We start from the raw sequence: 143475 nt of genomic DNA, 5'->3' as shown, positions 1-143475 counted from the left end.
ACCATGAATAAAACAGGCATTAAGAGATTTATTAACACATGTATGAATTGACATCAGGGGGTTAAACTATTGCACGGTTGTGATTGTACTGTTTATTTTACCGAGATTTAAAAAGGTGTTGTAGGTAGGATTGTGAAGTTCCAGGACTTAGCCAAAAATGTTTTAACATCGACAACTTCTCAGTCCATCCCCCCTTTCTGCTAAAGCCCAATTAGAAGAATTTACCTTGGTATGTTTTGCCATCAAGCTCGACCTCGTAGGACTCCATCACTTCTTGAATGGCCTCTCCAACGTCACACAGACGCACATCGATGCCAGCGTTCTGCAACAAAAACAGGAAATCATGAGCTTCAGGCAGCAGACAGATAAAACACATCAGAGTGAGTGAGGCGTGTTTGTGTAGGAGTGGTACTTTGATTCCAGTATTGGTGGCGTCTCTCACAGCCTCCAGCAGCTTGTCATACTTTGGATTAAATGTGACCGTGAAGGCACAGTCAATGATTCGCCCTGCAAACAGACAGCAAGCAGAAAGCAGAGCATCCTTTAGTTGATGTACTCCAAGCTGATTTTGGTTTTTAGAGGTTATGTTGAAACTATTTTGCCTCTTGTCAAACATCCAGCAGCAGAATATTCGAAAAGCAGATGGGAATTTGGTTTTGGCCACATTTTAAAAAGCATGATTTCTAATTTGACAAAAGAACATTAACAGTAAGTTTAATGTTACAGGATACTTGGAAAAATATACTTTTCTTTCGTAATTCCATTTGTGACAAGCAAAGTATATTTGAGCACTCTGAATTAGGGCTGTCCTCGACTAAAGAAATTCTTAGTCGACTAACACTTATACAATTTTGTCGACTAATCGATTAGTTGATTTAATTGACAGAGTTGTGCGCTTTAAGAGGTGGTTAAGACTAGAAAAGCACAATATAAATGTAGTTAATTAAACATCTGTTTCTCCACAATTAATCCTGCAAAAGCACCACTTTAAATCTTGTCTTTACCATAAAGGTGCTCATAAGTTTCTTGGAAATGAGTAATTAAGCATGAATAAGCATAAAAAATGACTAATCGACTAAAGAAATCTTAGTCGACTAAGACCAAAACGACCGATTAGTCGACTAAGAGGTGGCAGCCCTACTCTGAATGCTACTTATAATTGTTTTTTTTCCTGACATTACAGCTAACCACTTTGCAAATCATTATCCTGCGTTTTGTATTTTTGCATGTAATTTTTTCATACAGGCAGCTATTTGTTTCTATTTATGTCTGTATGGTAAACACAAAAGTGTGTAATCAGACAGAGTAGATCTGTCTTAATCAATCTGCACTTAGAACAAAGACAGAACTTTTTGGGAAAATTATAACCGACTCAAACTGTTTTAAGTGTAATGAATTACATATCAGTGCCAAGTTTCAAGAGTCTGAAACTGATTTTCATTCTTTTACAGTAATAAAAGTTAGCGGTCTGAAGTGTAAATCTGTAGTGGCAGCTACTCTGTCTATCCATTATGGATTAAGAGTGGTCCTTAAATGCATCGCTTTTCAACATCAGCACAAAGTGTAGTTGAAGCAGCACTTTATTTCCTGTGGTACCGTTAATGTGCGTGCCGAAGTCGATCTTGCAGACGTCGTCATACTGCAGGACAGTGGTGTCTCCGGCGTTGGGAGTGTAGTGGGCAGCACAATGGTTGAGGGAGCAGCCAGTGGGGAAGGCCAGGCCGGCGTTCAGCCGGTCCTCCTTTATCAGCTTACGAGAACAGTCCTCCAACCGCTCACTGGAGGGATGGGTGATGGACAAAATAAGTTTAAAGCGGAAATAAATGACTGTACAACAGAGCAAACTAGCATAGAATGTAGCTTTGCAACAACTCTGTCAAGTTCAGAGGTGTGCAAAGTCTGGCACTGTGGGGGCCCCCCCTCGGGCGCTCAGACAAAACTGATACAACTGCACCCTCCCTAACACCTAGTAGCACTCCGATTTGGGGGACGATCATTCTATTACTATTTAGCCAATATTTGTTTACATTTTGGCAAATTAGCTGTTCCTCTTTGCAATATACCCACAGGGGTACAGACAACTATTACTGGAAAACTTAAATACTTGATGATTCTCAGGCTCAAGTTTGAGTTATAAGGAGGGTATTTCTTCTAGGATTACATTCACCTTCACCCCTTTAACTCTCCCGTGCCCCCTGAGGAGGGACCTCACAGTTTGAATACCTCTGGTCTAGTTCCAGACAGCCACATAATAATAATAATAATAAATATATATAATACTCATTAAGTGGATCCAACAGATAAACGCAGCCTCACCAGATTTCAATCATGGTCATGCCGGGTTTCATGAAGCCGCGGACGTGCTGGCGGACCTGTCTGTGGGCCTCGGCTGCCTGTCTGAAGTCGTTCCACATCTCCTCGTTGGCTTTATCCAGAACTCGCTTCTCCTCGCTGGTCGTACGCCACGCTGCACTGCGACTGGGAGAAGAACACAACAACACATTTTTTTTTTTTGGGCTTCAAAACAAGAATACTGCTTTTTTTTATTATTATTTTTGTAAGAGGTGGAGCAATTCTGGATAGTCAGAGGTGAAATTTAGCATGTTACCACTGCAGGAAGTAACTGGTTTCACAACATTACAAGACTTGTAAGCCATCTGGCAACTATCAACAGACCAGGGTCAATGAATACATCTGCACAGAAGCACACAGTGTAGTACTGTACACAGCTGCAAGGTTATCACCACCATTTTTACATCACATACAAATTTAAACACGATTTTTGTAAGCAGTTTTATTGCTAATGTAAACACCTGCAAACATCATCTTAACTAGTACGATTTTTAGTGCTCTCAAACTAAATGCCTGACCTTTAAAGACCTGAAGGCAGGATACTATCAACCGACAATTATTTTTTTTTTCAATGACCTGCAAATACTACCCTCTGATTTTGTTAAGTCAGAAATTACAAAGTGCTTTACAGGAAGAAAAAAAAAGGGGGGGAAAACAGATAGAAGAGACAAACAATATAATATGACAGCAAGCAGAATGATGTACAAGATCTATAAAATCAAGAAAAGGCCAGTCATTTTTATTTAAAGATGCATTTTAAAGATTTGGCTTTCAGAGTCGTAAAGCAACACCAGCAAAAGCCCAACCTCTTTCAGCTCCGACATGATTGATGAACGATGGAGGAAACTAGCCCAAATACTAATAGAGGTTTAGGTGTGTGCGCTCTTCTTACCCATCCTGTACGATGGGGTATTCACACTCCTGTCCGATGGGGAATACTCCACTTGGGTATAACTCACAGATGGGCACAGAAGGAGGATCAGTCTGAGATTTGGCTGGAAGGAAAAAAGAAAACACTCCATCAAACCGACTCTGCGTTTGAATTCAGGACAACGCCAGACACATCGCAGTAAGACTTCCGCTGGGAACAGATTGCTCTTTTCAACTGCGAGATTATAAAGCAGTCAGGGATATTCTTCACAACACTGCAGCATGAAATGGAGCTCAACTACTATTTTTTTGCAGGACTAAGAAATTAAAATGTGGTCAACTTACATCCTTTCTTCTTCTTTTTCTTCTTCTTCTTTTTCCCTGTCGCATTTTCTCCATCATCTCCATCTGTGCGAGTAAAGATACTGCTGTTACAGCAACCACTGTGTGTTGAGATTGTTTTAGTGAGAAGATGATGTGTGTTATATCAGGTGTTAGACAATCACCTTCCTCGCCATCCTCCTCTTTCTCTTTGTCTTCTATCGCCTGCTTCTCCAGCTGTTTGGTCACCTCGGCCACTCCATCAGCCTCTGCAGCAGCAGCGAGAAGATCATAAACAACGACTACACATAAACAGTCCAATAAGTGATCAACTAGCAGCGGCTAAACATTCTTATAACAACATCATCATTTAGAGCAGATTTATTAAATATATGTTCACCGAAGCTAAGAATAAGGCTATTAGGGGTGTAAAGATTCCCCGATACGAATTGGTATCTGGTTGTATTATTACAGATACGACTACATAAATACACCGACCTAATTGGACCAAGGATTGACCAAGATTCGGCGGATGGCCCGGTTCTAACGTTAATGCAAAACAAATTCTCTGGGCGGGCAAAACAGAGAAAGGGGAGGTAACCTTGCTCCTTATGACCTCATAAGGAGAAGATTCCAGATCGGCCCATCTGAGCTTTCATTTTCTCAAAGGCAGAGCAGGATACCCAGGGCTCGGTTTACACCTATCACCATTTCTAGCCACTGGGGGACCATAGGCAGGCTGGGGGAACGCATATTAATGTTAAAAAATCTCATGAAGTGAAATTTTCATGCCATGGGACCTTTAAGCCACCTACACGATAGGCGGCAAAACTGCTCTGCGTCGGCCATTCCATTGATTTTCCTATGGGGAGAGCAGTGCCGCCCAACTAGGCGCTGTGCTACCCCTGGCGTCACGCACTGCTCGGAATTGCCGCTGCGTGCTGCGCTCAAAGTTCAAATTATTTCAACTTTGACCTGGTTGCCGCTCACCTTTCAAGGCGCAATCATGGGCGCAACCAATTCCATAACGTTCCTTTGCCTTTTTGCCCTTCCTCGCTGTTTTGCCGCGGATCACGTGTAGGCGGCTAGGTATTGAAATTAAGTACTTAATGACAAGGTACTCGATACTATGGAGGTAATTCGGTCGGTGCCTAAATGTATCCAAGTTCAGTACTAAGAATGAAGGAAAAACCTTAACTAATGTCTACTAGGAAGGCAGAATACTCTCTCTCTCTCTCTCTCTCTCTCTCTCTACCTCAGTGTTATCTACCAATACTACTACTTTACAATAGGGATGCACCGAATATTTGGCCACCAAAACGTTTCGGCCAAAAATGGCCCAACTGTAAAAAAAAAAAAAAAAAAAAAAAAAAAAAACAGTTTGACAGTAAGGTACAACTCCCACTGGGAGTAACTTTGTTGTATTGAAAAGAACTGGACTCTGAACAGGTTGTGAAGATCATCTATCTTTAGAGTCAGAATCAGATTGTAGCCATATTTCTGCTACACATTTTTTTAATTAAACTTTAATATTAATCTATACAATTGCAATGCCTTGATTTTAGTTAAGTTAGTACACAGTCATAGCCATAAATGCAATGGTACTAATAATTTGCATAATTCCTTACGGTGTTTCGGTCTTGGTTTCCTCTTTTTCGGTTTCGGCCAAGACTTTTCATTTCGGTGCATCCCTACTTTACAATCTTTATGCTACACACTTGGAATGCATTGCTGTCATTTTCAAGTAAGGTAAGGGATTGCTCAGCAGCCCGTCGTGACTTAAATGGATGTAACAAAGTGGAAACACAGGATTGTATAATGATACAGACAAAGAAACTGTATTTAACATGGATCCGTCACAACCTGACTGACACCTGATCCACTTAATAAATTCAGATAGAGAAGAAAGATTGGATCGGTGCATCCCTATCAAAAAATGTCAAACTCTACAGCATCCATAATACAAAAATTAAATAAATAAAATAATAAATAAAAAGGAACAATATTGAATGTATTGTGAAAGATCTGCTAATGTTTGGTAGTTACATTACATAATTACTGCTTGCTCAAAGTGTCAGCTACTTTAAATAACCATTATGGATGCAGAGAAGGTCTTTAAGGAGTCAACAGCAAAACTATGGTTGAGTCAGCTGCAGAGAGTGGAGTTTACATAATTAGTTGACACTGCTTGCTTTCCCATAATTCTGCACAACCTTCTTCAACCCAAACTCCACACCTCTCTCTGGTTTTCTTTGTGTAGCACTCACTTCCTAAGAGGGTAAGACTTTTTTTTTTTTTTTTTTTTCCCTTTCTCCACAACAAGTAGGTATTCAAACTTGAAATAATACAACAACAAATTAAGAACATTTCAATCCATTTAATTAACAGGACACATTGTTATCACAATAAACAAATAAAAAATTGTCTGTAGATTGCAGGTAATTTAATGGAGTTTGGTACAAAAGGTGTATGGGGCTCATAGGTTCACCATGTTTTAGTGTGGGTTATTTATTGAAAGAAAGAAAGCATCCTTTGGGTGTGCTTTCTTACATAATAATTCTCTCAAACGGGGAATTACGAAACAGGAAAACTTGGCTGAGTGCTCAGTGCACTTGGCTAGGAGAACAGGAGCATTTAGATCCGCAGATTCATGCGTTTTTCTCTAAAAATAAGCAGTATATTACTTTTTGTATCAGCTGTGTTAAATGTCACTGTCCCTGGATGAGCTTTGACTGAAGCACGGCGTGTTTTATAAGGCCTGACAGCAACAGCACCCACACTGCCCTCAACCCGCATGGCTAATAAGGATCAGCGTCAAGTCAGACATTTTCCGACACCATCCTTCCGGCGTCACTTTTAAAATAAACAACAAGACTTTGGTGACTTAGTGAAAAATGTAATACATAGTCATGCAAGGTATGACTGGTATTATTATTATTACGGTATTATGATACTGACAATCAGACCAACATTAATATTACTTATTAAATATTAAGTATTCAATAAATTACATTGTTTTAAATGGGTGCTCAGGAGTCACGTTAGCCAGAATCTGGAAAACCAAATTAAGTTGCCATATTAAAAAAAAATTCAACAGTCCATTGACACAATCTCCTATTCAGAGGCTGTGATAAGGATTAATATGTTCCATTTACATTTTTATCTATACAAAATTATAAAACAAAATCTCCCTGGTCTCTGTAACGTTAGTCGTTAATACTTTACTATACTTATTTTTTCTAAATATTTGTATATCTTTGTCAGTATATTGTTATTTATTAACTATATAAATTGTTGTACAAACTTAATGAAATGTACCTCGCAAAAAAAAAATCCACATTTCATCCAATGGATTAATACAACGACATGGTCCTTACCATTTAAATTCTGGTTGATAAATTGATAAACACCCTGGTATAAAAAACCAAAAACGAAGACTTTTATTTTGAAGGCCATTTCCCCTCATTTCCGAGTTCGTCACAGCTAACTGCGGCTAACTCGACGCAGCTGTCTGGCTGTAATAAGCAACATTAGCTTTGCTAGCTGGTTAGCAAAAACTACTCAAGCAAGCCTCACCTGTCGTTGCGGACTTGTTCTTCTTCTTCTTTTTCTTCTTCTTTTTCGCTGCCTCCCCTACGGGGTCGGCCTCTTCTCTGTCCTCCGCCTCCCCGTTCAGCTCCCGGTCCGGTACTGGTTTCTGGTCCGCAACCTGCTCCGCAACCACGTCCGCCATGATCGCAGGCGCTGCTGGAAAAGGAAGCGCTAGGGACTGTGGGAGTGCTGTGTGTGATGCTGCCTTTAGGGACACTCGGTGTTTTCATAATTGTTATATTATAATAATAAATATAATATTCTTCATGTTCTTCTTCTTCTTCTTATTGTTATTCTTGGCAGTATTAGTACTAGTAGTTATATTAATAGGCTACTATTATGTAAAAGAAAGTTAGGAACATGCATCATTTAACCACAAGATACACTGTAATTATTAAGGCTTTTGTGTTATAACGCAGTCAGTGAGCCTTCAGGCACCTTGAGCATCTAATGCTATATAATTGTCTGGTTTCACTCATTGTTTAACAATTAAATGTTGTGCACACGTTAAATATGTTTTAATATGCAAAACTTCCTCAAAAAGAAGATTCTGTGTCAAAGTTTGTGTTGTCTTTTTCATTCTGCTCCAATAATCTAAGTGCTGTTTTGTTAAAATAAAACAACATTTTAAGAGTCAATTTCTGGTACAGCTGTGTTTTAAATCCTACCAAAATAACATTTGATAGCAGTAATATAAACATGTCTCCCCAGAAATCGGAGCTTAATGGGAGCAATTGAAGGCAGCATAAAGTAAAACATGCCGAATCAGCTGAAGGGGAGGTCGTGCACTGTGTGAGCCTAATGAGGAGTGGGTTAGGACCCTGTGGAGGGGTGTAAACTGGTAAACTGCACTGATGAAATATATGCTCAATATCATGTAAAAATAAAAAGGGTAACATTTACTAGGCTAAAAAAACAAACAAATTAAAGGTGTGATCTGTGAGCAAAAACAATCAAACTAAACACTAAAAACAGTCCATAGCATTATTTATGGTTTTAAGTTACAAACAAAACTATATGCATACAAATCCTGCATTATTACCAGAATAACAGGTCAGTCACATAATTGACCACTAGGGGGCAAACCTGTAACAGTTAGCAATCTAATAAAAATAATGTCACTAAGAAAATTGTATGGTGCTTTATATTTAGAAGACAGTTTCAGTATTTGTTGCTTTGGTTGGAGTCAAATCCTTGTCCATCTGATGTGTTTAATGGCAAACTAAAATGTCAGAGGTAGAGTTACTGAAATATGGGGTTTCCCCTTTTAAGTGTATTAAATCCCAAGACAGGGGCACTTATACGTTAAGTCTTTAGTCCACTTCACCAGGTCTGTATGTAACTCTCCAAAGGCAGGAATGGCTTTAAAGTGGAGCACCAGCTGTTGTGGGTGAGACAAATGCAAAATCCCACTAAACATATCAAGTAACTCACCAAACCTGTTTCTCTACCCCTACCGTGAGAGCCTCTGAAACATGAGCGCCACAAAAGACTTCAGGATACATTGAACACTTCCAGAATGGTATTTTATTTCAAGTTGGAAAATGCAGGAGGGGATGGGGGTGTAGACCTCACCCAGAGAGAGGGTGCAGGAAGGGTCAGGACAAGGCAGACATGGTGACAAGAAAGACTGGGAAGATGAACTGGGTGGGACATACACCAGGGCTGTCAGACTTTTATGGCAAATTAATAAGAAACAGTTATAGATTGCCCTCACATTAGAGAAAATCAACCTTTATTACTATACCTGTACAGCTATTTGATTTAAAAATAACCTCACAGCAGCACACAGTTCAGTCCATAAAGTGTAGAGTCATAAACAAGTCTTTCCTCCCAGTGTGCCCCTGTAAACACTGACGCTGAAAAATGGGACTCTTTCAGTCTTCATGAACTGTTCTTAGATACAATAGTGTTGCGTTCGAAATAGGATTGTGAACGTCGGCTATGTGTCCGACCGCCATCGTGTCCAGTCAGACAGTAAGTGGGGAGATGGATCGCAGAAAGGGCCAGACAAAAATAAAGCGCTGATGGTAAAGATCGCATTCTACTTCCTCTTCGTGCAGAGCTCCCTCTCACACATTGTGTGATCATATAACTGTCTGACTCAGTCAGCCGAGTTCAACCTTCTTCTTCAGGTGTGTTCAGATAGAAAGTCAAGCATATTTTCCCCTTGCGTCATTCGCATAAACTTGTATTTTTTTTTTACCTGAAACATTCATTATACTAACTGCAGTAGTGGAAACAACATTTACCCAAATATTGTACCTAAGTACAAATTTGAGCACCGGAAATCCTAAAAAATATAAAATCTTAACTTTGTTTGTTTTATAAATACTCTGAAATGGTCTATTATGCTTTACGGGTACTTTTATTTTTACACTTTAACTACATTTTGTTGACAATATTTAGGTTTAGCTGAATTCTGAATGCAAGACTGTTACTACTACTAACAGAGTATTTTTACATTGTGGCATACTCTCTTTCCTTTTATTTCTGGACGTTTCATAAAGCTCCGAGATACACCTAAGCTTGAAATTTGTCGCATGAGATGAAAAGTTTAAAAACACTTCTTTTTTTATGTATGGAGCCAACGTTTTCTACAATCTTCATTTCCAGACCCACTGTATGACTGTGAACAATATACACTGTGTTGATGTTACCAGGTAACTGCAGACATTTTGGTCTTCCGATCTTAACACTATAAGGTCATGTTTTAGTGGTTCTGGTACCTGAGTTTTAACAGCAAAAGAGCAGTAAGAATTGTGGGTAACGTACAGTAAAATGGACGGATGGGTATAGAGAGAGTGGCGTCAATTTGAAATGCCTCCACGCAAGAAACGGTTAAGATGTAACACAGACCCATCGATAAAAGACAACCAGACAATCAGACATAAATACAGTCTCTGCTCAGTGCTAGGTTAAAGCAGCAGGGTTTTTAATTTAAGTCCTTCTCAAGGGTTTGACTGTCGCTCTCCTTTTCATCCTCCTCCTCATCATCACCGAACGTCTGCTCCTCCATGGTGATGAGCGAGTGCGAGCGTGCTGCCACCTGAGCGGCGAGGGCGGAGCTGAAGCTGAGAGCCTCTGGGCCGTGGAGCTCCGTCAGTCTGTCCATCACAGTGACGGCGGGGACTTTAGGCTTCAGGAAGCAGTCCAGACCGTTCTGGCCCTCCTCCAGGACACCGTCGTATTGGTGGAGCTCAGACGCGCCTCCTCCTCCTCTGGTACACACCGAAGTTCCTCCCAAATCCCCTTCCTTCTCCTCCAAGCCACAGCTGAACTCCGTCACTGGCTCGGCGAAGGGGTCAGGCCTCACCCTGCCATCTTTTCCTTCCCCTTCCTCCCCTTTGTTTCCTGCAGAGCGCTCTGAAAAGTGGTTTCCTTCTTCGTTGCCACTTTCTATAGATCCCAGGGAGGTCGGAGCGTCTGACGGCTTTGTGCCAGGATCTGAACTCTCACCGTGAGCTGAAGGTGTCACAGCAGCTGCACGAAAGAAGAGGACATAGATCACTTAGGGTCAAACTCGTATATTGATTTCCAGTTTTAACCTTGTATCGCAAATCTGATGTGGGCAAGTCAGTCACAGGCTCAGTCCAAAAATATTAACAATACCAGCAAAATCTCCACCAGTCAAACATCTATAAATGATCACAGGAGAGAGGTGACATGGGTCAGTGCAGACCTTGGTCGTTGAAAAGCAGCTGCTTCCTCTTCATCCTCTCCCCCTCCGACGCACGGAAGCCCAGCACAGCTTTGAGCTCCGACAGGACGCGACGGGACTCCTCCTTCTCCCGGCGCTGCCGCTCCCGTTCCTCCGGTGACAAGATGTCACACCAAGACCCTCTGCCTTCGCCGTCGGAGTCGGAGTCGGACACGTAGGCCTCCCACTCCTGGTCCAATGAAACGGCATGGGGGAGGTCGACAACAGGGAAACAGATCAGGGTGGAGAATAACTTTCATTCATTTCATGGCAGTTTTAAAAGGCCACGTACTAGGGACATAAATCTTGGTGTAAATAGGAGGCACACAACGCAAGATGTCAGGCGGACATTTCATCTTACCAGCTCTTCTGGCACAGGGTCTCTGTCCAGGATCAACGGGTAGGATGGAGGAGGAGCAGGAGTCTCGGTTACAGGGGTACCACACTGCTCCAGACCCTCAGCATAACCTGCAAGAGATGGTGTGCATTATTGCAAACTGACTGCCGTGCTCTGCTTGGTCTGTTACTTGTCCTACATTGTGAAGGAGCCACTTCCACCCAGCCCTGTCAATAGTCTTGAGTCATGGTAAAGGAAGGAGGAAGCCTGCGCCAAAAGTAGCCCCTGTGGAAATATGGAAACTAATATACTTCTAACGGTGATGTCACCGTCCTGTATTGGCTGCTCGGCCGTAGCGTTATATTTAACCAACAGCCACGAGTGTGTTTGCGTTGGAACAAGCTCACCTGGACAGGCGTTGGCCCGTCTCAGCATGCGCTCCACCTGGCAGATGGTGTCCTCCCAGCAGCCGGTGCTGGCCTGCATGTGAGGCTGCAGCTGGTGCAGCCGGTCACTGAGGGCCTGGTAGCCCTCGAACGTCAACTCCGTCAGTTCCTTGGACACCATCAGTTTCTCCAGGTCGTCCTCCAGGATGATCATCCTGACGATATCAGAAACAGAAGAGGAGGAATGTTGACATTGACTTTTACACTATATGTTTTGCCAAGAAGGGAAACTGCAGAAGACGGTGCAGAAGAAACTCAAGCTAGACTCGGCTGCTTTAAGTTAGGTTTACATAGTTTCCTGTTGAAATGTTAAGTTTCACAAACATGACATCCAAACATAAATGGCGGAAGAGAGCATCAAAATGTAAGTTGTCATTGACAAACTACGATTGGGATTACCTGCTGTTTTTTATTTAAATAATTTGCTACGGCTTCAATGTGTGGTCATAACTATAAACTTTGATGCCGGGACTCATGGTAAATGGCACTTTTATATTCCGGTGACTCATATACTTTAGAGCCTTTTCCACAATCTACTTCTTGGGGGTCTCAGAATTTACAAATCCTCTAACTGATAGGTTTCTCTTAAAGTGCTCATATTATGCATTTTGGCTTTTCCCCTTTCCTTTATTGTGTTATATATCATTTTGTGCACATTATAGGTTTACAAAGAGAAAAAGCCCAAAGTCCACCCCAAAGGGACTTACCATCTCCAACAGAAAACACTGTTCACAAACTGCTCCAAACAGCTCTATTGTAGTCCAGCCTTTACTTCAGATACTCACTTTGTAACACACGTTATAATGCTAGCCTAGCTGCTAGCGTGGCACTCCCTCATACTCTGCAACTGACTAGCTTGTAGTCCTTGCCTAGCTACTGCAAATGTGCAACTCCCAACAAAGATAGAACAGAAGTGCGATGTCTCACTCTGTAGCTAAAACAGAGGGCTCAACACACAGGGTGAAAAGAGGAGCTGCAGCAATGTGCAGTACAACAAAAATATGGTGTTCCTCGAAAATTAAACCATGTAAACCTATTGTGATATAACCTCTAAATACAATTATGAACCTGAAAATGAGCATAATATTAACACTTTAACCTCCATCGGCTCCACTGTGAGTGCTATGAATTTAATAAAGGAAATCATTGAGGGATAACGGCTGTCTACTTTATTAAAAGTACAAATAGTTTCCTATTTAGTCACTAGGTTTTTACATTCAGTGAATAGTTTGAAAATTCATATTTGCCTTTTCATTAATTTTGTGTCTTTTATTTGTGACTCATGCCTTTTAAATGTATGTCATATTTAATATATTTTCATATTTGACAAGAAAATCTCAACTCAAGGTCCACTTAGTAGATTATTTTCTGTAGTTTCTGTACTATAATAGTATATTGCAGAAATGTTGTGTTTTTTGATAAATTAAAGTGTAAATACAAAAAAATGTTGGTACAACGTAGCACTACTTGAAATGGTGTAATTTACATTTCTTACTTTTAATATTTTCTAGTACATCCCTACAATCCTACTTTCTATACCCTTATTTATTTTTTTACTTTGTACTAATACTGCTTTGCTGGTGGAATGACCCAGTTTCCGCTCACTGATCATTAAAGTCTCATCTCCTCTTATGGGAAGTGTAGAATGAGGGCAGTCAGGATTGTGAGGTTGAGTGTGAGAGTGTGTGTGTGTGTGTGTGTGTGTGTGTGTGTGTGTGTGTGTGTGTGTGTGTGTGTGTGTGTGTGTGTGTGTGTCTCACTCGCTAAGCAGGGCCTTGAGGTGCAGCTGCAGGCTTCGGATGGAGGTGTGCAGGGTGTTGAGCTCCCGGCATTTCTCCCTTGCTCTCCCCGTCCTGTCAGAGCCAGTCGTCCTCAGATGGGTCTCAAAGTGTCGATGGAAGTCGTAGCTGCGCTGCACTTCGCAGAGGCAGCTGCCCAGAGCGTGATGGAGGGGCTCGGTCACAGCGGCGATGGAGCGGTGCAGCGGAGGAGGGGGTGGGGAGCTGTCTTGGTTGAGTACGCCCTCATCTGGCTCCTCTATTCTTCGGTGTGACAGGAGAAGAGCCAGTCGACGGAAACATTCAGATCTTTGTCCCACCCACAGCTGGAACAGCATCTACAGGCCAAAACAACAAACATCTGCTGAACAACATGTATGCATATAAGCCCTTCCTCCCAGAACCAGTACCATTCCTTTCTTTGGCTCTTTCAGCTGTCAACTGTTGCTTGTTTCAGTCCTTTCAATTCAAGAGCCAAAATGAGATCAGTTCATGAATACACTCAATAGGCCATGTGACAAAACTGTAAGTGTTTGCAAGATACTCATCTTACAGGATAGACAGCAGAGAAGTGGATAAAGTAGATTAAGATTAAGCTTCTTCCTGTTCTTGTTGAGAGCTTGCTGAGAAGATCATTACCACTTTCAGCTTAAGGCTCTGACGCACCAACCCGACGGCCGACCGTCGGCAGAAAAGGCAATCGGACTGATCATTTGGCTCCCGTCTCCCCGAGTCGTCCATAAAGTGCCTCGGAACACACCGAAGCGACGCCGACTTGAGCGTACGTTCTCTGTCCACGAGACGTAATACGCCTCCATAACAGCAGGCGGCGCTAATCTTTACTGTCGCCCAAAAAATGAAAACCGGAAATGACGGAACATCTCTCTAGACCTCGTAAACACAGCACGCTGTCGTCAGTCGTTGTTGTTTTCATCAGAGAGAGTTGATAGTAGTCGAGAAGGATCGATGTCGTCATTACTCGCTGAACGGAAGAAAATACGATGGCCTTTCGATTCAACATGTCAAATCGGCCCAAATGAAGGCCGACGGCTCCTCCGACGGACGACGTCACGGAACACACCGAACAGACTCGAGACACCGACGTCGCCAGCCGATAATCAGGTTGGTGCGTGAGCACCTTTAGTTGAGCCTGGAAAGAGGGGGAAGGAATCAGCTAACCACTCCGTCTGCAAGGCCTTACCTTCAGGGCAGGCAGGCTGTAGTCATCGGTCAGCTCCTGAGCCTGCTCGTCACCCAGGTGCTCAATCCCCAGGCCGAGTCCCAGCTCCTTCAGAGGCACCGCAGACACATAGTTGGTCACATTATCGATCTCAGAGTTCAGAGGGAACGTTGGGGGGGAGGGGGTTAAGGACACATCACACTTCTTTGAAAAAGAAATGCACCTATTTGTGTCTCATAAAAAAATTACCTCACATAATTCTAGATTTATACAGGGTCATTTCATATTTCAAATAGCATGTTAAGGCCTATAAAAGTCTACAAATCGTCAACAACTGAATGAGATCAAAAGAGGTCTGTGATTTCCAACCATTTTTCCTCCACACTCTAGAGATGTGTGCATCTGAAAGTTTCTAAAAACAAGTATAAGTCTTTGATGCAAAAGGGTATGAATTTATGCAGTCTGCTTTATACTTATAATGCCAAATCCAGACTAATTACCCGATGTGCCACTAGAAAGGAGTTCCAAAATAAGAACACACTATTTTGAGTTATTAAGTCTTTATCTCAAGGTAAAGGATATGCCTTGAGCATGTGACAGGTGGCTCTACGAGACGCTCTGAAGGCGGTCCGGAGCGCCCGGTACAGGGCCTTCCTCAGTCCCATCAGCTGCTGGCCTCGTGGCACCGCCCCCGGCCCCGCCCTGCTAAAGGAGTTGGCCGCACTCACCCTGTCGAGCAAACTTGACAAGTGAAATGTGATACAACTGTGGAGACGTCCCAAAGAGGCAGGGGGGCACACGCAACACTGAACACCACATCACTAAAGACGACACATGAAACTAACCAACAAACTCAGACAATGAGTGCTAACACAATGCAGTTGTGACGAACAAGACAACATGACATGCTATTAAAGGAATAGTTCGACATTTTAGGAAATATAATATGCTTAAATCACTTCTTAGCAGGAGTTACATGACAAAAATCGTAAGCACTCATGTGTGTGTGGTAAATATGGAGCTACAGCTGCAGCTGGTTAGCTAAGCTAAGCTAAAGACTGGAAACAGGGTCAAACAGCTAGATAGGCCAAATGTAACAAAATCCACCTACCAGCACCTTCCAAAGCTCAATAATTAACATCCTATAGCTTGTTTGTTTAGTTCGTACAAACACTAAAGTGTAAATTCTGGTAGGACTTTCGGATCCAGGCTAGCGGTTTTCCCATTTCCTGTCTTTATGCTAAGCTAAGCTAAGCTAAACTAATTGGCTGCTGGCTATGGCTTAATATTTCCCGTGGTATCGATCTTCTCATCTAACTCTCGACGAAGAGAGCAAAACTATTCATTTAACTTACTTAAGTGATTAAAGTATGTGCTTTTATAGACAATGCTAAATCTATACACACAGACAGAGACAAATTGTGTCTAAAACAAGAGCTGACATAAATAATAAAACACCTACAGACACACTACCTGAGAGGATGTAACTTAACTAAGACACCAAAAAAAAAAAAAAAAGAGTGAATCAACTGAGGAGGCTTGAACCAAGCAGTGACATGACAGGAAATGCACATGAACATTCTGAGATTGGGTGATATGCATGTAGGTAAAAATCAAACAAGCACACTTACAGGGTGAACCCTCTGGAGATGACCTCCGTCTCCTGCACCAGACGCAGGGCTTTACGAGACAGCCCGGTCAGAGTCTTGCTGTTGTGGACCAGGGTCTGGAGCTGCGTGGCCCGTGTGTGGACGGCTCTCTGCATGCGGCCCATTCTCCACAGCATGACTCCCCTCAGTCCAAGCCAGCCCAGCAGCGCCAGGCCCCACGGCGCTGCCGCCAGCGACCACAGGCCCTCAGAGCGGAGACCCAGCAGCACCGCAGCCAGGCCGATCAGCCCCGCCACGTCCCTGAGTGGGGAACACAGGAGGGAGTTGTGATTAGTGCAACCATTAACTGTTCATTTGACAGTTTAGATGAAAGTGCTATACTAAATTCCTGGAGTGTCCCTTTAACAAGACACCATTATTAGAATCAATTCATTAGCAATTACTTTTTTTTTTTAAGTTTCTTTAATCTTTATGTTATCTTTGCAGCATCCAAAGAATACCAAGGCTGTAATAAATACATATATTGAATTGATAAAAATTATGCCATTCATTTCAAATGTCATTAAATGAAAATATTTTATTTTGTTATATTAATAATGCTTTAGATACAAATACTAGTCTTTTGCATCTGTGTTTTGTCAAATTTCACTTTCTTGTCTTGTGAGAAGGTGCTCTTTTTGCAGGTCTTTGTTGAAAACTTCAGTACACTAATTAATAAAGTCAAAGTCACGTTATATACCCAGGGTGCGATATTACAAATCCCACTATGGCCACGCCAAGACCCGCCCTTCAATAGCATTTATTGGCCAGGCGTCCATGCTTACGCAAAGTAACGTAACCCCCATTTGTTCAGGTCCTGTCCCCTGTCCAATCGGCTATCCTAACCTTTACCACTCAAGGTCAAATGCCTAACCCCGACCAATCGAGCTGCTTCATAGGGCTGGTCTTGGCGTGGCCATAGTGCGATTCGTAATTTTGCACCCAGGATATGGACCCCAGGAAGAGTAGCTGATGTTCTGCACCAGCTAATGGGGATCCTAATCAAATCAAATCAAATCAAACATAGATGGGATGGTCTAAGAGGAACACTCCACAATATCACACAATCCAAAATGTTATCCTTGCAATTTATAATCTTTAAAGGAACACGCCGACTTATTGGGAATTTAGCTTATTCACCGTAACCCCCAGAGTAAGACAAGTCGATACATACCCTTCTCATCTCCGTGCGTGCTGTGCGCTGTCTGGACGGCTCCAGCATTAGCTTAGCCTAGCACAGATCCTGCAGGTAACTGGTTCCAACTAGCCTACTGCTCCGATTGTGACAAAAGTGACCAAAATAACGCCAACATGTTCCTATTTACATGTTGTGATTTGTAGAGTCACAGCGTGTACAAAAAAACAACGTAACATGAGACACAGCCATCTTCTAACAGTAAACAAACCGGGAACTATATTCTCAGACAGGCTTGCTGCGAGCCCAAGTACTATATTCTTCCGCCTGAGAATATAGTACCCGGTTTGTTTACAGTTAGAAGATGGCTGTGTGTCATGTTACGTTGTTTATATCTATAAATCACAACATGTAAATAGGAACATGTTGGCGTTATTTTGTCACTTATTCGGAGCAGTAGGATTACTGGAACCATTCACCTGATGTTCTGTGCTGGCCTGATGCCGCTGGAGCCGTCAGACAGCCTTACAGCACACACGGAGATGAGAAGGGTATGTATCGACTTGTCTAACTCTGGGGGTTACGGTGAATAAGCTAAATTCCCAATAAGTCGGCGTGTTCCTTTAAGAGACTTTCCTTCCAAAAACTATGATAGTTTACTGAACGTTTACTTTTACTATTATTTTAGAGGCCATAGTTTTGGTTTGTGCTGGGGTTGTATTGGAATGCACTATATTCTCTTGCTTTGCCCATCCACTGTGGTGTCTCTATGTATTGGTTTCCTAACAATGTACCATAGGGAGGGCCTGGCTATGAGGCTCGGTCTGGGCAGGGTGCTCGCTCGGCTGGATGAGCCAGAGACGGACGAGCCGAGGGTGAGCAGACTCGGGTCTAACAGCTCGATCAGCTCCACATCCTCCTGCAGCAGCACGTCCTGGTCCAGAATGCACTTCACTGAGTACTGGCCGAAGACACAGTCCTACAAGAGAAAGAGAAACACGTTAAAGAAAAAGTGCACAGAAAACAAAGAGATGCCTTTAAATGTAAAACAGTGTGAAGTTGCTGGTTTCAGTGCCAGCATTCCTTTCCCTTTCCCATTCTACCTACCAGCTGCTGGCCCATCTTACGAGATGCAGCCGCCTGGTGAATCGGACTCCATCTCCATAACGCTTCAGCCAGTCTCCAGAAGCGTCCTCCCTGCAAATCACAGACAGAATAGGTTATAAATCAGTTAATTAAGTAACGACTCAGTTCCAGTTTTATTCAGGGCTTTCCATTATTTTATGCCCACAATGGATAAGTGAAATATATTCCAGATTAAAATACCAAATGTCATTTTGGTGTGCTTCCTTTAGGTTGGCTTTATTTCCCAGGAATCACACCTCTAATAAATAGCAACTGTGTGCACTCAAAAACACACACACACTTGGTCAAAAGGAGTATCCCAGGAGACAAACTCTTTGAGGCGACAACAATAAGTGCAATGTGCGTTTGTAAAAACACTCACTCCCGGGTCTTATATAGCTCTGCTGTGGCACAAAAACCACATCAATTTGTTGAATTTCCATTTCGGTGTTATAACTAGATGTTTACATTTTCGGCATCAATAAAAACTAAAGCTTTTACTCTCTGAAATTACACGGTTGACAGATGGAAAGGAAGGATTGCTTTGGTTCTAGAAAAAGAAACAAGTTTGTTTGCTTTTCAATGGAGACACTACACACACTACACAGAAACAAACACACACTTCTGTTTTATTTCTTGCTTCTAAGGAGTCTCTGCACCGTGGACTCGCACGGTAAACAGTTGGAGACATCCAATCACAACCAGAGTGACATAGTGCCCAACATTTTAAAGTGTGTTGACATTTCAATGCAGAACACACCTCAGGTGGTTCAAAATGTGCAAGATGTTGCAAGTTTTTCTTGCAAGTGCTAAATAGCCTACAAAAAATCCTGACCTGTGTAATGCCTAATCGTGAATAGGATCTATTATTCTAACTAATCTGCTTAGAGTATTGGGACTCATTAATAAGTTCTTTTAACCCTTGTGTTGTCTTGCAGTCGACCAAGCAACTTTTAGTTTTTCTGGGTCGAGACTTTAAATCAAAACTTATTTTTTTCCACACTTTTGCCGTTTGTTTCTGCGCTTTTTTAAAAAAAATGTTTTTTCTTCTTTTTTTGCGCCACGTTTTTGGCGCCATTTCCAAAAATGTTATCATTTTTTTCAACGTTCTTTTATCCATTTTTTTTTTTTTCTTCAAATGCTATAACCTTGAATAAAACACCCAAATTCAATGAAAGTAGTGAACTGATCATTTATTTTACTTGTGAAGAGCGTTGTAGGGAACCATCCACGTTATTGTTTTGGACAATTCGTTGAAAGAAACCCATTTTTGAAAATGGCTCAAATTTGACCCGAGGACAACAGGAGGGTTAAAAAACTGAGAATCTTGTAGAAACCTACATAACAAAACATAACATCCTGTGGAGTGTGTGTTGCGCGCTCCAGCTGGTTATTGATTCAGACTGGGCAGCCTGTGAGCTGACCCTTTTTCTGTGGGGTGAAGCACAAGTGTTATTATTCCAATGGCCGCGGTAGTATTGATTACTTATTTGAGACTGAGTTTCAGGACTGGGTATTCACACAACAACAACAGTCATCAGCCTCCAAGTAGGCCACAGCCCCTGTTCCGTCTTCTCTGTAGTATCAAAGCGGCTAATCCTACCACAGAGATGATGTAAACCATGTACAGCTTAACTCACAGATGCCTGCACTCTCACTACTGTACAATATCCTGACACAGTCAGTTCCTGCTCATCAGTATTCTCCTGGTGTCATACAGAAAACACTCCAGCTTCCAGACACCAGACTGATCGCGGGAGTGAACGGACACGGACACACACACACACGGACACACACACACACACACGGACGGACACACACACACACACACACACACACACACGGACACACACACACGGACACACACACACACACGGACACACACACACACACACACCTTTTTGGCTTTCTTGCTGAGCATTAGAAAAGAAGATTGATTCCACTCTCAAATGTCCATTCAGTACAGAGGCAGGAGATGATTAGCTTAGCTTAGCACAAAGACTGGAAACAGGGGGAAACAGCTAGCCTAGCTCTGTCCAAACAGAATCCTACCAGCGCCTCTAAAAGCTTGCTAACAAACACATTATATCTTCTTTAATCCAAACAAAAACCTATGTGTAAAAACATCAAGCTGTGGTTTCACCGGTCAAGCAAATAATTCCTCCGATTCCAGCTTCTCAAATGTGAGAATTTCGTTCTGGGTTATATCATTGTGAACTGTATATCTTTTGGGTTTTGGTCAGACAAAACAAGCAATGTGAAGACTTTGCTGTTATTAATCAGAAACTAACTAGCTAAGTCTTTTTTTCCCCAAGTAAACATGCCCAAAACTAACTGGTTCCACATCTCAAATGTGAATATTTGCTGTTGTTTTTTGTTTTTTTTCCATAATAGATTTGAACCAGCAGCCTTTGCGGTTATGATCCCACTTACAAAAGTTTTGGGCCAATCCTGCTTCAACATACAAATGAACTGACATGATATTTCAGGTCAAGGACATTCACATATACAGCACATACCACACACGTGTACGTGAGCTGTGTTTAGTAAGACCTTTAACTGGTAAAAAAAAAAAAAAAAAAAAAGATAAACTGGGGTCCGTCTATGTGAACGAGGTGTTTTTGCCTCGGCTCCGACTTTATCTGAGCTCCAGGAAACTGGCCACACAGGGACGACCCCTCTCATCCGAATCCCTCATCCTCCTTAACTCCTTAGAACAACAGCGTACCAGAGAGGAAGCGTGACACGTACGGAAAGTTCCTGAACGAAACAAACATAAAACTGTTTCCCGTCAAAAAAAAAGAGGGGGAGAACGAGGAGAGGCCAAGTCATCTGATCTGGAAGCTTCCCAGGACAAGTCTGTGTGAATCACATGTCGACTCAAACTACAGTCATCGACGGTTAGATTAATGCAAGTGCAATTCAAAGTTCACATGTTCCTCTGATTGCGGAAGTGAAGTGCACACAGATCCAAAAACAAGCATACATATGTAAATATCAACAAAACGCAAACAATTTGGAAGAGTTCAGGAATTGCGTCATGGTCATTAAGGTAAGTAAGCACATTTAGACTCTCTCTTGTAAAAATCAGGACAACAGCAGGACTGAGATACAGAAAAGGAATCTGCCGTGTGTGTGATTAAAGATTAAAAGAACATGCAAAATACCTGCATCTGTGTGTAGGAAGCCCTGGTTGCCATGCTTTGTCTGATTAAAGCGAAGCAAAGAAAACCAATGCACATAACGGTCTGTGGCTGACTGTTTGCCAATACGCGTCACTGTTTGGAGTCAATAGTCAAATGAATTACTTTCTGTGACAAACACACGTAGACAGACACAAACTGCCCCGGGTCAGGGATGGAGACTGTTATAAAGTGAATAGTGATGGAGTAAGTTAGGTCTAGCCCCTATCAGTCACATATAGTCGACTGGTTTTGACCTGATGGGGTCTTGATTCATCTAAAGATGCAAATAATCCTTATTTTAATTATTGATTCATCTGCAGACCATTTTCTTTATTAACTATTTGGTCTATTAAAAAAAAAAAAAAAAAAAAAGTCAGAAAATAGTAAAACTGCCTTGCTGCATCATCTAATGTCGTGTTTTGTCCGACTGACCGTCCACAACCGAAGATCATTACGATCACAATGAAATCAAACAGAGAAAACAGCAAATCCTGTTGTATAATATTCTGCATTGTCGCATTACAAAAAAAAACACGGTTTAAATGATTAACAGATTATCAAAATTAAAAGATTAATCAACTAATAGCCTAATTGTTAAAAAAAACTCAAAGGTTCCATCATATAAAAAGTGTATATTTGCTTGTTTTCTTCATTTTCCATTATAGTAAATATTATTTTATATACTATATATATATATATATATATATATATATATATAGACATATATATATATATATAGACAGATTTTGAACTGTTGGTTGGACAAAAAAAGCTATTTGGAAATGTTACCTTAGGCTCTAGGAAATTGTCTGACATTTTTGTAATATGTAATTTGTAATTGATTTACAGTCAATTTATGATCTATTTCAGGGTGACTATGTAACAATTCTCCAGGGACTATGGATGAAAAATAGCCCTTTTGGCACATTTACAGTCATGTGCACTGGCCAAGTCAGATAAATGATAAATACATAATTACAGCTATTTGTCATTGTTCATAATAATAACCATGTCTCCAGAAAATGACAGGACAGGTACATTTCTAAACAATCTGAACACCGTGTTAGTCTTTTATTAGCACTTGATTTTAAGATGAGATCCTTCTGGTTGTTGTTTTTATCATTTCATGATTGGGCGGATGATGATGGCTGGCTGTGCACCAGGTTTTATGTTTAAGCATATCTTTGATTTGGATTTCACCTGGCTGCAAAATAAAAGTTAAAGTCGAGATACGAGAGACACAATTAGATTGATTTGTTAAACTAGTTGATCAGTTGAGAAAATTAAAATGACAGGCATGTGTGATATTTGTGTCAAGGATGGGAGGAGCTCACTGAAGTTTTCCGTGGATCTTCGTCAGGAGTGGTGAGGTCTCCCTCTTGTCCGCCATATTCGTCGTCCTGTGATGCTGTTGGACATGCCTCAAAGTCTGTGTGCCCTAGATCATGCAGGTACTGGAAAAGAGGAGAGTTCTGCAAAGAGAAAGAGAGACAGTTGTTGAGGAATGATGGATGAGAAGGGGGGGGGAGGTGGAGAGCAAGGCATTCAATAGTGCCAGATGGAAGGATAGGGTTGAGAAAATGTGGTCATCAGTCTGATGTGGGTTGAGCTTATTCTGCTCTAGTTTTTCCCCAGAGTGTCCTGATTCTGATAAGCGAGGGAACGGATTCGTCAAGCCAGTCTACCTTCCCTCAGGATTCATCGGCTGAAGTTGAGGCACCTCCCTCACCCACATCCCCCATATCTCCTCCATGCAGCTTACTTTCCTGTTCTGGGAGGAATGTTGTAAAGCTAAGTGCCTTCACATGGGAATCTGTAAATCACTCATACAGACGCCAGGACTGTATTTGGAGTCTCTCGCTGCACCATGGAAACTGGACTAAATCTAAGCACAAGTCATCATGTTATAATCCTATCTACTCACAGAGGGATAAACACAGGCAATGATGTTTCTTACCCTAAACAAAGAAAGCTCAGAATCAAATCAGCCATGAAATAAGCAGAGAGGAGGAAAAACACCCCATGCCAGAATATGTCCAAAAGATGTCTGACCCAGTTCTCCCCCAGCTGCTGGGAAAACATTACTTAGCATATTTGCTGTGTTTTGGTGCCTCTGCACAGCTGCATCTCAGTGTAATGTAAATGACCCATCATAATAGGCTATATGCCTAGATAGCAGCATGAGAATTAAATGCTACTCACATGCATTGTCACACGAAGTCGCAGCAGCTCATGTTGTCACCATCCAGACGTAGCTACGTGTGTGTCAAGGATTTTTTTTTTCCAGAACCGACGCATTGGATCTGGTCATCCTAATCTAGTAGCTAATGATGAAACACCAACAACAATGCGCACACTCGCACAGCTCAGCTCCCTCTCATGACCACCAAAGCTCCTTGGCAGAAACACGGTTAGCAGCCAGCCAAATATGTGGATTTGTTTTGGATTGCCAATGCACGGCAACAGGGCAAACGGCTGCTTATGTGAAGCTCGCATGCCTACTAGCTTGTTTAGCTAGCTATCTGTGTGAGTGTGTGAGCCATAGAGCTAGCTAAGCTGTCGTTAATGAATCGGGAACCCAGCGTCTACATTTACCTCAGAACTCGAAAGGTATGACAAAGCATCCGTAAGTTTCAATAAAAAAACAAACAGCGGCTGTAATACAAACCTCAAATACCACATCTTCATCAAACTCCTCAGTCATTGCTCTCCGCCATCTATACACAGCCCGTTCTGCATTCTGAAGTTGTAGGCAACAGTAGTGAGGAACAGCCAGCCGTTGACAAGTTGGTAGCAGGTTGGTAGCTAGCCGGTTGCTAAAACGTCGCTAAAACTACAATTCCCATAATGCTCGTCTTCAACCGCCGCTTGCTCGCTAGCAACAAACAAGTGTTCGTGCCAGTTAGAGCGCCTCCGTTGGGCGCCAAAGGCAGTGGTCACACCGTTTGGATATGGAACGCTAGGCAAGAAATGCGTTTAAGGTTAGCGAGAAACAGCCACTGCATTACCGGAAATTGCCTTCAAAATAAAAAACGCATTTTAACAATGTTTTGTGAATCAGAATCACGGCAAACAGTAGCAATTTTCATTTACATTTTTTTATTTACTGAAAATATACAGTTGAACATATCTGAATGCCTACTTCTGTAGCTACTTTATGTCGTACTACAACAACTACACTAGCTAGATATTATCTAACAATATATTTGTTTTGAAATGTACAAACGGAACTGTGTTGTTTTATTGTGTCCTACTTGACGTTATTGGGAAAAGCACCGTGGCTAAAAACTTCGGGGAAAATGGAAAAAGTAACAGGCGTAAAGACTGTATCCGTGCATCCGCTGCCGAGATAAGGAGCAACAGCGATGGATGTGCATGTTTTCTTCCTGGAGTGGTTTCCAAACTGACAATGGTGTCGAAGGAGGAAAAAACGCAGATTTTCTCGCATGTCCATTGAAAGTAAATTTACTCATGGAGAAAGGAGCAAGTCGGGAGTCATGAGCACAGGTTTGTTTCATGGGGGAGCCAACTTAACTTAACAAAATCCTGCTGTGCAAGCGCATATTGTGGTTGGCTAAAACTAAATATAAATACGTATTGAGTTTATTCGCAGAAAGTGGGAAACTGTGTAATTTGAATGTTATAACGGTCGATAGCATCTATTCTATTTTTACTCAGCCACAGTTAATTACAGTTTTTCTTAATAACAGCTTTCAAAAAGATATAAAAGAGGACGGGCTCGACCTCAATTTGAGTGCTTTCTAAAAACGCAATCACAGTCAAAAATGTCCCTTTCTGTTTGATTTTACAGCTACTGTTACAGCTGGAGGGGGTTAAATCCTTTGTCTTAAAACATCTGTACTGCTGTTGATGCAACAAGTCGGACTCGGTAATAAGCTGCAGTGTTAACATCTCACTTATAAAAACAGTTAACCTTTGCCTGAATGAAGAGGGGTGCCCTCAGTGAAATGGTATATGTGCGAAAGTGTTACTATGATTGTTTGTCTTTCCGCGACATGAGCGGGTTTAGTGCAGCTACCTGGCGTTGCCTTTTACAGCGAAAACATAAGGCCAATCTCCCCTCAAAAATCTTTGAAAAAAGTTTAATGTTACTTAAGTTATTAGTGGGCTTATGTCTCCGAGGACATAGTTTATTAACTTTGCTGGTATTGTAAGCATGTACTGGCAAATTCGGCGTACAGATAAAGAGACCAAGTAACATTTGTGATGAAGTTTTATATTAATTCTCCTTGCTTATCACCGCCATCCATGGTAAATTTAGATACGCATTTGTGTGAACCACTTCTTAAAGTTAAACTTTTCTAACATAAGGCGAATGCCGAATTGAAAAGTCGCCCTAAATGATTAGTACGACATGTTAATTACTGTCCCACGACGTACGTATTGTTGTTTTTAAGCCCAATGACTTTATACTTAATGGTTTTGAAACGGAGTTTGGAGCGAGGCTCTATCTGCAAAGGCAGAGCAGCATGTATTGGGGGCAGAGCGAATTTTGGTCGTTGGCCTTTTCGGAAACATCCGCTCGATGACTCCACTTCTCGTGGTGTCGGCCAGCCAAGACTTTCAGCCAGTAGAGGGGAAAAATATCGCCTACTATCTCAATTCACAGCTTTTTCTTAGTGTAGAGACAGTTTTTTATTTAAACTTTATTTAACCAGGTTCATCAAAGTGAGATTGTCTCATCAACCTTACATTAATAATAATAATAGCAGCATTTGTTTATTAATATAATGTATAGTAGTTCCATGTGGGGGAGAATGCATACAATACAATGCACGTTAGTGTAACTCATAGACTGTATATTATGAATATTTACAGTCTATGGTGTAACTCAGTTCTGACAACAAAACCATGACTTTTAAAAATGTAGGAACACAAACTGTCAGAAGCAGACGCTTACCAGTAGGAGGACACAACAGAAATATACCAGTTATATTTATATTATTGGTTGCCGCTGGTGTAGTTTGTACAATTTAATTAAGACAAGAACTAAAGACATGCCGAGCTTTCTCAAGTAGGAAGGAGGGAACAAATTCAATTGTGAATCTGAATTGAATAATCCAGTTTTATTTACTTTGTATTTCCTGCCTCAAGTGAAATGTAAGCCCTTCAGTACTCCTGGTTTTGATGCCTGAATTTATTTCGCAGATTACTCCAACCCGTAGTTCTTTAACCCTAAGAGTGACCTATGACCCGAGCTTTAACCACAGCTCGCAGCTGTCTATGCTCATAGTAGAGGAGGAGGAGGTGTGGATGAAGCATGCTTTTATGTGATGTGCTGGTGTTGCATGATTCACTTCAAAGGAAGTGTGAGTACCTTTCTCTTTAAATCTCCTCCCTCTTTTTTTACATGCAGGTGTGAAGAAGCCTCCATTAGCTCCCAAACCTAAACTCCCTGCTACCACCAAACCCTCTCCCCCGCCCATCGCCCCCAAACCAGGTCTTCTCTCCCAGTCTTCATTCGTCTCCCAACCTTCCCCTGCTACTCTCAAGAGGACAAAACCGGCTGTTGCCCCCAAACCATCCATTCCCAAATCCACAGCCTCGTCTTCCCCTGTTTCACCCCCGCCACCTAAACCCAGTGAACCCTTTGTCTTATCTCAGGAAGAGCAGGAATCTTTAGGCAATAATCTCTCACTTCTCAACTCCAGAAATGGGATTTTATCATCAGAGACGAACAAACTTGACTCGGATTACATCATTCCCACCTGCTCCTGTGGGCTCCGGGACTGTTCCCAGTGTCAGCGTCTGGAAAACGGAAATACAACTGAGATCGGGAGCGATTTGCACCAAGAGCTGTTGCAGAATGGGATTACTACAGAAGGATTCACAGGGACGAGGCAACAAGAGAACGCAGAAAACCGGGAGGAGGGAGTAGCTGTCGAAAAGGGTGAAGGCGGAGGGATTAGCAAGAAGCCCAGGGATAAACCTCAAAGACAGAGACACCTGGACAGGGTTAACAAAGAGGCACAGAGGACCGAGGAGCAGAACGCTTCAGAGACTTTAAAACATCAGGACAGTGCTGTTGCTGAGCCTGATGTTTCAAAAGCAGATGTACATACTGAGACCAAAAACACAGATTTAACAGACTCAGCCTGTGATGTTGCAGGCAGCATCATTGTCTCCCAAAGTGCCATTCCTCATGAGTCTTCTGCAGAATCCTTTCAGGGAGAATGCAGTGAGCCTATTAGCAAAGCATCTCCTACCAGGTTACACCCTGATCTGCAGGTCCCTGCTGCCCCCAGTAAGCCTCTCCCAGTCCCTCACCCACGCAAACCTAAAAAGCCAGCCCTGGTGAGGCAGGACGGCCTGGAGGACAGAGCCCAGGATCAGGTGGCGGAGGAACAGAAGCAGGGGCTTGAGATGCGAGAGGATGAGGGGAATCTGTCTCTAGCTGGTCTGTGTCTCAGTTCAGAAGACGAGGAGCTCAAACGGGACACATGTGACAGCCTTTTGCCCCAAAAAGACTCATGGATTGGAGACGATGAGACCAACGCGCCCGTCCCCCCTCCTCGACAGACCTCCCTCTCGCCACGCCTTTACAGAACAGTCCACGCGCCACCCTCTCTTAACAAAAACACCTCCCACTCCTTGGTCCTGCTCTCGCACGCTGACTCAATGAGCCACAAAAAAGGGGGCGAGGAGCACCGGTTGGAGGAGGATGAAGAGGACGGGTACGGCGACTTTGAGCGCTACCCGATCACTCACAGCCTCCCCAAACAGATCAAACTTGGCTGCCACCCTCCTCTGGCCAATGCGAGGAAAGCCTTTTCCGCCGACGATCAGCAGTCGCCGAGGGCGCCGCCCAGAAAACCTCAAAGACACAGCCTGCCAGCGGCCCCTCCCCCCTCCATCTGCCCTCCTGCACCCCCACACGCTAACACCCCGATGAGGGAGCTGCCTGCGCCTCCTCAGGAGAAAACAGCCTGGCGCTTCTCCCGACCCAACGTGACCTTCTTCAGCCGGCAGATGCCTTCCAGGAGCAGCGTGCCGCCAAAGAGCCGAGCTCCAGCGCTGGGGGGCAAGCAGAGGGCACAGTCCTTCTCCGCAGCTGACCTGGCCACCCGGGCCAACTCTCAAAAGAGGAACCTCTCTTTCCGGAAGCTGCTGGAGCTCCGGCTGTCCGTCAAGATGCTGCCAAAGCTGCTGGCCAAGGGAGGGCAGTCTCTGGACTGTACCAGCGCGGACTCAAGCCGGGGGGAGAAAAGCCCGGAGCGGCCCAATAGCTGCATAGTGGAGGCTGATATTTGCGGAGAAAATGGAGAGGGATCAGTGGAGTATGAGAACGTTCCTCTGTATGAGGAGATCCCCGAGTACATGAACCTGCCGTTTCACAGCGCGAGGCTGGGCTGGCCACATGACTCCGACGGAGCAGATTCAGACATCTATGAAGTGCAGGATCCCTATCACAGCTACCACGAACATGAGTACGAGGGGTACGCCATTTTGCATATTTAAACGTTTGTAAACATATTGTTTAAGGGTGCAACTAATGATTATTTTTGTTAATCAGTCTATTTTTTTGTGGCATTTTATGCATTTATTAGAGAGATTACAGTAGAGAGATGACACAAATTTAGGGAAGAGAGGAATGGGGAGTGACTTAACAAATTTTGCTAGCCGGATTGAAACCTGGAACTTTGCCACATCTCTCTTTCATTTTTATGATTGATTGATTTAATTGTTAAGTCTATTACATGTCTTTTTGTCTATCCAAAACCTAGACATATGTCATTTGCAGTGACATAAAACACAGAAAAGTAGTAAATTGTCACTTTTAAGAAGCTGGACAGAGCAAATGTTTTTGCATTTTCCCTTCCTAAATGACCACTAACACAACAATGCAACTAATAGATAAACGACTAATCGTTTTAGCACTCATCTTGTCTTTAAATTGTCTTTCTAAAGTGATCCAGCAGTAAAAGGTGCCTTATATGAAGACGAGAAAAACGTTTTTATGTTGTTGCTGTGAACAATGGCAGCTTGTGTTTGTGATGAAAAGAGCCTGAGGGTTGCTTTAGGCCGAGGTCCAGACCTGCTGTACAACAGTTGCTGCCACCATGCTGTTTCAGGTGACCCGTAGCTCCAGTGTGGGAACCGCTGTGTGCGACAGGTTGCACAGGTGACATTAGTGGTTTGTATTTGCAAGAGTGTAAAAGTCGGCCTTTGAGCCAGTGGCATTGAATTTGAATGGTGCATTGATGTGCAGCAGGTCAGCCTGTTTTCCTGTGGGTTATTTTCAGTGGCCAGAGCAGGAAATGTCTGAGAATCGCCACACAGCTCTCTAGAACAGGGAAAATAAACCTCCAGCAACCACCAGCCTCCTCCTCCTCAGCCTGCACACCCTCGCACTGCGTTTAGCCTCTTCCTAACCTCATCGCTCCACTTTTCTGTGAGGGAGTTTTTGTACTCATCCCGGTAAATGAACAAATAAAGCATCATTTAAATCACACCTGTGGAAAAGCAGCAGAGGGCTATACATGGAAAAAAAAGGCAGTCCGTGTACAGTGGGTTTATCGGAGCATTTTTCGCTGAAAACGACACTGATAAGAGCGCTTAACCAAAGCAGTAAAGAGCTGTAGAGCTGAGTCGAGTGATAGTTCTCAGTGGATTTGTCGATACAACTAACCCTGTTACTACAATAGTAATAACACAATACTTTGATCTATTTAATATAAAAAATATTGATTAGTGCAGCTTTTAGAGACTCAAAGTGGAGAATCTTTGGCATTACGCTCGGTAAATGACTCAAACAAATAATCGATTGTCAGAACTAGTGTGTTAGAAGTGTCAAGGGACACCGCCAGCAACTTTCACTCAGTCCCCTTGTCACATTTATGCCATTAAGATCCCATTGACCCACTCTGTTCTTGATATTAGGCCCAGTCCACACTGTTGGGATGAGGAGCTGTTCCCATGATAGCTGCCACGCTTCCGGTTTCCTCTGTCAGACCGTTGCGTCTGTGATGAAGTCAAGGCCGCATTAGGCGACGATGAGGCTCACTGGTGTGAAATCAGCCGTTGAAACAATTAAGACGTACCCCTGCTTCTTAATTCTGTCTGGTATGCGGAGTGTTTGGCGGGGGTTTTAGAGAGGAGAAAGAGGGAGCTAGTGAATCTGTAGTGTTTCCCAGGCATCTGAGCCTGTTAAGTTTATGTAAGTAGCCTCAGGCTGTAAACAAGTGGCGCTCTGTGCCTGATCCAGTGTTTTGGAATGCTCCACTATAGAAAAAGCATAAGAGAGAAAGAAGTTGGGGGGAGAGGGAGGGAGGGGAGGGGAGGTGTGTATTACGATTTAGGTAAAAACAAAACTGTCGGGTGGCAAGTAAGAAAAACAAGGAAGTGGAGAGAGTGGGCTATTGCTGATGAGAGTGAAAGGAAATGTGAGAATGTTTGGAGTCCCACAGTCTTTCTTAATAATATTTGAGTAAATAAATATATTTTAATATTCATTCACCCTTTCTTTGCCAAGATACAACATCTACAAGCCGCTATGCAGCGCTGTGTAGGAAAGAGAAACAGCAGGTCAGGGCTGAGGAGACAAAAATCAACACATTTAGTCGTCCTCATTTTATTTCATCAGCCTTTTGAAATCAGACAGCTTTACTGTAGAGAAAACATTAAAACATAAGTGACATACAAACACATGTTGCTGCTTGTACTAACTTGGCAGACAACACTTTCTGTGAGTAGAGCAGAACCAGCAGGTTTTCTCGCTGCCAGCAGCAAGTTAGTCATAATGGCAAGAAAAAGTATTATCTATCCATGGGTATAGGCCTACTTAAAACATGATAATAAAAAAGCACAACCTCCTTGGTGGAGATAATAAGGACTGGGCATTATGGCTGAAAATAAATATAAATAAAAGAATATCAATATATGTCATGTGTTGTTTTTGGTGCATGGCGAGCCCATATTCATCTGATAACAATTTGTTTGAAATCAGTAACTGAGACAACAAGAGCTTGTGAAATGATTGCATCATATCGACCTCGATACGAAAGTCAAGGTTGGATAATACTGAATTCATAATGAAATAATAGAAACAATAATTACTGCTGCAACTAACCATTATTTTCATTATCGATTAATCCGTTTTTGAAATTCTTTTTTGGGTGTATGAAATGTTGAAAAACAGCACACACAAAAATACCCATAACTTCCTATGCACTATTACAACTCACTGTGTTTGCTTGAAACTAATTCATGTCCTGATTGTTTTAGCTCTAATAGTAACATATAACAATAGCACACATCAAATAAGATCTTTTCTTATTTAAGGGGGTGTTTGTGAACACTCAATCTGTGTATTACTGAACTACAATCCTTCATTAATCAGTCTTCTCGTCTATATTTTATCTCATGTAAGGTCTTATAAAATTCTACTCAACCAGGGTTGGCATTTTCTTTAAAGGTCCCATGGCATGAAAATTTCACTTTATGAGGTTTTTTAACATTAATATGCATTCCCCCAGCCTGCCTATGGTCCCCCAGTGGCTAGAAATGGCAATATGTGTAAACCGAGCCCTGGGTATCCTGCTCTGCCTTTGAGAAAATGAAAGCTCAGATGGGCCGATCTGGAATCTTCTCCTTATGAGGTCATAAGGAGCAAGGTTACCTCCCCTTTCTCTGCTTTGCCCGCCCAAAGAATTAGGGGACCACTAAGGTCTATATAAAAGAGACTTCAGATACAGTATTAGGGGACCACTAAGGTCTAGATAAAAGAGATTTCAGATACAGTATTAGGGGACCACTAAGGTCTATATAAAAGAGACTTCAGATACAGTATTAGGGGACCACTGAGGTCTATATAAAAGAGACTTCAGATACAGTATTAGGGGACCACTGAGGTCTATATAAAAGAGACTTCAGATACAGTATTAGGGGACCACTGAGGTCTATATAAAAGCATCCAAAGAGCACCATGTCATAGGACCTTTAAACCTCCAAAATGAAAAATTATTATATAGAAATGATTCTTATCGGTAAAGATGCGTGATCAATATTTTCCATTGTACAAAAACTCTGAATGAGTTTCCCTCTTGTACTGACTCATATGCTTCTTCTGAGTAAAGATTAAGTTTGCTCAATTTATCATCAAGTCCCCCTCTTGCACAAAACTTTAATGTTTATTTATCCAGGGAGTGTTTTTCTGAACTCACACTAACGCTCCTCTGCAGCCCCGCTCTGCTTCTCCTGCACACGTTTAAATATTCCTTCCGAAGCTAAGCTACATTCTGTACCATTTCATATTTCTCTTGACTGTCACTCTGTCCCCGGTTTTGGTGTCTGCAGTGGCTGGCTGGGGCAGGACGTCCACTCTGAGGAGGAGGAGAGCCACAGTTCAGATGAAGAGGACCACAGCTCCACCTCCAGCAAGGAGCACCTGAACGTAGCAGACCGACAGGTAATCACCTCCCTCTAAGCTGTGAGGGCCCTCCAGTAGTTATACAGCAATGATTATAAAGTAATAAACAAATGAAGTATGTCTCAAACTGAAACTGAAGTGTTTGCCAGCACCTGATGACGGATCATTTCTGTTCTCGTTAAGGCCGGTTATAAAACCAATGCAAATATATTTTGTTTCTATAATGACATGCCTCTAGTTTACAGTGGAGTTTACTTATTATAACAAACATTTGGTTTAACAACTTTGTTGGTATATTTTTTTCAATAGCAGTTCCCGTAAGTCTTAAACAATATTTCTTTTAGAAAGGCACAGGAAATTAGATGTCAACTTTAATTCTTTTGAAACTGGTTTGTCATTTTAACAGAAATAGTCCATTATGGCGTAGTCTGACTCACTGAATGTAGACTGTTAGTGTAAGCTTGCTTATTGGCTGGCTTTTTAGGCTGCCATTCTCCTCCCCTTCCTCTATCTCCGCTATCTATTTTGCAAGGGCTCTGTCCCTGCAGCCGGGGCATTGCCCCGCCCAAGACGATTGTGATTGTGTTAAAAGAAATACAAATAAGCCAGAGCTACATAGCTGAATGATAATGGTTGCTTCCAGACCTTTCTCGATCGCAGACACAGCGCCGCGGAGATGGGTCTGGCTAACACGAGACTCATTATGGCTGAAATAAATGAAAACACACATTATTTGTTTTATCTATAAAATGACCGAACATTTGCCATTTTAGAGACCACAGTGACATCTTCAAATTGGTTTTGTCTGAGGAAACAGTCCAAAGCCAAATGTTTTCCATTTTTGGTTGAAAAGTCATTCAAACTCTTAATAGCAAAGATTTACGAGAAGTCAAAAAAAGAATTGTGCAACAGAAATGTTTTGACCTCTCAGATGTATCTTGCGACGCCTTGAGGGTTCCTGAACTCCATGTTGGGAACCACTGCTTTGATAAGGCTGCTGTTATTCACACTTAAGTGATGAGGGAAATGCTACAAAAATGTTACCAGGTCATAACTAAAGGACCAAGAACCAACATATTTGGAAAAATGGCTCTGAGCTGTTTTTTTAGACATGATGCCAACATGTAGAATTGGCAGAGCATTTACGGATCACAATGGGCGTCTCACATCACTGCCGGTGACTAAACTGTCACTGCAGCTACTGGAGATTGTGTGCACGTTTGCTGCCAAGTGTGTTCGTGACAGCTTTCCAGAAGTGTGTGTGTGTGTGTGTGTGTGTGTGTGTGTGTGTTGAAAGGGGGGGATGGTGAGCAAACACACAAGGGTTACAGGTTCAGGAATAGCTCTCTCAATGAGCTTTTTTGTGTGTGTGTGTGTGTGTGTGTGTGTGTGTGTGTCCTGTGTGACCCTCTCTATGATACTGTCAGCACCTGTGTCCGATGCCCCACAAACCTCCAGGGTATCACAAATACAGGCTCCGATAGGACCAGTAGGACATTTCAGTCAAGTGGGGGGCCAAGGCTGCTGTCCAAATTAAGTCATTGAAAGACCGCCCCATTGCCATTCAACAACACACACCATCAGAAAGACACAGGGAGAGGAGAGAGAGATAGAGAGAGGGGGAGAGAGGGGGAATGAAAAAGCTCGCTGCTTTACTTTGGGGCCTGACTGAGCTGTTTTTTTGGGCTGTAAACTCAAACCTGATGGTTTTACAGAGCGAAACGGGATCTGAGTGATCATGGTGATTTGCAGCGAGCCTGTGAGCGTACGGTACAGTGATGTGTTTTGGTAAAGTCGGTAGCTGTTAGCATTTCTGTAGCATTGCTGAACTGTTTGTGTTTCTCTTCTTTCAGCAAGAGGATGAGATGAAGAGGAAGAAAGTGGTGCACATTGCCCAGGAGATTATGAGCTCAGAGAAAGTGTGAGTGCTTTTATAATGAACCAGGGACACATAACACCCCTAAAGTATAATCTCAAATGTGCTGTACTTGATGGTTATCTAACTGATGTGTTTCTGCTCTTGTATCAGGTTTGTGGATGTCCTGAAGCTTCTTCACATAGTAAGTTAATTTATTTATTTATTCTTTTGTTTAGTTTTTTTGCAGTGGAGGGAAGAAGAGCGCCCAACATAATAAATCGTCCTGTATGTTTTGTTACTCGCACCGACACTTTGTTTGTTTTGAATGGTGTTCAAAAGCTTTTTCCCAGGGATGGGCATGAATTAATGAGGTCTTGGCTGATGTTGCTCAAGTGCCCGTACAGAGTTGAATAATGCAGTTACTTACCAGCTGAGGCTTTTAAAGTTGCTGTGTTGGACAGTTTTGGTTTCCCGTGGGCAGCATTGGGCAGGTAAACGCACGGCCACAAGTAGGGAGGCTGTGCTTTGATCAGTCCCATTACCAGGGAACGCTGTCAGGCAAGAGGGGGGTTGTTTTTGTGCAAGCAAAAGGGAGCATGAGTGAGTCTTCAGTCCATGTTTGGTTTGGCTCTGTTGACGTGAGCTGCCTAGTTTATCTGGTGAATTTAAATGCCAAAATTCTTTTTTTTCCCCATCTTTGTTTTTTTTTTTGTTTTTTTTGGAGAATTATTAGTTATCTTATTAATCCGTTGCCAATAACAGAAAATGGTCAGCTATTACCAAGAAGTATTTAAAAAGGGATCAATTTTGTAGTGTTGTTTTAGTATGTCCATGTAAGGCTGGGCAATGTGTATAAAAATCTCAATTAATTATACATGTTTGTTTTTGCTTTTTCCAACGTTTTAAATTGTTAAATTTTTCTTCTACACATTTTCAGGGCTTATTTCCATGTCCCATATTTTCTGATATAAAACAAAAATTGAAAACGGGTCAATGTGACCTGAAATCAACACAAGGGTTAAATACATACTTGTGGTTGTTAGGGTTCCGTGAGTCTGTAACATGCTCTGCTTTAAACATTACATTACATGTCATTTAGGTGACGCTTTTATCCAAAGTGACTTACAATTGCTATACATATGAGGTCATGAGGAGCAACTAGGGGATAAGTGTCTTCCTTAGGGACACATTGGTTGATGTATTGCAGTGGGAATCGAACCTGGATCTCCCACACCAAAAGATTCTGTTTCAAAGAAATATGCTAAAATGCTGTATTATCGCTTATCGTGTTGCATGCCTCTCTGTTTTGAATGAAGACTAACCGGAACTATGTGACTGGATGATGTCTGGTTGTTGTAGTTTTTTTTTTAGGGAATGTGTGCGTAAAAAATGAACCGTACACACTGACATGAGAAAAATCAAGTTGTGCCTTTGAATGTCAGTATTTGTAAACTTAGCGTGTAATATATTAAAGTACTTTTTATGTCTTTCCTTGTTTGTTAGATGTAACATTTGACAGGGAATCTCTGCCTTTATATATGTTCACGTTTATGACAAGGATATACTCTGTAGTCGGTCTGTCCTGAGGGGAATCCCAGGTGAGACGGGTCAAGGGTCCACCTGTCTGGCCGCCTCAGACATGGCTTTAGTGAAACCCACGGCAGGATTGGTAGAATACTTTGTCCTGTGGCTGACAGGGGGCGGGGGGGTGCTCTGTCCAAGAAAAGAGGTCATATCGCATTCTTCTCTCTGCGCGGACGGCCTGGCAGCTGCTTCCTCAGGCCACAGAGAAGACCTCCAGACACACACATACCTTAGATAATCCTCTGTGTGTGTATGTGCAGTGTTTGTGCAGGTGTGTGTGTGTTTGTTGACTATGTGTCATATATTGCCATATTTGTGGCAAGTCGTCCAGCCAACGTGTTTACATTTTTGTCCCTATTTTTGAAGTTGGTTTATTTGTAACCAACGTTCATGTGTGTTTTGTGAGTAAGATGGCGGTTTTGTCAGGACTGATAGTGGCTAGTGGCCAGAGTGGCCATTTTTTTTTTTTGTCATGTTATAAGTGCACAAGTAGTTGATTTATAAGCCGTGATAATAGTGCATTATAATTAAAATATATTAAAATTACATTTTTATGAACCCTAAAACTAAACCTAAAAAATGTCTGGAAAATTCCTATTTTTCCTTCTTTTTTGTTAAGCTTTGGTATTTGTTTTTGTTAGTTGTGTATCTGTTTCTGCATGGGAACTGGAGAAATGTAATTGGCTCGTCTTGTTTCTTGTAGTTGATATAATAAACCTGATGAGAAACGTTGAGCATAACATTTTGTATAAATATTGTTGTATTTCAATATAGAGGAACAAGGCACAAGATAAACACTTCATCACAAATACATATCACATCAAATTAAATCTATATCTTTTTTTTTTTTACTGCTAAATTAACTGCTTGTCACCTGAAATGTCGCAGTCCTTTTGAGGTATATATAACGTACTTGTGTGCGTGCGTGTGTGTCGGGCAGGTTGGAGGAGGGGGCAGTTTATGAGCTGTTAACCAGGTGTTCCTGTTCAGCTGCAATACAGTATGTTGTCATGTCACCCCCCCCCTGTACGGCTGTGTTTGTGTGAAATAATGATGACATTTCCCCTTCCTTGTCTCTTCAGGACTTTCGGGATGCGGTTGCCAAGGCAACCCGTCAGAATGGGAAGCCCGTGGTGGATGAGCGAATCCTCAGCCAGATCCTGTATTACCTGCCACAACTCTACCAGCTCAACAGAGACCTGCTGAGGGAGCTGGAGGATAGAGTGGCACACTGGTAAACACATACAAAAACACACACACACACACACACACACACACACACACACACAATTCAATGAGTTGTCATGTGGGCATACTTAAGCCCTGTATTTTTTTAGCCTGTATTTGTTAACATTTTGGCAAACTAGCACCATTATGCAATATTAGCTATTAGCAGTTCCTGTTTGCAGTGCACCCATTGATGTACAAACAATCATCACTGGATTACTTTGATACACAAGAAAATGTTGAAACATAAAGATTCTCAATCAAGTTCTGCAGTTCAGTCCTGTTTTCTATGATTTCTGATGATGATTTTTACGATTAACAATTTTAATAGACAGTTTGGGCACTTTCACCATTATTTGTTTTCTTCCAAATACCGGTAAGAGTTTTACCTACTTTGTGTTTAACTGAAGGGTTTGTTTACCTCTCAGATCATGTCCTCCTCATGTCCTCATGCTGCTGCTCTACTGGACTCTTTTTTTTTTAGCAATATTATTGAAGGGAGCTGTTTACGTCTGTCTGGTTACAGGAGCGACCACCAGAGACTGGCAGACATCTTTGTCCAAAAGGGTCCCTACCTGAAGATGTACTCCACCTATATCCGGCAGTTTGACAACAACGTGGCTCTGTTAGACGAACAGTGCAGGAAAAACACTGCATTTGCCGCTGTTGTCAGAGAGTTTGAGGTAAAGCTGGAAAAAGGGTCGCGTGTTTGTTTTTATTATGTGTATTATGTGTTTTCCTGCAGCGAAGGTTGGAATATCATTACTTTTCTTATTGTTGTCATATTGCATTATTACTCTTGGCTCCAGCTAACAATTATTTCCACTATTGAATGATCTATCTTTTTGGAAGTTATTAATTAATTGACAAAAATGTAAGCACGTCTTTTCTTCTACTTCATTTTATAAAGCTGTAACAAGCCAATTTAGTTTTCCTGGTATCTCAATTAACTTTTTATCAGGCCTTTTTGTCATTTTCTTTCAAACATGTAATCACTCGGTAGACTAAAGCACATCAGGACCTTTTCAAGCAGGATTTTAATGGGGATTGTTTAGCTTACATTATCTAAAAAAATCTCAGACATTTAAAAAATAATATAGTTCAGCTGTCTACAACTTTAATCCAGAAGCGTGTAGCAGCCATCAAGACACTCTACACAACTCTCAAACAGTTAATTGGAAGCTTCAGTGTCTGTTTGTTTCGTCTCAGATGAGTCCAAGATGTGCCAGTCTGGCTCTGAAACACTACCTGCTGAAGCCTGTGCAGAGGATCCCTCAGTACCAGCTGCTGCTCACAGGTACCAACACCATGACACACATCCACTCCCTGTCTTTATCTGTTCTGCAATCCTGTGCAAAGGTCAGGTTTATTGAATCAGGTCACTCCTTTATTGATCACACGTGAATGGAACTTAGGTCTAGAGTCACATCTTTCTTTATTTTGGTACCATGCTGGCACCCAGTGGACAGTAACGGTAACATAAACCTGCAGACCTGCCAACCTGTACGCATTTTGCGTAGTAGATACGCATTTTGACATCAAAATACGGTGATACGATTTGTCACTTTAAACTACGCGAAAATCAGGTGACTGTTTTGAGTTCACTCGTTCACGTGCAGTAACCGTCTCAGTCTAACTCTTGATGATAGTAGGCAGCAAAACCTATGGCTAAAACACATTGACATATATATAAGCTAAAACAGCGTAGCAGCCACGAGCATGCTGGGAAAAAAAACTAAAGAAGAAGAGTTCGACCAATCACACCGTCGGGTCACTTCCTCTAGCGGGGATATCGCTTTTATATATTTCAATGGGATATCGCCTACTAGTGTTATTCATTCCTCCATCATTCCCGTTTAGTTTGGTTGGTTTCCCCCATATATCTATGGTTTTCCCCAAGGGAGGACTGTGCTTGCAAAGGTAAACGGATTTGATGTAGAAAGGTGAAATGAATTAATTTACGTAGCCTACCTGTCAACTTTGGAGAAATATTATTTATTTATATCATTATTAATACAACCTTGCATTTATAAAGTCTTGGATTTCGTTACAAAGGTCTTATATATTGTTTTGCCTTTCCTATGATTAAGTTCATACCGTAACAAAATTAACTGTTACTAATGTAGGCTAACGGAGGACTGAGACTCAAAGTAAACACGCCTCTCTGACAGGTACCGGGGGGTTAGCGGTTAAACTGAGCGGAGGATGTGCGGAATGTGTCGGTGTCTGTCGGACCTTGGCTGGCCGCTCGGCGCTAACAGGCTAACGGCTTATTAGCTAGCCACCGAGCGGCAACGTCTGCAAAGATTGGCTCTGTGAGCGCATCAATCTGCCCGGTGTGCGTAACAAACAGAGCGAGCAGCCGCCGGACTCTTAACATCTGTTGATCCGTGCAGGACTTCACTGTGAGCGGACTGTTTAGAGACGATGTGACCGGCAGGTAACGTTAAAGGTTCGCTGCTACTGTAGCAGAGCTGCAAGGAAACGCTGAACTGAGCTGTGTGTTTTCAGTGTTAAACACTGCTGCAGGTGTTCATGCACGACTGTTGTTGGTGATCTCCAGAGGTGGAAGACTTACTCACATCATGTATTGCAGTAAAAGTAGAAAAAACAGTGTTGTAGAGTTACAAATTACTTGTCAGTTACATGTCCTGCATTCAACATCTTCCCTATGTAATAGTACGAAAGTATTATTAAAATATACTTAAAGTACCAAAAGTAAAAGTGCTCATTATGCAGTGTAATATATTTTATTTTATTGGATTATATTATGATCCAATAAATTGTATTAAATATGACCGATAATTTAAATAAAATGTTTTATTTAATTCAAGTAGCCTACTTGAACATAATTATTTTCTAGGGTTTAAAATATATACAGGTTTGACATTTAATGGCAATTTTTTTGCGTGTGCGTGCTGCCGTGTTCATGAACCAGAACTTCAACAATAAATCAGTAAGTTGCTACTCAAAAAAGTTTTTCAAGGTTGGCAGGTCTGAACCTGAGAGTTCCTGTTTGACACATGGGTCAAATTCTGCCAAACAAATTGCATTGATTGATGATTTTTTAAGGCAAATGAGGAGCTGTCTGAACACTGATAATTAGGAATTTGGCATAAAACACTTGTTAAATCATCAAAGAAGGTATAACGGATATTAAATCTTGTAATTCTGGGGTTTTATGTCTCCCACTGGTGCCAACATGTAGAGCAGAAATGTATTTGTTTTTTATAATTCATATTCTGCACAATGTACAAAATGTAGGTGGACGTTTGCCTTGCAGGTCAAAACGTTGTATTACAAAATATATCTGGGATCAGCCTCTCCTTTTTTCTTTTGTTGCAGTTCTGTTTGTCCTGTACCTTTACCCAGTTGATGCACACTATCCACCTTTTTTTGCTCAAAATGAATTGAAACCTCTTTTTCAGATTATCTGAAGAATCTCCCAGAGGACTCTGAGGATTATAAAGACACACAAGGTTAGACAATACTCACCGTTAGTGTCTACCAGGACATCAATTTGTGCTGTTAACAAAGAGAACGTATGCCAAAACACTAATGTTTTTATCTTTGCTATCCGTGCAGCTGCCCTCAGCATAGTGAAAGAAGTGGCCAACCATGCAAATGATATTATGAAACAAGGGGTAAGACCTTATTCCGCACAATGCTTTAAATATTTTCTACCTCAGCCTCGGGTTTCTCCTTACCTCTCCGATGTTGTGCTTCAGGATAACTTTCAGAAGCTGATGCAGATTCAGTACAGTCTCAATGGTCACCATGAGATCGTTCAGCCAGGCAGGGTAAGTCTCCAAAGTGTCGCCAGGACCAACATGTAAAACCCCTCCCCAAACCAAAGTTCCTACCCCAGTTAGTTTTGTAAGGGGGTGGGAGAATTATCACACAGGTGTAAATTCTCTCAAAAGACTGCCAAATACCAGTGTTGCTGATATTTCAAATAGCTGTTTAACAAATAACGAGACATAGAAATATTTTATCTGCACAGAAATTCCCATTTAAATAAATGACACGACTTTAAAACACATTTGAATATATCTTTAAGTAAATAAATACAAAATACTGCAGACTCAACAGTTCCCAACTGATAATAATAATGTACTGCACATTAATCTACAACCATGATATCACCCAACATGCCAAATATGCTCCTACATTCACCCTCTTCTGTGCTTCTGTTTGGTTCCTGTTTCTGTCTTGGTTATTTTAAACTTATTTTTTGGAAAATTAAAATATTAAGTAGCCACTGAACTCTAAATACTTTTTTTTAATGCAACCCATTGAGACCAAACATGTTAATATTTGCAGGTGTTTCTGAAGGAGGGCACACTAATGAAGCTGTCTAGGAAAGTCATGCAGCCACGAGTCTTCTTTCTGGTGAGCGATACATGGAAAATTGTTTGTGATTCCAGTTTACATTTTGCTTTTACGTTTCTCTTACCTGTCTTTACTCTCAAAATGGAGTTGATCTAAATATATGTTTGCATTTTCTTGTACCTCCGTAAATCTGTTGTACTTATTGTGTCTGTGTTTTCTTCAGTTTAATGATGCACTCATGTACACCACTCCGGTCCAGTCTGGCCAGTATAAACTCAACAGTGTCCTCTCTCTGGCTGGGATGAAGGTTAGAGTTTAATTTATATTACTCTAAACCACCTTCTGTTAACCAACTGTACACTACTGTCTACAACTGCACTATATTTCTTGTCCTGTCTATACTTGAATATCACATTGCACTTTTCTGCACTTCTGGTTGGACACAAACTGCATTTCCTTGTCTTTGTACTTGTACTCTGCACAATGACAATAAAGTTGAATCTAATCTAATCTAGAGATGCAGTGCAAACACAACACACTGTCCTTTTTTATTTTAATTCTTTACTTTAAATTTCTTTTATATACTGTACTTACTTCCTCGATCTACACTGATTATTCCTATTTTTACCGACTATGTTGTCTCTTTGTTCTCATGTTTAAGGTTGTTCTTTATTTATTTTTAATATTTGCCTCCATATTGCATTTTTTTGTGTTAATCCACACCGAAACTTTGTGTCTAGTGAATTATTGAGGCTGAGTTTTCAGCAACAGTTTGAACATTGCTCATACATTTTACATGGTTGCACAATCTCTGGTGGTTATTAATGGATTTCTGGTGTATTTTTCTAGGTGAGTAAACCCAGCCAGGAGGCCTATCAGAATGAGCTGAACATTGAAAGTGTTGAACGCTCTTTCATCCTGTCTGCCAGGTCAGCAGTCCAGTCTTCATCAGATTCTGCACATAATGAGCTTTAAATGTAATTGGTTGTGTTCACTGTAGCTGAGAGTTTGGATGTATTTTGTGCTTGCAGCTCAGCTACAGAGAGAGACGAGTGGCTGGAGGCCATCGCTAAGGCCATAGACGACTACACAAAGAAGAAAATAACCTTCATATCAAGTCGAAGTCAGGAGGAGGTAAACCAAAAAATCTGCGTTGCTGTATGTTCTAAATTAGTCTCGCATTGCCAGACCTTCCTCCACAGCGCTGTGGAGGAGGGTCTGACTAGTCCACACAGCATTCCGGGATGGGAGAAAAACGTGCTCTGGTTTATTGGCACTTCTTTAAACCAATCACAATCGTCTTGGGCGGCACTAAGCTCCGCACGGAGCCTCTGCAAGATAGCCTCGGGAAGGAACTTGTTTTGGTGGAACGTGTGTACATTCAAAGGTTGTTTTAGTCGTGCAACAGAAAACTCAGATTGGACAGATAGTCTAGCTAGCTGTCTGGATTTACCCTGCAGAGATCGGAGGAGCAGTTAACCATAGTCCTCACAAATCGACCAGAGTTTTAAATTTCAACACAAAGAAAGCGGAAGGCAACGGACACCTGGCGACATCTGGCAATTACGCCAGATTTGCATTCGGTGTAATATTCTGCGGCACCGGAGCAATCCCAGAAGTGGAACGTCGTGGATATAGACTAGTTCTAAATCAGCCCTGAATGTGTCCATGTTAACCCTCGATCTGTCTTGACTCAGGCAGAGGGTGTTGTGGACACCGGGGCCCCATTAGGCTCAAAGGCTCCCATCTGGATCCCAGACCTGAGGGCCACCATGTGTATGATCTGCACCTGCGAGTTCACCCTCACCTGGAGGAGGCACCACTGTCGCGCCTGTGGCCGGGTCTGTACCACTCTGACCGCCGCTACTCCTACAACACATTGTCTCATTAACCGCCTTCTCATCGCAGTTACATGTGTGTCTGACAGGTGGTGTGTCAGGCATGCTCCGCCAATAAGTACTACCTAGAGTACTTGAAGAACCAGCCGGCACGTGTGTGTGATCACTGCTTTGTTAAACTACAGGAGAATAGTAAGTAAAGATGGATTTCAGTTTCATCATATTTTTGATTTTTTGATGATACTGACAATTAAAAAAATATAGAATACCACCAGACTTATCCTTAAACATGAGATTATTTACGTGAGATGGAACCAAAAAATTGTTTTTGTTTTAGGTGACCGCTGTGCCTCAACATCAGTTTCTCCTATCAAATCTGGAGCTTTCTCCTTCACTAGAAAACAGAAGAAGATTCCTGCTGCACTAAAAGAGGCAAGGAACATAAATTCACATTTCCTTAGTATGTTTTGGGTTCATTTTTAGCATCTTATGTGTAGCGAGCATGTGAAGTTATTTGTTTTTTCTCATGCTGTTTTCCCAGGTGTCCGCCAACACTGAGAACTCCTCCATGAGCGGCTACTTAAACAGGTCCAAAGGCAACAAAAAGCAGTGGAAGAGGCTGTGGTTTGTCATCAAGAATAAAGTCCTGTACACCTACGCTGCCAGCGAGGTACTCCCACTGTTGATTTTTTTTGGTTTTTACTTAACTCTGTATAGCTTTTATACCTTTTTGGTTGAGTAATTATTTCTCCCTCTAGGATGTTGCAGCTTTGGAGAGTCAGCCGTTGCTCGGTTTCTTCCTGAGGGAGGAGAAGAACGGGCCGGCTCAGAAGCTGCAGTTTAAGCTGTATCACAAAAATACGCTGTTTTACATCTTTAAAGCTGACGACATCCCCACCGCACAAAGGTATTTGAATTTTTTAACGGCAGACTTTTTAGTCATGGTTGATCACGCCTTTAGCTATTGCTAAAGAATGTTCAACACTAAAAAAAAACATTCATTATGGTTTGTTTTATGAAAATCTTTAAATGATTCTATATTAATATATGATACCATTATAACTTTTTAATGATGTTATTTATTAAAGGTATAGTATTGTTCATTTGAATGTGTTTCAATTTGGTGCTAATGGTCTGTTGTTCATTTTTATCTTTTAGATGGATCGAAGCCTTCCAAGAGGCAATGATTCTTGAACAGTAATTTGGTTTTACAGCAGTGAAGTCGCATCACAGCCCCGGAGCCAGTTAATAGACAACTTACGACCCCTGATTGATCTTAGGTCAGGGATCATCAGCTCAGGAAGGACTCCCGATGGACTGTTCAACAGAAACCCACTGCAGAACGCCACATTTACTGTATGTGGGGAAACCGGACTGCTTTTCCCTCAAAGAACTGAATTCTATTTCTCTTGACATATTTTCTACCAACAACTGCTAACGTTACTGATGCTCAGCTGAGGTCAGAGTTAATAGTTTGTCACAGCTGTGGGTCAAAGGTCAAGTCCAGGAGCGTGTGTGTGTGGAAGTGAGACAGAACAGTTGTCAGGAATATTTAAAGCCCTCGGAAATCCTAGGAAGTCTGGGAATTATTTTTATCTGTAAACGGATGTAGGAGCTACTTTTTGTGGCCGCCTTCTTAGTAGTTTAATAAAACCTACCGTGTCATTTTGTTAAGGCAAATTCTAAACGTAGAATTGAAAGAAAAAAAAATTCAAAATGGTAAGATGTTTCGTCTGTATCGTGGAAGTCTCGGTGATGTGTGTTCAAGAGTTTAATGATGTAACAAGGTGGGATTTTACTGTGAAAATCCAGCTTCTACAAAGAAACAGGAAGTTGATATTCTGCTCTCTAGGTTGATCTCTCTGGTTAAGAGGTTTTACACCTGTATTTTTTAAATTTAACATACAAAGCATTTAAGTGATGGGTTAAAGAAACATCATCCTGGAAAAAACTGGAAATGTCATGAATAATGTAGATATTTTTCATACAATAAAATTTTTTTTTTTGCCTGTTTAGCCACATTAGATATGGTTAATGGGTAAAACGGTGTATAGACATAAAAGAGCAACATTGACCTTTTTTATATCAAAGCCAAAAGCTAATATTTATAAAATAGGAAAATGTATTGTTTGTAAAGCACAGGCTGCCGCTTATTTAGGGTATCAGGGTTTGTTAGGAAAGATGTTTCCAACAATTATTCTTTTAAATTAAAAAGAAAATGTAAAGAAAAAGGGGATTTTTTTTTTTTTTTTTTATGGGCAAATACTGTGGAAAGTATGCATGAACTATATTTCTAAGGAAATGCTCAAAAGGAAGAAAACATTTTTATTTTGCAGAAACTGTGCCGTATATCTCCTGTTTTGAGATGAATTGTAATAATATAGGTGCTCTGTTTGACATTTTTCGCAAAATAATGACAAATTTAAGCATCCAGTTTGCATGACTACTCACTGTCTAGCCAGGGTACTCGAGGTTTGTAGTTTCAAAAAACGGTCATTTTTGAAGGTATGTTTCTTCTTGGTAAGGTTGCCATATGTTGCACTACCCAGTTATGGCAGATTTTACAGTGGGAGAAACCCAAATTCCTACTTTTTATAGTGAAGGGATAATTCTATTCATTTTAGCTCATTGGCTGATGTCGTCATACAATGTGTGCCTCTTTCAGATTTGTGTTAGTGAGGTATACATCTGCTAGTCAGGAGCTAGTAAGCATGTATTTCTTGATGATTGTACATTAACAACGACCATTTGTAAATCTCTATCTGAGTTAGATTCTCCTATAAACAATGATTCTAAACTGTCAGGCAACAGTTTTTAATAAAATATATATAAATATATATCTTGTCCCGTATTCATTTCCTGTTCTGTTACTTCAAAGGATGAAAAGCAGCGAGCTGTACAGACCACTGTCACTACTTAATTGCACACTGCAGACAAATGCATGTGGGAGGAAGCAGCTCAACTGTTTGTCATTTGCATCTATCGTCTGGGTCTCTCTTGGAGCAGGCGATCAAAGCACTGGTTTGTTTGATAAGACATTTTCTTTATGAGTGAGTCATGATGCCAGAGCTCTGAATTTTACTTTATACTCTATTTCCCCTCAAAACTTCTCCCTGAGCTGCAACACTTGATGTTAGATCCATCCTCTTAGACAGTAGAGCACGTGTCAAACTCAAGGCCCCCGGGCCGAACCCGGCCCCTGGCAGGTTTTGATCCGGCCCGCGTATCAATTTAAGTTAAAAAAGACAGGAAACTGTTTTTCAAACGGCAACTACACAACACTTTGGTAGATTTGCCGACTTTGGGACTCCCAGACATTTCCACAGAAGCAGAGAGTTTTGAAATTAAAGCTGGGAAACAGGTTGCTGTGAGTCGACTTTTAAAATGTAATCTTTGTTTTGCTTGATTTTCTAAATTCTAAGATTTCTAAGGAACTATTTGCTGCCTTTTTTAGGGCTTTATATGGACCAAACTCTAAGTGAAAAGACTATATGAGACATGGAATAAAAAGTCAAAGATATTTGACTTTTTCAAAATAAAAGCATGAAAATACATGTCTGGCCCTTGATGCGATTCTCCTTTTCCAGTGTGGCCCTTAGTGAAGTCAAGTTTGACACCCCTGCGGGATGTAGCCCGTTGAGAAACTGTCCTTTAATTTAAAAGAGTTCAAGTCTGTGTCAGGAAACGTCGGCTCTTCTGCTGCAGAGCAACACGCTGAATACTCCAGGATTGCTTTCTGATTTACTTTTTCATTTACCATTCATTCGTGTTTGATGTGTGAAGGATTTGAAATTAAATAGAAGCTTATTACAAAAGGCTGCTCCTCTATAGTTTGACAACTTTTAATATCTAGGCATTTGTAATGGTAATTCTTCACCTTTTATACATCTTTTGTGTGTGTGTGTGTGTGTGTGTGTGTGTGTGTGTGTATATACATGTTTTTTATTTGTTATCTTATGTTTTTTTTCTGGGTTTTGTGAGTTTTATATTTCAGCTATATTTTACCTGTATTTTAATTGTAAGTGTGTCTTCTGTGCATAAAGTCAATTGGCTGTGAGATATAATATATATAAGAGATAAGATATATTTTATTGTCCTGCAGGGCAATTTTGTCTTGGTCTTCCAGCTAATATAGTGTTGAACATTAAATTAGTTTTTAAAGTTTAAAGTTTTAGTTTTTTTTTTAGTTTTTAGTAACTTATGCTTAGTTATAATAGTATAAGTTATATTATTAATATTATTATAAGTTACCATACACTTTTTTTTTTTTTTTTTTTTTTTTAATCTGTATGTGGAACTAAATGTTGACAGGCTGGTTGGTGACACTCGGGCCTGTTTTTAATGCACAACAGTCCGTCTCGGTAATTCTTCCGTCGCAAGATGGCGGAGTATGCGAACCTCGTCCGAAGGGCTTTGGGGCAAATAGGAGGTCATGGTGGAGTCCGAGGTTTTCTAACTCAGTTTTTCAGGTCAGTTTGTCCCACAGGTTGTATTGTCTACAATGATCCACTGTTGAGGACTGTGAGAGCTTTATAAACATGGGTGACCCCGGGTGTTTCTGTTCAGAGCAGAGTTAGCATGTTGACAGCTAGCTTTAAACCAGCCAGCTAACCGAATCTGGACCGAAGGTCTGGACCTACAAGCAGGCGTGAAATGATGACAAACATTTAAAATAGCTGTGAAACGTTTGACACAGATACATTACTTTAGCTGGTGTATTAACAGAATGTTAGAATGCCAAACTCCATTCAAAAATTTCCACAATTTAAGTTTTGGTTCAGCAGCCCCAGTTCTCTCGCTTTAAACTAACTATCACGACTGAGGACAACTTAAGGAACTGACGTTGCTGATAAATGCGTCCAAAGAATTTGCGGCTCACAAGTTAGTCACTAACTCAGCAGTGTTTATTTGAGCAACATCTCAGATTCTGCAATTGGTTCATCGTGTCTGTTTGTGGCAAATGTTGGAAAAGATGACTTTTTGTAACACAGACCTGCCTCTCTGAGTGTGTGTGCGTCTTTGTTGAAGTGTGCTGTAACTCAATACAAAAGTGGACAATCTGACTATTACCATTTCATTGGCAGGGTGAATGATGTGAAGACAGGAGCCCTGGTTGGCGTGGATAAATATGGAAACAAATACTATGAGGACAGCAAGCACTACTTCTTTGGTGAGTCGAGTTTCTCCCAATGTGCGCGTGCTTTACATTTGCATCAAAGATATGGTGGTTTTCAGGAGGATTTTGCAGATTTGGGTGCTGTTTTATCATTGTCTTATACCAAATATGTTGCAAACAAATGCTGCTTCATAGCGACACGTGTGAGATGGTAAAACCAACTGTTGTCTGTTTTTTTTCAGGACGTCACCGCTGGGTGATCTACACCACAGAGATGAACGGAAAGAACACCATGTGGGAGGTGGACGGCAGCATGGTTCCAGCTGAATGGTACGACATGCAGTTTGTTGTAGCATTAATGCAAGCAAGGACCATTTGGGCTAAAACTCTTCATGTTTTAAAATGGGCAAAATTTGGAATGCACACTATTCGCCTTAAACATGTTTTTTAGATCCTAGTAGAACTAATAAAAATCCACATTTTAGTAGTCCTCTTTTATATATACATTATGATAATGCATGAATAAAAAACTTCAACTGAGGTTTAGTTTTTGAAAAATGACTTAAAAACATTAAAGTGCTCATATTATGCTTTTGGCTTTTTCCCTTTCCTTTACTGTTTTATATATCTTTTTGTGCACGTTGTAGGTTTACAAAGTGAAAAAGCCTCCCATGGCTCCCATCTTTGTTGGGAGCCCAGACTCCCAACAAAGATGGAACAGTGTGATGTCTCACTCTGTAACTAAAACAGAGAGCTCAACACACAGGGTGAAAAGAGGAGCCTGCAGCAATGTGCAGTACAACAAAAATGTGGTGTTTTTTGAAAATGAAACCATGTAAACCTATTCTGATATAACCTCTAAATACAATTATGAACCTGAAAATGAGCATAATATGAGCACTTTAACTGTTTTTGTTGTTGTTGTTGTTGTTCTACTGTACTGTCTTGGCGCTGTAATGTAAGCCAGCTACCTTCTTCCTGTTCACTCTTCAGGCATCGCTGGCTGCACTGTATGACCGACGACCCTCCCACCACACACCCACCAGAGCCAAAGAAGTTCCTGGCTGAGGTCCACCAGTTCAACGTGAGTGGCAGCTCACAGCAGTACGTGCCCTACTCCACTACCCACAAGAAGATCCACGAGTGGGTTCCACCCAAAGCTGGAGCTCAGTGAACTGCTTTACTGTTTATTTGTAAATTATGGTATCCTGCCAACATGTCCTAAATAAAATCTTTAAACAGACATTTATGATGGGAGTGGCGGTCCTTACAATTTGACAGTAGCAATGTTCCCCACAGGTTGAAAACATTTCCATTTTTTATGGAATGGTGCAGCCATTAAAAACACTTTCAGTCTCTTTAGGAAGCTTCAATGAAGAGCTGGAGCAGGATGTACAATATGTTTTGCTTCTCTCTTATCATTTTAAATCCCCTTACACTTCAACAGAATTTCCATACATGTTTTTTAAGGGAATTTGTCACTGTTAGAACTCAAAGAAAAATCTAATGCTAGGTGGACTGCCCAGATAAATTCATTGGACTTTTTTATGTTTAAAAAAAAATGCAATTGCAATTGCATTCCTGTGAAAAAACGTCTGCCTTTCACTCAACCAGGGCCTTCAGTCAAGTTTTTTCTACCTTCGTAAAACACCCAGACAAAGCCTGTGTTCAGAAATATCAGTTGGTGTTACCAAGTTGTTTTTTAACATTTGGTCCGACCTTACTTGAGTCTGACCTAGTTGCCTATAAGGCTGTGACTAACAGTAGTTTTCTTGAATGAGCAATATCGTGTATAATAAAAACAAAAATTCCATTATCATGTACTGTACCAGATCCCAAAGGTAACAAGGAGATATGACATTTTCTATCATATTTGACAAACAATAGCATCAAATAATCACATTTGAGAAGTTATAATCAGAGAATATTTGACCTTTTTGCGAACGACTGAAACAATTCATCGATTATCAAAATATCTGGCTACTAATTGACTAATTGACTAATCGTTTAAGCCCCAGGCGGGTGATGAAGTAGCAACAACAACACTTGTTAGCAGAGACTGTGTAACAGTGAGCTTACAGCACTGTGTCTCTGTTATGAGTTAATCGCTGCAGGATTATGCTGAGCCGAAGGAAAGTTGCAGCATGCAGCATTTGACACGGAGGTGTGCAGAGATTCTGGTCAGACTGTGTGAAAGTGACTGGACAAACAACGCACACTCCTGATGACTCAGTGCCAGAGTCCCTTTGAAACTCCAACAAGGAGCAGAACAAGAGGTTTGTGTGCTTGTTTATTATTTCCACTTTTTGAATATTATAGGTACCTGTAAATATTTGAGCCATTTTTCACCTGTTACTTTATGTTAAATTAGGTACACTGAGATAAAATGTATGCTGTCTAATACAACGGTCCTGCAATAAATCCTACTTTTATGAAGGTTTTGTTTTGATTTGGACCTGTTAAAGAGAGGGGCGAATTTAACTCTATGGTAATGTTGGAGGATGTAGTTTTTTGTGCTGTTAAATTAATATTAGGTGCCCCTACTATTTAGTCCCACCTGTTTATATCAATGAGGTTAGAGTAAATAACAGAACTACTTCTCAACAAGACCAAACGTTAAATCAACATTGTTTTAAAACAATTTGAACAAAACCTGAACATTATAACCTTCGTGAAGGGAGGATTTATTGCAGAACTATTGTTCATTGTTGTATTACCTAGCTCTATTAAACTGGCAATTTTTCTGCATAGATTAAGATTTTTTTCAATAAGGGAGAAGAAGTAGTTAGATGACATTTTTTTTTACACTTGTAAATGTCTTAAAAAGTACCTGGAGGTGAACTTTAATCTCATTTGTGTGTGTTATGTATCCAAAACAAATTAAATGTACATTTCCAACGGCTGTAACCATAGAGAGTATATAAGAAGGCTATAACACTTTGCTATTTAAGTTTCCTAGGATGGCAGGGCATGACCCGCCCTACTCTGCCTTACGATGCCTCTGATTGGCGTACCCTTGTATTCTTATAACCAATCACTCCTCATTCCTGGACCTAACCAATCCAACCAACGGAGGCAACGAGTAGTAGCCAATCAGACACAGAGTAGGGCAGGTCATGTCTTGGCCATCCTAGGAAACGCAGATTAGCGAACAAGCAATAACTTTGGTGATCCTGAGGCTTTCATTTAGCGCCATCATCAGGTCAAAATTTAAAATTTTTACTTTAGTTTATGACAAAATATCTGCAAAGCTTATGACATTCCCATCAGCATCCGCTGTACTTTGTGTCCAGTGCTAATTAGCAAATTGTAGCATGCTAACACGCTGAACAAAGACAAAGAACATAGTAGCCAACCTGAACGCTTTATTGTGCTAAACGATTGGTATTGTATTATGCTAAAGTAAAATTTGAATACATGACTTTTACTTGTACCAGTATTTGTGCTAGAGCTGGGCAATAGATCGATATTCTAGTGATATGAGACTAGATATCATCTTAGATTTTGGATATCGTAATATGGCATAAGTGTCTTTTCCTGGTTTTACAGGCTGCATTACAGTAAAGTGATGTAGTTTTCTTAACTTAGCAGACTGTTGTAACTGTTCTATTATTTACCTTTACCCACTTAGTCATTATATCCACATTACTGATGGTTATTTATCAAAAACCTCATTGTGTAAATATTTTGTGAAAGCACCAATAGTCAACCTTACAATATCGTGGCGGTATCGATATCGAGGTATTTGGTAAAAAATATCATGATATTTGATTTTCTCCATATCGCCCAACCCTAATTTGTGCTATTGCTGCTACTTCTTATAATTTATGTTTAGGTAGTTGAGACATTAATTGGCTTTCTTAGTTTCAGGGATCTGGAGCTGTTAAATGAGGAGATTCACTGTTCCATCACTTTTACCTGGAGGGGATTGTTGGGAGGAAGAAAAAGAAGAAAGTCATCTCAATGTAAGCTTCAGCACCACAGATATATAAAACAGTTCAGCACACACGTGTCTGTAATAGTGTTCCTTATCCAAGAGGGGGCATTGTTCCTTTTCATTTAGACTATGTCTTGTGAGTCAGCCCTGTCACTGTATCAGTGCAAGATCAGCAAGACAATGAAAAGGGCTTTTGGAATCTGCTTGAGTCAGAATATTAGTGTACAACAAACCTCTCTCGTCTATATTTAGTAAACAGTTAGAGAGTGGAGGCAGGCTTTGTCTCTATACGTTGAAATGAATTAAGAAGAATGAGCCGGACATGCTTTGACAGATGACAATAAGCCTGAGTGGCATTTAAATGAGCCGATAGCTGATAGCTATTGTCTAATTCATCCTCTGCAAAATGGAGCACATGATCTCTCTCAGCCTTCATAAGTGCTGATGCAGCAGTATAGTGAAGCTGCTGCTAGTGATGCCAGCAGGGCATCCAGGAAGAGGCTAAAGAGGGTCGTCTTGATGTCCAGGCACACTCCATGTCGGCCCTCTTTTCCTCTTCCATCTCCCCTCCTGCCAATTGTCATATCCCTCGTCTGTATTCATAGTCCGTCAACTCCCCTTCTTTGATCCTCCATCTCCTCTCTTTAACATCACTGTCTTTTGCTTTTTTTTCTTCCCTCCCCGTCCTCTCTTCTTGCATCATTCATGCCCAACTTCCTCCCCATGCGTGGATTTGAGTGTGAGATCCTTGATGATCTAGGCTCCCATTTTTATCTCTAATTCTCCGAATGTTAGCTGTGCTTAATGGGTCAGAGTCGGAGCCTTGGGTCTTTTATTTTTTAAGCCTCCCTCTTAGCATTTTGGCTGTAAAAATACCCACGTCCCAGTTCTGGCCTCTTCCCATGTGTGTTTCCGCACACGAGAGGGATAAACTCAGAGCTAGATGGGAAGAAAAGTCAAGCTTAAGCTGTCAAGATTTTTTTTTATTTTGTCTATCTATCTATCTATCTATCTATCTATCTATCTATCTATCTATCTATCTGCCTGTCTCTCTGTCTGTCTACATATCTATCTATCTTTCTGTCTATCTATCTTTCTATCACTAGAACATCTAAATCATACTCAAAGAAGTCTGACTAGATTTTAAATCTAAATATAAGATTATCTCACTAATTTAGAAATAGTATAGTTGTATTGTTAGTTGTGGGGTCTTCAGTGGAATTGATGAATAAAACCATTATGCTTTATTTTGGCTCGATGACAAGAAAACATTGAGCCTGCTCCCGCTCCCGCTCCCACTTGTAAAGTACACCTTTGGGCATGAGTGGGAGTCGGTGCAGAGTCCAGCCTCGGACTCACGCATGCATGCATGCACGTACACACACACACACACACACACACACACACACACACACACAGGCTGTTATCTGGCTTTGCAGTCCTGCGGAGTGCGTTCACCCCTCAGGGAGTGACTCTGGCAGGATATTCCTGCACTAACTTAAAGTCCCCACACTCATTCATTCCCTTAAAATCTCTCCCCTTCCTCCCTCCTCCCCACCCTCTCTCTCTCTCTCTCCGTCACCTGCTCTCTATCCTCTGTCCGCCTGCTCCCTCCCTCCTGATTGGCAGCTGAGGTTGTTGTTACTGTGGCGAAGCGTGCCCGGGCCAGTGGAGGGTGACTGATAAAGATCAAAAAAATTTTGGCTCGGGCTGCTTCATTCCTTTTAAGGTGGTCTTTTCCCAAGTGTGTGAGAACGGCACAAAACAGGACAGCTTGGGAGCGCACCCCAGGACGAGGCAACGTAGTGCAGGGTGAGATTTTAGGTGCACAGGGAGCCGCTGGTTTGAGCCTGATAGCTGCCTACACAGGAAGCAAAATATTTCACAATAAGAGGGTTGCACACACGTGACCAGACAGGCACACACACACATACTGCTCCTCCTCCCTCAGAGGACTACAACTTCAAAGAGACAGACTCTCAGATGTGCAGGGGTCTTCTGAAGCTGCTGTGGCATGCACTTTGACCTCAGGCTGTGAGGAAGAGGAGGCATGAGGAAGAACTACAGCGCTATTCCGCTCATCTATCTGACAGAGGTAGTGTTTGCACTTGTTACGACTAAACTATTTGACTTTTACTTTCTTGTTTGTTCGATGTGATGGATAGTATAGATAGATTAGTGATATAAGTGAATCACTTCTCTTGCTGGTTATATACAGTAGGGTCAAATGAAGTCAGTTACAGAGTCACATGTGATCAGAAGTGCATTATTGCCCTTATGACTCATGAGAAGCTGTGAGATAGAAAACCTTTTTTGTTTACCACTGAAATGGTCTCTGTTACATACCAAGATTCTACATTGGTATAGCTTCCCAGGCTTTCTGTTCTTGGTATAGCTTGCTCTGATTAGATAATAGATTTTAAAGGCAGGACTATAAAGAAGGACATTGATGTTATTTGGTTTTGTTCATTACAGCCATGTAGCTAAATGAGTTATTTTGTGTTTTGCGACCAGAGATGATCATGGAAGTTGTTTTTTTAACAGTTGAAGGTTGAGTCAGGCAAGTTTCACCACGTTTGTGTCTGTGTGTGAATCATGTGATTGGCCTTTGCTGCTCGAGTAACATCTGAGGAATGTGTATAGCAAGCCATATATCATGCAAGCACCTCTTAAATTGCAGAGCTTGTTTTTTATTTTCTCTCTCTTTCTCGCTTATCCCTGAAGTTTCTCCGTCTTGGCTTTGAGGTGCTCGAGCGGTCACGTTTGTCTTCCTCCTGTCTTTATCTGTCTATCACAATCCCAGCTGCTCTGTCAAAATGTCTGGTTGTTGCCCTTTGTGGCTTAAAAAAGAGAGGCATCCCTGAGCCAATCCCTACATGTTCGCTGTGCTTTGGGCTGCCCTGACGCTGTGTGTTTTTGTGCGTGCATGCATTTTGTGCCTCAGTCTGCCAGTTTATGCACAACAAAATGCCATAAAAATGTTATGTAACCGTTCCAGTATAATGGGGCTCTTCCTGTCAAGCCAACTGCCTTCGCCAGTTCACAAACAAGGAAATACAGTAGTAGAAGGTAGATGCAGCAGGACGTTGCTTTTTTGTATGGCTCCCCAGTTTGTTTCCACCCTCTTCAAGTTCTCACCTCTGCAGAAAAGTCCTGCAAAGCTACTGCACCCCTAATATGTTGTCAAATCCCCTGTGTACAGTATAGCCTTAGAAATGCCCTCCAACTGTTTACTCTGGTAACTTCCATCCGTTTACCATGGTAACCATCACAGTGTCTCAGACACTCAGTACCCAAAGACCTCGGTCAAAGCTCTGCTTTCATTGCCGTCCTGTTCTCTCTTGTTAAGCTGTTTGTGTTTATACCATAATAGAGGACATCACAGTGTAACGTGTCAACAACACATTTATCTTGCTAATATGGCTCATTGAGCAGCTGTTTCTGTTGTTGTGCTTTTATCCTTACAAGCTCTCAGGAAAGAAATGATGCAGCGGAAAGACATTTTGCAGGTTCTCACCACTTCGTTTAAAGATAGGATTGAAACAGGGGTAGGGGATATGATAATATATAAAATGACATGGTAGCTATCCCTCATCACCTCTCTGAGTATTAGGCCATTGTGGCAATGTCGCAAAGAGTATTAGGCCATTGTGGCAATGTCGCAAAGCACTAAGGAGGGCTCTATTTGGCCTGAAATCTCTCAACAACTACTGTATGGATTGTCATGAAATCTCGTACAGACATTCATGTTCCCCAGAGGATGAATCCTGCTGACTTTGACTTTTCCACTAGTGCCATTATCAGGTCAAAATTTGTATTTGTTCAATACTTTTATGAAAATGTGCTTTAATAAGTATATCTAATGATATAATGTTTTTTGTCCATAATGGCTACCCTGAAACCAAAATTTTAAGTGGGATTTAGTTTATGTTATGTTAAAGTGTTCATATTATGCTCATTTTCAGGTTCATAATTGTATTTAGAGGTTATATCAAAATAGGTTTACATGGGTTTACAATAGGTTACATTTAAAAAAAAAAACATATTTTTGTTGTACTGCACATTGCTGCAGCTCCTCTTTTCATCCTGTGTGTTGAGCTCTCTGTTTTAGCTACAGAGTGAGACATCACACTTCTGTTCTAGCAAATTGTACTTCCCCAGTGCTTTCAATAGACCTGCATTTCTCATAAATCTCCTTCCCCCTTTGCATCTCTGAAGTGAAGTCTAAAATCAGCACAACTCTGTGGCAAAAACTGAACAATTGTTCATGATTTATTATTAACTAATGCTGTCATGTGTAGAATTCCCAACTTTTCTGCAACATAAACAACTTCACCTCTGCATTGTGCTGCATGCAGCTTTCTCTGCCCACATAGAATTGTTGTGATTATCATTTATTTTGTGATATAAGTATTAAAGAAAAAAAAGCATATTTTCTTTCCATGTTTGTGGATAACGTTACACCAGATATGTTAATATGTATTCATAGTTGACTTGTCTTGTTAAATCAAAGTTAGACAGAAGTGTGTGGGTGTGTGTGTGCGTGTGTGTGCTTGTGTATGCAGCCTTATTAACATATAACCTTGTCTGTGTCAGTAGCCTCTAGCTACCAGGAGGAAAAACAGACCGTACTGTAAACAGAGGTTTGGTTTTTTCTCTATTGTCATCGGTTTTCTCAGTCAAGTCAGCAAAAAAAAAAAAAAAGACATATTCTCTCTGTTTTTAATTTCATACTGTCTAGACTTTATGTTCACTCCAGTTGGCAGTTTATGAGCTCTGATACAACAGCAGCACTACAATAAATCCTTCATAAAGGTTTTTATGTTGGTTGAAACACTTTCAGAGAGGATTTGATTAAACTGTATAGTCATTTCGGAGGCTGTTGTTTGTTCTGCTGTCTACTTACATTTCTTTATACTGAGAGATGCTGCTAATATTTTGCCTTCTTATTACATCTAAACTATACACACTCACTAATAATGACAGACGCAGCAAATGTTCCCTCTGGAGTTAGATGAGAAGATTGATAGCACTCTCATGTTGTGTACGAGAGTTGGGTCAATTTCCAGTTCAGCCGCTCTGGTTTACGAGTTTAAACCAGTTTGATTTTTATGCAAATGAGCTGAACTGGCATTTGTCATTATTAGGCGGAATTTGTTGATATAGCGAATTTGTTGTTCTGGCACAGCTTGTGTAAGCCTATCCAACCGACAAGACAGACTGACTGACGCGCGTCAACGTTTACAAAGTCTCCGTTTGTGCTTGTCCAGAGTACAATGCAACCCCGAAGTTTTTCCGACTGTCTTTGTCTTAGGGGCCTCGGAAACGGCGGGCTAGTGCGGACGCTAGGCATAAATGTAGCAAAAAGATTTTTAAAAAAAAGTTTTTAAACCTAAACGTAGTAGCGTACAGTAGATGTAGCCTCTGTACATGTATGTTGTACTGTAACCTTTTATCTCTCTCTCTGACCTTTGCTTTAATGTCACATCCCTCTTAACTCTCTCTCTCTCTTTACGCCTACATATCAAAGCAGCTGTCATTCACACTAGAAAAATAAATTAATTATCCAAAGAGATCTCAAACCTCTCAGAAGAAGACAAAGGGAAATGAAATGTCACAAGCCGGTGGTGCAGTGTGGGCAGTGACATGGACGAGTTGCAGCGATGACACATGAAAGCGTGGCTGGTGCCCCCACGCCTCCTCCCCACATACGCTTTGAACGTTTGACCCCTTAGATATTTATTTCAAACGACCTCTGGTGCCCGCGTCCACTCAGAGAGGCCTCTCTGTCCTTTGTGAAAGCATGCAGACCTTCTGGAAGACAGTTGGGCTCACATTACACTGTGGCTGCAGCGTGTGGGTCACTAGAATACATTAACGATGTAAACAAAAGAGAAGATAAAACATGCAACAGGCAACAACAGGTATGCCCAGTGGTGGAAGAAGTACTTACTGAGGTAAAAGTACCAATACAACAGTGCAGAAATACTTTGTGACAATTAAAACCCCTTTAACTTGAGTAAAAGTACAAAAGTATTTACAGCAAAATGTACCTAAAGTAGTGAAAGTAGAAGTACTCTTTATGCGGAATGACCCATTTCAGAATATTATATATTATATAATTATAATTTTTGAAGCATTCATGTTTACATCACTTTGATGTTACAGCTGGTTACAATGGAGATCATTTAAATATGTTATATACTGCTGGGTATCTATAATAATACACCAGAATGTTTTTGTTGATTATATTTTGTATTAATTTTCTAAATCGGCAAAGTAACTAAAAAATGTTCCCCTTTGACAGAGTAGAAGTATAAAGTAGTAATACCTCACCATTGTACTTGAGTACTGGAGTATTACTTTATTAATGTCTCTTTTTGTTGGCCTAAAAGTAAACAAGTTAAAGTATATTGGGGCTAACAACACTGCAATCAGCCTGTAAAATACCCACCATGTGTTAAGTTTTCAATTGTAGAATGTAAACTCCCCCCAAATTCCCTCAAACAATACAGAGGAATTTTTAGCTACGGACCTGGATCATATCTACTAACGGTTGATGTATCTAATAAGCACTTTTTGGAGTGTGTTTTTGGCATAATTGCATAATTTCCTTTTTTTTCTGCAGGTATAGTACATGTTTGTAGTAGTTTTTAAGGGAGGGGTACTCCGCAGTGCTGTCGAGATGGACCTGGCAATGCGAGACTAAGGGAGGGGAAACCATGGGGGATTTATAACCTGGGCTCCTTTCACCTCTGGGCCACCAAACCCCAGTCTCTGTTCTGCCTATTCAGAAGACCATCTGTTTCATTCCCAAAAATATGCTTTACTGTACTCAACTACTGTATGCAATGAAATAGTGGCCGTTATCATTAACCTCGATAGTACTGCAAATATCTGCCGCAGAGCTGCTGAACTCCAGTCATCTTAAATTTACTGCCAGAGTCCCTTAAAAAAGCCAACCCTTTTTTATTCCCAGCATCCCTATTCAAGTGCCCCAATTGATTTAGTTCCCCTACTATGCTGGGACAAAAGAAACGGCTGGAAAGCAGGGAACCTTAGCCCTCCCTGAAGAAATGCTATTATTTAGGCTGAAAAGAGCTTGAAGAGCGTGAGGAGGAGGGAGCAACAGCGTTTGTTTGTTTGTTTGAAAGAGAGAGTCGCTTTTGAGGTAGCAAAGAGAGGAGAGGTAGTGAAAAAGTGAATACTACTGACTTTGAAACACATATTTCTCCATATACAAATAAAAACATACTTATGTTACGTAGTTATAGCCTTGCACCAAATGGCATACAAAGTTAGCGACTGCCTGGTAGAGAAAGTGGCGCATTTAGCAGCTAAAGAGACAGACATTTTACAGAGGAGCTGATGGGGACTCGAAACAGAGCTAAAAGGAGAGCTTACATTCTTCCTATGGCCAGGAACATGACTCCAAATGAATGCTAAAGTTCTATCTGCTGCATGTGTTTGCTTTCCTGGCTCCTAAATGGTGGAATGAGCTCCCCATTGACATTGGGACTAAAAACACATCTCTTCCGACTGCACCTTGGAAAAAAAAGAAAAAAAAAGCACTTACAGTTGCACTTTTAATGTGGCTCTTTGTAGTTTGGCTTATTTAAAGCTAATGTTCTTGCACTAACTTCTTGCTGTCCGGAGTTTGTACCTTCAGGGTTGAAAGCAGGTTGAATAACGAATAATATGAATAATGAAGTCACTTTGGATAACAGCGTCAGCTAAATGACATGTAATGTAATGTGTAAATAAGCAACTGTTTGCTAACAAGTTCAACCTAAAGGGTGATAATAATCTGACTGTCGTGTTCACAGCTTGTTTCTGCTGCCCCTAAGTGGGCAAAAAATATTGCAGGTGTAAGTTTTAGTAATGCAACCTGAGTCAGTAAATCACTAGTTAAAAACTCACTAGCTGTAACTACTTGGGAAGGACTTAATGTGGTCATATTATGCTTTTTGGCTTTTCCCCCTTCATTTATTGTAAAGCCCAAAGTCTACTCCAAAGGGACTTACCATCTCCAACAGAAAACACTGTTCACAAACTGCTCCAAACAGCTCTATTGTAGTCCATCCTTTACTTCAGAGACGAATGTTCGTCACTTTGTAACACACGTTATAATGCTAGCCTAGCTGCTAGCATGGCACGCCCTCATACTCTGTTGCTGACTGGCTAGCAGTGCTTACCTAGCTACTGCGCATGTGCGACTCCCAACAAAGATGGTACAGAAGAGATATGCCTCACTCTGTAGCTAAAACAGAGAGCTCAACACACAGGGTGAAAAGAGGAGCTGCAGCAATGTGCAGTACAACAAAAATATAGTGTTTTTTGAAAATGAAACCATGTAAACCTATTCTGGTACAACCTCTAAATACAATTATGAACCTGAAGATAAGCATAATATGAGCACTTTAAGTCTACATTTCAAACAGGCTTTGTATCATGGCTGACCCTGCCGCTGGAGTGTGTCAGACTGAGTCCTCTCTGTGGATTTCTTTTGCCTGGTGACATAATGTATGTGGATGCTCAGGCGGATTAGTCACTGTCCCCATTGCCAAACGGTAGCCACAGCATCAGCAATCCCTCGTGCCCTTTACCCCTTCTCTGTTGCAACATGTTTATGTGCGAGTAAGGATCATTACTCGTCCACTACTGAGTCAAATGGGGCTTATCGGTATCAATGGCACATGGCGAAAAGGACATTTATGTAGTTAAAACTAGCTAACAAATCCATCTTTTTTTGGCAGAGATCCGGAGGGATTAAATACATTTTAGCTTTTCAAGGTGACACAGTTGATGCGCTCGGTTAGATTAAAGCAAGGCGTTGTAAAGTCAAAAAGCTGCAAGCAATTGGTGCAAGAAAGGAAGGGAAGACTGTGGGAGAGATAAAAGCCAAGAGGCGAGAAACAGGCAGGGAAGGAGACACATCGTGAAAGAAAATGTAATTGCTGGCACTGAAATGGCATAATAAAAAAAGTGAGCAGGAGGTTGACAGCTTTAATAAAATGAGAGTGTAATTTGAGGACATGTTACACACAAAGATAACAAGTTGGAGTAATGAAAGAAGGGATGTTTTTTTGGACGGGGCTTCTGTCTGTGAGGGTTATGCAATCCAAAAATACATCATAACCTCACTGCTCCAATTACTGAGCCCAAAGGATGTGCATGTGTATGTGTAAGCGTCTCCCTGTTCAATTGATTCTGTCTTTGTCCTGCATGACACTAGAGATACAAAAATGAGTTTTACCTACAGATGCACACAGCAGTGGGTTGCAGCTTTTCGCCTCTGTGCTCATCTGGATGTAGACACATTTCCAACTGACAATAGCAGAATTATAAACACATTAGGGGTCTCTGCGACTGTGATATATTAGCCATACGTTAGGCGAGAGTAAAACTGTGAATTATTCAAGATCTTAATGTAATTTTCTCCACATAATGTCCACGCTTTTTCCCAGCGCTCAAAGGTTATATCATTTATTTCTCATACACATAGGTCTATGTAATGGATAAAAATGAACGCAAACATGGTCTCCTCTTGGTGTAATCTCATCTCCATAACATCAGGTGATTTGACAGTCTGTGTCACATCCATAAAATCTGTGCGTGTGTGTGTGTACCGAGCGTCTGTCTCCGACTGTCTGAGTAGCAGTGCTATCTTACAAGGCACAAAAGAAATGAGGAAGCAATGAGACGTTTCTTCTCACAGAAAGACATCTGAACGCAGTCTGCTCTGGAGAGTTTCTCTTCCTGTCTGACTCCGAGATACAGCAAGAACCAGGCCGAAATAGCACAGTTGTTTGTCAATTAGCTCTCAGCTTCTTGTCTCACTTTCTCTCTCCGTCCGTCAGTTTCTTTTCTCACACGTATTGGAAGAAGTCAGTTTTACTGTCAGTGACGTACGGGAACTGATATTAGCGTTGGCGTCAGTTTTACTGGCATTTATTCTCCATATGTGTAAATTAGGTGGAACATAATGCAGTCCAATACAACAACAAAACAAGTATAGCCTCAAAATATATCATAGAACTGAGCCAACCCTAGAAATAAAATGGAGCCAACACTCAAACAACTAATGTAGAAGTCTCTATTAAATTAAAGTCTCTACTCATTTCCACCAACTGTGGTACGGCTGCGGATCGGCTCCGCTGCGTTTCGGCTCTGTGCTCCGCCGTCTTTCAACACCCACCAGGTCCGGATTTGTTGCGGAACGGCTGCGGCCATGACCGACAGCTGAAGTCACGAGGACCCACGAGATCTCCCGAATTCAGGTAGAATAGAACACACTCCAGAGGACTAGAGGGGAAACAACTCTGTGCTGTGTTTTCAAGGTGTAGTGCAGGGAAATATGAGCCGCCGTGAGCACGGTGTATTTTATTTTGAAAATTAACCGGATGTTTTATTTTGTTTCTGTGCTCGACTTCCTGTCACTGGAGCTGGGACGGAGTCGGAACCAAGGGGGTAAGCTTCGCTTCAGAACTCGAGCCATCATGGCGCCATTTTGTTGCTAACTGGCCATCACCTCCTGTTAGCATTCCGCTGACCGCCATTTTTTTTTTACGTCACTTGACTGCGAATAACTTCACATCTGAAGCGTTTAAAGACTCTATTTGTCCGTTGTGTAGTTCCAAAGAAACACGACAATGTATAAAAGGCTCCATTACCTTGTACCTCACGTTATGGCTCCGTAGCAGACGTTTTTGTAAAAATAGGCTAACGATTGGGTCATAACCAAGTGACTTACTGTCGCATAGTAGAGGAATTACCGTATAGTACAGGAGAAGCTCGCAGGCAGTTTCGACTTACATGAGATGTTTAGGTTTAATTACTAATGTTAACTAGCATGTTAGTGATCAATTATTAGCCTGTGCCCATGTTATCTCCTTACATCCACCTACAGTCTCCGTATCTGTAAGATTGGGAATGATTGAGATTTCTCTTGACACAGCTACCAGAAGACTTACAACTTTCAGACACGTTGCTCACGTCACATTCTCTCAGTTGGAGGCTGCGCAGTAAAGCTGGCCATCACCGGAAAAGTGCTTCTAATAGCCTTCACTGGTCTCCGTCCAGAGCAACGGGGTCTATTGGTCCATTATATACTGTCTATGGTCGGAACGCAGCCGTTCTGCAGTCAGTGGAAATTGGGGGTTAAGTAATGCAAGGTTAAAGCGTTGAATTGCATTTCATCATACAGGTGTTTCTATTTTTTTGGTTACTGTAGTTGCACTGAAGTCAGTTATACGCGCAGAGAAGTAATAATGAAATGAGTTGTGTGACATGATTTTAAAGCTGCCTTCTTTTCTTTGGTCTACTTGGCAGTGGAACACACTGTAAAAACACCCCAAAAGAGTCATATCTGATGTCCCTTACACATTCGAGAATCCCACCAGGACATCCTGAACCACACGGGTAACACCCCTAACTCAAACATTGCAGAACCTCTACAGAATGTTCCAGTTCCCTCCTGGAAGATTCCCAAATCCCACAGCAACAGAATCCCTCCATGATGTTCCAAACTCCCTCAAACATGACAGAGCCTCGCCAGAACGCCGTGATCCTCGTCCCTGTCCAAAACAATCCAGAGCCCCACCTAAACGCCGCTGTACCAGTAGTAGTGTTCTGGAAAGCCTCTGGTGTTACGGAGGTCAGGCTGATGTCATGGCTGAGATGGAGACAGGAAGCGCTGCAGGAAGTCCATAAAGAAAACAAAGATCGCTGGGGGTGGACGGGAACAATAGCATCTCGGCATTAACGGAGTGAATTTTATGTATACGCGCAAATGCTTCAAATCCTTGACACACACACAAGGGTTTTACATCATCTTGTAACCATGAATTTTTAGATTAATATACACTGCAGATAAAAAAAATGCCGTGCAGCATCTCTCTTTGTGCCAGGTAATTGGATTTTAAACTCTACTGCACTTTACAAAAGTCAAATATGGTGACATTTAGATGAAGAATCGCAACTGCGTGCATTTCGGAGAATGTGTGTTTGTGTGTGTGTGTTGTTGTTATTTTCTTGCAACAAGTCTAAGCAGGTAGAGTTTGTTGCTGTTTTACATCCCTACAAGTGCCATGCTATGCTGAAATACCCATTAGAGACCAGCTCTTAATGGCATTACATAAGGCTAAAGTTGTTTTCTGTGAGCCCACGATCGATGCCTCCTCTGAATCAAATCAATGCTAAAGTACAAAGACAGCACCAATCTGGACCTAATTAAATGTCACATTTAACTCTGCATGCTACCTCTAGTTCACACACGCATAAGCATGGATATAATAAATCCATTCCCCGGGGGGGGAATGGACTGGAAGTGTATTAGGTTATTAGGACTGATCATAGCAGAATCATTTGTTGTGGATCTATCTGAGAGCTATCTAATGACTTTCTAAATTATGCACACACACATTTACAGAAATTATATGATTGAATCTCTTGCCCTGCAAGCAGCCCCGGTGCCAGGTGCTGTTCTCTGCCCTGCAGGCTGAATTACCTGGCCTCAAAGTGTCCAACTTGTCAGCAGACACACTTGTCACAATGATTAAAAAATGGCTGACTCACTCACTCACAGTCCTAAAGTGGGCTTCAGGTCGACGTGTGCATGAGAGAGGAGAAAGTGATTAAGACAGGGACAAACTCTATATGTATGTCAGTGTTTTCTGAGATGGCAGGTGCAAGAGTCGACTAATATTATGTAAATGAATACTTAATGTGAGCCCGGACAGTAAACTATTAGCAGGCCCATATCCAATGACAGGGCCACTAACCATTCTAATTGGTTTCTTTATCAGTAGGGCCTGCTGTGCCTTTAAATAATTCATGACTCGTTCCCCAGACCTTTGTGGGGTAATTCATCTATCCTTTCACTTGGCCGGTGTCATGTTTATCTATTTGAGCTAATTGTCAAGGTAACTATGTGTTTAAATCAGCTGTAAACGTGAGCTTTTTAAAAAGTCTGCCTGTAAATGATAGGGAAAGTAGTAAAGAGAAGAGCTGATGATTACTGGGGGTGAATATAAAAGTTCAGAAACACTATGTTTCCACCTTCCATGCTGTGCTGAGGAATTTTATGTACAAATTTAGGTGCCGATTAACAGAGTCAAAGAATACAATTTTAACTGCCTTAACTAATCCTGCACTTAGTGATACCAGATTTACTTCCAAACTCTGGAAACACTGGCATACGCATTTGCATATGTTCTAAGTATTGTGTATAACTATCTTTGTGTCTGTGTATGTATGTATGTATGTATGTAGGTATGTATGTTTTGTATGTTCCCTCTGTGTACTATGTGATGGACAGTGTGTCTGTATGTTTTTTGTGTTTGGGTGTACCCTTCTGTCTGTGGTATGTTGTGTGTACTTTTATATTTGGACCTTGAGTCTGTAAATAAAGTTATTATTACTATCAGGCTAAAAATAAACCAGGAAATGATCATTGTTGACAAAGAACCACCTGATGCATTAAGGATCACCTAACGTCTTGTTTGACTCTACCTACAGTGGTGGAATGCAACAAAATACATTTACTCTTGAAGTCCTTGTATTTTACTTGAATTCTTCAATTTTTTTCTATTTTGTATTTTGTACTACTGCTTCAGTACATTTCAAAGGAAGGCAAATACTCTACTTTTCCCTCCACTACATGTATCCCACAATTATAGTTACTATATCAGATTAACATTTGACCAGCCATATTATGCATATTCTGTTGATTAAATTAAATAGTCTTGGAAGTTGTTTTAATTAATTAATTAATCTCAATTGGGTTTACACATGTGTCGTCAATAATAATAATAATAATAATAATAATAATAATACAACAATTATACAACTGTATTATTACAATGAGTACTTTTGATACTTTAAGCACATTTTGCTTATAATAATGTACTTTTACTTGTAAAGTAGTCTGGCTCAATGGATGCCCATTCCTGGGATAAAGCCTCACATCCCCAGTACGGTTGTAATTTGTTTAAAGCTACATTGTGTAAGAATTTCTCCCACTTAGCAGTGAAATTGTATATGACAACCAACTGAATATTACTTTTATAGCTGTAGCTAGTCTGTGTTACAGCTCCATTACGTGAGTTGTCTGCCAGGGAAATCACAACACATATGATTATGTTTATATTACAAGGTAGACAATCCTTTTTCATCATTGACACGAGGAAAAGTATGCTAGACGTCGTTCTAGCGTTATGCACAACCATGCTATAGTTAGCCAAGCAACTATAAAACTTTGAATTTACATAAATAGGCAGAATTACCTGCCGAGAAGAAAGCAGGCAACTTCAGTGTCCCTTTTTAAAATCATTGCTCCTTATGATCTCTTTCCATCTTGGAAAAGCCACTCCAATATTATTATTTATTGTCATTTTAATTCTCTTTTTAACTTCCTTGGCGACTCCGTTATCTTCTCCCCCTCCCTGGCATTCGTCACGGTGCCACTGAGTTTAAAAGCGTGAAAGGCGGAGGTACGTCCCTCTTTGGCTAATGTATTTTAAAGGTCCCATGACATGGTGCTCTTCGGATGCTTTTATATAGACCTTAGTGGTCCCCTAATACTGTATCTGAAGTCTCTTTTATATAGACCTTAGTGGTCCCCTAATACTGTATCTGAAGTCTCTTTTATATAGACCTTAGTGGTCCCCTAATACTGTATCTGAAGTATTTCCCGAAATTCAGCCTTGGTGTAGAATTACAGCCACTAGAGTCAGTCCCACAATGAGCTTTCCTTAGTATGTGCCATTTCTGTGTCTGTAGTTATTGAGGAGGAGAGAGGGGGGGCAAGGTGGAGGGTGGAGGTGTGGCCTTGACCAACTGCCACTTTGCTCGTTTGAAAGCCATGATGTCTCTCTCTCTCTCTCATGGGTGGGCCAAATTCTCTGGGCGGGCAAAGCAGAGAAAGGGAAGGTAAGCCTGCCTATGGTCCCCCAGTGGCTAGAAATGGCGATATGTGTAAACCGAGCCCTGGGTATCCTGCTCTGCCTTTGAGAAAATGAAAGCTCAGATGGGCCGATCTGGAATCTTCTCCTTATGAGGTCATAAGGAGCAAGGTTACCTCCCCTTTCTCTGCTTTGCCCGCCCAGAGAATTTGGCCCACCCATGAGAGAGAGACATCATGGCTTTGAAAAGTAGCAGTTGGTCAAGGCCACACCCCCACCCTCCACCTTGCCCCCCCCCTCTCTCCTCCTCAATAGCTACAGACACAGAAATGGCACATAGTTTACTAAGGAAAGCTCATTGTGGGACTGGCTCTGGTGGCTGTAATTTTGGGAAAGAGACTTCAGATACAGTATTAGGGGACCACTTCCCATGGATGTATTAAGAGATTAAGGTTTTTCCTCCTATCCCAGATAAGGGCTGTAGCCAGACCATAGGCTACTTTTTCCACCACTGAGAACTTGATGTATACTTTGACTTACATAGTACAAATACATGGTTTATATTTGAGTAAAACAACTAGGCTACTTAAATTTGGAGCAAATCTATTTTGTCGTTATGAATTAATTCATGTGGTGGTGTATTTGATATCCCCCGCAGCCCCTCCCTCTGTGTAAAGCGATGGGCGGGGCGTAATCGCACATTGTGTTTCCCTGGCTCGCTGGGTTAGAAGGATCACCGCTGTGGGCTGGCTGGGGAACGAATCGTACCGTCACCGTCTTCGCTCGGTTTTCCAGCAGCGGTGGCAGCGACTGGGAGCCGTAATGGCATGTGTTGCACCGACGACGTTAACGGTCAACTTAACACTCGAGGACAAGAAAACGGGAGATCCAGTTTGAGTCCCAGAGATTATGTCCGGACTGGAGCTTGCTGTGCTGCCGTGGGGAAAAGTTTATCAGGAGTCACGTTAGGAATACTGTTTCACCAGCGGTGGTAATATGGTAAATATGCGTTTTCTACTATTACGAAGTTGGCTAACCTGTGCTAACTAGCCTCGATAACATTGCTCAAGGGGCTCATTTATTCTTAAAAACAAGCGACTTATCCCATCCCATACATTAAGTTTACGTTGTGTCATTTTTCTAGCCACGTCGATAAAATGCAAATATTATGTTAATTAGGTTGGAACTGTCTATAATACACAGTCAAAGAGTTGACAAGTTATTCTGATGAATGTAACGTTACGTCTTTAAAACTAGCCAACTGTCGAGTTTCTGTGATGAGAGAAGAAGTGGAGTTGGAAAGCCTGCTCTTTTCCCAGCAGTATTTTGTGCACCCTCAGCTGACACACCGCTCTCTGCCGACTAGTCCCGACACGTTGTGTTTTCTTCTGCGAGGACACAGACGTGTCGTTTACAAAATCCTAAATCATTCTTTGTGCATATAGGCTACAGCGCAACACATTTACACACTCCGTGTGAATCTGTAGCAGCCTTTCTGCATTTCGGCACAGATCCGATACACCATTCACTGTATTTTCGCTGATAGCCTACATTTTCCATTCTTAATATCGGTCTCATACTATCTACTTATTCACACAGTTGTGTGCTACGAAAAATGCACTGCGGCATGCGCTACGGAGAAGCGTATGGAAGCGCTTTGATCATGTTCTACTACTGCATGTTTGATTATGCACTCATACATGTATGTGAGGCATCATTAAATTGATAGATTTTATAATGGAGTTTGTTGCTTCCTAAAGATCATCTGCAGGCCAGACCGTGAACTTGTCATAATGTTTTAAGTCATCCTGACACTGTTCCAAGGCGACCTTTTTATGATGTAAACCTTTTTCTTTGTCATCTAGACATCATGTAAACTGTTTGCAAAGCAATACATGCACCCACGGGCAAAGCCAAGTGGGGGAGCAGGTTTATCCCGTCTGTCTGCAGGTGTTGATGTATTAATATCAGGTGAAGATTCAAATCATTTTCCTGTCATTATATCCAGTAAAATTGAGTGGATATGGAAATAAAGGGGTTGCTGTTTTCTCAAGGTGTGTCCAAGTTCCTGTTGTATCACAGAGCTCCTTGTTTGAAGGAGAACACAGCATGTGCCTTCCTGTTATGTGTTGCATGGATGCAACTAGGCTGGGGGCGACATGGAGAAAATTAAATGTCACGATATTCTTGACCAAATACCTTGATGTTGATATTGCGACGATATTGTAGGATTGGCAATTGGTGCTTTCAACAAAATATTATTTACACAATGAGGTTTTTGATAAATAATCATCAGAAATGTTGTTTTAATGACAAAGTGTGTAAAGGCAAATAACAGAACAGCTAGAACAGTCTAAGTTCAGAAAATGACATCACTTTACTGTAATGCAGCCTGCCAGGAAAAGACCATACTTAATATATAAAGATTTTACGATATCCAAAATCTAAGACAATATCTAGTCTCATATCACGATATCGATATAATATCGATATATTGTCCAGCCCTAGATGCAACACATGCTATGGTGACATGCTTGTGTCACTTTTTCCTGATTCGATTCCAATTCACAAGGTCCCGATTGGATTTTCGATTCACTGTCGATTCGATTAGGGATATTTCAGTTACTATACCAATTTTGCATGATATAAAAGATCCTCAGAACTTATGCTGTACATTGTACAAGGAACCCTCTAACCTGGTGCATTATTAAACATATTAATGTTCATGTTAAGAATTAACCCCAAAGCAGTTACATAGAGACAGAACAAATGATCCAAGCACTTTCTTCAGTGCACAAACGGTATACCTAAAGCCATACATCTGTGACAATGGCCACGGCAGATTTTCCCTCGCAAAGATTTCGCCTAACTTTGGAGCGTTATTTAGCATGACATGGATTCCTTAGATCATCTAGTTTAATTTGATGCCAGTGTCTTCAGTCCAGCTTTAAAATGGAGCCTCTTAAAACATCCATCTCTGGATTCCATGAATCGATATCGGATCATTCAAATGAAGATCGATTTGAATTATAAAAATTGATTATTTTTTTTAACCCAGCCCTATGTGTCGCAATGTTATTCCTCCCATAGGTTGAATAACATGACGTGTTATAACAGAAACAAATATTCTTCTTTGACCCAGTTACGGGAGGGAGGGGCTGGGGGGCTTCTTTGTGTAGTTCTGTACAAAACACACTGATAGGCTAAGATTTATGTGACAGCTTTCAAAAGAGGAGGAGGTCTAAATGGAGATGAGGTGCACTTACTTTTGTGTTGCCATGCAATTCACAAGTGAACCTCAATTTAAAGGTCATTTGCTTTAAAATCCCCATTTTCTCATTCAGTTTGACTTCATTTGAATGTAATTGTTAAAGAGCCACTCAGGTTGCCACAATCCTTTTAGAGAGAGATGGGAATTTTTTGTTGCCTGCTGACACTTGCAATTAGTCAACCATGTCTCTGTGGTACATAGTCCTGCTGTCTGTTAGCCATTAGTACACCCAGGTACACAGGCATTTTTCAGCACATGACACCTTTTATGAGCTGTTCAAGGACTGGAGGCAGATCATCCTGTCTTCAGTTGTTAACCTTTATTTGACAACCCTCAGATGATTCTTATGGAAGTGTCGACTGAGCATCTTTCCAGCGACCGGGGAGCTGCCCAGTGCAAACATAGCTTCCTGCCGAGCAGAGCATGTTGGTGCATGATGAAGAGCCTTGCCAAAGGGAACCTGAGTGGTAGTGGTTGTGGAAGGATTTAGCGTTAGTCAATGTCCTTAAGCACATTTTCCAGATGGTGGCTGTAAGGGAGGAGGATTTGGAGGGACTAGAGAGAGCAGTATATGTCGACTAAAGTTTGGTTTCCACTGTAACTACCTCCCTCTTTCTCTTCACTAGTTTCATTTCATTATATCTTGGTAACCAGAGTTCTCAGCTGTCTTCAAATTGGGACACAACATTTGATCTTGTTGATTGGCTGCAACCAAAGATTATTTTCATCATCAATTAATCTGCAGGCTATTATATTTCTTTTTTAAGATTATTTTTTTCAGGGCATTTTCGGCCTTTATTTTAACAGGACATCTGAAGACATGAAAGGGGAGAGAGGGTGGGGGAATGACATGCAGCAAAGGGCCCCAGGTCGGAGTCAAACCTGGGCCTGCTGCGTCGAGGAGTAAATATATATATATATATATATATATATATATATATATATATATATATATATATATATATATATATATATATATATATATATATATATATATATATATATATATATATATATATATATATATATGGGCGCCTGCTCTACCAACTGAGCTATTCGGGCGCCCAGACTATTTTCTTAATTTATCGTTTTGTCTATAAAATGTCCAACGGTTGTGAGAATGCGTGTATTAGTTCTGACAGCCCATGTTGATGTAATGATGGGCAACGTGATATGATGACTTTGCATTAACATACACGCCCGCTTTCTTAAGCCAAGTGGCGTGTTATCGCAAGGCTACGGTTGGGTTTAGGAAAAGTGACACGCGTGTTGGGTTAAGGAAAAGAAGAACCGGTTGGGTTTAGGAAAACAACAAACGTGGAAAGGAAACGCCACACCCGGGTCACGATCCCCACTTTCCTGGGTGAAAATCCTGTGTTTGACCCATCCTCCACCCCGACCAGCCTCCCTATGCGGATTTTCGCCCTTTCATACTACTCTCTACGGCGTCAGTTCACACACAATCGCAAGGTAATTTAAGTCAATGGAGGCCAAACGGCGTTGATAAACGCATCTTGATAACACGCCAATAATGGCATATGAATTGGCATGTCATACAGTACATACGTCACTTCATGAGATCAGTCTGTGATGTGATGGCTGCCTGTGTCCACGATAATGCACGCAAGATCATGGCTACTAACTCTCTCCGGTGGCTGAACTGGGACTCGTTTGGCTGCCTGTGTGTTAAATGTTAATGACCAGTTTAAAACGGTAGGCTATCTGTCTTAAAAAATAAATCATAATTATCATTTCTAGTTGGAGGCCGGCTTATACAGCAAGGAGAAATAATTTTGTCTCTTCAGTTCAGAGGGTTGTGCTCTTCTGGAGGACGTGTGTGTGTGTGTGTGTGTGTGTGTGTGTGAACTGTCAAACTGATACTGGAGTCACGCTGAGCTGACCTCTTCTGTAATGTAAAGAGGAAATTGATTTGTTTATTTATGGAATGACTGTAGTGGTCTTGATTTATTGAAATATCAATATGGATGGTGCTTAAAGGTCTAGTGTGTGTGTGTGTGTGTGTACATAAGCCTAAACAGTGTGTGTGGGGGTGGCAGTGTATAATTAATGCATCAAGTAGCCTTTTCTATGCTATCGTTAGATCAGTTTCAAAGAGGAAGATTTAGACCTCTGCAAGCTGGAATTTTGTGTGCCTGTGTTTTTGATCTAGAGGAAAGAGGATGTGGGGGTGGGGGGGGGGGGGGGTGTGTCCTTCTCTGAGCTTTTGACAGTATTCCCTCTGGGCAGCAGGGTGTTTTTCTAAGATTCTTGTTCTTCTGCCCAAGGTCTAATTCGACTTTCTTGGCAAAGACGTAACAGGATTTTTTGTTAATTTCTTAAAGAGAATTTGTCTGCCACCAGTCAAGTCAGGTTAGTTTGGATGAGGCAGATCATCCAGGGGAGACGGTCTTCACCATGCCTCGGTGTTGGAGCATTAGAAACCCGGGAAAAAGCAAATAATCTGGCTGTGCATGATTTTCCCACTTTATGGTACACGTGAATGGATGGTTTTGTTTCTAGGATAGTGTGTAATATATTGATAGGATTCTTTCATTTAAATGCTCTTTGTAGTTTCAGGTACAGTTTTGTCTTGTAGTTATTCTTTCCAGTGCTGTTATTTTTTTGCTGAATTCATTAAAAATAACGCAATAAAGCAACTGTTGTGATGATCAATTCATTCATCCCTCACTGACTATGACTGGTTTCTAGCCTGGGGTTAATCGTAAGTCCCCATAGCAATGGCAAACAGCTGCACGCCAAACTATAATTTCTTTGACCTGTTCAGGCTCATTTTAAGACCTAAGATTTGAGATGTAAAATTACACATTCTTGTTCATTCTTGGAACATTAGAACATAGGCCCATAGTTTTATGGGCAGTACACACACACACACACACACACACACACACACACACACACACACACACACACACACACACACACACACACACACACACACACACACACACACACACACACACACACAAACACAAACACCAGGACCACAAATCACAGTGATGAGCTGAGCCGTGGTCTTTGTTTGGCCATTGAGAGCGAACAAAATGGGAGGAGTGAATGTTGTTGAATGGGAGCTGACTGATGGTCTTCGACTCGCTTCATTAGTCATTTCAGTGAGGTGCGAGCCCAGCACTTCTCAGTGGCGTCTGTTGTCAGGGCAACCGGTGGAATCTGTGTCGTATATATCGGAATAAATGATTCTTCATAAAATGAGGGAAGTGATGTGAGTGTGACAGGAGGACGGAGTACAATCTGTGAAATGTAAATTATCGAGGTACACGGTTTTATCTCTGTCCGTGTGCTTTTGGATTAGGGATTGTGTGGGCTAAGCTGACAGCGAATCGACACACACCAGCAGTGATGCCGGGTGTGTGAGTAACACGGTGTGGATTAACCAACACAAAAATACTCTGCCCATCAAAGAGATCATGTGTTGGGCTAAACACACACACACACACACACACGCACACACACACACACACACACACACACACACAGCCTGTTTATGACCCTAGTCATATTGTATAACGCTGATTCATTGCCCATTATTACACTCTGTGAGTAGATGTGTTAAGATAGCTGCCTAATTTGGTTCGACCCATTTAGCATTTAGTTTTGAAATTGCTCAAACTCAGCAGAAGAGCTTGTAATTGAAATATTAAAAAAAATGCAGATGCAGGGACATGCATGAATGAATAGTCCACAGCAGGGGTCTTCAACGTTTTTTAAGCCAAGGACCCCTTAACTGAAAGAGAGACGGATCAGGGACCCCCTACTACATATATTGTATAAAATGAAGTTGCATATTAATCTGGTCCTACAATAACCTTTAGAGCAGCCTAAAGCATTTATAAATACCTTTTTTTTTTTTTTGCATAGAATACTAAGCTATTCAAATAACCTACTACTTGTTGGTATGATTTTATAAATCATGTTTTAATGTTAAACACACGTGGAACAGTCACTCCTTTGGGATGAACTGTATCTGTGGATGGCTACCTTAGTGACTACATTACTTACTGGCCAGTAAGCCTATCATCAGTGTGGATTTATATTTGCTAGTAATATGTAGGAATCATGTTAAGACTTTTTAACTTTTGAAAAAACTTTCAAAAATTAACAATAATTTGGAGGCCCCCCTGCAGTGAGTCTGAGGACCCCCTTTTGGAGATCCCTGGTCCACAGCATTCCAGGATGGGAGAAAAACGTGCTCCGGTTTATTGGCATTTCTTTAAACCAATCACAATCGTCGCAAAGGCGCCTCTGCAAAAAAGCTTCGGGAAGGAATTATTTATGTGTCTGTGCAACAGAAAACTCTGATTGGACAGATAGTCTAGCTAGCTGTCTGGATTTACGCTGCAGAGATCTGAGTAGCAGTTAACCATAGTCCTCATTATTCGACCGGAGTTTTAAATGCCAACACAAAAAGAAAACGGAAGGAAAATGGACATCTGGCGGAATTCCCGGCGGCACCTGAACAATCCCAGAAGTGGAACGTCGTGGATGTAGGCTACAGACATAGTAGGTCTACTGGTTAATTAAGGGCTACAACTATGGGTTTTATTATTAATTGGACTAATTAATCAATCGATCAATCGTGCCCTTCCCGGCAGAAAAAAGTGAGAAATATCAAGTTTCCCAGAACTAAAAGTGATGACTTCACACCCTTTTGAAATTCAATTAACCATCATAGAAAACAAAGAAAACCAACAATTATTCACCTTTTGATTTGGCATTATTGGTTAAAAAAAGGATTCATTTTGAAATATTTTTATTTTATTTAAATTCTTTTGTCAATGAATTGACAGCTCTAGTGTAAATAAAGTCTGTATCATAAAATGAATAATAAAGAGTAAATGCAACACACACACACACACACACACACACACACACACACACACACACACACACACACACACCTGACAGTCCCCGTTATGTAATTCCCAGGGAGTGTTTTTTGTTTTGCGTGTATGTTTGTATGTTGACAGAAGGATGCACGGCCATCCAGACTGCGTGGACACATTTTAAAGTTACGATCACAATAGCTTTGGCTTGTGCTCATGCCAACATTACAGTGTAATCGGCTCTAGTAAGTACGTTATTGTGTCAGTGAGTTTGTTGCAACAGCAGAGCACTGTGGTGTTATGAATCAGGTGTCTAAATGGAGCCTTTCTCGATAGCTGCTGAATGGAGCTGAACTCTTTCCTGCGTTACATTTGGTATCCTCCAGACTGTTACTGAGTCAACCAAGGGCAAATGTTTTCAGCTTAGTTGCAGTACTAGATGAACTGCTGTACTGTTACTCACCCACACATACACTCAATTATGCATCTGTGTTTGTGTGTGTGTTTTTTTTACATTTTTAATACAATTGTTTTTGTATTTTCTGAATATGTTCCCGAATCTTTGAATAGGAGAATAAAACTAACTTATAATAGTTCAAAAATCCTCATACACTTTATTTATTAATTGACTGAATCAGGCACACAATGTAATATGAATGAGTAAATACATGCAGATGTATGTTTTGTTTAGGATATGTTTGTTTTTAGAGCTGCTGCTAAGATAAACCGATTATTTAATTAATCGATTAGTTGATCGACAGAAATGTAATCGGCGAGTTATTTTTCAAGCAAAAATGCGAAACACAGGGTCCAGCTTCTCAAATGTGAGAATTTGCTGAAATCTTATTTGATAGTGAACTGAATGTTGAAGACGCAATTTAAAGATGCCACCTTGCGTTTTGGGAACTTGTGATGGAAATGTTATACTCTTTTTGAAATTCTTAGACATAATAATGGAGAAAATAATGTAATGAGGCCAGTACATGTGCTGTTAGATGCTGGAGTTTATTTATTTATTTATTAATTACTGTATGAATAATACCTCAGTGTGGGATATAAAATGTATATATTAAGTTGACAATATATCAGTTTGGTCAGTGGTTGGTCAAACTAGGCTACTGTTGTGATTTAAAATGGGCCCCAGTATAAACTCTGACCTTGCGGCTTTGTCTTTTAAAACTCTAATCTGATTCTGGTCCACCTGGAGGGTTCTAACACTGACCTCCACTCTCTTTCTCCTTTCTTCTTCTGTCACTCTATCTCCATCACTTTCATAGCCATTTTTAAATCTTGGTTACTATTTCTGTCTTTTTCTCAAGATTACAACCTCAGACATCGCTTTCTTTCTTACTTTTCTCCCCGAGCATTTTAGAATAGGAGCGAGGGCTGCTGGGTAATCTTTGCTCTGAAGAGCAGCAGATTAAAATCTGAGATTACAACAGAAGAGGAGGGATTACAACTTTTTTTATTTTTTTTATTTTTTTTTGCATGTGGGTGTGTAAAGCAGGTCATATACAAACATACACGTGGTTCAGATTGTGTAGAGATCTTGTCCCGTCCTTTAGCTTGTGTATTACACGTGGTGCTCAGTTTAAAAGCTTTATATAGGCCTACGTGTGTTGCCTCTGATGCTGGAGCTCCCCACATCGAAAATGGATTGCCAGCTGTTCATTGATTTTTAACTCAATATCCATTCAGACCTCTCTCTTTTTCGCTGGAGTGTGATTAATTGATTCGTTGTATTACCTAGTTTCTCTCTGCTGTAGTCACCAGAGCAACGCAGCAAACTGAATCACCTCCCACTGTACATCACAGAAGATTGTTGCTCTTTTATTTCTGCTGCTAAAAAAATGTTCTCTAAAAGCAACCTTGTCTCCTAGAAAATTACTTTATAACGAATACACGAAATAACGTTTCGAGGAAAACATGTTTTCTAGCGACCAGCACACGAAGTGAAATGGTTTGCTGTTTTAAACATGTAGTCAAAGTTGTGAATTGAAACCAAACTACTTGGTGAGGTTTAGAAAATAATAATGGGGCGTGTTTAAAAAATGTACGTTTGTTAAGGAATTTAAGTTACTTTAGTTAAGTATGTTACGTAATAGCGCTGCACGATAGTAGGAAAATATCTAATTGCGATTATTTTGACTGATATTGCTGTTATATCTTCTAAGGAAGAACTGAATGTCCACGAAATCCAAATACTTTTGCAAGTTTAATACAAACGGACAGGCATGACATCTTTACAAGTTACTTAGTTACTTTCGCATGTCTCTCACTAGCAACAACTTCTTTGGTCTTCCTTATCTAGAGTCCACATCCGGTCAGTGGAATATACTCTGATTCAGAACTCAATGTAGTAGCGCCTCCTTCTGGAACATCCCTTATTAGCAGCTAACTTCAGAAACTATAAGGAAATGAACTATTATTCTTCATACGTAAGTAACTGATATAGCTTACAGATAAGCATTCTTGTAACTTAATATTACAGTTAGGATATTACAGTTACGATACCACAATTGCGATTGCAATATGATTCACGATATTGGAGGGAATGATCATTTTTGTCTCATTTTCATTGAAATATACTGTATATTTAAAAAAAAAAAAATTGTTTTTTTTTTTTTTTTTTTTTTTTTTTTTTTCTTTAGTTGTAGGATACGATTTGTAGGCCGGGATGTCTCTGTAGCACCACAATACTTTATATTAGATTGCTTTGACACATATTTTGCCTTTAACAAATATTGCGCCCCCCTGCGATTTGGTTATTGCACTAGTTCATATTGCGATTTCGATAAAATTGCGATTAATTGCGCAGCCCTATTACGTAGGTTACACGTGTAAACAAGTCAACGCTGACTTTCAGTTTCACACGGGACACTATCCGCGATCTACCGGCTGAAAGTCTCGTGTTTGTTTAACCCATCCATCCACTCCGTCCTCCAGAGGTTTGCAGACTTTGATTAGGAAAGTATTTGTGATACGTTTCCCTCGAAACATAATTAAGAATGCAGTTTTGTTGTATGGGGATATCATTATTTAGAAGACAGGGCTCCCGAAAGAGCTCTACAAAAAGTAAGGCTTACCACAGGAAGATGCTACTGATCTTAAACGATTCCTTAAATTGTAGGAAATGTTCCATATCAACTTTATTTAAAATGAAATCAACTTTTCTCTATATATAGCACTTTATAATGGAATATCATTAGCATCATTCATTTAGAGACATTAGTTTACTACAAACGAATAAATCCACCGAAAGGATTGGCAGCTGCACACTGCTTTAACACTGTGCGCACTTCAGATTTCAAAGCAAATCATGTGTATTGTTCTGCTTAGTTTCCACTAAATACTTTAAAATGTGTTGTTGTTGTTATGAAAGGCTGTTGTCGACTCTTATCCTAGAGAGTGGAGACAAGCAACAAGGCAAGGCAGCTTTATTTGTATGGCACATTTTAGCAAGAGGACAATTCAAAGTGCTTTACATAAAACATTAAAGAGCAGTTAGAAAACAATTAAAAACAAATTAAAACATTAAAAGACAAAAATAAAATTGACAGTGCAGTATAAGAATTTAAAGAACTGAGAGTTAAAATAAGCGAATAAAAGTTACAGTGCAGTACAAAAAGTTAAACCTTAAAGAGCAGTTATCGAGTGTCACACAGTCTCATCAACAGCAGCATCCTCTTTGCATCAGTATGCTTGTAAAAAAAAAAAAAAAAAAATATATATATATATACATACAGAGACACACACACACATATGGTTAGAATTTTTAGAAGAACAAAATTTAAATGCAAAGCACATTGAACCATGGTTTTTAGCACAGCCTCACAGAGCTGCTGGCTTGGTTGTGTAGACTCTTAGCCCTGATTCTTCTAAAGTACTAGTCGAGTATTTGTATTGGTTTGAGTGGCTGTAGTTCTGTAGACCATGTAACCCTCGAAGAACACATTTTACACAATTAAGCTCATATAACGCATAACATAATTCATTTTAGAAAAACATTACTTTCTAGTTTGCTCTGTTTTTTAAGTCTACACCAGCCATGTTTTCGCAGTTTAAATTTACAGTGCGTGTAAAAAAAAAAAAAAAAAGCAGGATATCTCAGTCAGTCTCTCATCCTTCCATCTGTGGTTTGTTGATAAGCCTCTTGGGGTTTTCCTAGGTCATGTCACTGCAACATTACGCCACTTACATACTGTATGGCATCCCAGTCTAAGAAACTACAGAGCTGCTGGAAATTTGGTTGCTTTTCTTATCACACATATTGCACCCAGCTGCACATCAAGTGTTGAGTAAAATGCAAATTTCAATTTATGTGATGTTTCAACTTTTTATGATCTCTCCCAAATATTTCAGTTAACTTTTCAAATTTAGTATAAATCCTGTGCCAGTTTAGGAGTCCGTAGAGACCAGGGAGAGGCTGCAATAGGTTAGAAACTCTATTTAATGGATATCAAATTAATACATAACACGGGCCTAAATGTTAATATTGAGCTGTTTTCAAATTGAATGCTGCCTCTTTCAGTGACAGAATAATTTCTGTATTGATTATCCTTGCCATGCACAAGTCATTTAAAACATCTGTCCAATTTTGACACATGATTAAAGTGCTATTGAATCAAATAAAGAGGATTTAGAAGCAGGATTAAACATAATAGGGAAGCAGTAATGATTTGAAATACTGTGGCGAGCGCAATTACAGTGTCAAAGCGATTGTAAGTCATTTAGCCGATAAAAAGCAAAGTGATGTAGGATCCATTCAACATGGCAGCTTGTTGCAGACTGTTACGTGGTCTGACATCACCTTTGTGTCTCTTGCAGTACTTCGCCTCTGGATGATATGTGTCGTGTTCAGCCCACCACAAGTTCGGTATGTGTGTGGGTGTGTGCAGAGAGCAGCCTGTTAAGACTTGTAATCGGTTTTCAGTGAGTGCAGCGACACAGTAATCAGACATGCACGGTTTACTTCTCCTCAGCCCCACCTTGGGTTTGGCCTCAGTGTGTCTGTGTATTACTGCAGATAGAACAAAGGTGGCGCTGTCAACATAAAGCGAAGGCTGAACAATAAATAGAAATCTCTCTTAGAGATGCACCGATTACAACTTTCTAGGCCGATTCCGATTTCCTTTGAGTTAGGCCAGCCGATACCGATTTTAGCCGATTCCGATGTCATTTCTTCTAACCACTTTACAGCACACACAAATATTTATTTTCTATCTTTTCTTTAATAGAACATTTTGCTCAGAACATAGAAGATGTTTTGAACAGATAATGGATCACTATAACATAGAACTATATAAATTGCTCCTGGTGTGGGCAATTCAGACACATCTAAAGTGCATTGTTGGACCCATTTCCTTCTTTTTACATCCAATATCCAAAAAAAAAAATGTGATTTGGGTTTTTGGTGTCGTCCCTCCACGCCCTACTTTTTCCTTGCAGGTGTTGCATATTGCAAACTTGTTATCTTCTGCACACACGCTGAAGAATTTCCAAACAGCTGACATGTTGCAGGTTAATTCACGAGGTTCCCTACATGTGCGAGAATAGCGCGGACACGCGCTTCACCCCGCGTGTGTGCGTGCGTCCTTGAGAACTGTAACTCATATAACTTATGTTGTCAGTTAATTGTAGTATTGACCGGCATGAAATCGGCATATGTCAGACTGACCTGCCGGTCGCCGGTCATGGCCGAGCACGTGAAAACCAGTCACTGGCCGGTCTATCGGTGCCTCTCTAATCTCTCTGTTTTTCTCTGACTCTCATCCACATAATATTGTATATCTTACATGTTACATATTTCATTATAAGAAGGCAATGGGCAAGAAGGGATTTAAAAGAAGATGGTGATTTTGTAAGTCTAAGTTCATCAGGCAAGCTTTTTCAGGCACTTTACAGTTTATTAATCGATAATAATAATAAAAAATCATTAGTTGCAACCCTAGTCAAGGTAATAACAACAATATATAACATTTATCTGATAGCAGTATGTATCCTGATATGGCAAATATATGCAAAAATCTAAATAGTAAAGTATTTAGGGTTTTTAATTTGCTTGGAATCATTAATTTTGACAACCGATAATTCTAAAATAAAACCATATGACCATGATACAATTCCACCGAAAGTCAATCATTATTTTGGAAGTCACACACAGTGTTTTTTTTTTTTTTTTTACCATTTTCTGGTGTATTAAGTAAGTAATATACCAAATTGTCATATACCTGTAGTCACGTCAGTTTTATTCTGAATCCTAAAAAAAAAGAAAAAAAACATATTTTTCTTCTGTGCCTTGTTGCAATGCTGAATATTGCATAAACTCTACATGTTTGTATTCTAGCCCATTTTCCGTCTGCTCTGTGCTTTCCATTTATTCTCTTGGGTCGTTCTCGGTCGTATCTCTGGAGCCCCATGGGGAGGTGGTGTGCCTGTCTGCCAGCGCCTCCTCCCCACAGGAGGCTCCTCTTCTCTGGCCACAGAGTCACGGCTGATCCTCCAGGCAGGAGGCTCTCCAGTCCAATTCACATGAACCAAATGTCTCATTTCACCTTAACCTGCCCCCTCTTTTTTTTAATCATGGGTGAACTGACAACTCTTTTCTACTTCTGTACGTGATTTGAATGCAGTTTTAAAAATGGAAACGGTTGAATGAACACACCTGGAGAGGATATCCTGTCACCAAAACCAGTTCTGTTATTTTTTATCTGTCTTCTTGACACAAATGATGTCCTAACAATTTAACTGTTGGACAACAGCGCATCAAATATGCATAATATATTAAGATACTCAGAGATTGATTGGAGAACTGAATATAGGCAGTTCCTCTGCTTAATTATTCAAATCTGTTCCATTGAAGTCAATTGAGAAGATAAGAGAAGTTATGAGCCCTCAAATCCTAGCGGCAGATATAAAAGTACAGTGGTGATATAAAAATTAAAAAAACAGCATTAAGATAATGTGAAAATTATAAGACACAGTGTTTAGTTTTCCCACAGAGAGCACACTGTAATCCTAATGATTAATAGCTCTATTAGAGACCCAGAATGTGACTGTTTCATTTATTATTCATACAATAGAAACAATAATTTTGCACCATTTTTGTTTGAGTTGTTGTAGAAAGAGTTTTCAGCCTGCACAAAATGCTCCTTTTGCTTTTTAGCATTTCAGAGTTCATTTGTGCCTCTCGAATGGATTTGAATTCAATTGCAGGTGCAGTGGTTTGTGTAAGCTACACCTTGTTCTGCGGCAGCATGATGCATTGGCCTCGGTGTACAAGCTTTTCTCTTGAGCCCCTTAGGAAGTACAGTCATTAATTACCAGGGATACTCGTTTGTGTTATTCTCAAGTCTGTTGGAACAAGTGGCCTTGGCAAACCTAACCGGGTTTCCTAGATTGTTATAAATTATGGTCTGAGTACACAAACATTCAAGGAGCATTCATTTATGGCATAGGTTGGAGCATCCATGTATGGGGCAGTTACATGTCACCTCTCTACGGTAAGCTAGCTTCCTGTTATTGGCTTAAGAAGTCTGGTTTTAAACATCTCTTCCACTAAATTTCTTGATCTCTCTATCCCATTATTTCCTCCCCTACTCTCTAAACACACTCCAGTTTAATTCAGCCGGTGCTAATCTGGTGTGCGGGTTCAGACTGTGTGGCTGTCCACGTTGTTTAGATCCAACTAATATTATTGGCTTTGGCTTTCACATATTTTGCTTTACATTCTCTCTCTGATACAAATAAGAAACTGATTCATTAGTTTAGATTAATTGATTAATCTTTGGGTTTGTATATTGTCAGAAAATAGTCTGAATGTTGTCTTATACAATAAACAGTCCAAAAAACAGAGGATGGCTAATTTTCACTAATTAAAAGCTGTTTTCTCAAAAAAGAAAAGAAACTGCACCTGCCAACCTAGACATGGTTATATTTTAATATTAAGGCTGCAATTTAATGATTAATTTCAGTATTGTTTAAACTGCAGATGCTTTTCTCGTTTTTTTTCAATTAAATATCAGAAAATAAAATTCCCAAGCTGACATCTTCAACTGTTTGTTTTTGTCCAGCCAAAAGCCCAAAACACAAAAATATTCATTTTATCGTTATGTATGTCAAAGAAACACATGAATCGCCATGTTTGAGAAGCTGGAACCAGCAAATTGTTGGCATTGTTGTTTTAAATCCTTGCTGCTCTATTCCATATAGTTAATTACTATACCTTACAGCCCTGAGCTGTAGGTTACCATAAGTTATCTAAACACGTATAGGAGTGTGATGTCTTATCAGCACATTAATATGTATAGCTTAGGTGAGCTACTATTGCACTAGTTTCTGATGTGACTGTTGACACTGACAAATAACATTAATGACGAGTACTTATCTTAAGGGGATTTTACATTTCCTGTAAACAGCCTTGACTTGATGGATTGGTGTTGGGGATAACGTGTTACTGGCGGGCTGCTGCTGATTGATTTTTGACAAAAAAAGTTATGTGTCACCTCTGCGTTTTGCCAAAATTACACTGATTAGCTGAAGGGAAGTATTGTGTCGTTCATGAGGGACAACATGTTTACTTGTTTCTGACTTGTGTCTACCTCTGGCTCTTGTTAGTGGAAAATAAATTGATGGATCGGAGGCAGTAATAAAGAGCTTCTGACTGCTGGAAGCAACAAAAGAAAGGTTTCTCTTAGCAATTTCCTGTGTGTTTGTGCCTGGCTGTCGTCTCCCCATGGCAAGGTCCCCACTCCCAGCTCCCATCAATAGGATGCCGAAATGAGCTGGTTTAGTGGGAGTTGGAGTAGCACTCGCTGGCCCACTCTATTTCTCTCTTTTCCACATACAGTACAGACCCCGAGCTTCCTCTTCAGTCTCTAATCTTAGATTTTGTATGCCAATGCAAATCACAGGCCAACGCAGAGACCCACTATATTTGCTTCATGTTGCGTGCTTTACTTGTGGTTTTTTGGTTGAGTTTTTGCCTTCAAGTGATCATTGTTTTCATTATCAGTTAATCTGCAGATTATTTTTAGCCACACTAGCGGCATGGCTCTAGCAGTGACAAGGTCCATTACTTTGGTCCAGACTGAAATATCTCCCTCATCTACCAGATAGATTGGCACACACTTTTGTTCAGACATACATGGTTCTGTATCTATACATCTTACTAACTTTAGTGATCCCCTGACCTTTCCTCTAGCACCACCATTAAGTGTAGTGCCTGTAGTGCAATTTGCAAAAATCCACCACTCCCTGTTCAGATTCACCAGTCTGCGCTGTGTGTCAGACACTGCTCATGCACACGCATTCATTCTCCCTTGTGGGGGGAGGGGCTTAGGAGACAGTTTGGGCTTTAGCAGAAAGGGGGGGAGGGACTGAGAAGTTGTCGATGTTCAACTTCTTTGGCTAAGTCCTGGATCTTCACAATCCTACCTACAGCACCTTTAAATTGTGTTGATCTATGAATCAATCTACTAATCTTTTCAGAAATAGTTAACAGTATTCATGTATTTGTGTGGTTGTTTATGGAAGGATCATTGTTCCTTTAGAAGGATTGAACAGCAGTAGAGCATGTGAGATTTTATCATATACATATATAGATAAATGTTTATGCATCAAAGCCTCCAGTCCAGATTTAAACGCAGGAAGCTTTAGATGTTATGTAAATTAACCAACTAAGCCACCAGGATATTTCATGTTTTTTGTCATCTTTTTGACTTGTAGGTGGTTTGCTGTGAAAAATCTAATTCAGAACATTTTTGCAGGAAGTTTTATGGTCAGAAGTTCCCTCCAAGAAAATCGATTGGAGGCGATATTTCATTTTTTAAGAGGTTCTGCATTCACATCATTAATACATTTATTTTTTATTTTTTAGAGACTAGTTGAACCTACTTTCAGACTATCCGAATATCTCCTTTTATATTGTTCCGGTGGACAAATGCCCTGGTGTGGTGTTTGTGTTTTTACTATGTGTCCACCCATCTGTATAATAATCTAAATGGCCTCAGCGCAGACCAACAGGGTCATAGGATGAGTTGTGACCTGATATTTGCTCTTTAGAGCAGACACGTGTGCCCCTCAGAGACATATGGTGCCTCAGTGTGTTAACATGTTGATATTTTTCCACTCTTGCACACTAAGACCCACTTCCCAATGGATGTGTCCACTACGTGTGTGGACTGCTGATTGTGAGACACTGCCAACTGCATGTTTATACATGTAACCAGGCTATTTGTATGTATGAGGAAGGGCAAAAATGTTTGGTTTCTACAAATGTAAAGAAGCGTGATCTGATTTTAAATGTAAAATATTCAAGGTTTGTGTTTTGTTATTCCAAAGCAGGAGGTTAAGTGTATGCTGCAGTAGGAGGATGATGCACAGTTTCTTGTTCATTGCCATAGACTCTCACGCCGTGATTGTCCACTAATCACCAGGCTGCAGCTGATTAGACTTGATTATTAAATCATCTGTTCATTATTTTTATGATTAAACTTTTACCACCCACTGTTCCAGCTGCAGCACGCTAGTACATTATTATTAACATATAGTTAATGTATTGCCAAATATTATGGAATTGTTTCTGGGAGTTTTAATGACCTAAAGGAGTAGAGGAGGTTTTTAAAAGACTAAGCCACTGATTTGCATGGCACTCCTTTTAACATTGTCGGACTCATGATGAGCAGTTCTATTAAAAAATAAATAAAAAAAGGATCAAAATCGATGCAGCAGAATCAGAGATGTCGTCTTTTTTATTCCACTCATTCTTCCTTGACAAAAACCTGGTGCCTACATTACCCACATTGGGTGTTTTTAATATGTTTTTATAATAATAATAATAATAATAATAATAATAATAATAATAATAATTTATTTGATGTAGCACCTTTTACAGACAAGGTCACGAAGTGCTTCACGTGAAATTGTTAAAATACAGTAAGACCCATACAGAAAAGGTTAAGTAAAAAATAAATAAAATACCAATGGAAAAAAAATATGATTGTTCTTATATATGATATGCTAGTAGCAGGCTAATGTAGCCTCCAACAAGAGAAACGGGCTGCAGACGTAATGCAAACTCCCTTTTTCTTAAGAAAATCTTTTTGTTTGTTTGAGGCATACAAAGACATGTATAGAAAACCCACTATAACTGAATAAAATAAAAAAAAGACTAAAATAGACTAAAGTAAATAAAAATAAAACAATTCAAATAAAACCTTTAAGAATATGGTGTCTCCAAGGGTCTATGGCCTCATCCATACAACTTTAACCCTTGTGTTGACTTTGGGTCAAATTGACCCGTTTTCAATTTTTGTTATATCAGAAAATATGGGACGTAGAAATAAGCGCTGAACATGTGTAGAAGAAAAATTTTACAATTAAAAATTGTAAAAAGCAAAAACTTGTAAAAGTTGGAAAAAGCAAAAACAAACTGTGAAAAAAAGGCGTCAAAAACGTCGAAAAAATAAGTGTTTTTTCAAGGTTGACGGGAAGGCAACACAAGGGATAAATATCTCATCAGCAGCTACCAGAGTCTGACCAGCAGTCAAAAAATCCCCAAATTATTTATTTTATCGTTTAATAAAAGAAGGATAAAAGTTGCGCTGGGTAAAGGATGCTGATAGCCAGGCTCTCATTGGCTAGCTGTTAGCCAATGAGAGTCCAGCAGCTTAGCTCGTTGAAAATAATGAGAACTGGCACAAATCGAGCTGAGTCTTCCTCCAGGCTTTCTGTACCACGCTAGAATGGCTTGAAACAAGGTAACCAAGGCATTTTTTCCACAAACAATTTTACAGAGTCCATGGTAGAACTTCAGACATTACCACAAAGTAATGAAATACGTGTGGCAGGGCACCTTTAATGTTGATTGTATCAGTATTTATTTACAGCACCGGTTTGTTCTGGTTGCATTTCTGAGCGTCTGGTTGGACCGACGGATGTGTTATGTGTGCTGTTCTGAGGGTGCTGGCCATCTGTACTCAGGAGTAGCAAGAAGAAGTACAGTTACAGTATAATTCAAACCAAAGGATTAACATGAATGACTTTTTATGTTAATAAAATGTGATGCTAAGTTAGTGACTGTTTGATATTACACCTATTATAATATTCATCTATTATTCATGGCTTGGGTTGATGGTTGCTGACTGCGGGATGTATCACAAAGCCACAGGACACAATTAAAATGTCAAAGCTTCAGCCTGTGAAAGAAAAAAGAAAAAATCCCGCCTTCAGGGTTTATCAGCAGTTTGCTTGTGTGTGTATGTTTTAGAGCTTAGTCTGTCTATGTGCGCTTTGCTGCCGTGGCAACAAGAGTTACCACATACTTATATTTTAGGTTGCCTTGTGTAATCATCTGCTATTGTTAATACAGAGATTGGATTTTCAGCACAAGATGCTCTGGAGGCTGTTTGTTTGGAGCCTGGAGCTCCTCACTGCTCCACTAACTGACCATTGTGCAGTCTTCACACATATTTACTGTGTCATCAGCTGCTTTTTGACCCTCTTTCCCTCCAGTCCAAATACAAGAATCCTCTCAAGACTATGCGCTCAATACTCTGCTGATCCTCTTGTTTTTTTTCTTTAGCTCTGCTCTTATCTTCTGTTTTTCTTGCCAAAAGACAAGGGAGACAGTTAAGTGAGAAGTGGAAAGAAAATGGTGAACTCAAATGATAAAAGAAGCTTTTCTATGAGGCCACCTAAACACACCTTATGTTTTATATCAATGGCACAAGATTGTGCAGCAGATTTTTTTTTGGTACATTAGTTTAACCTGAAAGTCTGTACAGACAGCAGCATCTAAGGTCAAAGTCGGTCTTTTGTCTGCAAAATATGTTTTTACTGTGAGTATACCACTTATTATACTTACTTACTATACTTTGGACTACTTACAAAGAATAGATTTTGTTGATTTTACAGTTGCAGTCCAAATATTAACCCTCCTCATTCTTGTGTGTGTGTGTGTGTGTGTTCACAGGCGGAGCGCACTTGCGATGCCAACATCCTCAGTGTCCCGGTGCCCCTTCGTCGCGGCGGCTCAGAGTCCAACTTGGTGGACAGTGTTGGGGATGACGGAGTGGGCCTGGATTTCACCAAGGGAGCGCTGGGCATCGACAGCCTGCAGCAGAAGATCCTTAAGGTGAGAGGAAACATTTTTCCCCTCCTGTGTGGCCTCTTTGTGGATATGCTGTTGTTTGACTTAGGCCCTCTGAACAAAATCACAAAGACTAAATTAAATGACCTCCTTAGCTCGGTTTGGTGGTGCTTTGTAGAGCAATCCAATTTCTTTTGTCCATTAGTTATTACTACAACCGATACCAATCAAAGCAGCTATTCAATTAATTGGTTTAATTAAGTAGAACTTGTAATTCCACCCCGTCTGCTGATCCATTCTCATCATAGCCCTTGTCTAAGCTTTCCACCATATGAACATTAGACTTCACTGCAATTTAGTTTGATCACTCTCAGTAGATTTAATTGTTTAATCTAATTTTGAAAGTATTTTGGGTCCATAACCAAAACCTAATGAAGGGATTATTAACAAATAATCTAATAAAGTACTGTTCCCAGTGAGTAATATATACAAAGCAATAAACACTTGTTTGTAGCAAGTTACAAGAAGTGACGTTTTGTTTGTAATGACCCTGAAAACTTGGCAAAACTTGAAAAAATGGCATTAGGTTATGTTTTTCACTGTCAAAGTTATTATTGGGGATGCTCAGATCAGTATGGGCATCTCATTAAAGGTTTCCCAGGAGTTTTTCTTGTAAGCAAACCAACAGACAATTATGGTTACATTCACTGTCACTCACCAAAAGTCTACTCTCTAAGTATGACCCCTTCAGGTCAAACAAACGTGTTGAATGCATTTCCTTTCTCTTAAAATATTTGCAAGCAGGTTTTTTTTTTTTCTAACATTTTAAAGGAACACGCCGACTTATTGGGAATTTAGCTTATTCACCGTAACCCCCAGAGTTAGACAAGTCCATACATATCCTTCTCATCTCCGTGCGTGCTGTAACGCTGTCTGACGGTTCCAGCATTAGCTTAGCCTAGCACAGATCCTGCAGGTGAATGGTTCCAACTAGCCTACTGCTCCGAATTGTGACAAAAGTGACAAAATAACGCCAACATGTTCCTATTTACATGTTGTGATTTGTATAGTCACAGCGTGTACAAAAAACAACATAACACGAGACACAGCCATCTTCTAACAGTAAACAAACCGGGAACTATATTCTCAGACAGGCTTGCTGCGAGCATATCACTCCGCCCAAGTACTATATTCTTCCGCCTGAGAATATAGTTCCCGGTTTGTTTACAGTTAGAAGACGGCTGTGTCTCATGTTACCTTGTTATTTGTACACGCTGTGACTCTATAAATTACAACATGTAAATAGGTTATTTTGTCACTTATTCGGAGCAGTAGGATTACTGGAACCATTCACCTGCATGTTCTGTGCTGGCGTGATGCTGCTGGAGCCGTCAGACAGCATTACAGCACGCACGGAGATGAGAAGGGTATGTATGGACTTATCTAACTCTGGGGGTTACGGTGAATAAGATAAATTCCCAATAAGTCGGCGTGTTCCTTTTAAATACAGCATTGTCTAAATCCATCTTTTACTCCTTTCCATCTGCCTTAAGGTGACGGAGCAGATGAAAGTGGAGCAGACAGCTCGGGACCAGAACGTCGCCGAGTACCTGAAGCTGGTGAACAATGCCGACAAGCAGCAGGTGGGACGGATACGCCAGGTCTTTGAGAAGAAGAACCAGAAGTCGGCGCAAACCATCGCCCGGCTGCAGAGGAAGCTGGAGCAGTACCACCGCCGCGTGAAGGACGGCGAGACCAACGGGAAGCACGGCCACAAGGATGGCGGCAGCAAGGAGTCCGGGACTCACAGTAAAGAGGGCAGCCTGCGGGACGTCAGTGCCACCGGACGGCACCCGGCTCTGGATAAAGTGAAGACCATCGGGCCCGGGGTGTCGCTCTCGCCGCCATTCTTCTTCAACAAGTCACGGGAGTTCGCCAACCTCATCAGGAACAAGTTTGGCAGCGCCGACAACATCGCCCACCTCAAGAACCACATGGATTCGGGGTCGGGGCTGCAAGTGGACGGCGCGTCAAGGGGTCTGAGCGGGAGCGCCACCACAGTAGCCAAGGCGACCAAGTACCAGAGCGACGACGAGTGCTCCACGGGGACGTCTGCATCCGCTGACTCAAACGGGAACCCGGCCGGGGGCTCCGGGGCGGGATCTGGAGGTCCGGGGAGGTCCGACTCCAACGCGCGGCTGGGGGAGGTGCTGGACATGGTGCGGGAGATGCGGGAGGCTCAGGCCCTGCTGGCAGACGACATGGAGACTCTGAATACACAGTTCAAACGGGATTACAGCTACTTCACTCAGATGATGCAGGAGGAGAAATACAGGTAGATACAGCATCAGAAGATCAAGGAATTTAACCGCTCACCCTGGCAATACTGGTGCCATGTCCTACCCATACAGGACACACATTAACAGCCGGTCTGTTAAAATACACAAAGTAGTATTCATGAATAAGTAGGTCAAGCAGCACTCTATTAGATTAGTAAACACACGGATGTTTCAGTGAGTGTGTGATGCACGGGAGTCTTTATAGTATATTTTAGTGGTTCTTCCTGTCACTTGTAAATTAATTTGTGCCCCTTTTTTTTAAATATTTATACTATAATCTAGATCAGGGAATCCTAACTTGGGGGCCAGGACCCAAGATAAATCTGAGGGGTCCAAGAAAGGTTAAACAAAATTTGAATTCTTCTTTTTTCTTGCAAAATATTTTAACTTTCTCATGCTTGAAACCATTCCAGAATGAAAGATTACTCATTGGTTGAGCAGCTCATAATGCATGGCCACACTAAAGCCGTAGCCTGTAGAAGTATGAAGGATCACAAGTACAGTACTTCATTTTAAAGGGCCACAAGCCAAAAAGCCTATTCCAACATATCAAGACAAATATTTGAACTTCTGCTGCAAGTGTGTCAATAATCCTCACCCCGCCTCCTACATGGGAGTGACACATTTTGTTTGTACATCTTTGGATCTTTAAAGAGCTTTTGACAGTTACTACAAGCTTCTGTATGCTAAAAATAGATGGCAGAGCTTACACACACACCTCCAGACTGTTACTGAGTCAACCAAGGGCAAATGTTTTCAGTGGCTTAGTTGCAGTAGCAGATGAACTGCTGTACTGTTACTCACCCACACATACTCAATTATGCATGTGTGTGTGTGTGTGTGTGTGTGTGTGTGTGTGTGTGTGTGTGTGTGTGTGAGAGAGGTATGAGCGGTTGGAGGACCAGTTAAATGACCTGACGGAGCTCCACCAACATGAGACCTGTAATCTGAAGCAGGAACTGGCCAGTATTGAGGAGAAAGTGGCCTACCAGGCCTACGAAAGGGCCAGGGACATACAGGTAATGTGTGTTTTGTATACATGCATACAAAGAACTAGTTATATAACACACTACAGACTCACATTTAACATATATTTGAACAAGTACAGTGCTGGAATTTCTCAGTTTTGAGTATACAGACACTAACCTCTAGTACTGAAATTATTATTTGACTTAACGATGGACAAAAAAGATTAGACATTATCTCTTTGCCAAACATTGCCAAACTTTCACCATTTGCAGCTTTTTAAACATGAGGATTTGCTGTTTTATTTCATTGTAAATTGAACAGAGTTGACAAGTGGGAGTAGCTACAGTATTTCAGGTGCCGCTGTTTGTTCATTTCTCCATAAGCGATGTTGGTAATAACAGATGGAGCCTGTCCTCGTCTTAGATGGGCATGAAACTCTCCCAACTGAATTATCAGTAAAAGATGAACAACTGTTTCAAAACATCTGGTTCTTTGATCAAAGGTCAAAGTTACAAGCCGGTGCAAATAATAAGGCTACGTTTAGACGGAAACGATCTGAAGAGAAAACGCAAAAGTGGCGTTGTGTTCTTACTTTTTATTCCACGTTTAGACAATCATTTTGGGGGGGGAATCTGCGTGCATATGGTGACGCAAAAGTGTGTGAAATTCGATGTAGTACGCACACCAGACAGCTAGGTGGTAGTGTGAGGCACTGCCACACAACACCACCAAGTCTGCGCGCCTGCGTAGAACCTTCCTTCTACTTCTCTCCCTAGTAGCGCGAAGCGAGCAACAAAAGCTGACAATTTCGTCTGGACAGACGAGGAGGTGGAGTTATTGCTCCAAACGATGCGCACACACGGCACACACACAGACACACACACGCGCGGCGCACATACACGGCACACACACGGCACACACACAAGCGACACACGGCACACATGCACACACACGGCACACACACACACGGCACACACGCACATGGTACACACACACACACACTCACACAGTGTGTTTTTACCCTTTAGACGGGAACGCGACGGTGGAGCGTTTTTAAGATTTCCACTCTGGAGGGTGCTTTCACTGTTTTGCGTCTTTAAGCCCCAAAAACGCCATCACCGTCTTAACGAAAGGCACATCTGATAAAATATTATTACGTTTTCCCCCTGCAAGCATATTCATGTAAACAGGACTTAAGAGAAGTTAACTATGAATCCCAAGGTACATTTCAGAAGGAACCCTCCAACCACAAAGCTTAAAAGGCGAACTAAAGAAAAACTGAAAATATAACTGTAGCCTGCTGCTTAAATAAATGAACTCTCAGATTCTGTGCCAATTTTGGATGAATTATGGCACAACGAAGCATTTTGAATTCGCTATAACTCTGATCTGTGCCTCCGACTGGCTTCTTCTCCTTACAGCGGCCGAGGCTCGTGGGTGTTGTAGTATTCCGTCCAGCAAACTGACAAAAACCAAAACCTGATTTCCCAGAAAAAAAGTTGGGGAAAAAATGATCATAATAAGGATATCATTAAAAGAAGAAAAAAAATCTGTGTGGTTGTACAATTCCAATTGTTTTGTTTTCTTTTACAATTTTGGGAATTTGTATTTTTTTATTTTTTTTAAGAAGAAGACGGGTAAGACGCACCTGTTCCACCGAGTTGCCTCCAGCATTTCTTATGTGAAACATAACTGCTGTTGATGTAAATGCATATCTAATCCAATTCCACTGCCCTTCCCTTATGACTCATTGTTCTCCAGTATTTCCCTGATCTTAATCAAATTGTGTACTTGTGTGTGTGTATCTTGTGTGTGTGCAGGAGGTCCTGGAGTCGTGCCAGACTCGCGTGTCAAAGCTGGAGCTCCAGCAGCAGCAGCAGCAACAGACGGTTCAGGTGGAGAACACCGACGCCAAGGTGCTTCTGGGAAAATGCATCAACATCATGCTGGCTATCGTCACCGTGATCTTGGTGTGCGTTTCCACGGCGGCCAAGTTCACGGCCCCGCTGCTGCGAAGCCGCCTCCACCTGGCGCTCACCTGCGTGGCCCTGTCCGTGTTAGCGCTGCTGTGGAAGAACTGGGAACATTTACAGTGTGCTTTGGAACGATTGCTCCTCCCGCACTGATAATAGGAAGCACAGGTGAGAGCCGAAAACTACCATCAGACCTGGGGGGGGGCTCCGTGATAGGGGGAGTTTACATGTAGCCTGTTACACCAGCCCTAGTTCCCCAGCGATATTGTGCTCCCCGGGTGACATGATTATAAATGGCTCTGTGCTTTGCATGTCTAAATGGGGTCCACACAAAGCCTTTCCCACAATGCACCGCCACTGTAATTCCAACACACAGATGTAAGCTCATATAAGTTAGAACTGTGACAAAGATCGGCAACGTGCTGTCTACAAGGCTGAAAAGTGCAAACGGATAAACTTTGCGCAACGTTGGCATTAAAGTGCATCACTACAGGCCAAAGTACCAGACCGCTAAAACCATGAATCAGCTGGAATCGATCAGCCATGGTATTGGCTTTTTGATCCCTCAGCTGCTCTCATGTGGTCATCACAAGATTCTGGATTGCACCAACAGCAGACACTAAAATCTAAATATAGAGGATTTTATTGGTGCATGGAAATACAGTGATTATATTTCCTGTCCTTTTAGGGAAGAGTATTTGTTATAGCACCACCTCACACCTCTAAACAAACACTCACTGGCTGTGTGTGGCCAGCCTCGACCCCGCACAGTACGCCTCCTCGTACACAAAGACACATCCACCTGAAGGTTGATTTGTGCCGTGTACTAAACTGTTCTGTATTCACGTGTCGTTTTTCTTGTCAGCGTCTCATTCAAAAGGACATTTTTTTTAAGCCGTTGTTTTAAACAGTGGGTGTTTGTGTTTGTCTGAGTGTTCGTTTGTGTACTGCACGCCTGCTTATGTGTGTCTTATGTGTGTTTCACATATATTTGCTTTATTGGTGAGAACATCAACATCACTCATGTCTAAATATGAAGCTAGAGCCTAAATACTGAAAACATAGGGCGAACCGCTACCCTGGGTCTATCTGAAGGTGACACAATCCACCTCCCAGCACCTGTAAAGCTCACTATGTAACATTATTTTTTAATTGCACAAAAATGGTGTAAGAAGAACAATTTGTGCTATTATCGGGGTAATGTGCAGGACTATTTCTTGGATAGAAGCATTACCTGTTTTTACACACTTGTAAAATAACATGTTAGTCAGTAAGCTTTAAAGGTGCTGGTAGGTGGATTTTGTTACCTTTGGACAACTGTTTCCAGTCTTTGTGCTAAGCTAAGCCAACCGGCTGCTGGCTGTAGTTTCATATTTACTGTACGGACATGAGAGCGGTATCAATCTTCTCAGCTAACTCTCTGCAAGGAAGCTTATATGCATATTTCCCATAATGTCAAACTATAGATTTTAAACTGCTTCCTGTCTTGTTGATTTGATGCTTTGGGGTTTTCGTCGTGTGTAATCTGTTTTATGTTTTTCGGGTAACCGTGAGTTGACAACCAGCTTGCATGTAAACTGTGAGGAAGGCCTAGACGATTAGAGAAACTCTCTAAGCGCGAGCACGATTTACTTTAATTGAATGGCCTTTTTACGAGTTGAACAGAACAAATTAACTTTTGTGTGATACCTTTGCTGCGTTCAAGTCCTGTGGGAAAAACGACAGCAACGTCCTGACAGTTCAACGTCTTGACTTGAAAGGATTCCTACCTGTTAAGCCACAGAGAGACCGTGAGTGATTACTGCTACTACATTTCAATTACTCATAATAATTCCTTTCAGCCTTTTCACACATGACTCTCTCGCACAAGGAAGAAGATGACTCACAGCTGGAAATGAGATGAAACTGGAGTAGAAAGTCTTACCCTGCCATCATATTTTAAGATTTATGAATTGTAATGACTTGGAGGATGAAAGTTGTTCTACTTTAAATAAGTATGTCTGTTCTTGTACTATATTACTGAAATGTCAATAAATCCCCAAGCAGCGTTTACCACTTGAAACTTCCACAGGTAGTAATATCAACACCATAACAACTGTTTTTTTTCCCCACGTGACTTGAATGCAGCATTACAGATTAGACGGAGGAAACTGAACAATGTAGCTCCGTGCTCCCTAACCCTGTATCACTGTGATGCTGAGGGGGATGAAATGAGACTGATGCCTTTTCAATGCAGCTTATTTTCTTCTTTGTAGTCTCGTTGCATCCCTTCAGGAGCCAAATGTGGGTATTTTAAGGCACATAAGCCTTTCTAAGTAACACTGAAATGAGTATTTAAAAAAATCTTTTCTGTTTTCTTACCATTCGTCTTTGATTTGGGTTTTTTTGTTAGTTTTTGAGCTAATTTAAAAAGCAATTTGTCTGGTCTGCGGGAGAGACATGAACCTCCTCTCCAAAGCAGTTTGTAAGTCCATACTGTATAATTTCACATTTCTGTCTCTTCTACGTGCATTAGTTTTTGGTTGTGGGTTTCCATCATTTCTTTTTTTTTTTCTTTAAAATGAGAAAATAAATCTTTGTTTTTCTAAGATAACATTGTTCCCGATTTCTGTTTCATTAGGCTCCTTTTTTCATTTCATACATGTCTCCCATTATATATGATCCATCAGACAGGCTGTGTGCCTCTGCAAGCATCATAAGGAGTTTTTACATAAAATGGGTGTAAATGACTGATAAACACCAGCTGCACAGTGTGATGCACTGGTGGAGAGTAACCCCATTAAGGTATGTTCTTTCTAGTGTTCTCTGCAAGAAAATTAATACAATATATTTCCCAAAATTTCCAAATATCCTTTTAAACAACTCGTGGACATTTTAGAGCAGGCGTGAGTGAGTTGTTACCTGTCAATGTAAAACAAATCAGTGTGTAAGGATGGAAGGTGACCAGCACAGTGTGTGTGGTTGTCAGCTGTAGTTAGTGTGGAAATGAAGAGTTTAACTGATGTTGTGCAGGGATTTAATATAATCCAAGGACACTATGTAACTTTTCCCGCTTCGGTCCCCCTACAGGTGGTCTCATCGGAACTACAGCTGCAGCTAAAAGTTACATAGTGTTGCTTTAATTTCTAAATGCTAAAAAGAAAATCAGCAGGTCAGTCTGAGTCTCATATCTGATGAGTTAAGTGGCATTTCAAATGCAGTTATTGGCAAGCTGACGTGTTTTTATGAGTAGGCTTAAGTGTATTGATTCACTGATGTGAATTTATGGAGGCTTTAACATTCAGGATCTGTATTGCCTATTTTCATGCTGTATTAAAGATAAAGTACTGAACATGAAATCAAGCCAATCCACTTAATACTAGAGAGAAATATTGTATGTTTTACTCCACTACATTTATTTAATACATTTAGTTACTAAACATTCAGATTAATAATACAAAATACTGTATAATAAATAAATGTGTTATATTGATATAAGTTAAAATACACAAAAAATAAAAAGGAAATAAAGTAAGCCCCACCTTTACCAGCTGTAATATTAAAGTAATGAACACATTAATGCACCAATAACATAATATGATTCTGAAATAGGCCATTCTGCATTATGAGTACTTTTACCTTTGGTACTTTAATATGTGTGTGTTTGTTTGTTCAAAAATGCACTATTCACCAAGGCAAATTCCACATAAGTGTAATTTACATTTTGATGCAAATACTTTTTTGCTTTTATGTAAGATTTTGGATACAGGACTTTCACTTAGAACTCTGTGGTATTGCTACTTTTACTTAACTATATGATCTGAATACTTGAATGAATTCAGTCCTTAAGATGCACAGCATCTTCAAATAAAATGTTTGGATTGAGCTCAATTAAGAAAGGCATTTTGATTTTTAATTGGACACTTCCATCAAAAAAGCATTTCAGCTACACTGTTGGGCATTATATGTGTTCTGTTGCACATAGAACAAGTAGCAAGCATGTTACAGCTGTTTTGTGGGTCATAAATATTTTATCTTTTTATTCAGATTCAATATTCAGACCTGTTTTGCTCATTTTCTTTCCTCCTTCTCTTTACTCTGTTTCTGCCGGAGTTCATTTTCCTCAGAAAAGCACGGCTCACCGTGATAAGTTAGGTTTGAACACCTGCACTGAGAACATTGAAGGTCTGCATACGTTATATTCTCTGTTTTCATGCATTGCATGAAATGCAACGTAGAGGAGGCTGCCACCTAGCGGTCAATGTCTCTCACAAATGTGTTTTAAAAGGTAATTTATACAAATAAATTTGAGATGATTTATTGGCATTTGTTTTACCAAAGCAGATAAAGCAGTACACCAACCCCAAAGAAAAACAATTGTGATTATAATACACACTAAAATAATAATAATATAATAGCTACATCTTGTGTAGCCCTATTCTATTTTGATGTGTTATACATCCAGTCTTATCTATTAATTTACAGGTACTTGTACAGTTTACATAATTTAATACATATATGCATCTCATATTTGCCCTTCAGTAATAAAAGAAAGGAAGCAAACTATTTAGGTTCCGAAAATCAGGACCAAAGTATAATGTAGAGAACGATGTGAGCCTAGATATAGATATATATTGCTCTATATCTATGGATGTGAGCCTAGCAGTCATCCACAACACCAGATGGCGACAGTGAGCGTCCGAATGTTTTGGCGCAAAGCGGAAGTCGTCACAACTGTCCGCCTTAAAGAAGTTTAATGTTGCTGCAGGAGAGTAGACCAGCTGCTGAAAAAGTAACGTTATTGATTAAACGTGTTGTTAGTGATTCATTTTGACGTATCTAATAATAATAACAATAATAACTCAACGAATTAGCATCGTACTTAGCGGCTTCAAAGTGGATAACCCCGAAGAAGTCACACAGGAATGTTGTGCTAACCTGTTAGCTAATGTTAGCAAGTGTAGCTAAACCGTTAACTTAGATTGTAACGTTAACGCTACGGTCACGAATTAACGTTAAATTCACGTTAGGTTATTCTTCTAACTTGCTGACTAGTTTCTGGATTAACGCCCACTTTAAATGGATGAGCACAAGGAGAACATTCACGCCGAGGACGTCAATGTGAAGATGTCGAACACAAGAGAAAAGGCAGAAAAGGTTGGTGTAAACAGCTAGCTATGGTAAACAGCGAGCTAACGTTAGCTTAAATGTTATAACGTTAACGTTACCTTGAAATACTGTTGAACATGTACTTGGTTCACAGATATATTTAATGCATTTACATGTTAAATCTAAAATAGCTACTAAATTGAAGCTATTTCTACTAAACGTGGTAACGTTAAGGGGACCAGCTATAACATCGGTTTATTGTCTTATTGTAGCTAGCTAGGTTGTGACGTTAAGCGTTAAAAGACCATGTAGTAAAGTAGAGGTATAAAGTAACTTAAACAGAAGCAAATAATTGGTAGGCTATATAAACCTAAACCTGCTCCCTAGTATGTAAATATGACGGGCTAATTTTAAGCTAACGATAACGCAACAATTCTTAGTTTCAGGATATTATACACTTGTGAAAACATAGTTATGAATAATGTATTCCTAAATCCTTTAAAAGACAATTATTATTTATTTTGAAGTAGCCACTACTTAATTTTCTCATGACGCAACGGTGGTAGAAGTGGCTGCATTTGTCGTCTATGTTGATTTTGTAGTGGCGGCTCACCATGGCAAAATTTCTGCCACCACGGTATCAGAAATAAGGCTGTACAAAAAATACAGATGAGTGACAGGAAAACCTTTACCACCCTCACTAAAACACCAAAAGAGTGAATATTTTTTGGAATAATGGTGTTTATCCCTCCAGAAGAGACTTTAAGAATCTCTGCCAAGGAGGAGTATTGAATCTGATCTGTAAGCTTACTAAGACACTTTATAATGATTTTTCCCTAAATTTGGTGCCCACCTGTAAACCAAAGTAAAGAGTTATCTGTCGATTTAAGAAAGATATTGAGTGACAATTGTGACCTGACCTGTATGCCTTCACAGATGATCAGAACTGACACATTTTTGGACTTCACTCTTTTTTGTTGTTTATTGCTCTGTATGTTGTGCTTCTGTGATACATACCAACTGATATAATTCCTCTTTAGGCAAAGCCTTGCAGCAGGATATGTCCTGATGAAGAATCTGCTCCTCAGGGGTCCCCGTCTCAGTCTAACAGCGACTTCAGTCATCCGGTGTACAAAGAGATCGCTCTGGCTAATGGACACATCAACCGCATGTCCAAGGAGGAGCTTCGGATCAAGTTAGCAGAGCTGCAGCTTGACACAAGGTAATAGTGTCCCTAATACAGTAAACATACCATAAGATAAGCCTTTATTGATCCTCAGTGGGGGAGATTTAGTTGTAGCAGCAGCACAAGGACAGAATAAGTACAGAGAGATATATATATATATATATATATATATATATATATATATATATATATATATATATATATATATATATATACACACACACACACACACACACACACACACACACACACACACACACACACACACACACAATTTTGAGCCCAAAGTTACGCCCTTGATGTCGCTAGTCCAAATATAATTTTCTGCATTACGACTACAATCTATTGCAGCCAATCTAGACACCAGTCCTAAAATGCCGATGAGTAAATTGGGGAATTGTTTCAGACAATGTTTCTGGACTCTGACATCTGACTTTTTTTTATGTTTTTATTAAATTTAATTCATAATGGTCTTTAAAAGGTCTTAAAAAGTCTTAAATTTGACTTGTTGAAACCTGTAGAAACCCTGAATATGAATGGAAGTAAAAATGAAAACTATACAAGAGCAATTAAAGATCAAATTATTACAGAAATGACAGTGATTTGATTTGTAGTAGCTAGCTAAGTCAGCATAGTATAGTGTATGTAAACAGCGTGCACCTGTCTAATATATAATATGATTATTAATAATGATACTTGGTGTTTGTCTGTATTTATATAGTATATAATGTAATGCAACAGTATAAAAGGATCCACATAAGCATTTGTTTAACATTTGAAGAAAACTCACACCTGATTGCTTTTAAAATACACAGAATACTTTTATTATTATACATATAAACAAATTGGACTGCACATAAAAATTAAATTTATATGCAGAAATCTCAAGCTAAATTCATCAACCTTCCGTATTAAAAGCTACTAAACTCCACAACATAGAGAGCTACTGTTTCCTAAACTTCTTTTCTCTTTGTGTGTAAAGAGGTGTAAAGGATGTGATGAAGAAGAGGTTGAAGAGCCACTATAAGAAGCAGAAGCTTCTGCAGTCTGCGTCTGAGGGAGGACCCACTGACACCTACTACGACTACATCTGCGTGGTGGACTTTGAAGCAACATGTGAAGAGGATAATCCCTCAGACTTCCATCATGAAATCATTGAGTTCCCCATGGTTCTTATCAACACGCACACCTTAGAAATTGTAAGTTAAGTTTGAGATGTTCAGTTTTTAAACTGCAGAGCGACTTTTGTTTTTATGAATGTTTATTTGTTTTTGTTTTTTCATTTATATTGCAGGTGGACTCCTTTCAGGCATATGTGAAACCAGAGTTGAACCCACAGCTTTCAGACTTTTGTGTGAAGTTAACAGGAATAACCCAGGTTGGTTGAGCTCAGTTTATAGCAAAGTGTCCTAGTAATCAGGAGTTATTGTGTACCCTTGTAAAGCCCTTCTAGGGACAGGCATTGGAAACTAGCAATAGCTATAAATGCTGTGATGCTGTACATTGGAGATTTGTAGCATCTGTCCCTATTCAATTAAACATGAAATGAAATGTACTGTACATGAATGAAATGTTTTGTTGAGCAGAAAATGGTGGATGAAGCAGAGCTGTTTCCAGCCGTACTCCAGCGGGTCGTCGCTTGGCTTCAGGAGAGGGAGCTCGGGACAACATACAAATACGCCATCCTAACTGACGGGTATGTTTGAATTCACTAATGGTGCCAAATTATACCTGTATTTGTGCTACTTCTCGTCAGTTTAGTGAAATCTTACACTACTTTGGTGTCTACATCTTCTTAAGGGCCTGGGATATGAGCAAGTTCCTCAACATCCAGTGTCGGCTTAGCCGGATCAGATATCCTCAGTTTGCAAAGAAGTGGATCAACATCAGGAAATCATACGGGAACTTCTACAAGGTTTGTGTTTTTAATTGTATTAAGATAGGAGACTGAATGTGAATGTCTTTTCTAGACTTTTTCTTTATTCCACAATGCCCCCTCAAGGAGGTACTGTATATGGACATAGTTAGTAGGGGTGCACGATTCAGAAAATGTCACAATTTGATTCAATATCGATTTTTAGGCTCAAGATTTGATTCAAAATCAATTTTCGATTCAAAATGATTCTCAATTAAAAAAATATATAAGTATGTAAATTTTGTTACTTTTCGCATGTGATTGCAGTAGACATAATTTAAAAGAAAAGAAACGCAACAAATTAAATGTAGTTTGATATTACTTTATATGTCTTCATACAAAAATAAAAACTTTTGCAACTAAAAACTGCAAAGTGCCAAGCTTTGGCCAGCTTTCAAATACATTTAATTCAAGTGTAAAATAAAACTGTTAAATAAAAAGAGCTTTTTGTTCAGAGTTGGGTGGGAGTTTACAGCGTTGAAAGAGTGCGTTGGTTGACTGGCATGTTAGGTACTTTAGGTTGTTGTTCATCCACATCTTTAATGTTAATCTCCGGGTGATGGCGTACCATGGGAGTTTTCAAGTTTGTGGTGTTTCCAAAGTACTTAACTTTTGCTTTGCAAAGCCTGCATATAGCATGATTCCTATCAAGTTCCGTCTTCCCCTCGAGGTTATAAAAACCGAAATGTGCCCAAACTCTCGCCTTCAATGAGGATGGAGCTGGTTGAATAATTCTTTCTGTGAGGTTTGCCTTTGTTTGCACCTAGTGCCCAGGCGTCAAAGGGAATTCGATGCAGCGCCATCTATGGGAATGGCGAGCTAAACTCATTTCAGAACAATAGTATACACGCCATTACAAAACAAGAAAAAAAAGATGATTTTTTAAATTCTATGAATCGATTTTGAATTGGTAGAGCTTGAATCGCGAATGTGAATCGTTTTTTTTTTTTTTTTTTTTTTTGCACGCCCCTAATAGTTACTCGTAAAATAAAAGACATCAACACTTGAAAATTTGCCGAAGAAGAATATGTTTCGTAATTAAATAAACAAATATGCAAACAAACACATTCTGGTGAGTGTTTAGTAGTTACCTCAAAGAAGAAAGAATTAAATTAACAAACTTAGTGAGAATAATTTTTCTAATTTAACAGTGTTTGGATGAATCATTAGCATTGCTTAATGTTATTATTAGAACAGAGACAAATTAATATGTAATGATACGTTTCTCTTCTTTGAAATTGTCAGATTATAACTTCCACATCTAAATTCATACAGATTAGTTTTATACAGACCTAAACAAAAATAAAACTAGTCTTTGGCAACCTATAGTTATTACACAGAGCGTTATTATGAATGTAATCATGCCAATCCTGATGACCCATATCATCCATATCCCAGAGCTCTACTTTAAATGTGATATATTCTTTTTTTATTATCTTCCTGCAGAAACTGTATGACACCGGTAAACATCTGTCATTATGGAAGGTTTAACACATTCTTCATGAATGTGGGTTATTAAAGCTCAGGTGTGGAGATATCAATATATTAGATTCAACTATCATTGACAATACAGTTGAATCTAATCTATTGATATCTCCAAAAGATTACTTTAAACATGATAACCCACATTCATGAAGAATGTATTTACAGTTGTCGTACAGTTTTTGTAGCAAGTTAAAAAGCTAGTGCATATCATCTTTTCTTGGGCACCAGTGCTTTAAATGAACCCAAAAATTAATCAGAGTTTTACAAATATGATGCAATCTGCTGTGTTTCTGTTTTCACCTACATACCTCACTTCAGTGACTAGTTTTGTGACTAAATGTGCTTAATGGCAAAAAGTTAAATGCAGGTGTACTATTTCAGGATTTCTTTGTTAATTTAAGCCCCATCAGAAAGCACACCAACCAGCTGTTTTCCTCCCCCAGGTCCCCCGCACACAGACGAAGCTGAGCACCATGTTGGAGAAGTTGGGTCTGAAGTACGAAGGTCGTCCTCACTCTGGGCTCGACGATTCACGCAACATCGCCAGGATAGCTCTGCGCATGCTGCAGGACGGGTGTCAGCTGCGCGTCAACGAACGCATCCACGCCGGCCAGCTGCTCTCCGTTCCCAGCTCAGCTCCTGTGGAAGGAGCCCCTGCACCACACAACCCCCGCAGCAGGGACTAGACCCGGCAACTCTTTACCCCTGAGTTGCAGAAAAGGAAAAAGATCCAGAGCACTTTTATGGTCTTCATGTCAAGTTGTAACTTTTTTGTTTTGGAGCATAAAAGCTATAGGTGGTAAAGAGTATAAATGGGGTCAACATTTTCATATGTGAGGGTTCCTCTCAGACCACAACTCCATTTATTTTTACACCAGATGTCTAAACACGGAGATCATTCCAGTGTGCTGTGGGAGGATTTCCCCCTTTCAGTGTTATCACCCTTCCTTATCAAGCTGCTAATATTCAACAAACAACATGGTGAAAATGCAAATTTCAGTTATCCCATGATGGTGGGAATATTTGTTTTCATTTCAGGTTTTGCTTCCAAGAATACAACTCTATTCCCTATGTCAGTTTTATCCTTTAAAACCCCACACCTGTCACCATTGGGCAAAAATATCACACAAATCCATACAAATGTTGCTGCTGCTAGTGCTGTGCTGTTCGAAGTGCTACATAATAACAGAGCCATAACATCTAACTGGTATATAATGAGAATGTTGTCTTTCATTATACAACAGCTGAATACATTTAAGTCTTATCTGTTGTAACTACTGTAAAAGTTCAGCCTTTGTTGTAGGAGTCATCTTTTGTAATATTGAATTATTTTTTATTTCATGGAGGATGCTCTATTTTAACAGGAACAAATATTCTTATGAATGCCAAATAATGCAAATAAATATGTTCTTGTAGATAAGTTGTCATCTTTGTCTTAACATGTATAATGTTGCTGCTCTTTTAATGTCTTAAGTTTCAAAACCCCTTTAAAAATATTTAACCTGCTGCATTTGTTTTACATTCAAAAGCTGTGTAATATAACTAAGCACATTTACTCAAGTACTGTACTGAAGTACAAACTGAAGGTTTTTTTTCATGCTACTTTTTATTCATTACAATTCAGAGGGAATTATCTGATGACTGATAACTAGTTACTTTACAAATTAAGACTTAAAATAATCAAATTATAGTAAAAATTGTACTATTACCTTACCTATTCAAACAGAACAACTAACCTCTGATACAATAACAATTAATACACGTTTGTGAAACAAAACATTCAGGGAAAGTCATAGTATAGTATGTTTAAAAATTGATACAAAATAATAGTATAGTATGTTAAAAAAGTGATTAAAAAAAGTCATAGTATAGTATGTCGAAACAGTGAAAAAAAGTCAGTATAGTATGTTGAAAAAAGTGATAAAAATTCATGGTATAATATGTCGAAAAAAGTGATTAAAAAAAAGTCATAGTATAGCATGTCAAAAAAAGTGATAAAAAATAATAGAATAGTATGTCGAAACTGATAAAAAAGTCAGAGTATGTCGAAAAAAGTGATGGAAAAAGTCATATCGAAAAAAAAAAAAAAAAAGTCTGGAAGAACATGTAAATGCCAAACAAAAAGGCCCAGCCCGGACTGAAAAGTGATAAAAGTCATAATATAGTATGTCGAAAATAGTCATAGTATATATAGTATGTCGAAAAAAGTGATAAAAAAGACATAGTATAGCATGTCAAAAAAAAGTGATAAAAAGTTATAGTATAGTATGTAAAAAAAAAGTCATAGCATAGTAAGTCGAAAGAAAGTCTGGAAGAACATGCAAACTCCACACCAAAATGCCCAGCCCGGACAAAAAAAAAAGATAAAAGTCATAAAATAGTATGTTGAAAATAGTCATAGTATATATAGTATGTCGAAAAAAGTTATTAAAAAGTCATAATATAGCATGTCGAAAAAAGTAATGAAAAGTAATAGTATAGTATATCGAAAAAAGACAGTATAGTATGTCGAAAAAAGTGATAAAAAAAATAATATTATAGCATGTCAAAAAAAGTGAGAAAAATGTAATTGTTTAGAATGTCTAAAAAAATCTGAAAGAACATGCAAACTCCACACAAAAAGGCTCAGCCCGGACTGAAAAGTACTAAAAGTCACAGTAGAGTATGCCGAAAATAGTGATAAAGTCATAGTATAGTATGTTGAAAAATGTAATTGCTAGTCCCGTCATTTCATTGCCCAGTAATTCAGAGCCCATTTTCCAGTTCTTGATGTGATAAAATCTCCAGCATGTGATCAAGATACCACCCTCTCCTGTCTGACCATTGTCCAATGGAGCTGGTGAAACAGAAACATTGACCCTGACGTGATTTGAACATGCAACCTTCTGATCTGGAGTCAGATGCGCTACCATTGCGCCACAGAGTCTGAAATCCTGTTTACCAAACTGGTGACAAGTCCAATACTGGGGGGAGACGTTGATTAAAAACATTGTAGTAGTCAGTTTAAAGGTGAGTTATAAAGGCTATTTTCAGGTGCATACTTGTGTTTCTTCTAGGACATGTTTATATACTTTGATATTCAAAAGACACTTTATTTTTCATATACGGCCCATGGGTGCAGCACCTGTACTGTAGAGCTGTCTCTTCAAAATCCTTCCTAAAAAGCCCAGTCTGCTCTCATTGGTCAGTGTTTCCAGGACTGCATCATTGGCATCTGAAGCTTTTAAACCAAAAACTAAACAACCAGAAGTTCAAGCAGGAATGTGATCTGAAATTGGGGAGAAATGAACATTATGTGTGTCTACCACCAGTCTAGACGTTGTACTGCACTCTACTGTTTAATATGTGGCTACATGCTCCCTTCTGCCTTCCTGCACTAAATCCAGAAGGGTCACCAAAGAAGCTTTATAAAGCCCTGAAGGTAAGTTATGGTTAACATGTCTCCAACAAATCCACCAGTTAACCATAATGTTAAAGATTCAGTAGCCTACTATATAAATATGGCAGGGAAGATAAATTAGGTATTTTCTCCATATCTCTTAGGAAGTTGTGCCAGATTTTGCTCTATTTTCTGCCATGTGTGACAGCAGTGAGACAGACACAGCTTCGGAGTCAGGCAGTCAGATTTTCACCATCAGTCAGGGAGAGCAGGATGCGCATGGAGAGGAACCAAATGTGTTCAGCAGGTTAGCTCAGCCCCGCAGTGAGCATGGTAGCACTCTAAACTGTCTAAAGTGCACAGCATTTTATGACACATTCATTACTCTGAGGCCTGATCAAGTGGTGGAACTAGAGAGAAACACCAGAAAGCAAAGTAGAGAACCACTATGGCATGATGCGTGCGAGCTGCGCATAACAGCAAGCACAGCCAGCAAAGTGCCTCAGCGTAACACAACTGACCCAGATAAGTTTCTTGCTGAACACCTGTATCCAAGGTTCCAGGGGAGTCGGGCCACAAGGTATGGGAAGGGAAATGAGGGGCTTGCAAAGGAGCATATTATATTTAAGAGAGGGGCTGCAGAGTGATTGACAAAGGGTTGGTGGAGTGTGCAGGAGACCCATGGCTGGCAGCTAGCCCTGATGGTATCATTGATAATAAGCTACTAGAAATAAAATGCCCCATCACCCTCAGTGCATGCACATCCATTAATGATGCATTCACTGCTAAAAACCAAGACATCAGAGTGGAAGACGGGCAGTACATTATGAACCCAAAAGGCCCCAAAGGCTACTATAGTCAGGTACACTTAGGGATGCACTGTCTTGGGCTACAAACTTTTTTCTTGTTATTTGGACCCACTACAACACCTGGAGCTTGATGTGCCTTATGACAATGACTTTGCCATCACATACATAAAGATGTGGATGAATTTGTAGAAGGAAGACTGCAGTTGAGCAATGACTACATGGAAATGTTCTCAAAAGCAGCTCATTAGTGCAGAATCAGAATCAAAAAAATTGAAGCCTCGATCAGCCATTACGTGGTCTCCTTGTTCAAGAAGGTCAATCAACCCAGAATTCTTTGTTATAACCTTGTCACTAGCACGACCCCGAATTGGATAACAATACTGTGAATGGTCAGCATTATATTCAGGGTCTATGTGTCTGTCCATGCTTACTTGTCTATGTTTCTATGTCTATGCTTTCTGTGTTTGTGTCTATGTGTCTATGTCTATGATTACTTGTCTATGTTTCTATGTCTAGGCTTACTGTGTCTGTGTCTATGTGTCTATGTCAAACAAGAGTGAAGAAAGAAATAATGGCAACAAAGATTAGTTGGCTAAAAGTAATCTGAATTTATTAAAACAAACTCAGGATTTATTTTAATGGGCTACAGTATAGGCTAAATATAAATTAATAATGACAGTATTAATAATAAATCCAATAGCGTTATAGTTATTTATTGTTTTCATAAAATACTAGGCCAACAATGTTCATCATAAAGTCAATTGTAACAATAACAATAGCCCACACAAGTCTAAATTAGTTTATAGTGTCTCTAATAACCAGATCTCAATAAATACAGTTTGAGGATTGTTGCCTCAAGAAGCGTTTTACTCAACTTCAAAGTTTACATCTCAATGCAGTTTGGCCAAAAGATGTCAATTCAGTAACACTAACTCTGATTAAAACCTACATTTGTGACTAGATTTTAATTTGATTCTAAAGAAATCTGGTCTTTGTGTAACATAGTCTCATTGCAGTCATGGGGGAAACAATCTGGGGTTGTTCTTAATAACAGTAAGTCGACACATCAGGACGACAATCAATATAGACAACAATATAGACATAGACAATAAGCATAGACATAGACAAGCACAGACCTAGACACATACACACACAGACGATGAGCAATGATTCGCCAAACTCCTTTTTTGCAGTCTAACAAATTTCTTCTGATTTTATTTTGTAGTAACAAGTAACCAAGATGCTTTGGGGAAATGTATCGGAGTTAAAGTATACATTTTATTTAGGAAATGTAGCGGAGTGAAAGGGAACGTTTCCAGAAATATAAATAACCAAGTAAAGTACAGATACGTGAAAATTCTACTTAAGTACAGTAAGAAAGTATTTTTACTTTGTTACATAACAACTTTGGAAAAGATGTAACACCAGATAATCTGTTAATCATGCTGAAAAGTAATTAGCTTCAAACTTTTCTTACTGGATTATTTTTTTGGGCTTTTCCACCTCTAATTTTGACAGGACAGCTAGGTGAGAGAGAGGGAAGACATGCAATAAATCATCACAGGTCACATTTGAACCCTGGACCCCTTCGTCAAGGCATAAACCTCTCAGTGTACGTGCGCCTGCTCTAACCACTGAGCCAACCCAGCCACTTCTTACTGGGTAGTAACTGTCCTCTGCCTCTGTGAGGCAGTTATCAACTCACTAATTTGATTACAAAATTAGTGGAGCTTGGTGGGTTACCTCCAAAATATTGATTAATGCAGATGTAACAGATCAAAATCGGGGAAATATGTATAGGAAAAACACATTTTCTAGGCACTCAACCATACACCAAAAACATAATAAAAGACCAACAGGAAAGATTTAAGAACTTTGTTTTCAAATCAAAATTTTATATTTTTTCATCTCACAGAGCCATTTACAAATGCTTTTTGGTCCACATAATGTTTTTATATCTTTGGGCTTATTAGGTATGTATAAAATATTTCTATCAAATATGTTCAGTCATATATATAAATACACAGATTGTATTATCTTATACAGATAAATTGTTCTATATTCTCTACACATTCTTGGTTTCGAGCACTGAGGTCACATTGGCTTTTAGTGGTTTCCTTTGGGACTCGTTACTTCAATACTTTAATGGTCTTTGGCAGCTTCACAACTTGTTTCCATTGTTAAAATCCTTTTTGGCACAGCTGTTCAAAATACTTGAATGTTAAGTTGTTGGCACTGACAGTGTCAAACATATTACAGTGTTTGGTCCTAAAAGATATAAAGTACTCTGGGAATCATCTGGGAGCAGTATTTTGAAATGCTTTAAAACCATTTGGCACCGTTAAAATCCAGCCAGTACACTGGAGGACAGTAAAGAGTTTGAGGTGTTGGAGCGTCCAGGTAGATCACAGACAGGTGCTGTACAGCGTCACTTTGTGGCTGATTTCCTCCAGGAGCCTACGGGCGGTTCGCTCTAACTCGGCCAGCTCTGCAGCTTTTGCCTCCAGGATGAACTGGTTGGCCTCGTAGGAACTCTCCAACTCTGAAAACACAGGAAGTGACATCACTGTGTGTTTAGACTTTTGTCATATTAAGATTGGATGAAAAAAATTCATGGCGTAGTATGTCATAAAATGTTCATTAAAAAGTCATAGCATAGTATGTCGTCAAAATGTGATGAAAAAAAAAGTCTTAGGCATAATATGTCATCACAATGTAAAAAAAAAGTCATAGTATGTCATAAGAATAAAAAAAAAAAAAAAAAAAGTCATAGTATAGTATGTCATCAAAATAATTTTGTGCGGCCCCTGAACGGGACATGAAATGCATGTGTTATATTTTATAATTGTCCTAAATGAAATATACTGTAAACGGTAAAATCATGTAAAAATCCGTCAAACATTTGGCGGCTACCTCCGAGTTCCTTCAGCTTGATGCTGCTCTGGGCGAGCAGCTCTTTGGCCTCCTGCTGCAATATGTCCGCTCTTCTCCTCGCCTGCAGCACCGATTCCCCTTTATCCTCCACCAGGTCCTCCACCTCAACCATTTTATCTTTCACCTCCGTGTCAAACTCCTTCACACATGCGCAGAAACAAATATCCACGTTACTTGGATGACAGCAGCAGATGAAAATGCACCTTTATTCACATTGTTAGAGTGATGGAAAGTAGGCATTACCCACATTCCAAATGTAAGCTATTTCAGAAGCTAAGCATGAGTTGACAGTGCGTGTGTGTGTGTGTGTGTGTGTGTGTGTGTGTGTGTGTGTGTGTGTGAGAGAGAGACCTGCTGGGCCTCCTCGGCGTTCAGTCTGGCCTGGTCGGTGGTCCAGTCGGCCATCTTTGCCAGGCGGTCCACCTCCAGGTTGTTCTGTCTCAGCAGGCCGACCTCCCTTTCCAGCTGAACCAGACGGCCCGTGGTGTTACCGAGCTTCAGCTCCGACATCGCCGTCTCCGACTCCACCTGACACACACACACACACACACACACACACACACACACACACACACACACACACACACACACACACACACACACACACACACACACACACACACACACTAAAGTATAAGACATTGCTTCTGTATCATTGTAATATGTGCACAACTGTGGCCAGATGTAGATCATACATGAAGATGTTACATAGAAAGGCATTGTGAGTTTCTTTTTATGCCGGCAAACCAATAGCATCAAAGGCATTACATTTTATTGAAAGTGTTCATTTTTCCGATAATTTTGGTTTCTATTAGTTATTTGGAGCGGCTATATGGGCGGAGCCTTGATACCGCGCTCCACCGCCCGATCGCTACTGCGGAGACCCTGGCTTCAAAATGACAAGATAGCAGTGCCCGTATCCGGGATATTTTGCATTCACTTTTTGTAAATTGGGATTTATATACAGTGTATGTGAGCTTCTGTTTAACAGGGAGACAGGGAACTTGGTTTCTGTGTTGTATAATAATTTCAGACATTTTACAGACAAACAAATGAAAAAAAAAAATGTGGTTAAAAGAATAATGAACACTCAGTCCTTACAGTTGAATCAGTCATCACTGACATTAATCACATTAGGGAATAAAACAGCTCTAATATTGATTAAAACACCAACATGTACAAGCTGTTGCAACAGTAACCTTGCAGGTCAGAGGTAAAACTCACCGAGATCAGCAGGTCCAGAGTGCCATTTGTGTTGTTCTGGGCCAGTTGGATGGCGTCCATGGCCATACTCTGAGCACGCTCAGTCTCAACCAGGACTGCTCTCACTACATCTGCTGTCTCCTTCATGTTAGACGCCTCTTCACTGATGGAAAGATAGTGTGTATATATATATATATATATATATACACAGTACAGGCCAAAAGTTTGGACACACCTTCTCATTCAACGTGTTTCTTTATTTTCATGACTATTTACATTGTAGATTCTCACTGAAGGCAACAAAACTATGAATGAACACATATGGAATTATGTACTTAACAAAAAAGTGTGAAATAACTGAAAACATGTCTTATATTTTAGATTCTTCAAAGTAGCCACCCTTTGCTTTTTTTTTTTGATAACTCAGCAAACCCTTGGTGTTCTCTCAATGAGCTTTATGAGGTAGTCACCTGAAATGGTTTTACCTTCACAGGTGTGCTTTGTCAGGGTTAATTAGTGGAAGTTTTTCCCTTATTAATAAAAAAAGCAAAGGGTGGCTACTTTTTTTAAACTTTTTTGTTAAGTACATAATTCCATATGTGTTCTTTCATAGTTTTGATGTCTTCAGTGAGAATCTACAATGTAAATAGACATGAAAATTAAAGGAAACGCATTTGAATGAGAAGGTGTGTCCAAACTTTTGGCCTGTACTGTATGTGTATGTATGTATGTATGTATGTATGTATGTATGTATATATATATATATATTTTAACAGTGAATACACTGGGCATGTTTTATTTATAGTAACATAACTTTATTTATATATCACGTAGAGTTAAAAGTTAAAAAGTTTTTAAAGGAATCTTTAAGTTTAAATTATCATTATTTTCAGTGATTTACAGGCGTACATAGACTGTATTATAATTGTATTTATACATTCTCCTGCTGTATTCATGCGTATAAAAAAGGTAAAACAATATTATTTTTTCAACTGTTCTATAATAATATTTTGAGTGATTACCACAAAATACTTGGACACTTTTATGGGTGCCTTTTTAGTTTTTGGGGATTTTGGCAGCTTTATGAAAATTAGACTTACAGCTGAGTTTGTGCTGAAATAAACGTAACCATGCATGTGGGGCAAAGCCAGTTTAAAAGAGTGCTAAACAAATGCACAGAACAGTCAGCAAAAATGAACTAAAATGAACCCAGACTCATCCGTTGTTAAATGTGGAACTCCATGCTCTATTAACAGGAGTGTTCTGTGGATTATTGTGAACAGCTGGGACACTTGTTAAGTTCCTTTTGAAATTAAAAGGCTACTTTGGTTCTGAATATTAACAATGTATTTTAGTTTTGAAAACATCCAAGACGATCCAAACGTAAGCGTGCGTGTTACCTGGCAGCCTTGGCCCGTTTCAGCAGCGTCTCTGCCGCCCGGATGTCGTCAGCGCTCTGACTGAGGATGGTCTCCACGCTGGTCAGAGTGCCCACCTTCTCCCTGATCTCCTTCGTCAGCTCCTTCAGCTTCTCTGTCGAGGTCGGCATCTCCAGAGCCAACACCTCGTTGGCCACCGCCTCGATCACTGAAACATCTGCCTTCTCATCTGGATAATCAGAAACAAAACATAGTGGATGCTTTTTTTTTCCCCCTTTGAGTTTGTTTCTTTGAGTTTGTTGAGTTCTCTAACTAACAATCAATACTTCAGCGTCAATCAGAGCTTCAGTCCTTTTATTTTAGAAAAAATATAGACATTCATTTTTCTGTACACAATATTTTACAATTTGCATTTTTTCCCCCCACATGATACAAGCCTTCCGTGACCGCGCACAGCCCCCACCCCGATTGTCTTAATTAGCTTTGTAGCAACTATTTTGGAAATGGCTTGAATGTAGGGCTGGACGATATGAAATATTTCTGATATCACGATATTCTTGACCAAATACCTCGACATCGATATTGTGGCGATATTCTAGGGTTGAAAATTGGTGCTCTAACAAAATATCTTCACACCTTGATTTTAGATAAATAATCATCAGTAATGTGGACATAATGTCTAAGTGGTGAAAAGGCAAATAATAGAACAGGCTGGTAAGTTCAGAAAAGTACATAATTTACTGTAATGCAGCTTTTGAAACCAGTAAAAGACACTTTTGTCATATCACGATATTATGATATCCAAAATTGAAGACAATATTTAGTCTCATATCACAATATCGATATAATATCGATATATTGCCCACCCCTACTTGAATGTAACGAACGTTCATTAATATCAAAAAGTTATGAGCTAAAGCATTACAATAAAGGTATTTGCAGTCCAGTCATAGTTAAAGGTTTGCCTCCAGCCACTTCTATCCAGTTCCAATAATATTCAAAGATATCTTCATTAATAAATCACTCAAATAAAAAAAGCATGCCTGTATGACATTTTCTGAGCCATAACTCTTACTTTTCTTTCAAGCTGCCATAAATGAAGTTACTTTGCTATGTACTCACTGGTGAGCAGGTCTCGTATCTCTTTGATGAGGTTGCGGAGCTGCTCGTTGCTCTGCTCCACTCTCTCTTTGCTCCGGTTGGATTTGATCAGCACCTCCAAAGCGTTCGCCTTGGCTTCGTTTGCGCGGTTGGTGGCTTCCCACACCTGACCACAAACGAAAATCGGTGACCTGCTCACAGCCATCTTAAGTTATTCTACACAAGTTTAGTTTTAACCACGTTCACTCACCATCCTGGAGAGCTTGTCCACCTCCTGCATCGCTTTGAGGATCTCCTGGTCCAGGTCTTTGGCTGATTTGAGAGCAGTTTGGGAGGTCGTGACGAGGCCTCCGCATCCTTCTCCGCCACACTGAGGCGCTCCGTCCTCGCCGACACAACCCAAACCACCGCAGGGGGAGCCAGGGCAGCCGTCCCCTTCAGCTGCACCCCCACATGTCTGCAGAGAGATAAAAACAGACAAAATTCAGTGTTAAAGAGCCCCTGTCATGCTGTTTTGGATTCTTGTTTCAATTTGGTTGACCAAACACAATGGAGTTGGCCAGCTGACCAATCAGAGCAGACTGGGCTTTTCAGGAAGGCGGGCCAAGAGCTCAGACAGAGTGGAGGCACTGCAGCAATGGCCAGTATGAGAAACATGTTTTTTGAACATCAAACCATGTAAGCCCATTCTAGGAGACCTCAAGAGTACAAATGTGATGCTAAAAAGGAGTATGATACGGGCTCTTTAAGATGAAACTTTACTCGGGCCTTTTTTTAATAGAGACAATACAGAAAGTTTTTCTCACCTTCTTGCTAAGTGGTGACAGGTCAAATTTATCCAGCTCAGTGGACAGTTTGTCCAGCTTCTGCGAGTTTCTTTGGTGCTTGCGGTCAAACTCCTTCTGAGCGCTGCTCAGTTTGTCCTCCGTGGCTTTCCGTACTGTGGCCGACCTCTCCACTGTGTTTCCAGGATTACTGGTGGAGGTGTTGGCGCGGAGCTCTGCCGTCGTAGACTGCATATGTGCAGCTGCAATGGTGTCCATGGCACCTGAAAACACACACACACACACACACACACACACATCAAAGTTTTTCTATCTGTCTGGAACTGTACATGACAAGAATATTGTGGCATATCGTTTTTTATTCAATTAATGGTGGTTTTCAGCAGAGGTTCAACATGACTCAGCTCTTTTTTAAGATGAAAAACGCTACTTGGTGTTTATAAAAGCCACTTCAGGGCCAAGTCAGGAATCCTGTGATGACTATGCTGCCTAGATATGATTCTGATTAAGTTAAACTAAAACTTGTCTTGTCTTAATACCCCTGCTAAGGCGGCACAATTGGTTATTTGTCATTTTTTTCTGTCTTTTTTCCCCCGAGTTGTTGTTTAACTGCATCTGGACCAGGATCTGCATCAAAATAGCAATTTGCATCAAAATAGCAATTTTTTTTGGAAACAGATCCCTTTTTTTCAGGTAAGTGCAGTTATTATGAGAAAATAGCAGACATTTCCATGTCTTGCAGTGTGAAGAAATCATTTAATACTAATTTCTGGAATCAGCTGTCCTTGGGTCCATGCCCTAACTTTCTACCACATTTAATTGAAATCATTCAGCATTTTCTTCGCATAACAAGCTAACTACCAAACATGCAACCCAGCTTTTCTAAGCAAAACACACTGCAGTTTTAACAGACAGCTCCAGGGTGAGAATAAGTGTAACAGATACCTCTACCTCTTCAAACTGTCCTACTCAGTGTAATGCTTTGTATTTCTGTTTGGTCTGTTTTATTGTTTTTCATCTGTTTTTATCTTTTATTATTTGTACATGTGTCCGTGAGTCTTGAGAAAGACGCCCATAAAATGTATTATAATTATTATTATTAGGATGAATGTGACACAATATACTGATGACACGCTTCTTAGTTTAAGGTTTAAAAAACACACCGTTTCTCTCATTCGGTTCGGTTTCTCACCCTGGATGTTGGCGTTCTTTGCTTTGTGAACCTGCTGTCTCAGGTCCTGGACACTCAGCTCCAGCTGGTTGGCCTCGGCAGTCAGTGCTTCCAAGTTTGCATCGGTAGCGTTGGCGTCACTGTGGAGAACGTTCAATGTCTCCTCTGTCGTGTTCAGCTTTCCGTTTAGGTAGGACATCACACCGCTGAAGAAACAACAAGACTGTGATGAACTCCAACACAAACGTGTCTGCTACATCTTTCTGTAGATCTCTATTTGTTCATGTACGTACGTAATCTGATGCATCAGGTCCTGAATCTTCTCCAGCTTCACTGCAGCGGGGTTGTTCTCTACTATTTCTCGGACAGCTTTGGCGTTTCTCTCCAGGCTGCCGACCAGCTCTTTATACGGCGCTGTCACCCCGCTGGTCTGCAGCTGTGTTACCTGGGCCTCCAGACGTTGGGTTTGATTGGTCAGCTCGCCCACCACGGTGTCCCAGACAGCAAAGCACTGGTGGCAGGGTTCACAGGTGGGGAACTCGCCCACGTAGCCTCTGGCGCACTCGTCACAGCGCCGGCCGGACACGCCCTTCACACAGGTGCACTGACCTGTCGCACGATGGCACTGATTGCTGGAGATTCCCCGAGAGTCGCAGTCACAAGCTGGAAACACACAGCGAGGAAAGTCAGGGGGAAACTACTTCCAGGAATCCAAATAAATCCTGGAATAGGCATACGCCATAAAGAAGAATTAATATGTAAGTTCAAGTACCCCCTCCAGCCCCAGATAGCTTTGAGGAGACCTAAAAATACCGAATACTGAAATGTGAATACTTTTACGTGTTTAAATTCATTAAACTGTTCTATTATACTGTATTAGTAAGTTTCTCTACATAATGGTGAAAAGTTTTCACAATTGAGAGTTTTCTCTACTCTGCCAGTAATAAATTCTGGTGGGAAAATTTGTTAAATTAATTTATGTATTTCTTATTTTTTCTTGGTGTTAAAATTGTCAAATCTAAAACAATATTGTGATCTTCCTTTTAAAAAAAACACATTGCATAACTTCAAATTATGAAATGTGCCCTCAAGTCTTCATATTCCCCAAAAAATCTAACTGTGTTCTCAATGGTCAGCTTCAACTATGCCTAATTAATACAAAACTCAACAAAGAAATAAGGTGAAATAAAGCAGAAATTATGAAACAATACATGTAAAAACATTTATTTCTTTGTTGGCTTTCCATTTCATTTGGCATGGAAGGTCAACAAAATATCCAGACATTAAGATATATATACAGTATAATAACTTGTTTTTGGTCTAAAGCTCACGTTGAGGCCTAAAGAACTAAATTTTATTGACAGTAAAACAGTTATTTAACACTGTGTCAGCATTTTTTAAGTCTCTCCAGGGAAATGAGCCATTTGAAAACAAATTATGTTCAACCTCCAGTTAATAAAGTCAGACATGAACGTGACCTTGAAGGTCAACCCCCCCCCCCCCTCCATCCCCCAGGGAAGAAGAATTGAAAGAAGAAGAGGAGGAGTTTTGGTGCAAGTCAGAAAGAAGGTATGCAGCGTTTGAGAGGTTTCAACCACCAGTGTTGCTGCATTTATTTGCATGATTTATGGAGAAGAAGGTGAGTGTAGGGTTCAAAGTTTTTGTCTAGGGGGGAAATAGTACGCCTGTTTTTAAAAGCACATTAGGGTCAGAACATACATGGTGATTAAGGGCCATTAACGTGCCATACACGAGCCACATACTTATAACAGTCGCCCTGTTTGGTTACATCACGAAGACAAAGACTTAAACCTCAGACATTGAAAAACGGACTTTAGAACAACCTCTCAGCTGTGGCGGCATCTTTAAGAGGCTTTATTGTCAACACTCTCTTGCGTAACTACACATTACTCCCACACATTTCTCAGTACGGTGGCCACAGTGTTCAGATTTCCATAAGTGTATCATCTGTGGAGATGAGCAGCGAGGTCCAGCTGGTTTAACAGCTTAAGAGACCTTTGGGGAATACAGCCGTAATAATTCCTGGGTCCTCTGGGCGTGGGTGCATGACGAAAATGGGATGCTTGGGAGTTGTGGAAAACATCTGGTTCTCATGAGCAGTGAGTGAGAGGTCATTCCCAGATCCCCTCCCTCCCTCTCTCTCTCTTTTTGAGGGTGCGCAAGCTACTGTGAGGCGCACATTTCTGCAGATGGACTCTCCAGCAGTTTGTTCAGCAGACAATAAAATGCTAATTCACTGCTGCTGACATGTAACCAACTCATTCACTTCATTCACCAAAGTAATTTCACAGCCACCGCTGGTATGTTTCCTCATACATAATGAACTACACACAGAAGGACAAAAACACACAAAAAAACATGGAAAAAAACATGGAAAAACAATATAAAGCTCAAGTCCTCCAACATGGTGACTCAGGGAACCATATCCAAAATAACTTTAACTTGCAGGGAGAAAAAAGATCTAATGAGTTATATATAAACTCGAGAATACAGAGCAGGCAGGCAGTATTTGGACAGTGATGTTTTGGCTCTGTACTCCAACACATTGGATTTGAAATGAAAAAGTGACCATGAGATTTAAAGTAAGGCTCTTTAAGAATGTTCACATCCTTATTGGGTGAACAGTGTGGGACGTTTTTGATCCATAGTTCCCCAGTGTGTGGACAGTGATCTTGAACATACGAACAAGGCAACTGAGGAGTTCTTTTATGGCCTAAACGTGGCCAAATGTTCTTGGCTGGCCAAGTCTATTACCTGACCTCATTTAAACTGTTAATGTTTCACATACTGAGGGCCACAGTGAAAGTTCCTGAAAAAAGCAGGAGGTGACTGTGGCTGTAGCCCAGGACTGGCAGAAAATTACTAAAGAAAACAGAGAATTTGTAACCGAATATTTGAACCTCCATTAACTGACTTGGCCACCAGAGGGCAGCAAAAACACGCTGTAAACACAACATTCACAGAAATATTCAGATGAAAAAAATAGAGCAATGGAAGCATGAACAGACTTATGATCCTCCCTGGTCTACTGGGAATGTTTTGTTCATATATTGGTGATGGGTGACTTACCATGACATTTGACCTCTGGATCCCCCCAGAAGAGCTCTCGGCACTCCCGACAAGTCTTGCCACCAAAACCGGGTTTGCACAAGCACTGTCCTGTGACCTACAGGGACACAGAGAACATCAGGTCAACACAATATAATCAGACAGTAAGTGAACGGTGGATTTTGTGTCTAAAATAGTTACTTTTGGATTAATGCAGCATATTTTATGTCTTTTATTTCACATGTGTAGACACAATGGGCTTGTGTAGTTTGATACAACTCACTCCTCTTAGAGAAATGTGTATTCAGTTATTCCACAGTGTATTCTGAGACTTCCTTCCTCTGATGGAGAGCAGCCAGTAAACACAGAAACCCAAATGTTTGTGTGTGTGAGTCTGTGTGCACACACTATCATGTTCTTTACGTGCATGTTTCTGTGCATACACATGCAGATCTGTGCATTTGGGAATTGCTTTTCTCTGTTAGTTCTGCAGCGCTGCTTTGCCCAAACAGCTGGAGTCCATATATCAAAAAAAAAATAACACAAACACAGGCCTCTGTGATTAGATGGGTTGGTCACAGTGACTTACTACCGCACTGCAACTTTGCTCTCAATGAGAATTGTTTGGAAAACGGCCCGAGCCAGTCCCCACAATGTGTAAGGAAAACTCTGCCAACAACAGTTCATTGAGTACAAGTTTTTGTGGTGCAGCGCTGGGATTCAGCTCAGCTATACGTACATCTTAACGTGGGAGAGAAAATTAAAGCAGCTGTTGCAATGTAGGAAACGATGCAGACAGATGTTGGATGTTAGGTGGGATATTGAGTGGTTATGGCTCTTGGTTTTCATCACAGTGTCCGACTCACCTCATCGCAGGAGGATCCAGACGAGTGGACGGGGTGGCAGTTGCAGCGCTGGCAGCCCGTCCCGCTGGCGATGTTCCACGTATCAACGGCACAGCGGTCGCAGTTCTGACCGACCACGTTTGGCTGGCAGGGACACTGACCGCTGTGCTGATTACACTGACACTCATCAGGGGAGGAACAGGCCTGAGGTGATGTGCCCGCCGAGTAACACATACACTCTGCACAGGGGAGGACAGATGTTGATCAGGGTTCAACAAGCTTTGGCTTTTGGACATTTGTACCCACGTCTTTGGGTAAAAATTGCTGATAATAGTTTGCGTGAGTATTCATTATATTTAAAGCAACACTGGAACAACGAGATTGATGTTAGGGCCCAACTGATACTGGATTTGTGGGTCTGTTGAACAGACAGCGTTGTACTTGTATTTATACTGAAATTAAATTAACATCAATTAGAGCTAAACTGGCAAGTCAGCCAGGTCGATTCATCAGCCAATATTAGCAGTTTGCAGATATATCGGTATCAGGATATAAACATGGAATTAGACTGAATTCTGTACTCACTCCTGCAGCTCTGAGTGCCAGCGTTGCCGTAGTAACCCTGTTTGCAGTGCTGACACCCGTAGCCCTCGGTGTGGTACAGGCATTTGAGACAGGCGCCCGTCCGAGCGTCACAGGACCCCGGGTCGTGCATGTCGATGTTGCTGTTACACTGGCAGGGCATGCAGCGCCCACCGGGCACCAGAGGGTTCCCGAAGTAACCGGGAGCACACTCGTCACACCTGGCACCTGGATGAGGAGGAAGGAAACAGGAAGTCAGTTCATGTTCAGCGGGCTAATGAGAGGGGACCTCAAGTGATGTTTGGGTTTCTAACATGTGAAGACGTGATGTCATTGTGATGCTTTGAGCACTCAAAAAAACTGCTTACATAAAAACAAATCTGTTATTAATAATTACTGTATGTGTGTGTGTGTGTGTGTGTGTGTGTGTGTGTGTGTGTGTGTGTGTGTGTGTGTGCGTGTGCGTGTGCGTGTGTTTATATACCTTTGTAGCCAGGGCTGCACACACACACCAGCTGGTTACTATTAGCCACAAGGTAACAGCTGTCAGAAAACTGCCGTCCACTGCGCGGTCCATCGGGGCACATACAGGGGCGGCAGTGGCTACCTGAACCCAACTCTGGGTTGCCATGGTAACTGTCCAAACACCTGGAAGTAAAGAAAAGGGGGTAAAGTAGAAATATTTCCAGTTCACTTGACTCTTAGTCACTTTAATTTAACTTCCTGCCTAGCTTCTACCTCTCACAGTGGTGCCCAGTGGTAAAGTCTCTGCAGCCTTGACACTCTCCAGTCTGAGGGTGGCAGTACTCGCTGTGGCCGTTACACTGGCACGGTCTGCACTGGGGGAAGCCCCAGAAGCCGGGCAGGCAGTGGGAACACTGGCGCCCTGTGGCCCCAGGGACACACTCACACTGGCCTGTCGCCTCGTGGCAGAAGGCGCTGATCGCACCCCGAGGGTCACAGTCGCAAGCTGAGGGAGACATTTTAATCATTACACTTCTTCTTGTTACTGGGTTAAGATATTACGGGGGAATAGGGTAAGACTTCTTAACTAATAGACAGTACCATGACACTTCCCCAGTTGATTACTTACATTGGGATAATGTTTTTTTTGTATTTCTGAGGTTTTTATGTTTAAATTTGCAAATGAGGCATTGTCTTATTAAATAGAAAAGAAATCTGAACATTGCACAAAGCCAGGTTCAAAATTCTGAGAACAAACGGCCTTTATGTATTGCAAAATTGCATACGTTTGTATTAGAAAACACTATTTACAGACACAATATCTAATCAAATCCTCAGCATCCTATAAGCTTAGGGAATCTACAGACTCAAATAGAAAACGCAGTAAAATAATCACCTAAATGTGTATTTTGGTTGTTTTCTTTCCACTTGTCTAAAAGAAGACACGTCATGGAAACTCAAAATCTCACCATTGACCAGTGCATGAAGAAACGAAAACAATGTTTTTGCCTGCTGGGTCTGGCCTATGATAAGCAGCAAACCGTACAGTCACGCCAAACTTACGCCTGCAGCCGTTGGGGCTGAAGAGAAACGTAGCCGGGGCACAGTGGTCGCAGTTCCTGCCGACCACATTGGATCGACACCGGCACTGACCTCCACTGGGCTCACACACAGCGCTTAGTGAACCCTGAGGGTCACACTGGCATGCTGGGAGATAAGATGAGAGAAAGAAAGGTGGACATTTATGATAATGTTATGAGGAATATTACTTGACAATCATTAGTTGTAATGTAGCCTTAAATTATAGAAGGATAAACATATTTCAATTTTTTGAAATATGTTTATCAATATTTTCTCCAAAAAAGAAAATAACAAACTGTCTGCCACTGTACAAACACATTATATACACACAGATAAACTACGTACCCATGGCTCCTTTGTGGAGCAGAGCAGAGACGCTGAATATATAGTCGTTACAGATGTCGGTCAGGGGGCTTTTGACGACGCTCTGGCTACTCTCCAGACACCGGTAGCGCTGAAATGTATCCCACGCTCCGTCACCATCGATCCCGTGGAACATGTCCAGCTCCCTGACCCGGGGTATCAGCACCAACTATAAAGACAGGAGGAGGAGGAAGACGAGGCCAAGGGGAATGGAAACCATAAAAAAAAAGTTATTTCAGATGTTTAGGGAGCCAAATTAAAAGTCTGGTTCAGTTTTTTCATTTAATTTTGTATTCTGGGTCAATTTTTTGTTCCTGATTACAATGACAAAGAGTTTTGAATTTGCTTCAACTTTGATTCACGCCTCTGGTTGGCTTCTCTTCAGGAACCACAACTGAGCTTTAAGGGTGTAGTATTTTAAAGCCATTTGCCTTACCAAACTGACAGATAAAACAATTAATAATGTGTGCTTAAGTATCAGCATGGAGCCACCAATCTACAAGGTGTATATGGTGTCTATAGTCTGATCAATTAACAGGAAGGAAGATCAACAAGGACAAGGACTGTCCTTTAAGATAAGTTGGGGGTTTAGGAATGAAATTCAACGTACGGAGTCGATGAGTGTGTACGGGCTCTGGACGTCGCTGACTGACGAGTAGAGAGGCAGAGTGAGACGGATCGTGTAGTTCAGTCCTTGCTCGAAACACACCGGCCTCACCAGCAACACGTGTCTGAAACACAGCGGAGAGTCGGTGTGAGGAGTGAATGTCTCGCCAGAGAGACACAGTAGCGAAGTAAACTACAGTTTTCACCTGGATCCAGGTGGAAGAGAGATGGACTGCTCGTCTCCACTCTGGATGGAGTTGCCGCAGTGAGAGGAGTAGTTTGGAGGGTTGAAGATGGGACGCTGCACTCGGATGTTCACCTGCTCCCACTGGTCTGGCAGCTACAAACATATACAGACACATGCATTATTTTTTTCACTTAAAACTTTAATGAAATTACAAATTAAAACCACAAATATTCTGTGTTTGTAGCGTTGATCTTGATCTTATTATCCAGAAGTGTAGATACACATTAAACTTATAGTATTGACAGAAACCACAGTATGTTTATGTGTGTGTGTGTGTGTGTGTTTACCTGCGGCTCATAGCGAATAAGGATGTCATAGTCCATGGACTCTGGGATGTTGTTAATGGTGAACTCTAAGTAAGCTCCTTCTGGCACATTGACAAAACCCATACCGGTCCATGTCGGACTGCGATCCAGAGGGTAAGGCCTCGGTACCACCGTCACACCCTGACAGACAGAAAGAGATCAACAAAGCTGTAGTTTACACATTGGGGTAAATAGATGGGGCGGTACAATAAACACACTCACAGGTCCATGCTCGGCGTCCTCTGCCTCGTAGGTGTAGTGATCCAGAGCGATGAAGTAGAAGCCGGACTCGACTTGATCGCAGCGTCGTCCAAACATGCGCTCCCTGCACACACACTGTCCTGTGTGAGGCTCACAGCTGTAGAAGGAGAGATTTGGTATTATATGTATCTCAGTACCTTTATTTGTCTGTTTTTGTGCATTTAGGGGTGGCAATAGCTCAGTCCGTAGGGACTTGGGTTGGGAACAGAGGATCGCTGGTTCAACTCCCAGTACGGACCAAAGTACAGAGTGTGGATTGGTAGCTGGAGAGATGCCAGTTCACCTCCTGGGCACTGCCAGGTGCTCTTGAGCAAGGCACTGTACCCCCCAACCGCTCAGGGCGCTGCTGGTCCAGCACTGGCAGTCCACTCACTCTGACATCTCTCCATTTGTACATGAATAGGTCCTGAGCATGTCTGTGTGTATTTCAGGCCTGTGTGTAGTGATTTCTAACAAACAGAGTATAAATTGTAATTTCCCCATTTGGGATCAATAAACAGTATAATTATTGTGTTGAAATGAAACAAAATCCAACTCCTGTATCTGTACTCTTAGTACGTCCAACAATGAATATAAAACGACATTGCATGTTTTGAGCTCTAAACTTCAATAAGTAATTACTAAAAGAGATATCTAAACATACTTATTGTTTACAGCCCCACCCTGGTCGCAGTCACATGATCTGCAGCCATCCATGTCATTGGACAGACCCCAGTGCTGCGGCTACAGTGAAAAGAATGGAGAACAGACATTTTTTTCATACACACTGCACAAACACATGTATCGAGGTAAAAGTATCCAAACTGAGCTGTGTTTGCGCACCAGACACTGATCGCAGTTATGTCCGTTGACGAGGCGTTTGCAGAAGCACCTCCCTGTGTTTGAATCACAGGGGTTTCCTCCAGGCAGAGTTCCCAGCGGGTTACAGGTACAAGCTGCCAAAACACACACCAAACAATGAAGCAACAGATCCAACTATGTCACTCTGTTTGACTGACTAGCTTATCCACACTGGGGATGTTTGTGTCAGTTTTAATTTGAAGTTCTCTAAAAACAAAAAAATCCATTAATTCAACTAATAATAATGAAAATTAAGGTATTGTTAATATGATTTAAGGAGGATAATTAATGGCTTTATATATATATATATATATATATATATATATATATATATATATATATATATATATATATATATATATATATATATAAATTAACAAATTTAAGTAGGCTACAATTAAAAGGGTACATGACATTTCCATTTGTTTTTCCACTTGGGGTTTAACCCTTTACAACCTCCTTAAACCTTGCCTGTAATCCATTAAAAATACCTTTTTATATATATATATATATATATATATATATATATATAAGGTATTTTTAATATATACATATTTAAGGTATTTTTTAAATACCTTATATATAAGGTATTTTTAATGGATTACAGGCAAGGTTTAAGGAGGTTGTAAAGGGTTAAACCCCAAGTGGAAAACAAATGGAAATGTCATGTACCCTTTTAATTGTAGCCTACTTAAATTTGTTAATTTACAGCTTTTCTAATTAAGGTGTTTTTAAGGGGTTCGATTATTTTAGAAATTAAGGGAGCTCTGGCTACCGTAATTTTTTTACAGGGGTAAATTAAGGAGTTATACTTCAAGGCATTCACACAGAGAGCTAGAATAAATATGGCAGCAAAATGTGAATAACTACTTTGAGATATTTAACAGACAATACAAAGAAAACTTGGGGCGTAATAAGGGCCTAAACTGAATTATAACTAATTGTGACTTACAGAGGCAGCCGTGAGGCCCCTGTCCCAGTCCGTGGTGTCCCTGTCTGCAGTGGTCGCAGCGCTCGCCCTCCACATTGGCTTTGCAGCGACACTGGCCTGAGATCATCCCGGCGGCCACATCGGTGTGCGAGTCACACAGTCCGCCCTGCAGAGACCCGGAGGGGTCACAGTTACACGCTGTGGAGACATGGAAAATGACATTAGCGAGACTGCGTGGACACACGAATGCTTATCAGTCCAACATCTTATGGTCATGTGAAAAAAGATTAACATATTTCACAATGGACAGACATAGTGAGGGAAATCTGCCCAGTAGATTATGATATTTGTTGTGTTAAAGTGGAAAACACTTTAGAAAAAGATGGAGCCTCAACAAAATTCTCTCGGGATCACAAATATACACAACCGATTTTGGTCAGTAAATGTTGAAATATCTTGCTCTGTAGCTAACTGATGGATGATGAATGGATTAACTTTCATTTTGTTAAAAAATAAAGATTCAAAATGACTCATTAGCTCATTTTGTGGTAACATTACATCACTGGTAAGCTATTTGTCAGTGGACAAGATAGTGAAGCGCAAAGAGCTGCAAAAGCAGCGTGTAATTAAAAGTCTAGTAAAGAGGAAAAGAGAGGGGGAGGCTGTATTTCACTTTACTGCACTATTTCCACTTGTACCCAGTACTCAGCAGGTAATTACGATCATGATGTAACAACAGCTACTTTCTGCTTTTCACTTCAAAGGATGCAGCTCCAGATGGTGCTGAAAGAAACATGTCCTGGAGGAGGACACCGACATTTCAACAGACTGTCCATGTAATGAGTAGTGTGGACCATAAAGAGGAACACCGCAGTGGAGAACACTCAGAGAGGTAACGTAGAGGTGACTTACGCTCACAGACGTTGGGGTCCCTCAGGTCTCGGTTTGGGTGCTGGAAGTAGAAGGGTGCACACTGCTCGCACTGTCGGCCCACCGTGTTGTATTGACAGTCGTCGCACACGCCTCCGCTAATGTTGCCGGTCGTCATGTACACGGCCAGGTCGAAGTGACACGATGTGGAGTGATGGTTACACTCGCACTCTGAGAAAGAAAGTGAGATTTGCTGCTGGTCTTTCTTTAGGAAATGTGCATTTTATTTCATGTTCAAGCACAGTATAATGCAAGGCAGTTTTTTTATACAGCACAGTACAACAACAAGGCAATTGCTTTATAAGAAAACATTTAGGACAAGACATTTAGGACATTTAAATACAACTGAAAACTGTCATTAAAGAGCCAAGAGAATAGAAAATTAAAAAGAATCTAAAATAAGTAAAATGTACAGACTTTACTCTTGTATTTTGCATTGCTTGTGAGTATTTATTTGTTATCTTTTTGTTTCAGTTATGTGTTATACACTATAAGGCTACAACTATCAAAAATGCCAGTCCAATAACCAAATATGTTTAATTCACTTTCAGATATAAAAGAGGAAAACAGCAAATCAAATTAAATAGTTGCAGATCGACTAATCGATAAATCATTAATTGCAGCTCTAGCATCATGTCTGTAAAGCGCTTTTTCTTAAAGTTTTGTAAGTGAAGGACCTTAAAGGAACAGTTTGTCATTTTGGAAAATACCTTTATTTTCTTTCTTCTTAAGAGAGGATTGATACCACTTTCATAAAAATGAAGCTAACCACCACCAGCAGCGGGTTAGCTTAGCTTAGCCTGAAGACTGGAAGCAGGGAAGGGGGAAACAGCTCGCGTAGTTTGGTTAAGCACAAATTGTCGTTTTCACACTTCATTTTTATACAGATTAAACAAATTAGATGTAGTGTGAGAGTGGTGTCAATCTTCTCTTAAAACTTTATAAGCGTATTATCGAAAATGTGAACAAGCACAGAGCAAAAGACAGAAAAACAGAAAGAGAAGTCAGCTCTGTGTGTTTCTGTTTGTGTTCTTACTCTTGCAGGCGTGGGTGTTTTGTCCCTCTGCAGGTCTCCAAGGCAGATCATGGTAAAAGTCTTGACAGCGCTCACAGTTTAATCCCTCTGTGTTGTGATTGCATGCACAGCGGCCATGGACCTGCACACACACCAAATCAATTTACACCATTTGTAATACCAGAGTTATGTTGAATTTGGTTTCAAGCTTCATAACATAACTGGATCTTGTATTTCCTTTCAAGGTTTTAGTATCGATTAGCAAGATACAAAACATTCAGGCAGTTTTGGACACGGAAGTTCATTCTAGACCTTGCGAACACACAATCTCTCCTCAAGATCCAGCTTTGAAGCGCCTTTTGCAGTTAAAGACCATTAGATGTGTTTGATGTACCATGCCCTCAGCATCAAACGTTGCACCATCCATGGGGGCGCACTCCGAGGCGTGACCGTAGCAGAAGCAGTTGCCGCGGACGACCATGTCATAGAGGGAGTAATAGTACTTCTCTATCACGTCGTCGCGGGAGTCGAGCAGGTTGTCGCCCAACGTGTGGAGCTTGGTGAACTTCACCCGGAGATTAGTGATCTTCAGCATGTCTGCACACGCACACACGCACACACACACACACACACAGGAAATTAAGAGTGTTCGGTATATTACAAGTTTTTAGAGCTTTATTTATACATTTTTCAAGTTTCTTGCCGAGTTTCAGACTTCAAATAGCCTGCCATTGTTCCTCACACACCCACAGCATTCACCACATACTTAACATGAGGCCTCTGCATGTGTGTGTGTGAGTGTGTCTCAGTCTGGTGATGAGTGTACGAAGGCCCAGTTACTCCCACATGTGAAATTCCATGCAGCGCTCTTCCCGTCTGACCCTTGAAACTCTGCACCGGGTAGCTGTTACCTGGACTACAGACGACTAAAAGATACTACAATGTTGTGTGTTCACTGGATCGTTCTCTTTGTCTTTCCTTTGGCCCCTCACCAGAGAGGTCAGAGGTCAGGCTCGGGTAAAATTAATGTGCTCGGTATACTCTTTTGTCTACCAATGTCTGTTCTATCTTGATTATTTAGTCACATTGTATCTTACAGGTCCATAATATCCATATATTTCCAGTACGTCTACTAAAAATAAATTATTTTCTACAGATAAAAGGGATAATAGAGATAGTTTGCAATTAATCGATCTCAGCTAATTGCTCTCTAGAGCCGAGTTTCCACCCAAAGTTCCTGGGGGCACGCAGCTTACTCTGTATCCTCAGGCTGTAGGGGTCCTCAATCTTAAAGACGGGGTCCAGCGCCCGAAATATCACCTATAAGACAAAAAAGACCAAAAAGAGAAAACCAGGGGAAAGTTTGTATTGAAAGTGACTTTAGTGAGAGACACGTTTTTTTATATATGTATATCCTACAATCTAATCGAGACACAATTAAAAATGTAAATAAAGGGTAAAACTCACTTCTCCCTCTGTGGATGGTTCGATGTCTGAGTAATGGGAGTCGCAGACAACCTCGTCCACTTTGACCATCGGCCTGGAGGGCACGCCGGGGAAGGATGACTCGCAGTCGTAGGCAAAGTAACGATAAACCTGCCACGTTTTCCCAAAGTCCATGGACCGCTCGATCAACATGGCAGCAGGCCGAAACGTCTGTCAACAGAGACGGAGGGGAAAATCACTAAATATAAATCATCATATTGATTTTCTGCATCTTCTTCTAATCACAGATGTCAGGATGGTTGTGTATGTGTGAATGATCAGGAAAACCAAACTGTAGTGGTAGTGCATTTTCAACTATTAGTGTGAAAGGAAAGCTAATCTGCTCTCTTGCCCTCAGATGTCAATTTCCTTTCCTTTAATTCCCACTGGAAACCAAATATCGTTGAGGCTTTTTCAAGTCATTAACATCCAGTTTTATCTCAACTAATTACTTGGGACTTTGCATTCATCATTTTACATGCACATTTCGGTGTAAATGATCAGGAAAAAAACAAACTACATTAAACTCTTTCTGATAAAATAGAAGTTTTGGGATCTTTTTATGTTATAAAGTACATTTCCTGCCATTTTTCATCTAGATGTACTGTAGAAAATTTTCATTTGGATACAATTCTTCGTTATTATTATTTAGTTACTGTTTATAAGTATTGTATGTCTTTGCTTTTTGTCTTAAATGCTCTAAACTTCTGTCTGTCTGTCTATAATAAACATAACTTGAACATAAATTAATGATATTCCTGAAAGGGTGGAGGCTGTTAGACATGTTGATCTTTTCTGCCATCTAATCCCATAACAGGATGGGACAGGATACACATGGAAAATGTGTCTTTGAGTGTGTGTTTTGAATGTAATGTAGAGTTACAGAGACAAATCCAGCTGGCCACCATCATGGCCAACCATGAGAGCAGCCTCAGACTCATCCTCTCCCTCCTTCTTCTTTTCCCACCGTTCTCCAGAGACCAGAACGATTTTCCACATTCCTCCACCACAGCTGTCTGACGCTGTGTTTATCTCCGTGGGTACGGGAGTGTATGATATATGTGTGTGTGTGTGTGTGTGTGTGTGTGTGTGTGTGTGTGTGTGTGTGTGTGTGTGTGTGTGTGTGTGTGTGTGTGAGAGAGAAACAGAGAGAACAGGCACCCTGAAGGTCATGATAAGGTGTGTGAAGTGAAACTCGGCCTCCAGGTCCAGCTGGATGGTCACATTCTCCACACCTGCAGGTGACAGGAAACACACAGGAAATGAACAATTAAATCTCTTTCTCGACAGATTCCCATTCATAAAACAACTCAATCATAGGAACTGTCAACACACCCCAGACACATTTTTGCAGACACTTCAACATGAGTGATTTAAATATTTACAGATTCTTTCTGCACATGTTTATGCACCTGAGGCTTTTGAGCATTCCCATACGAATCTAATCAACCTAAAGCTCCGGTTCTGGATTGTTTTGCACCAGCTCTTCTTAAATTCTTTACAATGTTCATGTGTAAATGTGGTTTTAACTTTTACTACGTTGGTTTGCAACATTAAAACGCAAGGACATGTCTTAGTAATGTGTTAATTGGTTTGTAGCACTGTCCAATCAACAGCAATCAACCGTGTGACTAAGAAGTCATTTTAGCAGAGCTAGTAACATAACTTCTAAAGTAACAGTTTTAGGAGGCCAAACAATACATAAAACGTAACTGATGACACTTTGTGAATGTAGGTATCACTCTGCTTTGCTTTGACCAAATACCTGCAAAACTAATGACATTCCCATCAGCCTCTGTGCGTTTAGTGCAAAAGTTAGCATGCGAATGTGCAAAACATTATACCTGCCAACATTTAGCTGAAAGCACCGTTCCTCACAGCATGGGTGTAGTCTTTATTTTTGTTTTTATATAAATAACTGGAGGGATATATTTAATTAAGATCATTAATCTGACTGTCATTAATCTAATCATGTTTTTCTAGTGTAATATTTTGTGGTTTTTTTGTGTGAAATGTAATTGAAAGTTTTCCCAGTTTACATCATTCTTAAACTGCATTTTATTTAAGTGTCTGGTAAGATATGTTGACCACATCCTGTTACCCCTTTTAAGGCTACTATATCTAGTAACACCTAAAGTCTACGTAAGAAATAGTTAGTGTGGTGCAACTTGTTTTAATTTAGTGATGTGTAGTTATTCAAACACAAATGAACTAAGAGTCACTCCAAAGGCCTTATCTCCCAATGTTAATGAAATTGAAAAATAATTAGTGTAATGTAATAGGTTCTTCCTTGGCCCATGCTACACCCTTCCACTAAGTATCATGAAAATCGGGCCAGAGGTTTTTCCATACTCCTGCTGAATGACAGACAGACAAACAAACCAAACCGAAAACATGACCTCATTGGGGAAGGTAAAACTTAGCTAAGTTTAAACTTAACAGCTGGTTCAAATGGCTCAGAAAGCCAAGACGGAGCTGGAGGATTAGGAAATCCCAAGCAAACCCATTGTGTGTCTGCAGCTTCCTGCTGTTTCAAAGACATCTGCACTGCTGGCTGCTGCTCCCTCCATGACTCAGACCTCCGACAGATTCCCACCACTCAGAGAGGAAACAGTGTGCAGCATGAATGTGGGAGTAAAGAGGCAAGGTTTGTTTTAGTCTCTATGGGAACTTACTTACTATAGTGTGATTTCTTTCAGGGCTCAAATTATAAGGATGTGATGATTATTTGATTGCCCAGAGTAACTAGTGTGCTGTCGATCACAGCCTGCCTCTTCGGTTTCAGCAATGGAACTCTAAAACCATCAGATTGACTGAATTTGTTGTCATATCTTTAAAACATTTAGTTATTCCCTCGCACACAATTGTACCTGATGCTGTTGTTTCTGCTTAGTCAATTAAATCTGTTAGATTAATTAGTTGGTTTACATCTAAATATTGCCTGTATGCTTTTTGTTAGTTAGAATAATATTGAGGTTTGGACTGTTGGTCGGACAAAAGACATTTGAAGTGTCAATAATTGTAATTAGGGGCATTTCTCAATATTTTCTTACATATTATAAAACCAAACATTAAACAAATTGATCAAGAAAAAAAATCAGCAGAATAATAAATAATGCAGTTTTTTACAAAATAGATACAAATTATCTCCACCTTGACCAACTACAAGAATAAAATGCTGCTAATCGTAGCTATGTGCATTCACAGAGGCCATTTTTATGTTTATATTTATTTTATTTTTATTTTTAAGTACTTTTACTTTTGATACTTCAAGAACATTTTCCTGATTATACTTACATTAGGTAACATTTTAAATGCAGGACATTTTTTGTATTTTTTTACAATGTGGTGAAAGTACTTTTATTTAAGTAAAGTATCTGAATACTTCCTCCACCTCTGTTTCTCGTTCTCCCTGTGGAGCTCTCTGAAGCACCGCTGTCTCATTACACTCTTCCTGTTGCTCTCAACTTTAAACATCTGTCTGGGTCCAAGTGATGACACACATCTGTTTCTTATCCGCACACCTGTTCTCCTCAGCACACCTGTAAGCCCCGCCCCCATGGCCCTGCTGTGATTGGCTGCAGTGAGAAGCTCTGTGATCTCCTGTCTAGTCATTACAGTTCCCATGAGAACAGCCTCAGTCAGAGCTCACACGCTGCATGTATACTGCTGTGCGTTCATTTCAAACCAGGAGTTCTGTCTCTTTCATTCAACAACAAACACACTTTTTTTCCTCCCATGTGTTTTCTGTCTCTCACCGTTCTCCGACTGCCACCAGGTCTTGAGGCGGTTGTGGGCGAAGGTGGTGACCAGGTTCTCGATGGCGTGGCTGCCTTGGTTGTTGTCCTCGTTGAACGGCTTCCTGGAGTCGCACACAAAACATTTCTTCTCGTCCTGACACAGAGAGTGGTAAAGAGTTAAATATGCTGATAGTTTTGCATTTTATTCACCCAACACAAAGGTGAATGATAGTATCTCCGTTACTCTGGTTAATCCATGAAAGATATAAACAGTTTTTATAGTGACTTCTTTGATAGAAAGTAGTTCCAAAGAAAAACTTTAAAAGATTAAGGACAAAAACATTTTTCAGGTTCTTACTTACATACAAACACATAATTATTTCTCATACTGTCTGTGTGAAACGCCTGTCTCTTCAAGCCCACCTCCCAAAAAAAAGTTAGCTCAGACTGCTCTGATTGGCTCGCGAGAAAAATATGGCGCACCTTTGCAAAGGTAGTTCTCAAGCCTTGGATGGGGGTAATATTCCAGTCCTAGACTGTATAATATTAATGGACAAAGCATTCGGTTTGGCAAAGTGCTGCAAATGCAGAAGTGCCTTAAAGCTGTATTCTATCTGAATTCCAGCAGGGGGCGACACGTGCGGTTACAAAAGTAGGTCGGTTTCTGTAGAAGTCTATGAGAAAGTGACCCACTTCTTACTTGATTTATTACCTCAGTGAATATTTTTATAATGAGTTTATGGTCTCAATCGCTAGTTTTAAGTCTTGATTTTAAAATCGGCGATAAAGCAGGGGGTGTTTTAGGGCATGGCTATGATGTGATTGCCAGTGAAAGTGTGTAACGTAACATAGAGGGTAAGGGCTCCTCCCTCACTCCTCCCTCTCGTCTAAAATCGTCACATCCGCAACCAGGATGGCTGCGCCCGTAACGGCAAACTCGACGACTCATAGCAGATCTCCACAAACCAATGGGTGACGTCACACATGCTCTGTCCATTAATATTATACAGTCTATGATTCCAATGAGCCTGCATGTGATGGCAATAGTTGCAGTCATTTTCTGTTGATCCACTTATTGATTAATTAACTGATTGCTTTAGCTCTAAACTGTAAAGTTTGATGGTAGGGTTTTTAATGATTTGGTTCCTGGTTGAAGTTGGCCAATTAGTTTCAATTAAGGAAATCTTAAATCAACAGCAAACAATAAATGAATAAAATGTTATACAGTGTGTTTTCAGCTTTGCCACAGTTTGGGTAAGATGATGCACCTGAGCATCCCAGTTTGGTATGGAAGAACTTGACTGGCCTGCACCAAGCCCTGACTTCGACCCTATCCAGCACCTTTTGGGATTAACGGTGAGTCAGGCCTAACATCTCTTCCTAACATACAGCATGCAAGTGTACTGTGGCAGATGGACTACGAGCGATTGCACACCGTGAGGGGGGGGAGATGAGATATTTTTCGTTTCGATATTTAGCCAACACTACTCTTTTATTTGTCAACTACAGAGAGAGGGTCACAGTAGCCTAATTGAAAGAGTGAAGGTAGACACCTCTAAACATATGTGCGCCTGCTCTAACCACTGATTCAACCTGGCCACAGGTACGTCACTTTTTGTCAGCCTTGTTTCTACATAGTTGTAGGGCAGTTTCAGTGTTGATTTTGTCAACTTCAGTGTCCGACCTGACTAATGTGGCTAAATGGGATTTCTGCAGCCAGGTTCCGGAATCTTGTGAAATGATTTTCCCTGAAGGAGTGGAGGCTATTACAGCATCAAAATAAAACCTGCGGTTTTAGATTCAGTATTCAAAAATCACATCTGTGTGTAACTTTGAGGTGTCCACATACTTTTGGCCATTTTGGTATTATGTGTGATGAAGGCGAGACCCACTAAAAGTGAATTTCAATTAAGGATGTACAGTAAATATCATGTTCACTGCATTTGTCAACAGCACACCATGGTTTGGCATGGACACAGGCTATACTCACACACACACACACACACACACACACACACACACACACACACACACACACACACACACATACCGTTAAATCCCACAATACTGCAACGTGTGAATAAACAAGACAAGTTTCTCAATTTCACCAAGCCCCTGCCAAATGTCTGTGTGGAAATGTGAGCGGAGTCTCTCTAAGTGGCCTCACTTAACACTGTTTGGTGGAAAAATGTCTTCTACTTGAGGCTCACTTCCTCCCTCCTCCCTTACGCATCATCTCATTCTTGAGGACTGTGCTCATCCTCAGGAAGCTCAGAAAAGGCCCCACAGTGTGTCATTTCATAAGGACACCATTCATACAGCCAACTCGCCATAGGGTGTTTGATAAAAGGAGAATATCCCCCTACCTCGCACCCCCCCCCCCCGGTTAATATGCACACAGGGAAGGGATTGTGAGCCACACAGCGCTTTTATTGTGAAGAGGAATGTCTGAACTCCCACTCGACAAGACAGCAAGCAGATAGTGTAGATCTGCATTCTCCCACACATAATGTAGAGCTGAAGCTATTAGCCAATTAACTGATTAGTTGATCGATTTGGATAATCAGTTAACAGTTTGAGTCATTTTTTTAAGGGAAAAAATACCAAACATTGGCTTTTCAAATGTGAGAATTTGCTGCTTTTCTTCATCTTATTGGACAGTAAACTAAATATATTTTGGGGTTTGGGCTGTTGATTAAACAAACAAACAATTTCAAGACATTGCCTTAGGTTTTGGGAATTTATGATGGGCATATTTCTCTATGTTTGTGACATTTTAAACACAATGACAAAAAAAACAGAGAGTTGATCTCTAGTTTTATTATCACTAAAGTTACAAAAACACAAAACAAGCTGGTGTACAGGGTTGAATCCTATTTTTTTCATCATAATCATACCAATGTAGATTTATTGGACACTTAAATATGAGGGAGTCATGGGTGACTTCAACCGGCCCTCTTTCTTTTGCAAGAAGTCACGGAGAATAAGCAATAAGTCAGGGTCATGAAAATGCCATACTGTACAAGGCCGGCAGTGTTGATACATTTTAAATCAACTTCTGTAAAGAATCAGACTGACTTTATTGCCAACAAAGTGGCAAATTACAGTAAAAGACAATAAATCATTACTAATTACCTAATTTGTTTAATCAAAGCCAATGTATAGCCTGATCTATTCATTTTAAAATAAAGTTGCAGTAATGATCATGCTGCCGTTGTTCTTGGCAACAGGACGTCTGTACTGCTGGATTATGCATTGTTATGACTCCAATCTGGCTGATATTGTTAACATACAGTGTATATGACAATTAAAGGAAGATATATAGACATACATTTAAACGTATAAAGGCAAACATCTATCTCTTATTATACAGGACAGCAGAAATATCTATATAAAGTTCAGCTTGTCACTATATATACTACAATATGTACAGGATTGTGGTATAAAGTGCAAAAATGTTTTTCTATATGCAAATGTGTTTTTATGTGCATAAAATGAGAGTAAATGTACAGTCTGCTTTGACTGACAGTGAATGCTATTGCATATTTTAGACGTCTTATGACTGATTGAAACATAATTGAAGTTTTTATGTCAGCTGGAATCACATGCAGCTGTTTTCTACTTGTTATTCTGATCACTTTAGAGTCTTTCTCTGCCTTAATATGACATGGAGGATTGTTATCCAAATCTTTATCATTCTACGAATGTGGTCAAAATAATACATGCACTCATTTATTCTCTTTGTTTTGATTTATAACTTTATAAACGGCCTTGTACAGATATATATATATATATCAAGTTTGCATTCTTGCTTGCACTCTACAGTCACAACAGAGACAAAAGCTAAAACCAAATAACATTCGGAGCTGAAGAAACTTTCTCACTCTGTGTAGTTTCAAAGTAACTACTGTATTAAACAACAGTATCAAGTTCAAGGACACTACAGAGCTCATTCTTTTCCTTGCAGATAAACCTATAAAGCAGGAATGACAAATCATATGTTTATACCTCTTCAGCAGAGTCCAAGATTAGAATTTCTTCCCACCAGAAGTCATTCATCAGGGTGTTAAAAACGCATTAATCAAACTTCCCAAATGTGTATTTTGTTCTACAATCTACATTCGGCAGAGAAAAAGCAACAGCTCAGCCATGAGGCCCTGGGTTACTTTACTGCTCACGCAAGCTCAGAGTTTATTTTCCCAGCAGCCCCCCTTTTTCTTACCTCCAGATGTCCGACGATGCAGAAGCGCTCCGGCCGCTTGAGGCCGCAGGTGGAGGAGGCGCTGAGCCTGTGCGCTCGGCCGATCAGCAGGTCACCTGTGGCGGGGTAGCAGCTGCCTTTGGTGCAAACATCCCCGAGCTCTGGCATCAGCGCCCCGACGGGCCACCACAGGGCTGCACGGAGGAAAACAGCGGTCAGTCAAAGTCCTGAAGCCATGATTAAAAAAAAAACACTGGGAATGCTGTCACAAATCAGCGCATCTTGTCATATTTTGCTTTCAATTATAAAACTCAGGAGCAGTTCATTTACATTTAAAACCACATGGATTGTCTCTGATACAACAATTGAGTAGGCCCTAAGCAAAAATGTTTTCCTGCAGCAGTTTCACGTTTTCTCATCTTTAAATACGCCATCATTTCTGGTGAAAACAAATTAATAATGGTTTACACATGGATCTCATTACATGTGTTGATGCTGCAGGCGTGGGAACAAACTTTTTTGGCAGCTACAGCAGAATAAATTCCACCCAGCCGTCCTGACATCACCTCAGAAAGGTTTGACATTTAAAAAAAAAAAAAAACTTGAACAATGAAAACTTAACTCACCCAAAGCTGTTACAAAGTGGATTATGAGTGACATTTCCAAGTGAGGAACATTGACGGTACGTCTGGTCGATGATGTTGATGCGTCCTGCAGCTGAGAGAGACAGTGTCAGTATGAAGAGTGAAGTTGGAGGCAGTGGGAGTTTTCATGTAGAAGTCCGTAAGTAGGGCTATGGTGTGTGGAAAGTGCCATACTAAGGACTACAGAGGGTATGAAATGTGGATAGTGCCACAGAAGACCAGTGTAACATTTATAGATGAGCAGTTGTGGGAAATGTAGATCTTTTACTTAAGTAAAAGTAGCAATTCCACAGTGTAGAAATAGTCTGTTACAAGTAAAAGTCATACATTCAAAATGTTACTTAATTACAAAGGTATTAGCTTACAATGTATGTAATATATTATAATATATACTTACAATACCAAAAGTACAAGTACTCATTATGCAGATTGGCCCATTTCAGAATAATGTACATCATATAATTGGATTATAAGTATTGATGCTTTTATGTTTTCATCACATTAATGGTAACGGTGGAGTAATTTTAATTACTTTATATACTGCTAAATATACATTAAAAAAATATAACAATATATACTGCTGGGTAGTTTGTTAATTCCCTCCCGGATATAAATAAAGTGTTATCTTCATCTATACTATCACATCCTCATTTATTTTGTTGATTATATTTTGTGTTATTAATAATTAATTCAGAGACAAAGACAGCTGCCATCTAAACAGAATTTGAACCGCATATACAGACTTCTTTAAGGATACATTTTTGGGTCGCTGCAAATCTGTTTCAAATTGGCTCAAATAAATTCAAATGCCTCGATTTAAATCTGACACACGTGACAACACTAACACCTTGTGTTCTTAATGAGGAACTACAGCTTCAAACGCTACAACTCTGACACTGCTGTTGAGTCATGTTTTCACATCCTGTTTGTTTAAATGGTCTTATTCTTTACCTCCATCTTTCACAATAGCATATACTGTACAAATCTAGCTCCCATCTGTGTAATGTGTCTCTCTGCTGGCTGCTGTAATCACACAATGTGTCAGTGTTGAGCTGGAAATGGATCAGACAAAGATGCTGCCTCACTGCAACTTATAAAACAGTTTTACCTCTCAGAACCCTGACGTTTATTTCCCTTAAAAAAACGTGTAAATCTGGAGTCATCTATGCATAAAGGTAAACCTGTTGGTAGAACATTACACACTATACACTGCTAAAGTGGTAGCTCCAGAAAACATCCCAGAGGCCAGTCAAATGTCTAAAAACTAAATTACAGCTTACACATAGTCAGAGAAACGTAGAATTGTCATTCTTTTAAATCTTTCTAAATAAAACCACTGAACAAACAGCAGAGGTTTTTATAGAAACGCTGCACATTAAAACTTGAGTGCTTGAGTAACTTTCACTTCCTGCTGGAAATGCTGAAAATTATTAAATGTTCTGAGAGTCACTTTGCTTAGCCCTGTAATTAAGGTGAGCGTAGCAGAGTCCATGTGTGTGTGTGTGTGTGTGTGTGTGTGTGTGTGTGTGTGTGTGTGTGTGTTCATTTGTGTTCATGTGTATCAAGAGCATGTGTGTGGGTGGCATGAGTCATTCTAAGATTCAGGAGCAGAGAGGACGAGGTTGGTGACATTTTTTTCCCTTCTGCAGTCAGACAGAAACGTAAAGTCTGTTATTATTATCAACCAATCCCAGAGAAGAATCTAGCAATAATGGGCTTTTGCAAAACACAATTAAATTACAAAAATAATATTGATTGCTCTGGCAAGGACCTTACAGCTCCACAAATCACCAAATGTCCTCCTAGCTTGCTGTTGATGTTTTGAAGGGTTTCAGTTTAGACAGAAGACATGCCTTTATTTAACCCTTTTAAAGGGATAATTTATTTTATTTATTTATTAGTACAGTTGCACACACATTACACAGACCCGAAATACACACACACACATGCTCAGGACCTATACATGCTATTCACACTAATGGAGAGATGTCAGAGAGAGGGCCTTGCTCAAGGGCACTTTAGGCCTTTATTTTTGACAGGGCAGCTGAAGACATGAAAGGGGAGAGAGAGAGATAGAGGGGGAATGACATGCAGCAAAGGGCCACAGACCGGAGTCGAACCCGGCCCCTCTCTACCAACTGAGCTATCCGGGTGCCCTCAAAACTCCGTACTTTGGTCCATACGGGGACCTATGACCCTATGGTTCCCAACCAAACTCCATATGGACTGAGCTACTGCTACCTTAAACCCCCTTATCAACAATGAGCCAGAAGGATTTTGGGGAATTTGCAGATGCTCTTAGGTGCTATAAGACAATCTAGAAGTGTTTTAGCTCAAGGTTTGGCTGTCTGACCCACAACTTTACTGTTTTGATTCACTCTCTCCACTATCAGTGTTGTTTTCAGCCACAGCAGGCAGCTGTCTTTAGCATTAAAGCTCAGCACCAAACACACACAGTTAGAGACTAGCTGTTTAGACAGTTTTTTTTCCATTCCATAATAACCTTTCAGCATATTGTAATTTGAGTGGTCTGAGAGAAAACTAGACTTCTGCGCCTCCTCTCTGTTTTCAGGCTTTAGATAATCTAGCCCGTGATGGGAGACTTTGGCCAATCACAGGTCATTTAAAAAATAAGGCGCTCCTATTGGCTGTTCTACAATTGCAAATGTGCTTGCACGTCCCTTAAGATCCTTCAGAAAAAGTTGCTATTCCAGTATTGGCCACAACTGCCTACACTCCGAAGCAACCCAATAAAGGAAGACTGACTTCTCAGAAAGAGTCTCAAAGAAAGTCTGACAACAGACGCAATAAAACATGTCAATATCGGCAAAGTGTTTCAGAGATAAAGAGAAAATGTTGCTAATAGTTTAGCCTTCTGCTAACCGTAGCCAAAAGCTCTCGGCTGCGGTTAATTCAAGTTCATGTTTCTGTAGCGAGCTAGAGCCTCGAATCACAGCCTGTCATCTCAAAGGGCTTTACAAAGAAAACAGGACGGCCATTCTTATAGAATTGCCGCTATATAATGGCATCGGGATCACTATGAAAATTAGGTTACTGTATTAAGGGAGGGGCTGAGGACAGAGAGGGAAAGGCTGCAGGAGGAGGCTGGATTTTCAAATTCTGGCATTTGTTTTCCTTTTTTCAGGAAACTGCCTACACCAGCTTTAAGCCTTAAGGTTTCATTCTGCTTGCATAGAGGCCAAACTCGTCCAAATAACACATTATTTGTCAGTTAACCAGAAAAGAAGATGCTCTCCTGTCTGGGGCTTATGGAGCTGATACTTCCAGTGTTGTAGAAAGTAAAGTATCACAAGATTGTCTGTAATTGGTCGAAGATTTTCTGCACGTTTATTTATAAATCATCACACCAGTGCAATAATGTTAACTGGTTCAGCATGCCACAATTAAAAGTTGCGAGAAGTCAAACAAAGGCGTCACTGGAGGCATCTGGTTGTTGCCGGTTTTGCAAAGAGCTTGATAATTATGTTTCCCACCTCTGACTTCCTACCGCCTGCTCATGAACAACGGCATCAATCCCACCAGCCTGAACATGAGGAAGGATTTAACATACAGTCTAACCAGGTCGTCTTAGGAATGAATTAACACAATGCATGTCAAACGTTTTAGCATCAGTGAAGCCTCCGTTTCTACATCACACAGCAATCTGCTCAGTCAGCTGAGCTGTGGACATGTGGAGACACTGTGTTTCATTATAAAACCACTTCAAGCCTGCCTGTGGGTCAGTACGGTCTGCTCACACATAAGCAGTATGGCATTACCTTTAGCAGGTGTTCAAAAAGAAATTGCTGTACATTAATATCTTACACCATGTGTTTCTGTTGTGTGTTAACAGAAAAAATGATATTGTCAAATATTCATCCACCATTTCACCTAGATGTTTTATGTGAAAACCCTTTTATGTGAAAAACTGCTCCGGTGCAGTCACGCGTGAGAACTTGCCTGGTGACACACCTTCATTTGTGTTCTACCTATTGTGCTTGTGTTACATAGTATTAGGGTTCCATTACATGAGTAAGAAAAAACTAACTTTACTTTATTTTCTGCTGATTCTGGCTGCCATAAAAGGTCATTTCTAATACATGTCACAAAGTACTTTTTTTTGTAGTTTCTGTCACTTTCCTCATTGCGTCTCATATGTGTCTTCCTGTTAATCTCTTGTCTTGGACTATTAACAAACTACTTACTTAATCATAATATATATATTAGTCTGGTGTACACTGTTTACATATACTAGACCCTGCTGCTATGAATAATACCATTGTCACTTTACCTCCTAATTTTGTCTCTTAATATTTCCTGCCAGTTTTCCACTTCTTTTAACTTGAGTTTGACATGTTAACATCGGCTTGCTTTTGAGGCTGAAAAACACTGCATCCTTGTGCCAGACTGCAGTAGATTGTTAGTGATATTTTAGAAAAAATACTTTTCAGGAACTCCCTCCATGCATTCAATTATTTGACATGTAACTGCATCACTGCAACACTTTGAAATGCTACCTCAAGTTCACCATTTTGTAAACTTGAGTAGTTTTTTCACCAAGTACTTTTTTACTCTTACTCAAGTAATTATTTGGATGACTACTTGTTACTTTTACTTGAGTCATGTTATTGTGAAGTAACAGTACTTTTACTTGAGTACAATTTTTGGCTACTCTACCCACCTCTGCACTTAATACACTGAAACATGCATAAGTGTAATCAAAAAAATACATCTAATAATATCTGGAGACTAGTTTGCAATACCCAAAGTTGTACAGTAGCTCTGTATTTACTTAGTTGCTAATGTCTGACTGTGAAGACACAAATGTGTGTGTGTGTGTGTGTGTGTGTGTGTGTGTGTGTGTGTGTGTGTGTGTGTGTGTGTGTGTTGGTTTTCTTCAGGGTTGTTTCCAGCTGAACTTCCACATTTTACTGTCCCTTCTGCTCTCCCTTAATCCCACTCAAGTCCACTTCTGTTGTATTCAGGCAGAAATTAAATTGTGCAGATATTTCACCCTAAAACACACATTAAAACACACACACTTTCTCAACAGCAGGGGTGAACACTTTCTGCT

At 40.5% G+C, this 143475-nt stretch overlaps 7 protein-coding genes and 1 non-coding gene across 14 annotated transcripts in view; 4 read left to right on the top strand and 4 right to left on the bottom strand.

The window, feature by feature from the left end:
* The window catches only part of metap2a (methionyl aminopeptidase 2a), a 9933-nt gene extending 2612 nt beyond the window's left edge, over window positions 1-7321 (bottom strand). Inside the window, exons 1-8 of the mRNA XM_028570318.1 lie at window positions 7120-7321; window positions 3729-3812; window positions 3568-3630; window positions 3245-3347; window positions 2317-2478; window positions 1597-1778; window positions 413-507; window positions 226-322 (exon numbers count right to left, since the gene is read on the bottom strand). Of these exons, the coding sequence (XP_028426119.1) occupies window positions 226-322; window positions 413-507; window positions 1597-1778; window positions 2317-2478; window positions 3245-3347; window positions 3568-3630; window positions 3729-3812; window positions 7120-7276 (943 nt within the window). The 5' untranslated portion in view covers window positions 7277-7321. The remainder of the gene's footprint in view (window positions 1-225; window positions 323-412; window positions 508-1596; window positions 1779-2316; window positions 2479-3244; window positions 3348-3567; window positions 3631-3728; window positions 3813-7119) is intronic.
* A 2704-nt stretch (window positions 7322-10025) lies between these two features.
* On the bottom strand, window positions 10026-24591 carry vezt (vezatin, adherens junctions transmembrane protein). Of its 2 annotated transcripts, none has more exons than XM_028570867.1 (12): window positions 24338-24591; window positions 23004-23141; window positions 18467-18556; window positions 18154-18338; window positions 16207-16485; window positions 15158-15316; window positions 14597-14744; window positions 13378-13733; window positions 11579-11772; window positions 11196-11302; window positions 10817-11024; window positions 10026-10617 (listed from the first exon to the last, which is right to left on the bottom strand). In XM_028570867.1, the coding sequence occupies exons 1-12, from the start codon at window positions 24371-24373 to the stop codon at window positions 10070-10072; spliced, it is 2448 nt and encodes an 815-aa protein (XP_028426668.1). In that variant the 5' UTR covers window positions 24374-24591; the 3' UTR covers window positions 10026-10069. The 2 variants fall into 2 exon arrangements, with proteins under 2 accessions (XP_028426668.1, XP_028426669.1); XM_028570868.1 differs by having other exon boundaries at window positions 15158-15304; window positions 24338-24590.
* A 365-nt stretch (window positions 24592-24956) lies between these two features.
* Window positions 24957-45422, top strand: fgd6 (FYVE, RhoGEF and PH domain containing 6). 2 transcript variants are annotated; one of them, XM_028571076.1, is made up of 21 exons: window positions 24957-25176; window positions 27047-29117; window positions 32986-33097; window positions 34912-34979; window positions 35088-35118; window positions 37583-37734; window positions 38254-38410; window positions 38937-39024; window positions 41156-41206; window positions 41313-41371; window positions 41456-41527; window positions 42051-42119; window positions 42283-42366; window positions 42909-42988; window positions 43091-43193; window positions 43757-43900; window positions 43987-44089; window positions 44235-44329; window positions 44439-44567; window positions 44656-44804; window positions 45056-45422. In XM_028571076.1, the coding sequence occupies exons 1-21, from the start codon at window positions 25116-25118 to the stop codon at window positions 45096-45098; spliced, it is 3921 nt and encodes a 1306-aa protein (XP_028426877.1). In that variant the 5' UTR covers window positions 24957-25115; the 3' UTR covers window positions 45099-45422. The 2 variants fall into 2 exon arrangements, with proteins under 2 accessions (XP_028426877.1, XP_028426876.1); XM_028571075.1 differs by having other exon boundaries at window positions 27047-29126.
* A 2791-nt stretch (window positions 45423-48213) lies between these two features.
* ndufa12 (NADH:ubiquinone oxidoreductase subunit A12) lies at window positions 48214-50262 on the top strand. Its single transcript, XM_028571047.1, has 4 exons — window positions 48214-48366; window positions 48982-49067; window positions 49256-49343; window positions 50007-50262. Exons 1-4 carry the CDS (start codon window positions 48278-48280, stop codon window positions 50185-50187), a joined length of 444 nt encoding a protein of 147 aa, XP_028426848.1. The 5' UTR covers window positions 48214-48277; the 3' UTR covers window positions 50188-50262.
* Window positions 50263-54932: 4670 nt separating this feature from the next.
* On the top strand, window positions 54933-97371 carry tmcc3 (transmembrane and coiled-coil domain family 3). Of its 4 annotated transcripts, none has more exons than XR_003691689.1 (6): window positions 54933-55045; window positions 88960-89121; window positions 90630-91411; window positions 92299-92434; window positions 94205-96147; window positions 96228-97370. XR_003691689.1 is itself a non-coding variant. In XM_028571098.1 (6 exons), exons 1-5 carry the CDS (start codon window positions 55001-55003, stop codon window positions 94508-94510), a joined length of 1431 nt encoding a protein of 476 aa, XP_028426899.1. In that variant the 5' UTR covers window positions 54933-55000; the 3' UTR covers window positions 94511-94525; window positions 96063-97371. The 4 variants fall into 4 exon arrangements, 3 of the variants coding, with proteins under 3 accessions (XP_028426899.1, XP_028426898.1, XP_028426900.1); XM_028571098.1 differs by having other exon boundaries at window positions 94205-94525; window positions 96063-97371; XM_028571097.1 differs by having other exon boundaries at window positions 94205-97370.
* Window positions 97372-99010: 1639 nt separating this feature from the next.
* eri1 (exoribonuclease 1) lies at window positions 99011-105010 on the top strand. Of its 2 annotated transcripts, none has more exons than XM_028570651.1 (7): window positions 99011-99493; window positions 100486-100667; window positions 101614-101830; window positions 101926-102009; window positions 102218-102327; window positions 102432-102546; window positions 104475-105010. In XM_028570651.1, exons 1-7 carry the CDS (start codon window positions 99416-99418, stop codon window positions 104715-104717), a joined length of 1029 nt encoding a protein of 342 aa, XP_028426452.1. In that variant the 5' UTR covers window positions 99011-99415; the 3' UTR covers window positions 104718-105010. The 2 variants fall into 2 exon arrangements, with proteins under 2 accessions (XP_028426452.1, XP_028426451.1); XM_028570650.1 differs by having other exon boundaries at window positions 101923-102009.
* Window positions 105011-106885: 1875 nt separating this feature from the next.
* trnaw-cca (transfer RNA tryptophan (anticodon CCA)) lies at window positions 106886-106957 on the bottom strand. Its single transcript has one exon. It is a non-coding gene; the product is annotated as a tRNA-Trp (tRNA).
* Window positions 106958-110093: 3136 nt separating this feature from the next.
* Window positions 110094-138485, bottom strand: lamb1b (laminin, beta 1b). Its single transcript, XM_028570349.1, has 33 exons — window positions 138384-138485; window positions 137779-137951; window positions 133575-133710; window positions 130978-131051; window positions 129799-129987; window positions 129588-129651; window positions 128726-128928; window positions 128353-128473; window positions 127299-127487; window positions 126408-126584; window positions 125438-125550; window positions 125259-125338; window positions 124577-124712; window positions 124337-124495; window positions 124009-124142; window positions 123807-123927; window positions 123179-123365; window positions 122816-122959; window positions 122027-122258; window positions 121773-121936; window positions 121292-121516; window positions 120728-120945; window positions 119883-119979; window positions 117086-117455; window positions 116814-116998; window positions 115643-115884; window positions 115087-115293; window positions 114858-115002; window positions 113757-113964; window positions 112378-112519; window positions 111505-111681; window positions 111133-111292; window positions 110094-110761 (listed from the first exon to the last, which is right to left on the bottom strand). Exons 1-33 carry the CDS (start codon window positions 138415-138417, stop codon window positions 110625-110627), a joined length of 5343 nt encoding a protein of 1780 aa, XP_028426150.1. The 5' UTR covers window positions 138418-138485; the 3' UTR covers window positions 110094-110624.
* Between the last annotated feature and the right edge of the window lie 4990 nt (window positions 138486-143475).

The sequence above is a fragment of the Perca flavescens genome, chromosome 23, assembly GCF_004354835.1.
Source record: "Perca flavescens isolate YP-PL-M2 chromosome 23, PFLA_1.0, whole genome shotgun sequence".
NCBI lineage: Eukaryota > Metazoa > Chordata > Actinopteri > Perciformes > Percidae > Perca > Perca flavescens.
This window is presented reverse-complemented; position numbering and strand designations above follow the sequence as displayed.

Bases quoted from the DNA above. Each gene is read 5' to 3' on its own strand.
- fgd6 (XM_028571075.1), top strand. From the start codon at position 25,116: ATGTCCATTGAAAGTAAATTTACTCATGGAGAAAGGAGCAAGTCGGGA. The intron at 29,127-32,985 runs GTACGCCATTTT...TGGTGTCTGCAG, and splicing joins CACGAACATGAGTACGAGGG to TGGCTGGCTGGGGCAGGACG. The intron at 41,372-41,455 runs GTAAGACCTTAT...GTTGTGCTTCAG, and splicing joins ATGATATTATGAAACAAGGG to GATAACTTTCAGAAGCTGAT.
- eri1 (XM_028570650.1), top strand. From the start codon at position 99,416: ATGGATGAGCACAAGGAGAACATTCACGCCGAGGACGTCAATGTGAAG. The intron at 102,010-102,217 runs GTTGGTTGAGCT...TTTGTTGAGCAG, and splicing joins AGTTAACAGGAATAACCCAG to AAAATGGTGGATGAAGCAGA. The intron at 102,328-102,431 runs GTATGTTTGAAT...CATCTTCTTAAG, and splicing joins TACGCCATCCTAACTGACGG to GGCCTGGGATATGAGCAAGT.
- ndufa12 (XM_028571047.1), top strand. From the start codon at position 48,278: ATGGCGGAGTATGCGAACCTCGTCCGAAGGGCTTTGGGGCAAATAGGA. The intron at 48,367-48,981 runs GTCAGTTTGTCC...TTTCATTGGCAG, and splicing joins TTTCTAACTCAGTTTTTCAG to GGTGAATGATGTGAAGACAG. The intron at 49,344-50,006 runs GTACGACATGCA...TTCACTCTTCAG, and splicing joins AGCATGGTTCCAGCTGAATG to GCATCGCTGGCTGCACTGTA.
- lamb1b (XM_028570349.1), bottom strand. From the start codon at position 138,417: ATGTCACTCATAATCCACTTTGTAACAGCTTTGG. The intron at 125,339-125,437 runs GTGCGCAAACAC...TTTTCACTGTAG, and splicing joins ATAACTGCGATCAGTGTCTG to CCGCAGCACTGGGGTCTGTC. The intron at 111,682-112,377 runs GTGAGTTTTACC...TGTGTGTGTCAG, and splicing joins CTCTGGACCTGCTGATCTCG to GTGGAGTCGGAGACGGCGAT.
- tmcc3 (XM_028571098.1), top strand. From the start codon at position 55,001: ATGAGGAAGAACTACAGCGCTATTCCGCTCATCTATCTGACAGAG. The intron at 55,046-88,959 runs GTAGTGTTTGCA...GTGTGTTCACAG, and splicing joins CGCTCATCTATCTGACAGAG to GCGGAGCGCACTTGCGATGC. The intron at 92,435-94,204 runs GTAATGTGTGTT...GTGTGTGTGCAG, and splicing joins AAAGGGCCAGGGACATACAG to GAGGTCCTGGAGTCGTGCCA.
- vezt (XM_028570867.1), bottom strand. From the start codon at position 24,373: ATGACTGAGGAGTTTGATGAAGATGTGGTATTTGAG. The intron at 18,339-18,466 runs GTAGGTAGAATG...TTTCTCTTGTAG, and splicing joins GTAAGATGGGCCAGCAGCTG to GACTGTGTCTTCGGCCAGTA. The intron at 13,734-14,596 runs GTAAGGCCTTGC...TTTGGCCTGTAG, and splicing joins ACAGCCTGCCTGCCCTGAAG to ATGCTGTTCCAGCTGTGGGT.